The sequence below is a fragment of the Mustela putorius genome, unplaced genomic scaffold (genome assembly GCF_011764305.1).
Source record: "Mustela putorius furo isolate JIRA1106 unplaced genomic scaffold, ASM1176430v1.1 tig00003863_pilon_pilon_pilon, whole genome shotgun sequence".
Taxonomy (NCBI): domain Eukaryota; kingdom Metazoa; phylum Chordata; class Mammalia; order Carnivora; family Mustelidae; genus Mustela; species Mustela putorius.
The window spans coordinates 1,012,163-1,156,341 of record NW_025422015.1 but is presented as its reverse complement, the minus strand read 5'-3'; positions in this window follow the sequence as shown (position 1 = coordinate 1,156,341).

The window sequence follows — 144,179 nt, the reverse complement described above, 5'->3', positions numbered from 1 at the left end:
TTTTCCTTTGAAAATAGTACGGGGTGGGGGGCAGAATTTTTTTCAGGTAAAGTCAAGTTTAAGTAGGAAAAGACTAGATTTTTAATCACAGTTGTTTTCTTTGTTTTACTGTGAACTCATCTTTTATTAAGTCTATCACTTATGGTCCTAATATCGTGATTGCTACATAATACCCTATTCCAAAATATAAGCACGAAAGGATGATTGCTTTTAATCCAAACACATGTTTTACTTTTTCAAAAAAATAAACTATTTACAAAGAATGATTTCTTCTGCCTCCACACCCCTCCAAGTCTCAAACTTTGTTTTCAGATTTCGAGCTTGTTATCAACAACTCGGTTCAAAGAGATTCTTTTCATTGTTCAGAATGACAACTGAAACAATTTGGAGGTTTTTGTGATTAAAGTACATGCACCCTTCAGCAACAGTGCTTACCAAATTAGTCTATTTTACTTTAGAAAGTGATTTCAAAGCCAGGGTTTTTGACTAACATTTTCTGAAATCACAGACCATGGTTGTATGAAGTTCCAGATGTTTTCTGGTTTTGTTATAATTGGGAAGAAGAATAAACAAGAACACCTGAAAGACACTGGGCTTTGAATGAGAAGCTATGACTGTCTGCACAAAACTAGAACTTTAAGTTCTAACATGTTCAGATTTGTTCTTTAGATATTGAGATATAAGTCTCAGTCTATCATGGATTTCTTACGGTACCAAAGCAGCAAGACAAATAAGTTAATGTGGGTACTCTGCCCATTCATTCAACACTTATTATTAAACACTTTCAAGGGTATGGACACTGTTCTAAGGTTGGATTTATACGTTTTGTGGGTATAAACATATTAATCAAAATTTTCATTATGTTCATTCATTTATTCCACACTTATGGACAATTTATCTTATACCAAGCACTCTTCTAGTTTCTGGATTAAAAAGATAAATAAAACATGACACTTGCTTTCCAGGAGTTTATGGTGTAATAAGGAGAGACACCTGAGCAATTAGTTAATTAAACAAATATTTAAGGAGCATTCATTATGGGTCAGACAGTGATCTGGGACTGAAGGATATCCTATAGCAGCACCCAGTCAAGCAAGAGTCTTCCCTCACGAAGCCCTCATGTTCTAGGGAAGAGGACAGAGAATGAGCAAGTAAACAAATCAACACATAGTATGTCCTATATATGGCAGAATGAGATAATGTGATCTAGAGTAATCGAGGAGGGACTACTCTATGTAAGGATCGCGGTAAATTCTATAGGTTATATGAAGCAGAGACCTGAGGAAGGACAATGATAATGCCACATGGGAGCTAGGAGAAGTTATAGAGGAAGAATAAGGGCAATTTGGAGTGTCTGAGGAGTATAAGGATTCCAGCATTGTTGGAGAATGATGAGGTATTGGGGTTTGGGGGTAGTGATCTGAGATGAGGCTGGACAGGCAGGACAAGCCAGATCCTACAGAGCCTTGCAGGTCACAGAAGGACTTTTAGGTTGGATTTCTAAAACAACAGGAACATATTAAAGGACTTAAAGTGGGTTATTGATCTAATCTGATAGCATTTTTAAAAAGATCCCTACCTCAAGTATGGCTTGGACAGGAAGAAGGGAAATAAGGAGAGTGTTGTAACCGACAGCTCCAGAAATGATGTTGGCATGGATTGAGATGAGTGGTTGTAAAAAAGATGAAAAGAAGTGGGTAATTTAAAGTAACTTTTAGAAGTAGAACTAATGCTGTCTGCTGTTGGATGGAATGCAAATTGGTATATCCACTCAAGTGTTTATCTGTGTTATGCCAAACGGCCCAAATGATAGAACGGCAAATCCTTCTCAGAGTGTGTGGAGCACCAGAAAAGTCTTGAAACAAGATAGTAACACTTGAGCTGAGTCTTTAGGATGAGTTTGTGACCATAGGCAGTGAGGGGATGTGCAGAGAAGGGTAATTGGCATGAGTGAAGGGTGAAAAAGGACGGGAGGGCAGTGAGTGCGAGTGGACATGGAAGGGCAGAGTCAGCTGCTGCAGGTCACACTGAAGAGATTAAGTGTCATCTGGAAAGGATACAGGGACACTCACTACCTGGAAGAAGATGACATAATGGTAACAAGGGAAAAGAGTAGTAAATTTTCCTATCAGTAGGGAATCTTTTGAACTTAGTATTAAGCTCAGTTGTTGATGAGTTTTGAATACTATTAGTTTAAATATTGTATTCTTAGATTTTTATAGTATGTAAATTTTAAGTTCCCTTAGTTGCTAACGTTCTCCTAGCATACTGCCCTTTACCAATGAGTAATATTTACTCTGGCAAGAAAATCAACTTCGTTATTTGTGGCAAGTAAATATAGTACAAGGACAGCATAGGTCCTTTATATAAATTAAAATACCTTTCTTTTACAACTTACTCTCGAATTTCATTATACCAAGCCAGATGATAATTGCACATTAACATTGATGAGCTCAGAATGTATTTTGTATTTTCTTCCCTTGCTCTGTAGGTGTAGTTCGGATCATAGAAATGACCACAGTAGTTTGAAATCTTCCAATTTTATAGCTAACTAATTTCTGATATCCTTAAGACTTTTTTTTTTGATAAGAGGTGTTTTTCCCATTTCTAAAATATAAAGGTAAACTTATGTTCTAAGAAAGTTTCTCAATGGACAATTTTGAAAGGAATTGTATATGAAAATGGGATTATATCATAAATTGCTGTGAGACTATAATGAGGTAAAAGTGTTTTATGCCACAAAAGCTACAATCATATTCATTTCAGCATACCAGCATGTCAAGCACTTTCAAGGTAATGAATGCATTCCAGAAGATTGTATTTTTCCACACTTTAAATAGCATGAAGATCGTTGAAACAATTTGCTGTGGCATCAAAGGCATTGTGATGGGCGTTTCCCTCACAATTCTGAGGCAGAATTTAGCTTTGGCAAAGAGTGGGTATTTTAATGAATACTAGCTTACATTTTTCTTGGCATTAGGTTTATATAGGGCCATATTTCTCCCCCTTTGGAAAAAGATACAAAAATGCAAAAAATGACTATAATGGTTAACCAAAATGAATGTCCATGGCTGTTAGGTATTTTAAAGAACATCAGGTAGCATTTTGTGAAAGATTTAGTGACTGGTTACTACCATGTGGGTGTTGTTTAAGTGAGAGAAACAATTTTGAAAATGCTGGTAATGTTTTTGAAGAACTTTACTACATACAATATGGAAAATTTCTGAAGAGTATTATATCTACAAAAGTTATGGAAGTAGTGAGAAATTTTGACTTGCTGGTATTCTGATCTGCTACATTTGGGCACAAAGAGCTACCGTTCTTTCAAGTGGTAAATACCTGAGTTTCCCCAAATGATAACCTAGGCAGCCTTGTTGACTCCATAATCCCACCTGGGACTACATTTATATGATATTTAGGCCTTTTAAGGAAACAGGCTTAATGTCAACCCAAGTAAAGATTTTATTATAAATTTGGGACTTTAGGTTGTCTCTAATTCTAGTCTTATGAAAAAATGGAAGAATATATTCTTATTTTTTCAGAGAAGCAAACACATGCCGTATGGGTATGAGGGACAAAATTCTTTCCAAGATGATGCACTTATTGTACAAAAATCATTTTAGGGAATTCTTATGGCCTTTTTGTGAAGTATCCTACGTCATAGTCTTTATATATTCAGTCCTATTGTATCCTGACATTTGATATTACTTTTCAAATTAGTTGAAGCTGTAATTTATTTATTTACTTACTTACTTTTGAGAGAAAGAGAGAATGCATGATTGGGGCAAGGGGGTAGGGAGAGACAGAGGGAGAGGGGGAGAAGGAGAATCAAGCCAGATTCACACCCAGCATGGAATTCTATTGATCATGGAAGCTCAGTCTTACAACCCTGAGATCATGATGTGAACTGAAATCAAGAGTCAGAGCCTTAACCAAGTGAGCCACCCTGGCACCCCAGTTTAATCTGTGATTTTAATTATAGTCTTAATTGTTTATAACAATTTTACTTGAGAAATTTTGTGAACCCAATGGTATTTTAGTTTATATAGAGACCATGTGAAGGTTAGAAGTATAATTTGAAGCATAAGCATTCACATTTTGTCAGTTTGTAATGAGGTACATGGTGTAGCATTATTATGATGTAACACATTCCTCAGGTAGGATAAACAAACAAGCAAATCAAATAAAGTGCTCTTGCAGCATCTTCCATGTGTTGAGACTGTACTCAGTGCTACTGGAGAAGGAATTAGCACCAAGTTGCCTTTCCCTCTGTCAAGGAGCTTCTAAGATACTAGGTCATATTTTCTTATATTAACTGAATATAATATGGTGGGTATGGTAAGTGGCATCAGGATAATAAAATGTCAAGGGGTTTTAGAAGTGAAAGGCATCCCAGTGGTTGAAGGGGAGTGATGTGGGATACCATTTTAAATGGGACTTGAAGGATTGAAAAGATTTCGACTGTATCAGGAAGAATACATTTCAGATGGATAAGCAAAGGTGGAAATGTCCAGGGCATAGTATAAAAGAATAAGTGGGTGGGTTTTGCTGAAACAGGTTCTGTAGAGGGTAGGATGAGGCTGGAGCAGAGGGTTGGGTTTCCTGTGGAAGGCTTTGACTAGGACACAAATGGATCCTTAATTCCCTAATCAGTAGGGACACGAATGGTTTTTCAGTTGGTAGTGACATGATCAGTTTTTTAGACGGATTAAAATCTCCAGTAGTATTCAGGAAAAACAATTTTGTCAAGGAAAACACTGGAAGCATTAAGACTGCTTGGAGTTTTTTGCAATAATCTTGGTGAGTAGCAAGGATCAGATGACATCAGGAAGATGGGAAACTGGATATTGATCCAAGCAGTCCTAAGAATTTGGCTATGGGAAGTTCGGATTCACAAATGCTGTGACCTCTTTTCCTTTTATGTTCAGAATTTGCTTTTACTTTAATAAACCCACTTCTATAAAAATTTCATGTCCAAGTAGAAATAAATTCCTTGTAAAACAAACTAAACCCTCCAGTTTGTGCACAAAACTTAAAAAGGAAAATAGTGAAAAGATGTTATAACTTATCAATTTAATCTGTTCTTTGGTGGGTACTGAGCAAAAAATGATAAAAGTAGCAGTAATGTGGATAATTAATCAAATCAATGCATTTTTGTACTATTATGCCTATTGGTTTAAATGTAAATGATTAAAACAAATTTGGCTTAAAAAAAAGATTATATTTATTTGACACACAGAGAGAGAGAGGGAGATTGCAAGCAGGGAAGAAGGGTAAAGAGAGAAGCAGCTTCTTTGCTGAGCAGGAAGCCTTTCTTGGAACTTGATCCCAGGACCCAGGGATCATGACCTGAGCCAAAGGCAGACACTTAACTGACTGAGCCACCCAGGCACCCAACAAATTTGTCTGTTTTTATAATAATTCTTCAACAATTACAATTTTTCTCCTCACTGGGAAAATTTCGACTCATATGCTCTCAATAAAGATTTCAAGTATAGATAAGGATGAGTAGCATATTTCAATATGTACTGAACACTTGAAAAATTATTTAAAAAAGTAAATAAAATAAAACCTTATCTTTGTATTATAGGAGTTTTCCCAACAAAGAAAAAAAAACAAACAAACATTGACAAGGAAGTTCAGTTTTCTTTAACTTTTATAAATCAATAAGATGTAAATGTCATCCATATTAAATCCAAAGTACACATTGTATTTCCTTATAATTTTTTCTGTGAACTCTGTTTATGTCTTTTGGCTCACAAGTTATATATACATATTTGTATTTGTATTTAGTATTTGCTGTCTAAAATGTAAAGCCTTGTTTGTTAGCATAACAACATCATTTCTCAAATTATACCTTGACATTTACTCTGAAGCACTTGCCCCTTGGTCAATCTATTTCATAATAAAAACTTAGCCAAAAATTTATTTTCGCTTTTGTTTCCTTTGCCTTTGGAGACATATCTTGAAAGAAGTTGTTGTGGCTGATATCGAAGAGGTTACTGCCTATGTTCTCCTCTAGGGTTCTGATGGATTCCTGTCTCACGTTGAGGTCTTTTATCCATTTTGAGTTTATCTTTGTGTATGGTGTAAGAGAATGGTTGAGTTCCATTCTTCTACATATAGCTGTCCAGTTTTCCCAGCACCATTTATTGAAGAGACTGTCTTTTTTCCACTGTATATTTTTTCCTGTTTTGTCGAAGATTAATTGACCATAGAGTTGTGGGTCCATATCTGGGCTCTCTACTCTGTTGCACTGGTTTATGTGTCTGTTTTTATGCCAGTACCATGCTGTCTTGGTGATCACAGCTTTGTAGTAAAGCTTGAAATCAGGTAACGTGATGCCCCCAGTGTTATTTTTGTTTTTTAACATTTCCTTAGCGATTCAGGGTCTCTTCGGATTCCATACAAATTTTTGGATTATTTGCTCCAGCTCTTTGAAGAATACCAGTGGAATTTTGATTGGAATAGCATTAAAAGTATAGATTGCTTTAGGCAGTATAGACATTTTAACAATGTTTATTCTTCTAATCCAAGAGCATGGAATGGCCTTCCATCTTTTTGTGTCTTCTTCAATTTCTTTCATGAGTGTTCTGTAGTTACTTGAGTAGAGATCCTTTACCTCTTTGGTTAGGTTTATTCCCAGGTATCTTATGGTTCTTGGTGCTATAGTAAATGGAATCGATTCTCTAATTTCCCTTTCTGTATTTTCATTGTTAGTGTATAAGAAAGCCACTGATTTCTGCACATTGACTTTGAACTTTTGGGACCTCACCAAAATCAAAAGCTTCTGCACAGCAAAGGAAACAGTCAAAAAAAAAAAAAAAACAAAAAAAAACAAAGAGGCAACCCACAGAATGGGAGAAGATATTTGCAAATGACAGTACAGACAAAAGGTTGATATCCAGGATCTATAATGAACTCCTCAAACTCAACACACACAAAAGAGGCAATCATATCAAAAAATGGGCAGAAGATATGAACAGACACTTCTCCAATGAAGACATACGAATGGCTAGCTGACACATGAAAAAATGTTCATCATCACTAGCCATCAGGGAGATTCAAATTAAAACCACATTGAGATTTCACCTTACACAGTTAGGAGGGCCAAAATTAACAAGACAGGAAACAACATGTGTTGGAGGGGATGTGGAGAAAGGGGTACCCTCTTACACTGTTGGTGGGAATGCAAGTTGGTGCAGCCTCTTTGGAGAACAGTGTGGAAATTCCTAAAGAAATTAAAAATAGAACTTCCCTATGACCCTGCAATTGCACTCCTGGGTATTTTCCCCAAAGATACAGATGTAGTGAAAAGAAGGGCCATCTGTACCCCAATGTTTATAGCTGCAATGGCCATGGTCGCCAAACTTTGGAAAGAACCCAGATGGCCTTCAACGGGTGAATGGATAAGGAAGATGTGGTCCATATACACTATGGAGTATTATGCCTCCATCAGAAAGGATGAATACCCAACTTTTGTAGCAACATGGACAGGACTGGAAGAGATTATGCTGAGTGAAATAAGTCAAGCAGAGAGAGTCAATTATCATATGGCTTCACTTACTTATGGAGCATAACAAATAGCATGGAGGGCATGGGGAGTTAGAGAGGAAAAGGGAGTTGGGGTGAATTGGAAGGGGAAGTGAATCATGAGAGACTGTAGACTCTGAAAAACAATCTGAGGGGTTTGAAGTGGCAGGGGGGTGGGAGGTTGGGCTACCAGGTGGTGGGTATTATAGAGGGCACAGATTGCATGGGCACTGGGTGTGGTGAAAAAATAATGAATACTATCATGCTGAAAATAAATAAATTAATTAACAAAAAGGCCTTAGCCAAGGTAGCACAAATTGTAAAGTTTTTAAAAAGTGCATTGCAATAAAAGGTACAAATTTGTTTTTTAAAAATTTTTTAATTTTTTCAGCGTAACAGTATTCATTATTTTTGCACCACACCCGGTGCTCCATGTAATCCGTGCCCTCTCCAATACCCACCACCTGGATCCCCCAACCTCCCACCGCTGCCCCTTCAAAACTATCAGATTGTTTTTCAGAGTCCATAGTCTCTCATGGTTCACCACCCCCTTCCAATTTCCCTCAAATCCCTTCTCCTCTCCATCTCCCCTTGTCCTCCATGCTATTTGTTATGCCTAGAATTCTCAAATTTCAGGTAGATTATAAACTGTGTACATCAGAATAATATATATTTCTTTAATTTGATGAAAGCATAGTAAACACTTGAATGAATATGTAGAACACACCTATAAAGGTACATGGTTCAACAGGGAAGTCCACTTCTTTCTCTCCCTCTGAGCCCTATCCCCATGTGTGTGCACATACTCTCTCTCTCTCTCATTCTCAAATAAAAAAGAACATATTAGCTATGTGGCATATTTTCCTTTGCACCAGTTTGCTCTCACTTTAATTTTGTAAATTGCTTCAGTGCAGGGGCATATTAACAAGATGTTTGTCCACGGGACCTGTGTTGTAGCCTTCCTGCCCTTCCCCTGTGTGAATTAGGGGCAGAGTTTCCCTTCAGCACTAGGATGAGTTTCATAGTATACACAATACCTCTGAAACTAAGGCTTCTTGTACCACCTGAGTTTCAGTTGCCTTTCTACATCTACAGGATCTACTTCTGCCTTTCTTAGCTCATTTCCCTGAGCTTGCTACCTTATGTACTCAGTGACAGTTGAAAGGTCATCCATGTTTATCTGGACTCTAATTCTTCTGTTCTTGACCAGCTCTGTCTGTTTGCTCACATGTCCTAGATGTAGTTGAGGAACGCTGTAGACTGAAGTGCCATTTCCAGATGGTCTGTTTTCACTAAATCAGTCAAAATAATAAGAAATTTCCTAGTCTCCAAGATACTATTGATTATAAAATATATCTTCAGTGGGAGGTGGGGGATAGGGAGAGGGTGGTTGTGTTATGGACATCAGAAAGAGTATGTGCTATGGTGAGTGCTGTGAAATGTATAAGCCTGATGAGTCACAGACCTGTATCCCTGGGGCTAATAATACAGTATATGTTAATAAAAAAAAATATATATATATCTTCAATGTAGGAACTTTATGTTAAATATAATCAACAATGTTATTATAACTATACATTTATTTATTTATTATCTCTTATTATTTATTTGTTCTCAGAAGGCCTCTTTTCTAGTGCCGTAGTTGATGCCTTCTTTCATAATCCATGCCAGATACATGATTCCTGAGGATTAACAAATTATTTGGGAGATATAAAAGTATACTCTTAGCTTAATGTAAGTAGAATTGACTTGTGGCAGACTAGTACTTTGAGACATTTTAGAATATGTAAGGTGCTTTTGCAACAATCATTCCCTCAATTCAGAGTAGAGACGTGAATTTTTTCTTTGATGGGAGAGTCATCTGGAATCTAAATCTGCCAGACTGTTGAAATCTGAGATTAAATATGGTTATGGAAGCTTTCAAAGTAATATTAAAATGAGGCAATCTGGGGCATCTGGGTAGCTCAGTTGGTTAAGCGCCTGCCTTTGGCTCAGGTCATGATCTCAGGGTCCTGGGATCGAGCCCCGCATTGGGCTTCCTGCTCAGCAAGGAGTCTGCTTCTCCCTCTGCCTCTGTGATCCTTCTCTCTCTGTGATAGCTTATGTTCTGTATCAAATAAATAAATAAAATCTTAAAAAAATATATGAGGCAGTCTGATAGGTTAGCTTGATCCCCTCTCTAGTGTGGTCAAACACTCCAATTTACCGGGGACTAAGCTTTCAGTGCTGAAATTGACAAAGTCCCAAACAAGTGGGAGAGTTGGTTATGCAACCTATCCCTATACTGCTTTTTGTCTTTAGATGGAGGCTAAGGGGTCAGGGAAGGGTGAAAAAGCTGAGGTAATGACAATGAGGGTTTCTGCTACCAAAGTAATTTAGAGAAGAACAAGTAGAAATATAATTGGGTTCCACCCTCCCCCCCATTTTTTTTCAGGGGAATTGGAGAGTATAGATGTAAATCACACTCTATTTTGCCAAAATTTCTAATATATGAAAGTCCAGCAGTTGAGCATCACTCCATGAGGTCTTGGGAAGATATCAAGAGTGACCCATTGAAAGGGCAGTGGAAGAGAAAGAAAACAAGCATCCTGCCTTGCATATAGATTAGAAATGTTGGAATGTTTTGTTCCTATAGGCTGATGTGGTAGAACACCAAGTATCTTAGGGTTATATTAGTCAGGGTTCTCCAGAGACACAGAACCAATAGGAGATTACATGCTTGGAGAGATTTACTTTAAGGAATTAGCTCATGTGGCTGTGGGGGCTGATAAGTCTAAAATCTATAATGCAGTTCAGTAGGCTCAAAATTCAGGTAAGGATTGATATTGTAGGCTTAGCCCAAAACCAGCATCCTCAAAACCCAGGCAAAGTATCCACATTGTAGTCTGAAGGCAGAATTGCTGCTGCTTCTGGAAACCTTGATCTTTGCTTTTAGGGCCTTCTTGGGATTGGGTAAGACCCACCCACATTATCAAAGATAACCTGCTTTACTGAAAGTCTGATTTAAATGTTAACCCATCTAAAAAATACTTTCACAGCAACATCTCGACTGGCATTTGACTAAACAACTCTGCACTTTAGCCTAGTCTAGTTGAGATGTAAAATTAATCATCACAGGGAGAAATTCATTGACTCAGTGAAGAGAAAATTCACCCTTTGTGAGGGCTGAGCTATGCACTCTCAGCTAGTTCTCCCTAATGGAGAGTACACTTGGGCTTCAGGAAATTACTCATTCCAAAAAGCAATTCAGAGGCCTAATGGACACCCACACAGTCCCCAGTGTGCCCCTGATTGAGCCAGCATTAGCTATTACTCCCACTGAGAAAACAGATGACAGAAGTTTCAGGAGCTAGACTTGTAGTAGATCTGAGCAAGGAGAACCACAATAACCTGTGATCTCCTTACAATAAACACATGCTCAATTTTTGAAGAGGTTCTTCCTTATCCCTCCCTCTCCTTGAGAATGAGCAGCAGGGCCAGGAATGGAGGAGGGAGAGAAAGATTACAAGGTGGTTGAGATAATAACCCTCAGCCAGCTTTTCAAACCATTGGCTGGAAGTGAATTTACTTGAAAGAATCTAGGTATTATTGATTATTTAATATAACATTTTTGCTACCAACAAAAATGGGGTCCCGAGAGTTAATTTCAGATATAGAGAATCTTAAAAGCAACAAATCTCTATATTTCTGAGTTTATCTGATTTTCGATCATTATAACTGAAATAATCACACTTGGTACACTGAACACTTATTGCTGGACGTTAAACAGTTTATCTTGAAATTCATCCAGAAGTCTTCTTACCAACCTCTTCTGACTTTGGAAAGTATTCTGCCAACTGCTTTTCAAACCCGAATGCATATCAGAATCACCAGGGGATATTTTTTTAAAAACTTCAAATGCTCACCCACCTCCCAGCCTCTTCCACAAATCTGATTTAATTGATCAAAGGCAGAATATGGAGCATTGGTACTTAAAAAAATAAGGCCAAGTGATTCTAGTAGGTGGAAAAGCTTAAGACCACTGATACAAATATGATGATTTCTACAGCTTTTCATTGCATTGGCTAGTAAGTGGCAGACATCTTGTTATTTCAGTTAAAGGCTGAATATCTACTACAGTTATACTACAGTTAGGGGATCTGAATTTATACTACAGTTAGGGGATCTGAATTTAAATTAAAATTCAACTATGTAAGGTACAATTAATATAAGTAACTCAAGTGTGATATAAGTTGAACATATAACTTTAAAAAATATATTTGTGTCTTCTTTGGAGAAGTGTCTGTTCACATCTTCTGCCCATTTTTTGACATATTATCTGTTTTTTGAGTGTTCAGTTCAATCTTTATAGATCTTGGATATCAGCCCTTTCTCTGTAGTGTCATTTGCAAATATCTTCTACCATTCCATGGGTTGCATCTTTGTTTTGTTGACCATTACCTTTGCTGTGCAGAAGCTTTTGAGCTTGATGAAGTCCCAAAAGTTCATTTTTGCTTTTGTTTCGCTTGCCTTTGGAGACATGTCTTGAGAGAAGTTGCTGTGGCTGATGTCGAAGAGGTTATTGCCTATGTTCTCCCCTAGGATTTTGATAGATTCCTGCTTCATGATTTTCCCAACACCATTTATTGAAGAGACTGTCTTTTTTCCACTGGATTTTTTTTCCTGCTTTGTCCAAGATTATTTGACCATAGAGTTGCGATTCCATATCTGGACTCTCTACCCTTGCTTGTCCTAACATTGGCTTATTGCTGCCATGGGAAAATATTTTATCCTTTGGAGGGATAAAATATATCAGAAACTCTTTTAGAGGCCTTCACTGAACTGAATTCCACTGGTCCATGTGTCTGTTTTTGTGCCAGCACCATGCTGTCCTGGTGGTCACAGCTTTGTAGTAAAGCTTGAAATCAGGCAGTGTGATGTCCCAGCTTTGTTTTTCTTTTTCAACATTTCCTTAGCAATTCAGGGTCTTTTCTGGCTCCATAGAAATTTTAGGATTGTTTGTTCCAGCACTTTGAAAAATGTTAGTGGAATTTTGATGGAGATGGCATTGAAAATATAGAATGCTCCGGGGAGTACAGACATTTTAACAATGTTTATTCTTCTGATCCATGAGCATGGAATAGTTTCCCATCTTTTTGTGTCTTCTCTCCACCTCCATTTCTCCCAATTCACTTTTCCTTTCCTTCTCCTAATGCTCTCAATGGTATTCCTTATGCTCCACAAGTAAGTGAAACCATATGATAATTTATTTTCTCTGCTTGGCTTATTTCACTCAGCATAATCTTCTCTAAGCCCATTCATGTTGATGCAAAAGCTGGTATTCATCCTTTCTGATAGAGGCGTAATATTCCATTATATATATGGACCATATCTTCTTTATCTATTTGTCTGTTGAAGGGCATCTTGCCTCTTCCATAGTTTGGTGATTGTGGCCATTGCTGCTATGAACATTGGGGTACATATGGCCCTTAAAATATTTATTTATTTATTTGAGAGAGAGTGAGCATAAGAAGGGGGGAGAGTCAGAGGGGAAGCAGACTCCTTGCCAAACAGGGAGACCGATGCAGAGTTCTATCCTGGAACTCTGGGATCATGACCCGAGCTGAAGGCAGATGCTTAACTGACTGAGCTACCCAGGTGCCTCTGAAAAGATAACCTTTAATGTTCTTGTTTTAAAATCATATCTCAAACTTTCTTATTGACACATTTGTAGAATGCTTTATCTTCAGACTTATAAATATGTAATATTTATAATGTATAGGTATTGTCTCTGAAATATAAGCAAAAGAAGAAAAATTCCATAATGTGTTAAGAAACTTCAAAATCCAGTTGCAAACTCAGAACTGACTCCTACCTTCTTGTTTCCTTCCTTTTTTTCTCCTTCCTTTTCTTTTCAATATGATATTATAAATGACCCATTATATGAACTGCTACTCATACAAATACTTCAGGTTATAGAATTCTTCAGTTCAGAAATAAGTCATGAATTGGGGCATATCTTAACTTAAATCTATTTTGAATGTTTTCTATTACAATACTCATATTAAATGCAGAAATAAAAGTCAGTCCTAGAGTGTATTTTCTAGGTATGGTTGGGCCAAGCATCCTGATACAGGAAAAGTGAAAAATACATTATCTTCGAGACAGGAGCCAATTCTTGATCTGAGTCACTTTTGATGTGGTTGACAGTATATAAAGTGTTCATAGTTTTATTTTTAAGTATTTACCTCTGACCTCTGAGGATTTGATGGGATCAGAAGCAGAAATACAGATGTCTCAGATGAAAGTCATTTGGAAAGATATTCTGCCTAGCCCTTCAAATTCAAGATGTTTGGACTTTATATAAGCTAAAGAGAAGCATTTTAATGGAATCAATTCAACCCTAAATGTCATGGCATAGATGTCTCATCCAACTGAAAAGAGTATATCTATTTTTTTAATTTGAAGTGCAAAATACAAAGAGAAAATCCAGAAATCATGAGGCTACAGCTTGGTGAATTATCAGAAAATGAAAATGTATGCATTATTAGCACAGAAATTAAGAAATAAAACATATCTGTACCCCATTATATCCCTCCTAGTCCTAATTCCCCAAGGAGAACCACTGTTAAAACGTCTAGCCCCATAGACTAGTTTTACTTGTTTTACTGAATGCTTATTAAAGGAATTGTATATAACGTATTCTTTTGTGCTTGGCTTTAAAAATTAGTGTCAATGTTTTCATATCGATTATTTGCTTTTAAATATATACTATGTAAGGTAGTATAGTGAACAAAAGTGTTTAAATTGGACAAGCTGGAACACATATCTGGAGTTCTCTCATTTGCTAACTAACAGATATTTAACCTGTTCAAGCCTCAGTTTCTTCACCTGTACAATGGAAGTGGTAATGCTACCCTAAATGACGGCTGAGAGGATTAAATGAGATGCTATGTGTAAAGTACCCAGAAAATCATAGAAGCTTAATAATTGCTAGTCACCTCACCCCACATTCCTTCACCCTCCCACCTTTTCTCTTGAAATGTACTGGTGGGGATATTCCAGTTGCAAGCTAAAAAGATTTTGTCATGGAGGATCCAAAGAACACAAAATTTTTTGCTAGAGTTTTTAAGGAACAACAGGTTTTTTTTTTTTTTTCCTTCCTTTAAGTTCTGGCAAATTAAATACATTGCAGTTCTATGATGTAACGCTGGAAAGACTTCATGTTTTAGCAAATGCCAAAGAAAACGTCAGGTGACCTTATGAGCCATGCTAATTGTAGGAAGTTATAAAGTAAGGAGACTGAATGTAAAGCTCCACTTCCCAGAGGTGATTTCGTTTCTCTTTCCTTCTCAACGGGCTAATGAGGGATTCTCAAACATTATTTTAGTCTTAAATTTAGTGAAATAAGTGTTTCTCTCTGAGACATCAGTGTTTTCAAAATAGTGTATAATTATATGTAATGTGAACAGCTATATTTATTATTGTATTCACACTAAAAGTTAGTGCTTGAAAATGATCAAATGAGATAAACTTATCTAATTCAAAATATCAATGAATTTATATTTTGAAAAATATTTCTTTTTTAAAAAACTTTAGAGAAAATGTTTTTTTTTTTTTTTAAGATTTTATTTATTTATTTGACAGAGAGAAATTACAAGTACACTGAGAGGCAGGCAGAGAGAGAGAGAAGGAAGCAGGCTCCCTGCTGAGCAGAGAGCCCGATTCGGGACTCGATCCCAGGACCCTGAGATCATGACCTGAGTCAAAGGCAGCGGCTTAACCCACTGAGCCACCCAGGCGCCCCTAGAGAAAATGTTTTTTAAAAAAACATTGAGTTTAGTTATAGCTTAATTGTAAGTAATTTTCAAAAAAAGTCTAAAAGTTGCTTCCTTTTAGAAATGAAAATGATAAATATAATGTAATTTAATTGCTAGTAATATTATTTAATTATCCCCTTACAAGGAGGGCATCTTAGTATTTTTGCTGTTTTAATTTGAGTATACTTAGAGGTACTTTTGTTTTTCTCACAAAGTAGGAAGTATATCAGTTGGTGTTCTTCCTTACTTCTTATTGTTATTGCAAGCCTCAAAAGATAATGTATGTTAAAGCTCTTTCCTATACAACATAAGATGAAAATATTTAGAAATATTTATATTTTTCTTTATATGTGGGCATAATTTCCTAGTATTTTAGATATGTTTATATATATATATTTATATAATAGATATATAGTAGTATATTAGATATATTTAGAATATCTGCCCATGCCAATCAATATCCCCAAGTTTTATCCTTTATTCATAAAATGTTAGTATGGTGTAAGTCTTTTCAATGACTTGTCCTATCTGTCCAGTCTAACTCTCCATATCTCTAATCTTTAAACCACTGGCTTAGAAAATCGAAGTTAAACAAAAGAAAAGGGACCCTGTAGAAGCCTGATGGCTTAGAATCTGAGCAGGAGACTGTGGCTGTTTCCCTTCTCTATCCCCGAAACAACCAGTCATTTCATTGAAAAACAGGTCTCAGAAGAACATATGTTATTCCTCTCACACATAGATGGCGCTACTGACTCACCATCACAGAGACCTTCACTCAGTTTCACTCTTGGCTTTGGATGAACGTCAATCCATGTCTGGTCCCCAGATAGTTTCTATTTCTGGAGAGTTAACTGGGGCTGGGAGGTGGTGGTGGTGCTGAGGTCCTTAACAAGGAGCTGTTATTATTGTGTGTAACCAACCGTGTTAATATTTAGAAACAGCAATGTATTCGTTAACTGAACTTTTCATGTTTTGAACACAAAGAACCCTGATTTGGACCCTTTTGCTTTAGTGAATTGTTTGTGAGATGCTGAGTACTTTACTGCATCTTCTTTGCATCTGTTTTGCAATGGGAGGGAAGGAACCCACATGTATCCATCATTTAGTACATACCAGTCACTGGGACTATCTATAAATATTTATTTAATCCCCTTATCCCTATTGGGAATGGTTTATTATCTCTATTATCCTGAATTCACACATAAAGATGAAGGTCAGGGATACTGTATGGCCTGAGATCTCCTAACAAATGAGTAACCATGATATTGTGGTTCAAGCCCAATTACATGACTTAAGATCTGGCTTCAAATGTTCTTTCTATTTAAACCTATTCTGGGAATAATAATATTAATCTTATAAAATAAGCTTAATACAGACCTTGTCCTAACATTGGATTATTGCTGCCATGGGGAAAGGTAAATAATAGCCCTTTGGAAGAATAAAGTATATTAGAAGCTCTTTTAAAGGCCTTCACTGAACTAAGTCACCAGATTAGCCAATGTTTTATTTTATTCTTTATAAAATATACTTACTGACTTGCATGAGTGAAGATTTAGAAATATATAAAATATAACCCCCATTGCTTTATATCTAGTGCAAACTTACCACCTAGAAATGTGATTTTTAAAATTTATGAATAGACATTCACAACTTTATTAAGGATTCTGAGAAGTTGGACATTTCTAAGTTCATGAGAATCACACACACACACATATATATATATAGACACATATATGAAGATATATGTAATACACATATATAACTTTCATTTTGGGTTGAGAGAAGGAGTGTATTAAAGTTAGCTACTGTTAATGATTCATTAAGATATTTTATTTAAAATTTATGATGACTGCTTCTAAAGATTATCAGGACCACTGTCTTTAGAGGCAAAAGGGAAAAAAGATTAGCTGCCCATTATTTTGAAATTTGCCTAACTAGGTTCTCTCTCATATACCCTCTAACATGATTATATCAGATATACTTATTTCTCATTTCTAAGACCAGTTTAGTGGGATTTCATGAAACATAATGCTTTTTCTTCTATTTTTTTTTTGAATAAGAAAGGTGCATTTGATTGTATTCTGTAATTGATTATTTGTTCCTAAGTCTCTATCATTTTGGTTAGATTATAAGGTCACCTCTTTGCATTTAAACTACTTGTTATAACCATTTAATAAAGAAATCCCAGGACAGAATCTATAGTGATCCTTAGGGCAAGTTGTCCAACAGAATCACCAACATGGCCAGTGATTCTAAGCACAGAGACATGAAGAATTCAGGGCTAAGGAAAATTTAAAAGGGAGATATCCTTTTAAAGAGGTAAACAACAGACAGGGAATGATCACCATGAGTCAAAAGTTCAAAGTGACTCAAAGAGCTTTGATTTTCATTTAAGCAGGTATAAGGTAGAAGGCTGTGGACCAAGACTTTGCGATCTTGACAACTAGAAACGTAAAGATAGATAAAACATAAGGTATCAGATAGAGAGATAGGGTGATGCAGGAATGGAATGCCCAACTGATTGGGGTAACAGGATCTTAGGAAACTTGATAATTGGGTAGAATATTGGAAAATAAACTCAGAGCTTAGATAACATAGTAGGGCTTTTGTTTGTTTGCTTGTTTGTTTGTTTAACCTGGAAAAGAAAAATTCCACATACAATCTATTTTATATTATCCTTCTCTGCTGGAGATGCCCTTCTACTGATATACTGGCTCTTACTAATTTTACTTTTACAAGCACTTTTCATCTATATTTATTTTTCTCTTTCCTCTATGTTAGCACTTTATCCCTCTTTCTTGGAATATTCTTAACAGCATTCTGAGATTCAAATATATCCAAGATCTTTCTGTATAACCAAAAAAGCTCAAAATTTTCTTCATCACAATCTGTTTCCAGATTATACCACATTTCAATGTTTGCCTCAGTAGGATAAACAAGCAGCAGAAACAACAAAAAGCCAACTTCTCAAGAGTCCTTTATATTTCTAGTCATCAGTTCTCAACTTGTCATTCACTCCCCAGTGGTCTGGTTTCCACCTCCATTCCTCTCTAAAATTGTTATTTCATGGATACCAATGATTCCCATGTTATCAAATCCAAAGGATACTTCTCTGTCTTCATTTTCCTGTACTCAGCAGTGTTCAACATGGATGACCATACACTCTGTACTGAAACTAATTTTCCATTGGCTTCCAGCCTACCCTTGACTATCCAGGCAGGGAATAATTTGACTTTGGAATAGTGGAAGAGATTTCTGGATATTCTTTTAAGACCATTCTGGAACTTCTGGGAATTGACTCGTTTCTATGGGACCTGTGACCCTTGCCTTTGAGCAATTTTATAACTGGGAATTACAGATAGCTGAAAGCAATGGAAATAATTCTTTTCTATAGACATGAAAACCCTAACCCTAACCCTAACCCAGCGTATCAGTAGAAGGGCATCTCCGGCAGAGAAGGATAATATAAAATAGATTGTATGTGGAAATTTTCTTTCCCAGGTTAAACAAACAAACAAGTTTGTGTTTCTTGCTGCTTCTATTCTTGCTCTTCTATATTCTACTTACTACTACCCGAGCAAGCAGACTGATTATTTTATTTTATAGTATGTATGTATGTATGTATGTATGCATGTATCTTTCTATCTGAGAGAGAGAGAGACAGAATGCAAGTGGGGAGGGGCAGAGAGAGAGAGAGAGAGAGTCCGACATGGGACTCCATCTCATGACCCTGAGATCATGATCCGAATCTTCAAAACCCGGAGTCAGATGCTTGACTGACTAAGCCACCCGGGCACCCTAGACTGGTCTTTTTAAACACAGATCAGATTACTTCACTTTAATACCTTTGATACCTCCCAGTTTCATTTGGAATAAAATTCAAATTCCTTATATGAGGAATCCTACCTTGATCTCTCTGCTTTAGAAGATAAAATTAGCTTATAATGTAATTTTTAGTCTTTATTATACTCCTATGATGGGTATCATACCTGGTCCACAGTAGGTGCTCAGTAAATATTTTTTAATAAATTAATGAATTAAGTAATATACTTTTTGCATAAGGGGCTTACATAGTCCCTTGTCTATTTCCCCAAATCATTTCTCTTCTTAATCTCTACCTTGTTTACTATGTTACAGCTATAGTAATATATAGCTATTATTTTTCTTGAATAGTCACAAATGTTCCTGTTTTTAGAACTTTACTCTTACTGTTTCTTGTATCTAGAGTGTATTCTCTCTGGCTTTTCATAATTTGGCTCTTCCCCCTTTGAATCTGAAAAGAGCATCTTCAGATTTCAAATCACTTTCCTCAAAGAGACTTCTCTTTACCCTACCTAAAGTAGCCTCAGCTCTTCTTTTCCATAGTAGTCTCAGTCTTTTCCCTTCACATTTACCACAAACCACAATATCTTTGAATTTTTAAATTTGATTTTATTTGGTTATGCCCGACTCTGCCTTCTGTCCCTCCCCTTCCCTCTGTTGAAAGCAGAAATCTTACCTGCCCTTTTCCTCCTCCTAGTCCCAGAATCCAGGTTACACTGTGGATCATAAGGCACACCTAAAATTCTTTTTAAAAATGAATACATGGGGGCACCTGGGTGGCTCAGTTGTTAGGTGTCTGCCTTCAGCTCAAGTCATGATCCTGGGGTCCTGGGATTGAGCCCCACATTGGGCTCCCTGCTCTGCGAGAAGCCTGGTTCTCCCTCTCCAATTTCCCCTGCTTGTGTTCCCTCTCTCCCTGTCTCTCTGTCAAATAAATGAATAAAATCTTAAAAAAAAAAGAATACATGAAGGGTTAAGCTTATACTTTTAGTGTAATAATTTGTCAATATCTACCTTGATCTCTGTGTTACAGATGATGAAAAGTGTCTTATAATTTTTAGTCATTATTATATCCCAATGCCTGGTCCCAAAGTGCTCAATAAATATTTTTAAAATAAGTGAATGAATGAATAAAGTGGTATAATCTCAAAGCCAGAACAGATTCTTTGCTGCTACTTTACTACCATAGGCCAGTGTATAGTTCTAATCTTTGAGGCCAACTGATTGCCCATTCTGGGCAGGACTGAATCCAGAGATGAGGGATAGATTAGATGTGGGCCCTTGGTTAGAGGAGTAGGCAGAAAACAGGCAGACCATTATACTACTTTTAGCCCATAGGTAATTTTTCTTTTTTAAATCACTAGTGTTTGACTCAAACAGAATCTCAAATTTTATTCACCTATGAAGTTAGAGTTCTTTTATATTCTTCTCAATTAATAAATAAATTCATCCATTTAATAATGGTATACATTCTATTTTATACATACTTTCTCTCCAACCAGAAATTTTCCTGAATAGAGGAATAATTTTGTTGGTTATCAGATAACCACATTCGTGAATTTTATTTGAGTTTATTTTAGTAGTTATAAGAGTTGAATTACACTGTCTAAATCATGATAACTTTTTCTTAACTCCAAACACTAAAAAATATCCAGTTAAAAATTCATTACAATCTTACATTTCTGGGAAACCTTAAGAGAAACTATCTTAAATGTAGCAGAGATTTCAGATATATTTTAAATATTTTTTGGAAGTTATGTATAAAAATATGAATTATTGGTAGGAAAACCAGACAATGCTCATTTTTTATTGTATTTATGTTTCTTAAAAATCACAAAAACTGAAATACCCGAAACAAACTCTAAATGGAGTAGAACTGAGAAGATGTAGCAGAGAATGTCTTTTGTTTAGAACAAAATCTTGAATGGGGAGCTTTTTTAAGGCAAGTTGAAAATTAATTATTTTTAATAGAACATATAGGGCATAGACTTATACAAATCTATCATATATATGATGTCTTATCTTGACTCTGATTGTTATATTTTAGAACCAGTCTGGCTGGGTAGAAAAATTTGAATTTGGATAATTTTAAAATATAAGTACTGATATTTTAAAAAAGAGCTTATTTTACTTTAGAGCAAAAGAAAATTCAGCATTGTTGGTGATGGTTCATTAATGCAAGAGTAGAAGAATTAATATAAATTCAGAGAAGACATAATTTCTTAAACCTATCCATAATTTAGTAATAATCCCTTAGTAGAAATTAACCTACCTATAAATATATAAAGTAAAAGGATAAAAATTAAGAATTTAATAAACTCAATGACTACCAGGTCCAACTAAGATAGCTTTTAGGGATATCCCATTTGGGATAATGCAATGGATCTTAGACTAAGAGTGAGAATTCTGTATTCTAATTTTAGGACTCACCTTAATTTATTTTATTTTAGGACAGGTAAATTTATTCACACGAACTAGTAGTCTTTACCTACAAAATAAGGGGATAAGAAGACGTCTTAACTTTGTATGTTTATACTTAAAACTCAGTCCATTATTGGACAATAGGATATGAGTCATGAACAAGCCTTAATGTCTCCACTACTGTACTTGAAGCTTATATTCATAGAGAGAAAAAAATCAAAGAAGCGAGTTGAAGGGTCTTTTTATACATCGTTATTTCTTGAGAATTCTCTAAATGATTACTTTTGTTTTTTTTCCCCACTTTTGATTTCCTCATCCAAGTGGGTCTGATGGCTACGATCAGTTCTTTAATTCCATATTAAGGATAATAATGTCAAAGGAAAGAATTGTCTTGATTCTAGAAATTTCTTCCACTTACTGTCCTTCTTGAATTTTTTTATTTAATATATTACTTCATCCACTCTGCTACTTACCTAGATTTCTTTATGAAATTTTTAAATTAATTGTGTTTTTTCTTATATATAAACTCTTTAAAGATGATTGGACATATGTGACTATGAATATAGAAAATATAACTAAATACAGCATATAGTTATTGGACATTAGAAAAAATTATATCCTCATGGTAATATCATTCTTTTTTTGGACAAAAAAATTATTATAGCTGATTCAATAATCTTGTGAAGCATGTAAGAAATGTCTTCTATTGCCTGCATACATATGAAAATAAAATAACATAATGTAAATAAATTATCTAAGATACTTAAGTGAGTCAATGGAAAACAAGGAAATAAAATTCATAGGTGGAGTTAATATAAAAATACTAAGACAGTGTATTATATTAGAGCTAAGTTAGCTTTAAATCATTGGAAGCTTGAACTCATTATGCATTGCACAGTATATAAAGTGATTTATATAGATAGATCAAGCAAATATATGTCTTATTATTTTAAATGAATCCAAACCATTACAGTTGGTTAATAATGAATGTTGGAAAAGAGAAGGATAAATATTACAGTTCAGAGCAGACACATCTTACTGCTAAGTTTTTTTGGGAAGGAGAATGAACTTGAAACATCATGATCCTGTGTGCCTATATCAAATTTATAATTTTAACAAAGGCATGTAGTTTTTCTGAATTTCTTTCAAAGAAACCATGCTCACTACCCTGGGAATTTTTTTTTCCAATCTCATGTTCTATGAATGATGAATTTTATGGATTATAATGGGTTTCTTCAAAATTTATATTTAAAAAAATCCTAATCCCCCGTGTAACGCTTTATTTATTAGATGGTGAGGACTTCCGGAGGTAATGAGGTCATGTTGATGGAACCCTCATGAAGGGAATTAGTACTTTTTTTTTTCTAAGATTTTATTTATTTGACAGAGAGATCACAAGTACACAGAGGGGCAGACAGAGAGGCAGGCAGAGAGGGGGAAGCAGGCTCCCCGCTGAGCAGAGAGCCTGACGCGGGGCTCGATCCCAAGACCCTGAGATCATGACCTGAGCTGAAGGCAGAGGCTTTAACCCACTGAGCCACCCAGGCGCCCCGGGAATTAGTACTCTTATAAGAAGGGACAGGAGAGAGGGTTCTCTTTCCTCCTCTCTCTCACTCTTTTTGCCATGTGAGAAGCCAGTCATCTGCAAACTAGGAAAAGTATTCTTACCAAACACTTGACCTACCACCTTGATCTTGGACTTTCCAGTTTTCAGAGCTGTGACGAACAAATGTTTGTTGGGATGCCTGGGTGGCACAGTTAAGCATCCCACTCTTGGTTTCAGCTTAGGTCATGATCTCAGGGTAGTGAGACTGAGCCCTGCTTGGGGCTTTGCTCTCAGCAGGGAATCTACTTGAGATTCTATTCCTCTCTTTTGCCCTCTCCCTTCTGCTCTTCCCCTCTACTCTGTGTGCATGTGCTCTCCCTCTCTCAAATAAATAAATAAAATCTTTAAAAAATGTAAATGTTTATTGTTTAAGACCCCCAGTCTTTGGTATTCTTGTATAGCAACCTGAACTGACTAGGACAACAACTTATTAAAGTTATTTCATAATGACTTTTATCACATCACAATAAACGGATTTACTTACCTTCTACATTGTGTTGGTTAGGTTAAGTGGACCAGGATGCAGTAGAGACCTCAGACCAACAGGAGCCAATGTACCCACAGTATAAGGAAATCTCAATAACTGAGTAACCACCAAACTGCAAAAAAATGATTTTTCTGTGATAATAGTCTAGTTGAACTGTCTAAGCTTGACTTTATTTGTAATAGAATCACTTGAAAGGTAATTGTCGTTCCAGGTATTTGATAGATAGTTTAGGCATTTAGCCATTTTGGATTTTTGTATTAAAATTTTATAGTTTTTATGAGTTATGTAACTATCTTAATTTATTTTCCAATTGGATTGTTAAGGTGAATAATTTCATTTTGAATTTAACATGCCCAGAAAGCATATTTTTGGTGTGAAATGTCAAAGTATGTTTTTCTTCCCTATAAGAAAATAGCTTGCAGATTTGGTTGACATTTGATATGAAGTGATTTCTATAGTTTGAGGCGCAAGTGAACTTCAATTCTAACCTTGTAACGATTATACATGTTTATGGAAAATGAGTTGAAATGTAGAACTGCAATCATTGTCTGCATTTTTCAGGTTTTGCCAGGCCTAAATGCCTTTTTATTTAGAGAATTTTCCATGCCTTTGGGTTGCTAAAAATCAAAATAATGTAAATTGGTACATTTTTATTTGGTTGAATCTCTAGCCAAATAGGCAGTGACCATGAGCTTTATTCATAATATCATATTTTGCATGGGCTTTGCCTATGGCTCTTGGAATGCACTGGTGGCTTATCAGGAAAAAGGGAATAATCCATTCTAGAGGAATGGCCTGGCTTAGGGCTGACGCATAAGGAGGGAGGTTATATAAAGAGACACATAAGGAGTGAAGTTATAGTATATAAGAGCATAATACAATCTCAGGCTATTTGTGGTGGTGCTTGTAGTTAAAAGGCAAGTCAATACATGGATATTTGTTCATATTTAAAACACTGTCTTGTTTTCAAAAAGATCAACTTCAATCTTTTTAAAAATTATATTTTAGGGGGTGCCTGAGTGGCCCAGTCAGTTAAGCATCTGCCTTAGGCTTAGGTCATGATCCTGGAGTCCTGGGATCCAGCCCCACATCGGCTCCCTGCTCAGCAGGGAGTCTGCTTTTCCCTCTGCCTCTGCCTGCTGCTCCCCATGTTTGTGCTCTCTCTCTCTCACTCTCGTTCCATATCAAATAAATAAAATTTAAAAAAATTATATTTCAGAACAAACTTCTTCTTAAGACAGTTTTAGATTTACAGAAAAATTGATAGGATAGTACAGAGTTCTCACCTTACATGTAGTTTCTCCTATTATTAGTACCTTACAAGTGTGGTATGCTTGTCACAATTAACAAACCAATACTGATACGTTATTATTAATTAAAGTCTATAGTTTAATCAGATTTCCACAGATTTTAACTAAGGTCCTTTTTCTGTCCCATGATCTCATCCATCACATCACATTGTATTTAGTCATCATGTCTTCTTAGGTTCCTCTTGGCTATGACAGTTTCTCAGATTTTCCTTGACTTTATGACTTAGAGTTTTGAGGAGTACTGGTTGGGTACTTCGTAGAATGCCCTTTCATTGGGATTTTCTGATGTTTCCCTCTTTTTTTAATTAAAAAAGTTTGAATTGTGGTAAAGAACAATTAAACATAACAATATGACAATAACAATAACATAACAATAACAACATAAAAATATGTTGACCTTTTTTTCCCCCCAATGTGAACATATCCCTTACATCCTATAGTTACTTTTTTTTTTCTTTTTTTTTGGTGAGACCATTTAAGATATAGTCTCATAGCAAATTTTAAGTATACAATGCAGTATTATGAGCTATAATCACCATGATGTGATTATATCATCAGAACTTATTTATTTCATAACTGACAGTTTGTACCTATTTGACCGACATTCCTACTTTTCCCATCTTCTAATGCTTGGAAACCACTGTTCTACTCTGGTTCTATGAGTTTAACTTTTTTTAGATTCTCTATATAAGTGAGATCATGTATTTGTCTTTCTGTGTCTACCTTGTCATAAATACCCTCTAGTTTCATCTATGTTGTCACAAGGGGCAAGATTTCTTTCTTTTTTAGAGCTGATTAATATTCTATTCTATATACATATTTTATATATATCCATATTTACATATGGATATATATTCCACTGTGCATATATCACATTATCTTTTTAAAAAAAGATTTATTTATTTATTTGAGAGAGAGGGAGAGTGTGAGAAGGGGGAGGGGCAGAGTGAAAGGGAGAGACAGAATCTCCAGCAGACTCCAAGCTGAGCACAGAGCCCAATGTGGGGCTCGATTTCAAGACCCTGGGATCATGACCTGAGCCAAAACTAGGAGTCAGAGGATGAACTGACTGAGCCACCCAGGTGCCCCTATATCTCATTTTCTTTAACTAGTCACCCATCAACAGACACTTAGGTTATTTCCATATCTTGGCTATTATGAATAATGTTACATTGAACATGGGAGTGCAAATATCTTGTTGAGATAGTGATTTCTTTCTTTATTTTCTTTTTTGAGGGAAATATCAAAAGTGGAGTTGCTGGATTGTATGGTAGTTCTATTTTTATGTTTTGGAAGAGGCACCACCTCCATACTGTTTCCCATAGTGGCTTCATCAGTTTATGTTTTACCATCAGTACACAAGAGTTCCTTTTTCCCCATACTTTTACCAAACTTGTTGTCTCTTGTCTTTTTTATACCAATCATGCTAACAGGTGAAAAACGATATCTCACTGTGGTTTCAGTTTGCATTTCTCTCTTTGGTAGAGATATTGAGCATCTTTTCATATACCTGTTAGCCATCTCTATGTCTTCTCTCAAAAAAAAAATGTCTGTTTAGGTTTTTTTCCCATTTTATAATTGGGTTATGTGAGCACTTTGTATATTTTGGGTATTAACCACTTATCAGATAGATTTTATTTTTTCCATTTTGTAAGTTGCCTTTTGATTTCATTGATTGTTTTCTCTGCCGTACAGAAGCTTTTTAGTTTTATGTACTCCTACTTGTTTACTTCTGCTTTTGTTACCTGTGCTTTTGGTGTCAGATTTAAAAAAAAAAAATCATTGCTAAGACCAATATTAAAGAGATTTTTCCCTATATTTTCTTCTGAGAGTTTTATGATTTCACGTCTTACATTTAACTGTTTAATCTATTTTGGGCGACCTGAGTGACTCAGTCAGTTGAGCATCTGCCTTCAGCTCAGATCATGATCCCAGGCTCCTGGGATCGGGCATCGGTTTCCCTGCTCTGTAGGGAGCCTGGTTCTCCCTCTCTCTCTGCCTGCTCATGCTTGTGCTCACGCTTGCTCTGTCAAATAAATAAATAAATAAATAAATAAATAAATAATCTTTTTACAAAAGTCTTTAATCTATTTTGAGTAAATTTTTGTGTATGGCATAAGTGTCCAGTGTCATTCTTTTGCATAGTGTTTTTCCAAGACCACTTATTGAAGGAACAATCCTTTTCTTACTGTGTACTCTTGGTATTCTAGTCAAAGGATAAAAATATTAAAAATTAACCATTTATGTGTGGGGTTATTTCTGGGCTCTCTCTTGAGTTCTGTTGGTCTAAATATCTGTTTTTATGTCAGTGCAATACTGTTTTGATTACTATGGCTTTGTAATATAGTTTGAAATCAGGAACGGTGATACCTCCAGCTTTGTACTTTATCAAGATTGTTTTGGCTATTTAGAACCTCTGTGATTCCATACAGATTTTAGGATTTTTTTTTAAATTCTGTGAAAAATGCCATTAGTATTTTGATAGTTTGCACTAAATCTGAGATTGCTTTGGGTGGTATGAATATTTCACAGTGTTAATTTTTCAAATTCATGAACATAGGATATCTTCCCATTTATTTGTGTCTTCCTTGATGTCTTTCATCAATGTTTTGTTACCTTTTAGTATCAGATCTTTTACCTCCTTGGTTAAATTTATTCCTATGTATTTTATTTTTCTGGTAACATTATAAATGGGAGTTTTTCCCAATTTCACTTTTTGGATAATATGTTATTAATATATAGAAATGGAACTACTTTTATATCTTGATTTTGTATCCTGAAACTTTACTGAATTTTTTTTATTAGTTCTAAGAGCATTTTGGTGGAGTTTTTAGTGTTTTATATACATAGGAGTATGCCATCTGCAACACAGAAACACTGTTCTTCCTTTCCTGCTTGGATATCTCTTATTTCTGTTTCTTGCCTGATTGCTCTCGTCAGGACTTCTATTACTCTGTTGAATAGAAGTGGTTAGACTGAGCACCCTTGTTTTGTTCCTGATCTTGAAGGAAAATTTTCAGCTATTCCCTGTTTAATATGATATTAGCTATGGTCTTGTCATATATGGCATTCATTATGTTGAGGTACATTCATTCTATACTTAATTTGTTGAGAATTTTTTTCATGAAAGGGATATTCAATTTTGCCAAGTGCTTTTCCTGCTTTTATTGATATGATCTTATGGTTGTTAATCTCTCATTCTGGTGTATGTGGTATATCACATGGATTGATTTGCATATTTTGAACCATTCTTGCACCGAGGGATAAATCTAACTTGATCATGGTCTATGTTCTTTTAATGTGCTCTTACATTTTGTTTGCTCAAATTTTTTTTAAAGATTTTATTATATTTGTTTGACAGGCAGAGATTACAAGTAGACAGAGAGGCAGGCAGAGAGAGAGGGGAGGAAGCAGGCCCCCCGCTGAGCAGAGAGCGCAATGCGGGGCTCGATCCCAGGACCCTGAGATCATGACCTGAGCCGAAGGCAGAGGCTTTAGCCCACTGAGCCACCCAGGCGCCCCCGTTTGCTCATATTTTATTTTGAGGATTTGTGTATGTGTGTTCAGCAAATATATTGGTCTATAGTTTTTTGGTAGTGTCCTTGTCAAGCTTTGGTATGAGGGTAATCCTGGCCTTATAAATGGATTTGGTAGTGTTTCCTCCTCTTCAGTTTTATGGAAGAGTTTGAGAAGAACTAACATTAATTATTCTTCCAATATTTGATAGAATTTACCCATGAAGCCATCTTGTCCTGGGCTTTCCTTTGTTGGGAGTTTTGGTTTTTGGTTTTCCATTACTGCTTAAATCTCCTCACTTGCTTTTGGTCTATTCATTTTTCTATTTCTTTGTTATTTAGTCTTGGTAGGTTGAATGTTTCTAGAAACTCATCCATGTCTTCTAGGTTATCCAAGTTGTCAGCATTTAGTTGTTGATAGTGGTCTCTTATTAGCCTTTGTATTTCTGTGGTGTCAGTTATAAATTTCCTCATTCATATATAACTTTATTTATTTGAGTCTTTTTGTTTCTTGGTTAGTCTATTTTAAGCTTTGCCAAATTTGTTTATCTTTAAAAAAATAACTCACTTTTGTTGATCTTTGTTGTTGTTTGTCTAGCTTCTATTTTATTCATTTTTACTCAAGTCCTTATCATCTCCTTCTGCTTACTTTGGGCTTAGTTCTTCTTTTGCCAATTCTATGAAGTATAGTTAGTTTATGTAAAACTTTTTTTTTCTTAAGGTAGGTACTTACCACTACAAAAATTCTTAATAGAACTGTTTTTCCTGTGTTCCATAAGTTTTGGTATGTTGCTTTTTCATATTTGCCTATTTCAAGGTATTTTTTAAATTTTATTTTTGGTTCTTTCTTTGATACATTGGTTATTCGGTATGTGTTAGTATCTTCATATTTGTGAATTTTCCAATTTTACTTCTGTTACTGATCTCTAGTTTCATACCATTGTGGTCATAAAAATGTACTCAATACGATTTCAGTCTTCTTAAATTGTTAGGACTAGTGTTGTGACCAATGATCTATATGCTCTATCCTGGCTAATTTCCATGTGCACCTAAGAAAAATATATATTATGCTGCTATTTGATGGAATTTTCTATATATGTCTATTGGGTTCATTTAGTGTTATGAAAGTCTGCTTTTACTGTATTGATTTTCTCTCTGAATAAACAGTCCATTGTTGAAAGTAGGGTTTTAAAATCCCCTATTATGGCACTGCATTTTTTTCTCCCCTCAGTTCTGTGAATATTTGCTTTAAATATGTAGGTCCTCTAATGTTAGGTGCATATATATATTTATAACAGTTATTTTCTCTTGATGAATTAATCTTTTTGCTTTTATATAATGACCTTTGTCTTTTGTGGCCAATTTTGACTAAAAATCTATTTTGTCTGTCGTAAGTATAAACACCTCTGCTCTCTTTTGTTTACTACTTGCATGGAATATCTTGTTCTATCTTTTTACTTTCAGCCTATTTGTGTCTTTAAATATAAAGTGTGCCCCTTGTAGACACATATAGTTAGATCTTGTTTCTTTACCCAGTTATTATGCTATGTCTTCTGATTGGGGAATTTAGTCCATTTTCATTTAAAGTGATTATTCATAGTGAAGGACTTACTATTACCATTTTTCTTGTTTTCGGTCTGTTTTGTAGTTCTTTCCCACTTTTCTTTTGTTTTCTTTCTTTGTGATTTGTTGATTTTTTCACCATATATATATATATAGTGATATATATATATATATATATATATATATATATATATATATAGTGGTATGCTTTGATTTCTTACTCTCTTTTTGTATCCTTTAGGGTTTTTTCTTCTTTGTGAATGAATTTTGTATAAAGCATCTTATAATAGTCTGCTTTAAGCTGAGTTAAAAGAAATTTATGTACTATTGTTATAGAACTTAGAATATTCTGAGTTGACTATATACATACTTTTAACAATGAGTTTTATATTTTCATGTCACTGAGTGCCTTTCTATTTCAACATAAAGAACTATCTCTAAAATTTTTGTAAGCCATGTTTAGTGGTGATAACTCCCTCTGCTTTTGTTTATATGGAAATATCTTTATTTCTCCTTTGTGTCTAGAGTATGATGATCTTGTTTTGCTTTTTTGCTTGTTTGAGCACTTTGAATATATTCCACTCCCTCCTGGCTTGCAAAGTTTCTTCTGAGAAGTATACTGATAGCCTTATATGATGAGTGTCTTCTCTTGCTACTTTTATAATTCTCATTTTGTCTTTGACTTTTGAGAATTTATTTATAAATTCAGGGTAATGTTCTTTGGATTGATCTTGCTTGGGGTTCTCTGAACTTCGTGTGCCTTGGTGTTCCATATCCATCCCATGACTTACGAAGCTTACAGCCATTTTTATAAAAGTAAGCTTTCTGTTTCTTTCTCTGTCCCTTCTTCCCAGACTCCTAAACTGCTTAATGGTATCCTATAGGTCCCATATGCTTTCTTCACTCTTTTTTATTTTCCTTAATAATTTTTTGCTCTTCTAAATGACTAATTTCAAATGATTTGTCTTCAAGTTAGCTGATAATTTCTTCTATGTGATTGAAACTGCTATTGAGTACTCTACTGAATTTTTCAGTGCAGTTTTTATATTTTTCACCTCCAAGATTCCTGGTTTTTTTTTTTTTAATGGTTTCTATTTCTTTATTAAGCTTCTTATTTGTTATGTATATTTTCTTGCTTTCATTTTGTTGTCTATTTGTGTTCTTTGGCATCTCACTGATCTTTAAGATGATTATTTTGAATTCTTTGTCAGGCCATATGTAGATCTCCATTTCTTTGAGGTTGGTTACTGGTGCTTTATTGGTTCCTTTGGTGGTGTCATGTTTATGTGACTCTTTGTGATCTGTGTAGCTTTGTATTGGTATCTGCATTTGAAGGAACAAACACCTCTTCTAGTCCTTGCAGATTTGGTTTCAACAAGTAAACCTTTGTTTAGATCTCTAGGCTAATATCCAGGATTATAATTAAGTGGGGTTGGAGCTGGGTTATATGACTGCTGCTGGGACCAGAGCCAATAAGTCTACTACCTAGGCACAGACTACCTTCTCCCTTGTCTTAGATTCTACCAGTGTTTCAAATCTCCTACCTGGTTCCCAAAGCTCCCTCAAAAATGGTTTTGCCCATGGATAGCTATCAAATTATTGCTGCTGAGGGGGAATATGAGCAACAGGTCTCCTATTCCAACGTCTTGCTGATGTCACCTCCCATTCTAACCATTTTGAATGTATAGTTCAGTACTATTATCTGAATTCACATTATTTTATAACAGATATCTAGAGCTTTTTGATCATGCAAAAATGAAACTATACCTGTTGAACAACAACTCATTTCCACCCCCCATCCCAAGGTTCTTTAGTTGTTGAGTTTGGCTGGGAGACTTAAAATATAATTCTGATTTCATATGAGATAGGAAAGAATATTTATTGAAAACTACTATATTCCAGACACTTTTGTCAGCTACTTTTAAATATGTTTTCTTATTTAGTTCTTAAAAAGTAGAATGAAGCTGTACTTACTATCCTCATTTTTCAGATTTGGTAACTTTGGCTTTGTTGAGTAACCTGCAAAAGTGTACATAACAATTAACGAGGCAGATATTGATCCCAAACTGGACTTGTAGAAATGCAAATGAGTAGAGTGATTACAATCTTTGAGGAAATGAAGAGAGAATCTGATAATTTAATTCTTATTTTATTACTTCAGTGAAATATATAGAAGTTGTACTTTAAGCATTCAGCATTTTGGAGCTGGAAAGCCCTCTGCTTCAGGGTCTGCTGCTCTCTGGACCATTTCACATTCCATTCTCATGACTGACTGATGTGCATGACTATGACAAACGCTTGGCAGCCTCACTGGGCGGGGCCTGTGAGTGTGAGGACTCAGACTGTCATTAAACTAGGGCCTGGTGCCAAGGACTGAGTGCATGCTGAAGACACTGCTCCAAGCTCCACCACCCTATTGGCCAAAGCACAAGTGCAGACTGTGCTTGTGAAATTATTGTAAATTATTTTTTTAATGGAACATTTTAAATCAGACAAAGAAAATGCTTTCCCTCTGGAATGGAATCCCACCCTATTGCAATCTGAGTTCGACTTGATAAATAATGGGACAGGCTACTGAGGGAGATTACAAATTGTATCTCTCAAAGGGATTTAAAAAGAGAATAACCATCTGTCCATGATGAGTCCAAGGTAAAGTTGTGTCTGTGAATCTGAAAAACCCATGGTATTGTAAAATGAGTATTTTACTAATAAGAAAAAAAAAAACCCTCAAATTTAGTACTGATCTTTCCAGTAACTCTTCTTGTGACCTTAAGCAAGTAGCTTGAATTCTGTCACCATATGGTGACATCTCCAGAGAGCAGGTCCTCTGATTTATATGCTTTTGACACTTGAATATCAAGACACAACTCTAAATAAATTACAATGAGAGGTTGAACTAAAATATGTTCTATGAAAACCAGCGCCATGGGAGGTAAGTAAGTATTTGATTATAGAGATGTTTTGTAGTAATATGGGGGAAAGTGAGTAGAATAAAATTAAGCTTTTTTTTTTTTTTTTTTTTTAATGCTAAGACTTCTCAGAGCCTTTCATGTGCTAAAGGGTAATGTGATTTTCCAAGAATTAACTGGCATTAAGTGTTTCCCAAACATACTTGACACAAAACCCGTTTTGTTCAACATATCATAGATTTCATGTTCTGTGACTAGTTTTTTGATAATCACAGATTTCCAACTCAATACTGTAACTTCCAGCTTTGAAAATTCAGTATGTCCATATTTTCTAAATATCCCTGCTTATTTTAGTACCCATCAGAAGTATAAAAATTTATTCATCAGTAATTTATTCAATAAGGATTTATTAGCACCCATTACATGTTAGGGTAGGGCCAAGTGTTGAAAATATGTCACTAAATAAACAACAATAAAATTTCTGCTCTCATGAAGCCTATATTTCAGTGAGTGAGACAGATAATAAATAAGTAATAATATATAAATGTGCTATGGAGAAAAATAGGGAGAATTCTGGGTTAACCTTAGTAACTTACAATAAGTTAACTTAATAATAAAATTAAGTAGATGTGAAACTGCGGAATTTCTGAAGGTAAGTCAGAAAAGGCCATGCTGCTTTATTTGATTCTCTTGGAATGGCCATTTTTCAAATGCTTTTTCATAGGTGGTTGTTTCTGGGAACACATGGCCTGGAAATCCCAAGCCATGGGATAGATCCTATTCAGGTGCTCTGGTCAACATTCCCAATAGCCCCTATTCTTGGAATCATTTTGACCCAAGTGTCCAACATCTCAGTGAAGATGCCTCCATGTAACTTCAGTCGTCAGGTATGGGAGTTACTCCCAGCCACTTGAGCTTTCCCAGCTGCTTTTGTAGAAAAACAAGATATCTCCCTGTGACCTCTCAATTCCTGACCTATAGAAGCCTTGACATAACATATTTGTTGTTTTATGCCATGAAGAATGGTTTGTGATTTAGCGCAGTATACTTTGTAACAAGGGTCATACCTCTTTTCTTTCACATTCTCTCACATCTGAGAGAATGGCTGTGACTTGCTTCAACAGGCTCTTTTTTGTCACTTCTTGTTTCAGAATCTAGGTAGCAATTATGAGTTGGATAACATCTGAGAAAAGCCTGGGTATCCTATGCCTTGGTGAGGGTAACTCAAAAATTGTGCCTTGATTTTATGTCAACTATCAATGGCTCGGAAAACCTCAAGTTTGATTAATTCAGTACCATGAATCTGTCTTTAAGGGGCTCATCATAATGAACATCATAAAAGACTGATATATTAAGCAGGCTTCCTACTTAGTAACTCATAGTGATGTATAACATACTATGAACTAAGGTACTCATGATGCTGCTCTATCATCTCTGTTCAGAAATCTCTTTATTGAGGAAGTCAGATTGTTTAGACACCATGAAATTGAAAGAAGAATCATTTGATTGATTTAAATTGCTAATAAAATTTAGCTGTGATAAAATAATAATCCATTCTCATAAGAGGCATGAACCTCTCACAGTACAAGAAATTGAACTTAATTGACAGCTTCCCTTCTCTACACAGTACTAAGTAACCACTGTAAATTTTGTTTCATGATATATGTTTTCTGTTCTATGCTGATCCCCAAATTTTGAGATATGCAGGAATTCTTTATAATATCTTGATACCATTAATTGTATTATCATAACATCTTTCTTTAAACCTAAAAGCCATTTAATCTATATAAGATGATTTTAAATATATCTCATTTCCTAGTTCATATAATTGATTCAACTTTCAAATTCTCAATACTCTAAAAGCCAATTAATTTTGCCTTTTTTATTGAGAAGGATGGAATATCTCTAATTACATGGGATTTTAAGATGGCATATTTTTGAAGTGCCCCATGAAACCAACAAGTAAGATAAATTTTTTCAAAGAAATCTATGAAGTAACATATTTATTTTTATATTTATTTTCTTTGAAATAGGCATAAAAGCAGAGGCAATTCACAGAACATAAATGTGATCTATGATAACATTAGTCTTTATGACTGATTTTTTATTTGAATAAACACTTTGCAAATTCTTAATGGCTTTGATGACAGGGATAGCAACCACACTTCTCTTCCTAATGATCCCTACCAGCATCCAATCAGCTTGTAAAAACTTAAGAACTTAAATTCATTTTCTAGGAGTGGAAATTTCCATGCCACTAAAATGCAAATCAACATAGCTATGCATTATTTTATGTATAAGGAAAATTCGTTAGCCTCTCAGTTCTAGTCCTGTGTCGTCACTGTCATTAGTAAGAAAGTAGATGGTTTCTTCAAGACTTCAGAATCAATTAGCCTGCAATTATGACTGTGTATACATTTATTTGCAGGTAGTCTTCATCTTTGATTGTCATAAATGAGCTATTGTCTCTTTTTCCTAATGTTCTTCCAATAAGGAAAATATAACTGGTATGACAATGAAAGAGAAAAATCAAACATTTATGCAGCCTATAGAATCTCACACAATCATAGAACTGTAAGGACACAAACCTGGTAGAAGTACATCCTGCTCATCATTCTAAAAGTATTGCATTATTCTATATTCAGTGTACTTAATTGTACGATAGTTCTTTCTTACTACTTCATTGGGGGATTAATTCCACAGAATAAGAAACATTTTGATTAGGAAAAAATACAGTTTTTCAGCATGAATTTTATTATAAAATACCACATATTAAAATGTGGATTTTAAATACAATGAGACTGATCATAACTGTACAAAGTCAAGGAAGCTTTTAAGAAGTACATAAAACCAGACTTGAAAAATTCCTTTCCACCAAACTTTTTTTGTTGCTTTGGTATTTGGTGAGGTTGGAATGATTATGGGTCAACCTACCTGTCTACTATACTTCTTATAGGCACACGTTTTTCAGAGTTTCATAGATGTTACATTGAATGAGAGTCAGATAGTTAGCTTGTATCTGAGTCCACAGTGTTGAGACCTTTTCCAAGCAACACTGGTTACTTCATGTGTGTATTCAGGTTGGCTCAAAAAGGAATAGCAGTTCATGATAAGTGACTCTTAATCTCACAAAACAAACTGAGGGTTGCTGGGGGGAGGGGGTTTGGGAGAAGGGGGTGGGATTATGGACATTGGGGAGGGTATGGGCTTTGGTGAGTGCTGTGAAGTGTGTAAACCTGGTGATTCACAGACCTGTACCCCTGGGGATAAAAATAAATGTTTATATATATATTTAAAAAAATAAATGTTTATAAAAAATAAAAAATTAAAAAAAAGGAATAGCAGGACAAAAAAGAAATTATAGTCATAAAAACAAAGAGATTTTGGAGCTCAGGAAGCATGATGGGTCTCCGTTGTATACCGTCAGGAAGCATAATCTACTGGAAGATGATTATTGAGGTCAGAATACAGGATAATCTAGGGGAAGATTTGGATCCCAAATTCAAAATAGTTTACAGCAGAAAGTTAGGATGGAGACTATAAACATTAGGAGGTCACAAGTGGCTTGTTTTAATGCTATGATGCCTATGGTGGTGGGGTAAAGTCTGTAAACTTAGAGGATCTTATAGGGTCCTTAAGGTAAAGCTGGAAAATACCTTGGTTCCAAAGCATTTTCTTGTGAAAATTGGCTCAGGTATTTATAATATTTTATTATTTCATACTTCAAGAAAGCCCCAAAAGAATTTCTAATAGGTGGAAACAAATACAGGCCTTTTTTTTTTTTTTTTTGTTTTTTTTGTTTTTGTTTGTTTGTTATTCCTTGGCTCCATTTTTTTCCTAAGCTGGGATACTTTGCACATTTGCCCCTCTTTCAAATAGTCTTGGGGATGCAACCTGTTCTCTCTCCTTCATGGTTACTCTATTACTTCTTTCCTTTATTTATTAATTTTCAGCACATGTGCACTGAGAACCTGTTTTGGAGCAAGTACTGGAAAAGTAATGGATAAAGGCAGACATATCTTCTGTCCCTGTGGGTATAAAATTCTAGTAGAAGAGATAAGCATTAAATCTAGGGCCAATGTAACAAAATGTAACATTTGGCAGTTCTGGGAGTAGATATGTGGGTACTCATTGTATTATATTTGTAATGTATGAGTAATATTTACAAAGTACCTATTTTATATGCCAGGCATTGTATTAAATTCTTTACATGTGTTAACCAATTTAATCCTTATAGCCCCTTATGATCCAATGAGGTAGGCGGTGTTATTACATCCATTTCCAGGTGAAAAAATGAAGATATAGGGAAATTAAATAGCTTTCCCAGGTATGCATAACTTGAAACTGTCCAAGTCTAGACTTGAACTTACAGTAGGTAGAAAAACATTTTTCTGTTCTCGTTAGCTTTTTTAAAATTTATTTTATGTATTTTATTTTTTTAATAATCCCTGCACTCAACATGGGGCTTAAACTCACAATCCCAAGATCAAGAGTCACAGGCTCTTCCCACTGAGTCAGCCTGGCACTCTTCTCTCCTTTGTATCTCCCCTGCTTCTCAAGGACAAACTAATCAAAATTAGAACTAAGTTTAAACTATGGTTGGTTAGTACCTTGGATAGCTCCCAGGGCACAGTTCCCAGATGAAGTTCAAGACCTCATTGGGTCTTTTATTCTCAGAGCATCTTAGCTATTGGAGTTTGTCTTTCCTATTTCCCCATCTCAGTGGGTCTCTGGACATTAAAGAGGCTCAGCCAGCTTCATTTAATAACTCAGTCATCAACACTTTTTAAATATTATCTGGAAAATGCTATAATGGAGAGTTGGAAGGAGGATATATGGAGGCAAATATGCCAGTATATAGAGTCTGTGATGAGTGTTTTCTCATTCTCCAATACTTTTCCTTCCCCAACCCACACATCATCCATTAGAAGAGAAAGAGAGCTTTTTAGCTAGTAAGGTATTCTACAGAAATTTAATGACCCCAGGATCTCTGACAGACTTGTAATAACACATTTTGAACCGTTAATCATGAGTTTAACCAACAAGGATTAAAAAGTAGAAAATTAAAGTAATTTCACAACATGGGGTATAATTGGTTTCTTTTGTGCTTTGCTCTGTTCAGCCAAAGATATCATGCAATCACACATTTTCTCTAAAATAAATTTTGCTTTTCCTGACAGAAGTGCAGTGAATAATCTAGCTACATATATTTTATAATACATCTATTTATTTACTTATTTATTTATACATATATATTTTTATGTTTATACCTGCCTCTAATCTTCTAATTATTTATGGGGAAAAAGAAGACCCTTCTCTCATTGTTTTACTCATGATCAGGAATAATGAGGAAAAATATGCCTGGCCTATCTTCCTCCACCCCAGCCCCCCACCCCCAGGTGAAAAAATGTCACCAATTTTACTTTTTTTATGTACACATAGTAGTTATTCTGCCTCAAAATTTCCTCTTAATTGTTTAGATTTCTTTGCTCTGTCCTTTGCAGACCCAGAAACAAGGAGAATTATTAAAGAATATAAAAGTTAATAATGTATGGGCTTCAGAAGCTCTTTGCTTTAAGGCCATTGCTAAGCCAGATGTTTAGGATCCATCGGAGGCTTTGCACAGTTCTATAATCTCATTGGCAAAATTTTGTATCTGTTTCCTATCATATCCTGGAAGGAATTCCATGAAATAACTTTGAAATGGGAAAGAAGAATAAACAGATAGAAGAATAAACAAGAATCTAATAAGGCATTTTAAGGAAAAAAAATAAAGTGTAAATCCCACATATTTTGAGTAAGTCTAAAATATCTTTATTTTAGTTTGGGACTTTTACTGTAATTGGGTAATAGTTCTAATAAAATCAATCTGCTTTACTTCATTTGACCCTTGCAATAGAGAGAATTATTGACCTAATTTATAGATGCATTAACTATGCTCACAGAATATTAAATGTTTTATTCAAAGCAGGTAAAATGTTCTTTCTAAATTATCTCTACTTCACTAATATGTTCATGCATAATAAAACTAAATTATCTTTTTTAAGCATGAAGTAGAATATTATGAGTCAAATTATGATGCAAAACTAACAACTAAACCAAAATTCAGTGCTAAGTATTTGAGTGTCTATGGTTGATTGAATTACATGACCATTAAACACGCTCAGAGTCAAAAATAATGTGCCACCTACTATAACACTTTTGAATTTATGTTGGTGTGTAAAGAGTATCTTGCTGAATTATAGAAAGAAATGATATATTACATTTATATCAATGTGAGCAAAGTTAAAAACGTACTATTGATTAAAAGATGCTTTTCTATAATAAATGCTATGGATAATTTATAGTCAATTGTTATTAAATGTATGCACATCTCTAACATTCCTGAGGGCCAGATGTTATTTTAAATAAGTTGAGTGTTTTATGCCATGAGTTTGTTTTAGCATACATACCCATGTAAATAGTGCAAAAGTATTTGTATCTATGACCAAATTATAAAGAAAGCCTAAATTAATTTATAAAAACCAATGAAATACACCTCCATGTTAGTATAGTTTAAGGTTATTGCTGAAAATATTCATTACTACTAGTCAACGATGAATATGGTAGCAGTAGCCCTATCTATTTCAAAACTAGCACTATAGCGGTTTTCTCACTCAATTGGTTGGAGCAGGAGCAATGGTTTTTGTCAGGCTAATTGATGTAGGAGTTTTCTTTGCTACAAAATAGAGGTTTTAAAATTTTGTCTCCTGTCTAATTTTCCATTAAATATTAAGTAATATTAGGGCCTGTGCCAATAACTTTGTCAAACCTCAAAAGCAAACACTTCAGAATAATCATTTTAAAAAACTGATAGTTGCATTTTGAAAGATTTGAACTATTCATCAAAGTCCAAAAACGCAAAATACACTCAGAATTTCATTCCAATTTTAGTATATGTGCTGCCGAAGCGAGCACTACACTCAGAATTTCATTACCCAGATACAATATATAATTAATAGTACATCATACTACATATTTATGTGTGTAAACTTATAGTTTTACATGGATGCATAGTGTATCAATTAAGATTGCTTTCAACTACAAATTACTGAAAACTAAATCAATAGTGGTTTAGGTAAATAAAGATTATTTTTCCTCATAACAAGAAGTCAGAGATGATATAGAAATTTAGTGATGGAAAAAAAAATCTGTATCTTTTAATCATTATTATTAATATGTCCCCTCACCTTCTTTTTATTTATTTATTTATTTATTTATTTATTGCCTCATGGTGGTAAAATAGCTACTTTATAGCAAGGCATCTATATTCAAGACATGAACAAAAAGGAAGTACTGGCCAGAGATTTGCTTCTCCTTTATTGCCAGGAAATAAAACAAAATTTCTAGGCAGTCTTACCAGAAGTAGATTTCTGTTTATATCTCATAGGCTAAAACCATATTAGAATTTTACTCCTCACTGGAAATGGATCTGAAAAAGTGAGAAATTAGTTTTTGCAACCTTTATAAAAGGTGGTAAAGTAGGAATGTATTTTTTATTAAAATTACATAAAATGCAGTCATATTTAATTTTGATATTTTAAAATAAAATATTTCACATTTAAGTTCACAGAAGAAAAAAGCTAAAGTAAAATTCAAGGAAATATTGAACTTCTCATAAATATTTTTCCGCTAAAATATATTAGTGCTTTAAAGATATTTGTAAGATTAGAAAAAGTCAATGAAAACTTTTAACAATTTTAAATCATGTTTTTAAAAACACATTTATATTTTTTACTGAACTAATTAACTTGTGATATAAAAGAAGATTAGTATGTTTATGTAATTTGTAGCTTGATTTTTAAATTCATACTGACAGTTGAGCATTGGTGAGATACCAAATATTTACAATCCCCTGTGACTGTAGTTCCCATAATTGTTCATATGCATCTTCAAACTGATCAATGATTTATGTAGTCACTGTAGGACAGCTCTTCCCTCACAATTTATTTGTCTTTGACTCTGAATTAACTTGATTATTTGATTGACATTTTTTCTTTTTCTTTTTTCCAAATGAGAGAGAGAGACAGGGATAGCTGGAGAAGAGAGCCTGAGTGGGATGGAAAGGGAGAAGCAGGTTCCCAGTGAGCAGGGAACCCAATGCAGGACTCGATTCCAGGACCCTGGGATCATGACTGAAGCTGAAGGCAGATTTTTAGGCAACTGAGCCACCCAGGTGCCCCTGGTAGACATTTTTTAAAAGATATGTTCTTACATGATGAGTTCTCTGATTTACTTAGTCTTTGAAAATATCTATTTATTGCTTTTATGACAAATGGCCATAATGACCAGTTAAATCTTGAGTCATAATTTCTTTCACTCATAGCCATTCCTACTTGCCTTTTGGTATTATATGTTGCTATGGAGAATCTTAGGCTAGCCTGTTATTATATTTTTCCTTATTTGATGAACAAGTTTTTTTGCTTGGGTTTCTGGAACAAATTAACTATTTTTGAGTTATTAACAGAATACAAGATCCAAATTATAGCTTACTTAAATGGTATTTATCTTCAAATTGCTTTCATTTTAGTTAACCCCCATAAGTCTGAAGTCTACTAGTGTGGACACTTATCTTACCTTTCTAATGTGGTCCTTCTTAGTCTCTGTTATCTAGTGGGTGCTTCAGCATCACTCCAAGGTTCTGGGATTTTCACCTGGTATTTTGTCTATGGATAGTTGCTAATTCATCCTCAACTGGGGTGACTGAAGTCAGGAGCAACTTTTACCACCATCTTGATGTTGTCACTCCTATGTTGCCTATTTTTAAAAGAAACAATTGTAGTTAATGAGAAATGAAAAAAGTCTTTCAATTAGAATGGATGGTGTTAAAATGTGAATAGTAATTTTCAAATTAATAAAAATAATTTTATGCACATTTCTAGAGAAACTATCCTTATATTTGTATATAAAAATTAGTATAGGGTTAGTAACATCTTTTTAATATAAGGAAATAACATCAAAGGTCTCTTCTTCATAGAGGGTAAAGTAGCAGGTGAAAAGTATGTTCTTATAACTGCAACTATCCAGGTAGTTTTATAGTTTTTTTTTTAAATATTTTATTTATTCATTGGACAGACAGAGATCACAAGTAGGCAGAGAAGCAGGCAGAGAGAGGAGGAAGCAGGCTCTCTGCTCAGCAGAGAGCCCAACGCGGGGCTCCATCCCAGGACCCTGGGATCATGACCTGAGCTGAAGGCAGAGGCTTAACCCACTGAGCCACCCAGGTGCCCCAGGTAGTTTTATAGTTTTTAATGATAACTACTTTCATCAACTAAGTTACATGTCTTAATAGATAGATTATTAGGTTTTCAATTATTGCTAAATTCCATTCTGGGAATTCCTGTATTACTCAAAAGGTAATGCATCTTTTTGCAAGGCTAATATGTTGCCTGTACATTAAGTTGTCAAAATATAAAATGCAGGAACTCAGAAAAAAAAAGTAAATTATCTTTTAGAAATAGAGGCTATATTATTTTTCACTTACCTCATTATTTACTTGTTCTTTGGTACTGAGGGAAATCTGTGCTTCACTCTCATGGAACTTTCCTTATATGGTAAGGTAGAGTTTTAATTTTTATTTTTATTAGAAGCTATTAAGGAGGGAGAGAGAAAGCAATTCAAATAATTTACAGAATAATCCAAAGTGTTGTGTATTTTAAATTTTTCTCATGCTTTTTCTGAAATAACCTCTCATAGAACATTGGAACTGGAAGGGAACTGAAAGATCACTTAATAAGCCTCCCCACTTCCTTATTTAAGAAGCAAAGTTTAGTTACTGCATGGTTAAGAAAATGATTTCGATCTCATTTTTATTCAGATATCAGTTAGGACTGAGACACTATGGGCTGATAGGAGAAGGAACAGTTACTACAGCCGGTCCAGGCTACAATAAACATCCAGAAGTGCTTGGAAGGTTGCAAAGCCTGTATTCCTGCAAGAAAAGTAAACCAGAAAACAGGACGGATGAGAAAGACAGATGCAAGGTGGTGAAAAACCTTATGCCAGCTCATTCTCCATCACCATACCCTTTCAACTCATTCAAATAGATGGTGGCTAAGGATAGTGGTATAACTTTTGAATTTAACTTTTATTGCCTTTAGTGTTACCCTGATTAAATGTAGATCTTACCATTTTAGGTTAGAAGAAAATCTGGTGACTTTAGGTGTGGTATTTTAGTACAATATTTTTATTGTATTGGTTTGCCTTTACCTAGAAAGTCCTACTCATCTTCCAGACTAGGTCATATACTGGGTTAGGAGTAAAGACTTGTACATTACTAGAATGTAATTTTATAATATGATTTTAAAGATTAATATGAGTCTAGATACTTAGATTTTATTGAAAAATCACACTTGTAGATAGGTATTTAACATAGAGAAATGGTAGATACTCTTCATAATATTTTTAAAATTGAGCTGTGATTGAAATAACCTTTAACATTATATTAGCTTAACTAATGTACAGCATTATGATTCAATGTATGTATATATTGCAAAATGTTCACAATAAGTCTAGTTAATATACAATACAGTATTATTAACTATAGTCACCATGCTTTACATTACATCCTCAAGACTTACTTATTTTATAATTAGAAGTTTATACCTTTTGACCACCTTCACTTATTTTGCCACTGCCAACCCGTGCCTCAGTCCCTGATGACCAACAATCTGTTACTTGTATCTGTGAGTTTGTTTTTGTGTTGTTTAGATTCCACATATCAGTGAGATAATACAGGATTTGTCATTCTTTGACTTACTTTACTCAGCATAATGCCCTCAAATTCCATTCATGTTGTTGCAAATATAACATTTTTATAAAGGTTTCGTTTATTTATTTGAGAGAGAGAGAAAGCATAACCAAGGGGAGGGGCAGAAGGAGAAGCAGACTCTCCACTGAGCAGGGAACCCTATGCTGCATGGGGCTCCATCCTAGGACCCTGGGATCATGACCTGAGCCCAAGGCAGACATTTAACCAAAACGGAGCCACCCAGGCTATAAAATAATATTTGAAGGATATACTATTATATGTATATATACTATTATAAGTTAGTATAAATTCACAAAAGATTAAAATATAAAATAACTAACATTTATTTTAGTGATAATTATAATGTAAATATGTGTTATAACATTTCTGTCAAGCCTCACAGCTTTTCTTTCATGAAGCATCTCTTGAAGCTAAGAAATGGAAGAAGAAGATGAGACAGAATAAACAGAACTGGACCTCAGACAGACAAGCATGTGGTATGGAAGCCCAGTGCATTTGGATTCACTGTTTTAAATTGATAGATACTTGATAAACACAGATAGAGAAGGTTGATTTTACACATTATCAGTTCTTCTGTTATACCTTTAATAGATAATATTAGCTTATATAATTTTGCCGCACGAGATAAAAATTACTATGACTTCCACCTCCACCCAATAAAGTAGGTCATATTCTCCCTTGGTGCTTAGTTGTTGTTGTTTCTGATTTATTAGACCTGATAATTTATGGCCCTAACTAAGGAATTGATCGATTTGGCGTTACTTTAGTCGCTCCCTGCTTTCCAGTTATTTGCTATCATTTTGTAGTTATGGGATCAAAAGTTGGCCAAGCAATCTGCCTCTTAACCTAGTCACTTTTGTTCCTGGGATGAATCCAGTCCCACACATGGATGAAAACAAATCTCATTTGAATTCTCAACCAAGGGGAAATGCCTTTTTGGTGTGATCCAGAAGAGATCTAAATAGCAAAACTGTGTTATGAGTAAGGTTTGCTAATATCCAAAGAGTTTGGCAGAATTTTACCCCTCAAGACCCCAGGAGGGTGCTTGTGAGTGTAAAGTAGGATCTTATGCAAGAGTCAAAAGTTTATTAGTCATATTTACATACCTTACAAACCAAAAGTTGTATCTCTCAATTGCTTTGGAGACAGCTGCAACTAACATATCTATCCCTCTGGGTACTCTCAGACTTGGGTTATATTTTCTCAATTCTTTGGAACAGTTGGGACCCTGGCTTACCACAGTGCTATACTGCAGCGAACAGATTATTCCAAGCATAGTACTATTATGATTCACTATGGAGAGAGAGCTTTGGATTTAGAAAATTTCCAATGTCGTATGGATTGGAAAACCTTGGAACGCTGACATAAACATCTTGGATTTTACTGGGAAGACAACTGTTTAGAATGGAGAGTTAAACTTAAGATACAGATTAGTTTTATTATTATTTTTATTTAAATTCAATTAATTATCATAGACTGTATTGTTAGTTTCAGAGGTAGAATTTAGTGATTCTTCAGTAGCATATAACACGAGTGCTCTTTATATCATGTGCTCTCCTTAATGTCCATCACCCAGTTACACCATCTCCCTGCAGCCCCCTCCTTCAGCAACCCTCAGTTTGTGTCCTATGATTTAAGAGTCTATCATGGTTTGTCTGCCTCTCTGATTTTGTCTTGTTTTATTTCCCTTCCCTTCCCCTCTGCTTCTCTGTTTTGTTTCTTAAATTTCACATGTGAGTGAAAGCATATGATAATTGTTTTCTCTGATTGACTTATTTAACTAGTTCTATCCAGGTCATTTTTGACTCAAAAAGTTGATTCTTTCATAAGAACAGTGTGGATGGGATCTGCGATTATAAAAAAGAGGACCCAACCTGCATCTGGATTTAGAGACTCTCTAGTTTCCTTGTACCCCAGGACACAAATATTGCTTTGATAGTTCATACATGTGTCAGGGATGTCCAATACTTATAGTATAATCATAACAAATTGTAAAGTAACATATCACTTCATTTTTTATGTCATTGTAGTATTTTTTTTATTTTTTTTTAAAGATTGAATTTGTTAGTTTAGACCAGGGGTCATCAAACACTTTTTGTAAAGAACCAGATAGTAAATATTTTAGGCTTCTGGGGACACACAACCTCTGTCGCAACTATTCAACTTTGCTATGATAGCTTGAAAGCAACCAAAGACAGTTTGTAAGATGAATCTTTCTATGTTATTTTCCCAAATCCTCAAAACACATGGATTAGGATGAATTATCTAAACATAAGGGTTGTTTGAAGAAGACTTAATATTTCAAGGTTAATTCAGCCAATAATCACTAAAACCATTTAAACACAATCTGTTGAATTTCCTCCTAGAAAATGTAAGAATATAGTATTACCTATGTTTATATTTATTTAAATACTACAGAGTATTTATCACATTAAGGATCACCTTTTTCTCCAGTGCTTATCTTCTTTTCTTCCTTTTTTTTTTTCTTCTATTAACACAATAGAGATGTTATGGTACACAGATAACTTGAATTCCATAATAGAAATCATAGTCTGTGGGCTGTTAATTAAATATTATACAAATTTAGTGAGCAAATTCTACCAAAAGAATATGTTCTCCATAACTTAAGGTTAAATTCTGACTTTATTACTGATTTATAGTTGTTTTTAGTACTGGAAAACATATGTTACAGGAAGTTTTGTTCATTATTATACAAAACTTTTGCTCTTCCATACCCCAAAGATAGCTTCACAACTTCCTAACTTCTTCCTCTCCCTCTTTCTCTTTCTTTCTTTCCCTTCTTTCTTCCTCCTTCCCTCCCTCCCTCTTCCTTCCCTCCTTTCTTCTTTCTTCCTTCCTTTCGTTCGTTCTTTCTTTCTCTCTCTCTCTCTTTCTTTCTTCTTCCCTTTCTTCCTCTTCTTCCCCCCTTTTCTCTGTTTCTTTTTCTTTTCTTCTTTCCTTCTGCCTCCCTGCTTTCCCTGTCCTCCTTCCTTTTCCTAAGGAGTCCATAACTAGAGTCATGTGGACATAACATAATATTGAGTGACAGTTGCAAGAACTAGCATTAATGTGCCAGTAACCTTTTATGAATTTCTGATGAGATTGTAAAAGTTGCTGGGCTGGCTTTCTGAGTTTAACTTGTATATCCTGCGTAAGCAGATGAGAAGACATCACTAAGAATAGACAAAGATAGGGTGCCTGGGTGGCTTAGCCAGTTAAGTATCTGCCTTCAGTCAGGTCATGATCCCAGGGTCCTGGGGTGGAGCCCCACACTGGGCTCCCTACTCAGCAAGGAGCCGGTTTATCCCTCTCCCTCTGCTTGTGCTCTCTTGATCTCTGTCAAACAAATAAATAAAACCTTAAAAAAAAAAAAAGAATACACAAAGTTCCAGGCATTCTTTCTCCATTTCTGATCTCTGAAAAATCGTAGCATGTCTTCAGCCTCTTATAAGACTTATCTGTTGGTTATCTGACTTTTGCTGTAAAGATCACTGCTCTCCCAGATTCTTGATCTTGTTCTTTGATTTCCACAAGGATCAGGCTAAATTCTGACCTCTAAATTCAGAGTACAGTTTAGTAACCTACTCCTTATTCCTGACTGCATACTTTAATGATTTGAAATATTTTACTATAAACCAGATATTCCAAATGGTTTGGTTCTGTTTTGATGCCCATTAAGGAAGTTATTTTCATATGTAACACAAATCCATGGATATATCTAGATTTTTGAAATAATGCCCCAATTTCCTCAAATCTTATGAGTAGTAAAACAATTAGTACCATTGATTCTTTTTCTAGCATTGCAACTATAATGCACTTAAAGAGAACATGAGTAATGAAACTATGGCACAAGAGGTTATATAGGGATAAATTTGAATTCTTGCTAACTTATTTTAAAATAAGAGTAGCAAATTTTGCTTTCTTACCTTTTATTCACAACACATCTATTGTAAACTGGTTTTGGCACACCAGTTTATTGAGATTCAGTGGATGTTAGCCAAAGACCAATATTCTAAGAGAGCTCTATATTTTCATAGTAAGTGAAATGAGGCAAGATATGCTTGGACTTCTCCCTGTGTAAGGTGAAATACTTACAGCTGTGCGCAAGCCAGATCCTTTAAAGGAAAAAGTGAGAGTTGAGCTAATTATTTATGTTTCACCTGGTTATCATCAGAAGAAAGCACCTTACCCAAAGCAAATGGGGTAGGCATGTTCCATATAGTCACCTGAGGAGAGGGGTCAATTTCTAGCATTAATCAACTTTGAAACATAGACTAGATGAGACGATGCTAACTAGAAAGCCAGGACAAAAATGCAAAGCATTTTGGAAAGGGGTGTTAAAAAGGAGAAACTTAGGAAAGGTGTTCATAGTCCTTACCTGAAAGCAAAATTTAAAACCAAAATGTTAATACTTGTAACAATTTTTAGAATTTTAAGAAATCAAGAAATATGCTTGAGTTGAGTCCATGTTGCTCCCTTGACACTAATTGTACAAAGACCAGTCTTGGGAAAATTAGTTGAAGGACATACATTTTTAAGAACAAAATTGTCATTTATTTGAGCTACAGGTTATACAAATTTGGAATTAAGTTTATGGCCTAAATGATGTGCTTATATGAGTATATCAGGAAGTATTGAGGATTTTTCCACTACATATCCTTCAGTGGAAGAAACAATGCTCTGAATTACAAAAAGGTTCTTTCCCCAAAATATACTGTGGAAGTAGGATAACTGGAAGATAATTCTAAACTGTTTCATAGGTATGTTTAACTTGAAATTTCTTCCCTCTCAGTGGATGAAAAGAACATAGAATGTTACCTTTTGAGTTATAGTTTTTAATCTTCTTTGTGATTCCTTTTTTATGAGCAGATTTGGCATTTCCATTAAATGCTTGCTATGATTATTAAGATTATAATATATTGAATATATATATATTCTCTCTATATAATATATTGAATATATACTGAATATAATATATTGAATATATAATATACTGAATATATATAATATACTGAACTGGAGTTCAGTGAAGTAAACTGGATCAAAAGATGCTCAAGGCCTTGATTTTATCATTAAGTGATGAACAATAACTTTTAGAATTATTGATGAACTATCTTCACCATTAGAGTCATAGTTGTCCTAAACTTAGTGTTATATCTGGAATGAAATCAACACTTCACTATGAAAAGAGTTTTTAGAGGTTTTAAATTTTTCCTATGTGAATAAATTTCAGAAGCCAACCCATTTTTAGAATTTCTGTATTTTGAATGTAAATTATAACTATATACATGGTTTCAGAGCAACAGATAGTTGCTACTTCTGGCAACCTTATCCTATAAATTGTATCATACACTTCTGTTTATTTAGTTCTATTTTTTTTATGACAACTTGGACAATGAATTTAATGTGAATTTATTTCCCAATATGTATTTGGTCCCAGAAGGCGTACAAACAAATATGAGGGAAACTGTCCAAAGTTTTCATCTTTGCACCTTCATGGGTGACAAATTAAACTCATTATTTTTTTTATCTCTTTTGTTTTGCTTTTTTATCTGTCTCTTACTAACACAAGTATTCTAAACAAGCACCTGAACAAAACAAAACAAAACAAAACAACAAAAGAAATTATTTTAGTCTGAGTTTGTTTTTATGAATACTTACAGAATCCTGGTCATTTCTTCATGTTAAGAAATTTTTTTTGAGTAGTTTTAGCTTTACAGAATAATTTAGCTCAAAAGCAGAGTTCCCATATATCCCCTCACTCTCATCCCCCAATTTCCTCTAATATTAATACCACAATAGTGTGATATATTTGTTACAATTGGCGAACTGATTGGCACATTATTATTAACTAAATTCTATAGTTTATATCAGGATTCATTCTTTGTGTTGTATATTCTATGGGATTTGATACATATCTAATACAATGTATCCACCATTGCAGTGTCATACAAAATAATTTTACTGCCCTACAAAATCCTCTGTGCTTTGCTTATTCTTCCCTTCATTCCTCGTTCTGCTCGTATCCCTAGGGACCACTAAACTTTTTAACTGTCTCCATAGTTTTGCCTTTTTCAGAATATAATATAATTTGGTATCATACAGCACATAGCCTTTTTAGATTGGCTTTTTTTCGTGGTGCCTGGGTGGCGCAGAGGGTTAAAGCCTCTGCCTTCAGCTCAGGTCATGATCCCAGAGTCCTGGGATCAAGCCCCGCATCAGGCTCTCTCCTTGGTGGGGAGTCTGCTGCCTCCTCTCTCTCTGCCTACTTGTGATCTCTCTCTCTGTCAAATAAATAAATAAAATCTTAAAAAAATAGATTGGCTTTTGTTCTTTTCTTTTCTTTTTTTTTTTGAAGATTTATTTATTTATTTGACAGAGAGAGACACAGCGAGAGAGGGAACACAAGCAGGTGGAGTGGGAGAGGGAGAAGCAGGTTCTCCACTGAGCAGGGAACCCAATGCAGAACTTGATCCCAGGACCCAGGGATCATGACCTGAGCCAAAAGTAGACACGCACTTAGGTGCCCCATGCTTTTTTTCACTTAAATATGCATTTAGGTTTTCACCATATTTTTTCATGGTTTGACAAATTATTTTTATACTGAATAATTTTCTAGTGTCTAGATGTACCACAGTTTGTTCATTCATTCACCTACCGAAGGGCATCTTGGTTCCTTTGAACTTATGGCAATTATGAACAAAGCTGCTCTAAAAATTTGTGTGCAGATGTTTGAGTGGCAGTTTTCAATACCAAAGAGCACAACTGATAGGGTGTATGGTAAGAATATGTTTAGTTCTGAAAGAAACTGCCAATTTCCTCTAATATTAATTAATTAAATCCAAAGTCACTATACCATTTGCATTTCTACCAACAGTGATGACAGTTCCTATTTTTCCACAACCTCATCAGCATTTGATGTTGTCGTTATTTTGGAATTTGGACATTCTAATAGGCATATAGTAGTATTATGTTATTTTAATTTGCAATTCTCTAATGACATAGGATGTTGAACATCTTTTCATATGTTTCTTTGCTATCTGTATACCTTCTTTAGTGAGTTACCTGTTCAGCTCTTTCATCTATTTTTAATTTTTTTAAAATTATTGAACCTTAAGAGTTCTTTGTGTGGTTTGCATACTAGTCATTCATCAGATATGTTTTGCAAATATTTCTCTCAGTCTGAGACCTGCCTTTTCATGATCTCTTCACTGTCTTTCACATAGAGTTTTTAACTTTAATGAAGTCCAACTTATTAATTCTTATCTTGGCATTTCACTTTTTGAATGCTCACTATCTTTGATAACTTATTTTAACCATTGACCAAGCATTTCAGGTGGTACTGATGTTTTCTTTGTGTCTTTTCTGTTGTATGCTTCTGAAATTTCATTGTTTCTAAGTATTCCTATTAATTTAAAGGAAGGCAGAGAATTATTCCATTTTATTACCTATTACTAAATTGATAAATATAAGGGAAGAAAGTTGAAATTGGAAGAAGTTTAATATTTTTGAGTGTCATTTTTGTCTTAACACTCAGCCCTCAATAAAGTAGATACTAATGGGTTGATTGGATTTTATATATATATATATATATATATATATATATATATACATATATGTATATATGTGTATATATATCCTATGTGATACAATCTGATTCTTGATTCTAGTAATATCCTAGGTCATTGTTTCTTAATGTGTGTCCTTAATTCTTATCATGTAGCCATGAAAGGTGTTGTCAGCCACACTGCTGTTGACTCTGGCAAACTAAGAACACATGGCTCCTGATTGGGCTTCCAGTCCTGATGTTTCTTATCTGCATCCCAGCTGCTCAGGTTCCATCCCTGTGTGAGCCTGCCATAGCTTTCTGTGGAGCACAATGAGTCACTTACTTAAGTATGATAAGGTTGTGAGGCAGTGTTATAGATGTTGTACTTAGAAACTTTTAAAATAGAATAATGGATTGGCAAGCAAATGGGCTAAAGTTCAGAAAAATTTCTTCAAATTTTTTTTTAGATAAAGGAGTTTTGAGTGAAACAGAATGCTAGTTACTTAACCATTGGAAAGGTTGACTCCGGTCTGGAAGAAAAAAGTTCACTGAGGATGAACTTTTCTGAACTGGCCTGGGGATAACCCAGAGAACCTGGAATCTTTCTATCTTATCTCCTCAAATATTGCTTAACTATTATTTGAGAGGAGAGATTTGCTTACTATATGAATTTTTAAATACTTTAATGAGTGATTGTTAGTTTTAAAGAAATTAAATAATTCTTTAAATAGTATGAATTTAATGAGAAATGTCTGAGTTGCAGCTACTGAGTGAATTCTTAGAGACCCCCAGAACAATTATAGAAACTGGGAAGCTTGCCTCTATAATTTTATTTCTGGGTTAAATTACCCATGGTAAGCAAAGATCTGTTTTTAATAAACTGTATTTAAATATGTGGCTTGATAATAATGAAATGAATAAGAGGATCAGTCTAGGACAATGTTCTGCAAACAGTTGGCATTCTTTAAGTTGTGTTAAGTTTTCACAAACATCATTGATGCAAAAATGTAAGTTTATTAAATATTATTGAACAGTGGGAAGATAGCCTATTGATTTTTTTCAATCCAACATATGGATTTCTTATTCTGTTCCAGAGGTTTTAGTGATAGCAGGATGGTGACTACCATAATAAAGTTAACATTTTTGATGCTTTGAGAAGACTCCAAAGTCAAATAAAATTTCCTGATGTTTTCCTTAGAGTTATTTAGAAAAAGTGTATATTTTAATGATGCTTTGCAAAAACTATATTATACCCTTTCTATCACTTTGTTTTTGGGGTTCATGATCTTATATGGAGACATGAAGAAAATATCACATAGGAAACATTTCAACATGGGGTTTAACAAAAATATTTTAATCCACAGCATGAAATTCTCAGTGCTTAAAAAAAAATGCACAGTTAATTATAAACACTATTTTGGGACTTACTTCTAGTATAACTTCTCTTTTATGGGTCCAGTGAAGGAGGCTCAGAGAGACCAGGTGATTTGCTCCAGGTCAGCCCTCTGAGCAACAGCCTGATCTCAGTTTCTTTATTCACATCTCAGCATTCTTTAAACAAAGCCGCATGCGTCACGTCTTTAATATGCCACCCAGACTTGTTGATTTGGAGCAGGACCATGGCATTTCCTCTTCTTAACTCAGTATTTATACATAAACACTGAGAACTGTTGGAAGAGAATATAAATTAGTAAACATTCTTTGTAAACTCTTAGTGATTGATTACGATGTTTGGGTACAAAGTGTTACAAATAGCAAAAATGTATGATGGATGTTCTTTTGCTGTTACTTCCATTCTCTTTTAAACCTTTTCTCCTAAGGTTCAGTTGCCATTTTGTAGCAGTGAAGAAACTGCAGTCTAGAGTCAAATGGCCTGTGTTTAAATTTTGACTTTTCTGTTCTTTCTGTTGACCTTGGGAAAATGAATGAATGAATGATTTATTTTTTAAAAATTATTTATTTAATTTTTAAAGATAGAAGATGTTCTTTTAAAAAATATTTTCACCACAATGAATACGGTTATGCTGAAAATAAATAAAAAATAAATTTAAAAAATATTTTCTTTATTTATTTGTCAGAAAGAGAGAGTGCATGAGCACAAGCAGGGGGAGTGGCAGGTAGAGGGAGAAGGTGAAGCAGGCTCCCTGTAGAGCAAGGAGCCCGATGTGGGACTCGGTCCCAGGCAGGACCCAGGGATCATGACTGGAGCCAAAGGCAGAGACTTAACCAACTGAGCCACCCAGGTGTCCCAAACTTGGGAAAATTATTTAACTGCTATGTAGATTATGATAGTATCTCCTTCATAGGGTAGTTCGTTGGAATAATCCATAAATAATACCTATACACTTGACTCATGCTGCTGCTGATGTTGTTGATGCAGATAACAATGACGTATCCTCTTCTGGTTTCCCACTCATCCCACTGATCTCTTGTTTTCATTTCCTTTGGCTGATACCTAATCAGCTGGACCACTTAACCTTGTTTTTCCTTAGAGATCACATTCTCTACTTGCATTCCCTTCTCTGGTGAACTCATTTAATCCCATGGCTTTTAATACTGTATTATCCAGGGTTTTCCAGAGAAACAGAACCAATATATATGAGTAGATCACATATTATATGAAGAGCTTTGTTATATGAATTGGCTCGTGGGATTTTGGAGGCTGAGAAGTCACATGATCTGATGTCTGCAAACTAGAGGACCCGGAACGCTGATGGCATAGTTCAGTTCAAGTCCAAAGGCCAGAGAACTAAGAGAGCTGATGGTGGAATTCCCACTCCAAGACTGAAGGGCTGAGAAGTGGAGTGGGGTGCTGGTATAAATGTTGGAATGATTTTTTTCTCCTAGTTTTCTTTTAATCCCCATATCTAATCCATCAGCAAAACCTGTCAGAATTTACTCAAAATGTATTCAGAAAGTGACGTCTCACCTCTCTACTACTCCCACCATTTGTCCCGATCATTGAGGCAGTCTTCTCAAGGGCTTTCATTAATGTTTCCTTTCAATCTTTTCTTGGCATATCAGCCAGAATGACCCTTTAGAAGTTTAACACATGGTCCAGATCATGTAATGCTCCTGCTCAGATCTCTTGCACATTTCCCTGATTCAACCAAAGTAAGCCCAGACTTTTCTCCAGGTACCTTTCAGCTCTGACATTTGCTCCCTCCACCTAAACTGATTCTGCTATAACCACGCTCCTTGCCTTAGGGTCCTTCAAACACTCAAGGCAAACTCCAGCCTCACGGTTCTTGCTGTGGTTGTTTCTCTGCTTGGACCCATCTCACCTGAGGAGACTCACCATCTCACTTCTCTGAGGAGTCACTTTTTCAGTGAGGTTCTCTTTAACAAACGGAGAATGAATGAATGATGTTCACTTTTATAAGTTACATCTACTAAAAGAGTAAAAAATAATGTTTTCTTGTAATAGGCGGTCATAAAGTTTCAGAGAAATTGATGTCTCCTCAAGCTCTTAAAAATATCAATAGTAGTGATGGATTGTTCTGCATTCGGACTGCCACCCCATACTTCGTTTCTATCAGAAGTACCATGACTTGAGAAATTAAAATGAAAGAAGATACTCAACTGTCAACTGTCAAAAATCAAGAAAATTATGTTTTCCATTTTTCAGCTGCTGTAAAGTGTTTGATTCTATGTAATCACTAGTATTTATTTTATGTTTCAGTTTGGAAACAAAGCGTAGGAAGACCTCTATTATTTTAACTCCCTATATCATGACTAGTTTATCATGTGTTAAAGTTAATATTTTTGGTAAAGTACAGCATCAAATGAAGCATGAGTCACCTACTTGTATTTATGGGTCAATGTTCCAGGAGAATACATGCTCCAAAATGTAGTTGACAAATGACAGTTCTTCATATGTAAAATAAGTGGTCTCCATGTGTTGTTTTACTGTATATAGGATAAAAAATTATGTTTTTCACTTGGGAGCACAGAAGATCTTCAGGATGTTTTACTAAATACAACAGTGATGAACAATTTTGGTTTTATGTAAAAGCATATTTTGCATGCTTTCAAGATAAATATATTCATTGAGCATTTCACTCTGAATAACAATGTTGGATAGTCTTTAAATGGTATCATAAAACAGATTTAAAGGAAAACTATTGTAGAAATATGTAGCGGTTTTATTACATATTAATTGACAATTCAAATGCTACTTTTATTTATATACTTAAAATTTTGATCTTTTTGACCTTTACAACTCAGCTATGTGATTTCAGGAAAATTACAAAGGGAAGAATTATTTTGGCAAAACAGAGTATTTGAGGAGGATCATCCATATGGTTAAAGAAAATACCTTTTCTTCATAATCGAACTACTTGTTTTATTTTGGGAATAAAAAACGTTGGAGATGCATCCTAATTCTAGGAGACGAGGGTAGGGTGATCTACAAGAATAAAGAATGAGGCAGAAATTTAGTTATCCAATAGGGCATGAAGAGATTAGTCCTCAATATAGAGTAGAAGCCCAATTATTCCATCAAGGTGACAAATGGCAGGATCTTATGGTTGTGGCTGGGTCTGTTCGAGTAACACCAGGAGCTTTCTAAATTGATCTTAGAAAAATGGACTGGGGCTGACGGGGGAGTCTGGTGAGGATGAGAAGAGTCTGGAGAATCAGAACCATCTACCTCACAAAACAACTTAGAATCTGGAATTAAGAGCTCTTGAAAGATATGAAACCACGAATTCAGTAATGAACAATTTGTACTCTTATCCATAAAATTTATGTATGATTAGCAAGTTATTGTAATTTTTAATAGCCTTAATTATATGAGAATACTTTTTTATTGTCAAAAAATTAACAAATGAAGAGAAAGAAAATAGAACGTTCCCTTGTTTATCATTGTTACAGTTTCATTGCCTGTAATTTCAGTTCTTTTCTCTGCATGTGTATTTATATACCCAACCTTTTAACAGTGGAGTCCAGGTTTTAATCTTTGGATCTCTTTTATTTTCTATCTGCAGTTGCTTCCTTGATCACCTTATTCGATCACAAAAGCTTTACATACCTTCCATATGTAAACAATTTTCAAACGTATATCTTTACCTAGGTCTTTACAATAAACTCTAGGTATCTATGTGTACCTATGCAACCCACATTTATCTATATATGCACACACATGTGCATATGTAGGTATGTGTGTTTGTAAGTATGTATTTACTGCCTTTTGTATATCTCCACTGAGCTTCTGTTCTGCAGTCTTACCCATCACTCTTAATGACAATTGTTCTTCAAGTTGCTCTTTCCCTGAAGTTAAGAGTTATCCTTCACTCCTCTTGTTCTCTCATGCTCTTCATCTAGCCCATCAGCACAATTTCCTGGCTCAGCTTTCAAAAGGTATTTATCATCAGTTAATTTCTCATCTCCTTCACTGATATCCTCTTCAGTCAACCACAATTATGTCTCCCCTAGTTTATTAGAATTGCCTCCTGACTCTGCTGTCTGCTTTCAACTAGTTTCTTTTTCAAAGTGCACCTGTATCACATCTCTCCCTGTCATCTTTTTTACTGTCTATTGAATTTGTCTAATTTAGAGAATCTGTCTCTATTTCTAGATGGTAAGGATCCTGAGGGCAGGAACTCATGTCTAACTCAGTTGTGTCTGTCTAGAGCTGGCATATAGTTGGTGCTCCAGAAGTGCAATGGAAAAAAAAAAGTTCAAGTGGAATTAAAAATAGACATGTAATGAAAAAGATTGAATATGAAGTGTGGGCTTGGACTTAGAATGATAAGGGAAGAAACAAAGATAGACCTTATTTGATAAACGTCTAACACATAGGCATGAAACTAAATATTTGTATATCATTAAATCCTCCAACAACTCTTAAGGTAGGTATGGTTGAGAAAAATGAGGCTCAGAAGAGGAAAATGCCTTGCCCAGTGTCAATGGATAATAAAATTTATTATCCTAATGAACTTTATGAAAAGTTCTGTTTATCTGAATTGAAAACTTAAGTCGTTTCCACTCTGTGTTACTGTGCCCCCAGGGAAGAACTGAAAAAGGTGATAAAATATTATATCAAATAGGAGGTGGAGTTCAGGTAAGATTTGCTTGAAAGATTGACTACTTAAGTAAAAAGAACTAATTCTGCTGCACAAACAGAGAACTTTTAATTCAAACAACTTTTAAAATATATTTGACTCTCCTAACAGACTAGCTCAGAGACCAGCTAGCTTAGGGATGTCTTTCTTCAAGGCTTAAATTATGTGAGCAGAAAGTGGTTTCTCTTGCTAATTCCTGGCTCTGTTCTTCCTCCATTCCACTCTCAAGGATGCTGTCCTGTTTTCAGGCTTAGTGGAAATTAACCAGGTGAATAGGTGTTCCAGTTAAAAAGAGCAGCATGTACAAAGTCACAATAGGTAAAAGGCAAGCGCATGAGCTAACTTCAAGTAACAAGTTTATGAAGAATCTCCTCAAGAGATTTTAGGCTTTTGTAAAATGTTCTTAGGAATGTGAGAGTAAAATTAGATGACTCAGTAGCTGGTTGTTCAAGTAGTGAATTGTGGTTGGCAATGAATTACATTTTGAGTAGTAATTTTCTACCCGTTACAGCTTGTGAGTGTGTTGCTGTTTTCTTAGGCATAGAGCCTAGTTACTTTGCAGGGAAAGTCGGATGAGGAAAAAAGGACAGAATGGGATGGGATCGCTTTTTCCTAATTTCACTCCAGTTATTGTGGAAGTAAAAATTCCAAATATACTTTTATGGAGAACAATCATGTTCAGATCCAAACAGGTCATGCTTAGGAAAACATATCCACTATTGATTCTCCTTTCCCCGGTGTCCCCTAATAAACTCATTTACTTTTCAACAAGTGAGGGAAACAAGTAGGTATAAGGTCACATAAGAGCTTTTCAAGAGACTTGAGGCACCCATTCAACCCCAAACAATATTTTATTTTTGATCAAAAATAACCAAGTCGGTAGGTTTTTTCACTGACAGGACCATATTTGGGCCTAAACATGAACAGGGATAAAAATAAAACTTTGGAAATCTTAAAATTAAAAAAGTAATTTCATAATTCACAGTAGAGAATATTCTGTGTTCAAAAATAATTGCTTTCCTTCCTGGGGTTGACATGGGGACTATTAGTTTAAGAAATCCTCTGGGATAATAGGCCTTGCCAAACGATTTCATGGACAAACAGTTTCCTGCTTAAGAAAATAAAGAGAAAAGCAAGGCAAATAGTATTTGCTGGGATGATCTCATCCTCACAGACCCTCTGTTAGGAACTTCTGGGAGGAAAGAGTCCACTTTGTATATCAGATGCTACTTTGATGTGACCATCCGTCTAGCCATTGTCTGGCCTGATTCTGAGAATCACAGCTGGAGACATTTTGAAATGTCTCGGAGAAACCTGTTGAATTTTGCACCGGCAAATCCCTAAGAGTTCTGATAATAATGACAATTGGGGTTTTTCCTAAATATTATTTTTATCACTAAGAAAAACTTTCAGTTTATTTTTCTTTAAATGGAGTTGAATAAGTGAGGAGGGCAAACTACTATGTGGAATTCAGAGAGAGAAAGAAGTCAGGATTTTATGCAGTAAAATCATCAAGAATTATTGTAAGTTGAGTTAAATGCGATTTTTATAATTGGTACTCCTTGAAATTTTTTTTTCATTTTGAGTCCAATGTCAATAGTTTGAGGGAAACTGAATCATTCTTGAAGGTGGGGAAATTTAGGTACAAAGCAGCAAATTTCCTAATCACACACTAAATTCAAACTTTCATAAAAACAAAATGGCATTTTAAGAGAATGTTTGCAGTCAGACAGACCTCATATCATTGCTCCCTGAGTTTTTAACTCCCGTGATATTAGGTAGGATTCTTAAACTTTAAGCTGTATTTTTCTTATCTATAAAAGGAAACAATAATGCCCACCTCCCAGAATGGTTAAGGAAATTAAAAAAAAATTGTAAACATCAGTGTATAGTCAATGCTAACTTGGAATTGTAGTATTTTTTTCTTAAAAATCAGATAGATATAATAATAAAAGAGACTAGATGCAGATATATCTATTTGTTTATTATATTTACTGAAATGTAACATTAATTCAACACATCTGTCTCAGAGGATGAGACCATTAGCAAGCAACATGGACTTTATATTCTAGAGGAGAAACTAAAAATAAAGGTAAGGAAAATGTAGATTTTAAGTAATGATAGATGTTACAGAGATCAGATCATCCAGGGATATGGTCATTAGTCCAAATCTAATGGGACTTTCTTGAAAAGTTGAAAATATGTCATTTTCCTCTAGGACTTAAATGAGAGTTACAAGACATAACCAATTCCCCCAAATAACTTGAAAATTTTTTATAAGCTCTAACCTTCTTAGATACCTTGAATCTCAAGACACCCAATGTAAAGCTTCGTGATGGTGAAATAAATTGCATGCATTGTACTGACACTTCCAGTTAAAAATACTCATATAAGAAAATTCACTAGAATTGGACACTACAAATAGAATAAAATAAGGACAAAAATAAGAACAATCTCACTAGACAAAAGTATGCATAGGAACTATACAACACAAAGTTAGGGTGCCATGATAAAGAATCTAGTGGAAATTCAAAATATGGATGGTTGAGATAAATAACTCAAACAATGAAATAAGAGGATAGGTCAACTGAGGAACAAATCATCCATGTACAAATCAGGTTGAGATATCAAAAAATAGAGAAAAAGAAAAAGAAAACAACCTGGAAAAGAATAAGGTGATAGAATGTAGAATTGCGAGTAGATGTGAAAAAGTGAAAGTATTAAAAATCCATATAAAAGCAGTTTCAAATGGAGATAAAAAAATAAACTGAGACTGCACATGCAGGTAAGATCATACAGTATTTGTCTTTCTGTGTTTGGCTTATTTCATTTAGTATAATGTCTTTCAAGTCCATTTATGTTGTTGCAAAGGCAGGATTTCTTCCTTCATTCAGCTGAATAATACTACACTGTATGTAGTTGTCAGGGCTTTGGAGGGAAAGGGAAATGGAGAGGTGATGGTCAAAGGGTAAAAATTTCAGTTAGCTAACAGCTTTGTATTATATTCTTAAAATTTGCTAAGAGGGTAGATTTCATGTTACAGATACACATATACACCTCCACACTTACACAAAACAATAATAAATTGGTGGGAAGAAGTTTTGGAATGTGATGGATATGTTTATGATCTGGATAGTGGTAATGGTTTCACAGATACTTACCCTCAAACTCACTGGGTTGTATAAATTAACTATGTATAGGTTTTTACATGTTAGTTATATCCCAGTAAAGTGGTTTAAAAAATAAACTTTAAAGAAATAGTTAAAAAAAATAATAATTGAGAATTCCTATGAATTAAAGAAATACAGAAAACTTTGGATTACAGTTCTTTGGTAAAGTCAAATTCATCAGTTAGCCTTTGCTATGTAACAAACCACCCCAAAACAGTGGTTTGAAGCAGAAAGATCATTTATTAGTTCAGAATTCTGAGAGCTGGCAATTTGAGTTCATCTGGGTGGTTTTATTGCTGATCTCTCTTGGGCTTGGACATGGGTCTGGTCAGATGGAATTGGTTTGTCTTGGATGCCTTCACTCCCATAACTGACAGGTTATGAACTGAGACCTCTTAGTTATCTTCCATGAGGTTTCTCTCATAAGCTATCTCAGCTTAATTCACATTTTCACACAATGGTCTCAGAATTCTAAGAGCTACAAAAGAGGGCAAGACCTAATGTGCGAGTAGGGTCAAGTCTTTGCTTACATCATACTGGCTAAATAGTCTATTAAAAAAATCAGTCATATGGCCACGCCTAGAATTAGGGATGGAAACATAGACTGTTCCTCTTGAAAAGAGGAACATTGGAGTCACATTGAAAAAGTAGCAGACAAATGTGAAAGGAGAAATCATTGGGGTAATCTTTATAAACAACCTAAGAATAAAGAATACACCTGGATGGACTACAGTTAATTTCAAGACCAATGAAGACAAAGAGAAAAGTATAAAAGCTTTTAGAGGGAAAGAGCAAATGACTCACAAAGATTAAGAATTGACTGCGTATCACATTTTTCAATGGCGAGAAAAGAGAGCTGGAACATTGAAATAAACGTGTGTGCAATAAGGATATTCTGATGTCCTACAAGGGTTTGGAAGTTCAACAAAAAAAGACCTCTTGAAAAATGCTTTTGAATAATGTCTTTCAATGAGAAGAAAATAAAAATCAATGCACATGGGGAATAAGACTACAAATAATTAAATAAAAATATTTGTGGCTTTAAAAAGTAGATATTCCTGGGGGCGGAGTCAAGATGGCAGAGAAGTAGCAGGCTGAGACTACTTCAGCTAGCCGGAGATCAGCTAGATAGCTTATCTAAAGATTGCAAACACTTGAAAATCCATTGGCAGATTGAAGAGAAGAAGAACAGCAATTCTGGAAACAGAAAAACAACCACTTTCTGAAAGGTAGGACCGGCGGAGAAGTGAATCCAAAGCAACGGGAAGATAGACCCCAGGGGGAGGGGCCGGCTCCCGGCAAGCGGCGGAGCAACTGCGCACAAAATCAGGACTTTTAAAAGTCTGTTCCGCAGAAGGACATCGCTCCAGAGGCTAAACCGGGGCGAAGCCCACGAGGGGTCAGCGTGGCCTCAGGTCCCGCAGGGTCACAGAAGGATCGGGGGTGTCTGAGTGTCACAGAGCTTGCGAGTATTGGAACGGGAAAGCCGGCTACAGAGACAGAGCTCACAGTAAGCTCACAGCTCGGTGTTACCTTGAACCGATCACAGGCTCCGTGAGCTCGGAGCGCAGCCGGAGGTCAGGCAGACGGGAGTAACTGGGAGCTGTTCTCTGAGGGCGCACTGAGGAGTGGGGCCCTGGGCTCTCGGCCCCTCTGGGCCGGAGACCAGGAGGCCGCCATTTGTATTCCCGTCCTCTGGAACTCTACGGAAAGCGCTCAGGGAACAAAAGCTCCTGAAAGCAAACCCGAGCAGATTACTCACCCCGGCCCCTGATAAGGGCTGTGCAATTCTGCCTGGGGAAAAGACACTTGAGAATCACTACAACAGGACCCTCCCCCAGAAGATCAACAAGAAATCCAGCCAAGACCAAGTTCACCTACCAAAGAGTGCGGTTTCAATACCAAGGAGAGCAGCAGAATTCCAGAGGAGGAGAAAGCAAAACACGGAACTCATGGCTTTTTCCCTGTGATTTTTTTTAGTCTTGCAGTTAATTTGATTTTTTTCTTTTTCATTTTTTGTTTTTTTTTCTCGCCTTCAGGTAAATTTATTTTTAACTTTTACCTTTTTCTTTTTTAACGTTTTTAACTAGTTTATCCAATATATATATTTTTTATTTTTTATATTTTTCTTATTTGTTTTCTTTTTTTAAATTCTTTTCTTTTTTCTTTTTTTTTCTTTCTTCCTTTTTGATCCTTTTTATCCCCTTTCTCCCCCCTCACGATTTGGGATCTCTCCTAATTTGGTTAAAGCATATTTTCCTGTGGTTGTTGCCACCCTTTTAGTATTTTACTTGCTCCTTCATATACTCTTATCAGGACAAAATGACAATTTGGAAAAATTCAACACAAAAAAAAGAACAAGAGGCAATACCAAAGGCGAGGGACCTAATCAATACAGACATTGGTAATATGTCAGATCTAGAGTTCAGAATGACAATTCTCAAGGTTCTAGCTGGGCTCGAAAAAGGCATGGAAGATATTAGAGAAACCCTCTTGAGAGATCTAAAAGCCCTTTCTGGAGAAATGAAAGAACTAAAATCTAACCAAGTTGAAATAAAAAAAGCTATTAATGAGGTGCAATAAAAAATGGAGGCTCTCACTGCTAGGATAAATGAGGCAGAAGAAAGAATTAGTGATATAGAAGACCAAATGACAGAGAATAAAGAAGCTGAGCAAAAGAGGGACAAACAGCTACTGGACCACGAGGGGAGAATTCGAGAGATAAGTGACACCATAAGACGAAACAACATTAGAATAATTGGGATTCCAGAAGAAGAAAAGAGAGAGAGCCAGGAGCAGAAGGTATACTGGAGAGAATTATTGGGGAGAATTTCCCCAATATGGCAAAGGGAACGAGCATCAAAATTCAGGAGGTTCAGAGAACTCCCCTCAAAATCAATAAGAATAGGCCCACACCCCGTCACCTAATAGTAAAAATTTACAAGTCTCAGTGACAAAGAGAAAATCCTGAAAGCAGCCCGGGAAAAGAAGTCTGTAACATACAATGCTAAAAATATTAGATTGGCAGCTGACTTATCCACAGAGACCTGGCAGGCCAGAAAGAGCTGGCATGATATTTTCAGAGCACTAAATGAGAAAAACATGCAGCCAAGAATACTATATCAAGCTAGGCTATCATTGAAAATAGAAGGAGAGATTAAAAGCTTCCAGGACAAACAAAGGCTGAAAGAATTTGCAAACACCAAACCAGCTCTACAGGAAATATTGAAAGGGGTCCTCTAAGCAAAGAGAGAGCCTACAAGTGGTAGATCAGAAAGGAACAGAGATAATATACAGTAACAGTCACCTTACAGGCAATACAATGGCACTAAATTCATATCTCTCAATAGTTACCCTGAATGTGAATGGGCTAAATGCCCCTGTCAAAAGACACAGGGTATCAGAATGGATAAAAAAACAAAACCCATCTATATGTTGCCTCCAAGAAACTCATTTTAAGGCCGAAGACACCTCCAGATTTAAAGTGAGTGGGTGGAAAGAATTTACCATGCTAATGGACATCAGAAGAAAGCAGGAGTGGCAATCCTTATATCAGATCAATTAGATTTTAAGCCAAATACTATAATAAGAGATGAGGAAGGACACTATATCATACTCAAAGGGTCTGTCCAACAAGAAGATCTAACAATTTTAAATATCTATGCCCCCAACGTGGGAGCAGCCAACTATATAAAGCAATTAATAACAAAATCAAAGAAACACATCAACAATAATACAATAATAGTAGGGGACATTAACACTCCCCTCACTGAAATGGACAGATCATCCAAGTAAAAGATCAGCAAGGAAATAAAGGCCTTAAACGACACACTGGACCAGATGGACATCACAGATATAGTCAGAACATTTCATCCCAAAGCAACAGAATACATATTCTTCTCTAGTGCACATGGAACATTCTCCAGAATAGATCACATCCTCGGTCCTAAATCAGGACTCAACCGGTATCAAAAGATTGGGATCATTCCCTGCATATTTTCAGACCACAATGCTCTAAAGCTAGAACTCAACCAGGAGTTCTTTGAAAAGAACCCAAATACATGGAGACTAAACAGCATCCTTCTAAAGAATGAATGGGTCAACCGGGAAATTCACGAAGAATTGAAAAAAATCATGGAAACAAATGATAATGAAAATACAACGGTTCAAAACCTGTGGGACACAACAAAGGCAGTCCTGAGAGGAAAATATATAGCGGTACAAGCCTTTCTCAAGAAACAAGAAAGGTCTCAGGTACACAACCTAACCCTACACCTAAAGGAGCTGGAGAAAGAACAAGAAAGAAACCCTAAGCACAGCAGGAGAAGAGAAATCATAAAGATCAGAGCAGAAATCAATGAAATAGAAACCAAAAAGACAATAGAGCAAATCAACAAAACTACAGCTGGTTCTCTGAAAGAATTAATAAAATTGATAAACCCCTGGCCAGACTTATCAAAAAGAAAAGAGAAAGGACCCAAATAAATAAAATCATGAATGAAAGAGGAGAGATCACAACTAACACCAAAAAAGCATTTGACAAAGTACAGCATCCCTTCCTGATCAAAACTCTTCAAAGTGTAAGGATAGAGGGCACATACCTCAATATCATCAAAGCCATCTATGAAAAACCCACCGCAAATATCATTCTCAATGGAGAAAAACTGAAAGCTTTTCCGCTAAGGTCAGGAACACGGCAGGGATGTCCATTATCACCACTGCTATTCAACATAGTACTAGAGGTCCTAGCCTCAGCAATCAGACAACAAAAGGAAATTAAAGGCATCCAAATCGGCAAAGAAGTCAAATTATCACTCTTCAGATGATATGATACTATATGTGGAAAACCCAAAAGACTCCACTCCAAAACTGCTAGAACTTGTACAGGAATTCAGTAAAGTGTCAGGATATAAAATCAATGCACAGAAATCAGTTGCATTTCTCTACACCAACAGCAAGACAGAAGAAAGAGAAATTAAGGACTCCATCCCATTTACAATTGCACCACAAACCATAAGATACCTAGGAATAAACCTAACCATAGAGGCACAGAATCTATACTCAAAAAACTATAAAGTACTCATGAAAGAAATTGAGGAAGACACAAAGAAATGGAAAAATGTTCCATGCTCCTGGATTGGAAGAACAAATATTGTGAAAATGTCTATGCTACCTAAAGCAATCTACACATTTAATGCAATTCCTATCAAAGTACCATCCATCTTTTTCAAAGAAATGGAACAAATAATTCTAAAATTTATATTGAACCAGAAAAGACCTCGAATAGCCCAAGGGATATTGAAGAAGAAAGCCAACGTTGGTGGCATCACAATTCCGGACTTCAAGCTCTATTACAAAGCTGTCATCATCAAGACAGCATGGTACTGGCACAAAAACAGACACATAGATCAATGGAACAGAATAGAGAGCCCAGAAATAGACCCTCAACTCTACAGTCAACTAATCTTCGACAAAGCAGGAAAGAATGTCCAATGGAAAAAAGACAGCCTCTTCAATAAATGGTGCTGGGAAAATTGGACAGCCACATGCAGAAAAATGAAATTGGACCATTTCCTTACACCACACACAAAAATAGACTCAAAATGGATGAAGGACCTCAATGTGCAAAAGGAATCCATCAAAATCCTTGAGGAGAACACAGGCAGCAACCTCTTCGACCTCAGCCGCAGCAACATCTTCCTTGGAACAACGCCAAAGGCAAGGGAAGCAAGGGCAAAAATGAATTATTGGGATTTCATCAAGATCAAAAGCTTTTGCACAGCAAAGGAAACAGTTAAGAAAATCAAAAGACAACTGACAGAATGGGAGAAGATATTTGCAAATGACATATCAGATAAAGGACTAGTGTCCAGAATCTATAAAGAACTTAGCAAACTCAACACCCAAAGAACAAACAATCCAATCAAGAAATGGGCAGAGGACATGAACAGACATTTCTGCAAAGAAGACATCCAGATGGCCAACAGACACATGAAAATATGTTCCATATCACTCGGCATCAGGGAAATACAAATCAAAACCACAATGAGATATCACCTCACACCAGTCAGAATGGCTAAAATAAACAAGTCAGGAAGTGACAGATGCTGGCGAGGATGCGGAGAAAGGGGAACTCTCCTACACTGTTGGTGGGAATGCAAGCTGGTGCAGCCACTCTGGAAAACAGCATGGAGGTTCCTCAAAATGTTGAAAAGGAACTGCCCTATGACCCAGCAATTGCAATATTGGGTATTTACCATAAAGATACAAACGTAGTGATCCAAAGGGGCACATGCACCCGAATGTTTATAGCAGCAATGTCCACAATAGCCAAACTATGGAAAGAACCTAGATGTCCATCAACAGATGAATGGATCAAGAAGAGTGGTATATATACACAATGGAATACTATGCAGCCATCAAAAGAAATGAAATCTTGCCATTTGCGACAACATGGATGGAACTAGAGCGTATCATGCTTAGTGAAATAAGTCAAGCAGAGAAAGACAACTATCATATGATCTCCCTGATATGAGGAAGTGGTGATGCAACATGGGGGCTTAAGTGGGTAGGGGAAGAATCAATGAAACAAGATGGGATTGGGAGGGAGACAAACCATAAGTGACTCTTAATCTCACAAAACAAACTGAGGGTTGCTGGGGTGAGGGGGTTTGGGAGACGGGGGTGGGATTATGGACATTGGGGAGGGTATGTGCTTTGGTGAGTGCTGTGAAGTGTGTAAACCTGGTGATTCACAGACCTGTACCCCTGGGGATAAAAATATATGTTTATAAAAAATAAAAATTAAAAATAAAAAAAAATAAAAAGTAGATATTCCTATTATCTTCAAAAGGACCTGTGTTATCAACAATACCAAGATCTGATTAGATGGAATGAGTTAAATAATTTTCCATTTTTAATGTGACATTGCTTTCTTTAACTAAATCAAAAGGTAAAATATTATATGAACTTCAATACGTTTGTGTGTGTGTGTACTTCTAAAAATGAAAAAGGATTCCAGTCTCACCAAGAGCCACTTCTTTAGTATTTCCCTAGGTTCATTCAGCTAACTTGGATGGGTATCATTAAAGCATCTCTATAGTTTATCTTGTAGATTTAGCTACTATATGAGATTTACAACCGAGGCAGCTCAGGACCAGAAAATGTTTCAGATAATAAGAGTTTGCTATCTTTGCCCAGTGAAAGCCATCAACCCAAGAGTTATAATCCTGACATTAACTGTCCCCTGTGATAGCTCTTGATCCAGCTCCCACTAAGAAAACAAGGTATAATAGCTGCTGTTTTATTAAACTGGTTCATAAATATTCAGTCTTATCGAGTGTCATAGGTACTCCCCATTCTTATTAATATGTGCTTATGTTAATTTTTATATGTATAAACAGTTCATTGCCAGGAAAATTTTTTTTTAAATTTTTTAAAGATTTTATTTATTAATTTGTCAGAAAGAGATCAGACGTAGACAGAGAATCAGGCAGAGAGAGAGAGCGAAGCAGGCTCCCCGCTGAGCAGAGAGCCCCATGTGGAACTCTATCCCAGGACCTTGAGATCATGACCTGAGCCAAAGGCAGCAGTTTAACCCACTGAGCCACCCAGGCGCCCGCCAGGAAAAAATTTTTTATGTAAGTAAATATAATCATTTATGTTTGATATCAGTGTATTTTTTTGCTTCATCATTAACTTTTCTCACAGCTGTTTGCTGACTGATACTGCCCCTTGGGAAGAGTTGCTGTAGCTACTACTCTCAAAGAGTTCCAAAAGGATCCTAAATTCTAGAGACTATGCAAACAATTTTAAATATACAGAGTACTTCATTCTAAATGAAAGTTAAATAAACTGAATTTATTTTAACAATAAATATGGAGCTACAAAAAATTTAAAAATACTATGTATGAAGGGAATGGTCTTTAGTTTTATGTGTTAATTTCACATCAAATTATTGAGTGTATTCATTTAATATTCAATATTGATTGAATATTCAATACTAATTTAATAAGTATTAAAGCATAGAATGTATTTCACTTTTATTTTTTGATCTAAAAAGAGAAAATTAAATTTCTTGTTTTTAATTTAGGTAACTGTTAACACCATCATTGAATGTCACTGCAGAGGGATATTGGTTAAACTTGACCATTGTAAATATAATTGTCTTAAGCAGTGAAAAAATTATTTTGTAGAACTTCATGCCACTTTTTACAATATCCTCTATAAAAACTTAAACCATTTGTTGTAAAAATTTAGCATAAACAAAAGATAATCTTTCTAATTGATAGGAATAGATTATAGACACCATGATGAATAGTATTGTGTGCAAGCTTGTAGCATAATTATCGTAGGTCTGGAGAAGTTAACCTTGATTAGGAGCCAAACTGTAGTGTTAAAGAGAAAGTGGTGACTAAGTAGTGGGTAGATAGCATTAGCTCTGTCACCCGCTGTGATACGTAATAAATGTTTGAAACCCCAAAACAGAAAGATTTCCTGTTTTAGTTTCCTCTGTTTGTCTCTGATAAAACAAAACAAAACATAACAAAATTGCACCCAAGAAAGATTTAGTAGTGAGCTTGTAATAGCAGTGCTAATAAAATCAGGTTCTCTGCTGGAATTTATAATGCCTAGGGAATTCGTCCATATTTTTACCATCAGTCAGGTTACCTCCAGAGATAACAGAGTTCTGTATGTGACCTCTCTTACACAGGTAAGTATTTGTTGTGTTGAATTGAAATCAATTAGCAATCATTTATTAGGAGCCTACTTTGTATCTGGATGTATGTCTGATACCATGAGACTCCCATCTATTTACATAAATTGATGTCATATACTTTTATTCAAAATATTTTTATATTACATTTTAGATTTACAGAAAAATTATAAATGTAATAGAGTTTTAATATACTCTGCATCCAGTTTTCTCTATTATTAACATTGAAATCAGTGTAATACATTTGTCACAATTAATGAACAAATATCAATATATTATTATTAATAAAATCCTTAGTTTATTCAGATTTCCTTAGTCTTACCTTATGTTCTTTCTCTATTCCTAGATCCCATTCAGGATACACACATTTCATCATCTGGTCTCCTTAGGCCCCTCTCACTTGTGACAGTTTCTCACACTTCCTTGCTTTGATGATGCTGGCAATTTTAAGGAGTAATGGTTATATAATTTGCGGAATTTCTTTCTATTGGAATTTGTCTGGTGTTTTTCCCATGATTAGCCTGGGGTTATGAAATATTGGGAAGAAGAGGTAAAGTGTCATTTTCATCATATCACCTCAAGGGTATGTGTTGCAACAAGAGTTATCACTATTGATGTTGGCCTTGATTACCTGAGGTCATGTTAGTCAGATTCCTCTACTTTAAAAAGGTTATTTTTCTCCTTAATCATACTATATTTATATATCATACTTCTTTGAAGGATGTCACTATATGCAGCCCCTGGGGATTTAAGATGCAGGAAACAAAGCTCCACCTCTTTGAGATGAATTATATACATAGATTCTTTGTATATATGTCATATACCTTTTAGCAGTGTCTTCCAGTTTCTCTCTCATCTGTAAAGAAAAAAAATGAATGAAGAAAATATGGGTTCCATATTTTTACTTGAAAAATTTTGAAAGTAGGAATTGCAGTAGTCCTTTAAAAAAGAAAACTAATGTTTAATTGTAGAGGGAAAAAATGATAAGCTAGAAATAGCATCCAAAAAATGAGGTTATGCAGGAAACCTGGGTGGCTCAGTTGGTTAAGTGTCTGATTCCTGATTTCAGCTTAGATCATGACCTCAGGGTTGAGAGATTGAGCCCTGTGTCGAGCTCTGTGCTGGGTATGGAGACTGCTTAGGATTCTTTCCCTCTCCCTCTCCCTCTCCCCCACCTCTCTTCTTCTCTGGGAAAAAAAAAAATATGCCTAAATAAAATATGACCTTTAAAACCAGCTGAATGCTAACTACTAGATATGTGACCCAAGCTGAATGAAATAGGAAATGTGAGACCATAATAAAAATAAGTAAACAATAAAGTAAAGGAAAAAACAACATTTGATGTTTAAAAATGAGAAGAAATCATTTATGGAAATTTTGCTTTAAAATGGGTGTTGCCAAGTAACCCCTGATGGTGGTTCTTAAGCTCGTAGTAAAATACTTATAAAGAATCAAAACTGTAGATAGATATTTTTGATAGTTAGACATTTTAATAGCAAAAAAAAAAAAAACAATAGTTATTTCCAGAACCTACATGTTAATCCTCCTACACAGAGATGTATATGATAGAGCTGGCTTCAGAAAACTTTACTGGAGCATTGCTTCATACAACAGACTATGCCTGAGAAACTTCAGAAAACTCTTTAAACCTTTCAGATATTGTTTAGACTCAGAAACATAAAGTGCGAGCAGCTTTCCTTCTACCCTGATCTTTCCCAGTTTCAAGGCAGCTTGAACTTGGTCCCTCACATCACTTCATCTTCCTCATGTAACACTTCACAGATAGTAATATCCAGAAAACAACTGAGTACCAAACTTTCAAAGAAGTAATAACACCTATTCTCCTGAAGCTGTTTCAAAAAATTGAAGCAGAAGGAAAACTTCCAGACTTTTTCTATGAAGCCAGCACTACCCTGATCCCCAAACCAGGCAAAGACCCTACCAAAAAGGAGAATTTCAGACCAATATCACTGATGAATATGGATGCTAAGATTCTCAACAAGATCCTAGCAAACAGGATTCAAGAGCACATTAAAAAGATTATCCACCGTGACCAGGTGGGATTCATCCCCGAGCTACAAGGATGGTTCAACATTTGCAAATCAATCAATGTGATAGAACAAATTAATAAGAGAAGAGAGAAGTACCACATGGTCCTCTCAACTGATGCAGAAAAAGCATTTAACAAAATCCAGCATCCGTTCCTGATTAAAACGCTTCAAAGTATAGGGATAGAGGGAACATTCCTGAACTTCATAAAATCTATCTATGAAAGACCCACAGCAAATATCATCCTCAGTGGGAAAATGCTTGCAGCCTTCCCGTTGAGATCAAGAACACAAGGATGCCCATCTCACCACTCTTGTTCACCATGGTATTAGAAGTCCTAGCAACAGCAATCAGACAACAAAGAGAAATACAAGGTATCCAAATTGGCAATGAAGAAGTCAAACACTCTCTCTCTTTGCAGATGACATGATTCTTTATATGGAAAGCCAAAAGACTCCACCCCCAAACTACTAGAACTCATATAACAATTCAGCAACGTGGCAGGATACAAAGTCAATGTACAGAAATCAGTGGCTTTCTTTTACACTAACAATGAAAATACAGAAAGGGAAATTAAAGAATCGATTCCATTTACTATAGCACCAAGAACCATAAGATACCTGGGAATTCGAAGAGGAGGTGAACCATGAGAGACTATGGACTCTGAAAAACAATCTGAGGGGTTTGAAGTGGTGGGGGATGGGAGGTTGGGGGAACCAGGTGGTGGGTATTAGAGAGGGCAGGGATTGCATGGAGCGCTGGGTGTGGTGCATAAACAATGGATACTGTTATGCTGAAAATAAATAAATGAAAAAAAAAAGAATCCTTAAAATTATAAGAACCAGAACAGCCCAATAAAAATGGACAAAAGATTTGAATAGACACTTCACAAAAGAATATATGAGAATGGCCAATAAACAGATGAAAAGCTGCTTAATGTAACTAATTACCAGGAAATTCCAATTAAATCATAACGATACACCATAATATATTTACTAGAAATACTGAAGTATAAAAGCGTTACATAACACAAACTATTGTGTTGAATGAATGGAACAAATAGAACACTTGCATGCTGCTGGTAGCAGTGTAATATGGTATAGCCCTTTTTCAAAACCCTTTGCAAGTTTCTCGTAAAGTCAAACATTCAGTTGCCATATAACCCAGTACTTGCACTTTAATGTATTTACCCCAAATAAATGAAACCATACATCAATACAAAGTCTTGCATGTGAATGTTTAATGGTTTTATTTATAATCACTTCAAAATGGAAAGAATGCTTCTTTTCAGGTAAACTGTTAAACAAATTGTGGTATATTCATATAACAGGATGTTACTCAGCTAAAAAGAGGAGCAAACTTCTAATGTAGACAACTAAATGGATTTCAGAGACATGCTGAATGAAAGGAGCCAGGAAGAAAGGTGTTCCTACTACTGTGAAATTTCTGTGAAATTCTTGAAGCGGTCAAACTAACTTGTAGTGACCCAAAGCGGAAGAGTGTTTGACTGGGACCAAAGGAGGGGCAAGGTTGACTGCAGACCTTTTGGAGTAATATCCTGATTGTGATGATGGCAGTGTTTTGATCATTGTCAAAACTCATCTACTTAAGATGAAGGCTATTATTTTATGTAAATGTTACCTCAGTAAAAAAGGTTGGAAATGTTTTTAAAATGTCACTTGTGTACAGCCTGGGTATAAAGTTAAATATTTCATAAGGAGTTTCTCTAATATGCCAGGACTTAACAAAAATACAGCACATACTTTATTTTCCTTAAAATAAAAAGTTATCTGAAGAAAAACTCTTATTACTGAAAACGAAAGGAAAATTGAAATTTTGCGGTCTCCTGAATGTATCCTGCAGTCTCTAGGTCTGGGCAAAGAGGCATTTGATGAGGGAGCTCAGAAGTGACTGGAGGCTGTGGGAGTTAGCAACCCACACATAAGCAATCATTAAGCTCGCTTGTCATGATCATAATGAGTAAGTGGGTCCTGGGAGTAGTATTCTGATTTGGAGCACCCTGACACTAAAAAAAAAAAAAAAAAAGAGATCTCGGAGTGTCAAGAGCTGGACTCTTAGCTTGAGATACTCTATGGCCAGATGCATTGCACTTGATATCTGTTAGATACAGGTTAGTTACTTCCCTGTTAAATACCTGCTCTACAAGGTGGTTGAGAGACTAAAATAAAATGAAAAATAGATAAAATGTAGCTTATACATGATTTTGATCACTGATATCAATCACCTATGCAAAAATGAGAATGGCATATTAGGCAAAACCAATAATTCAATAAGAATTTAAAATTAAGCCACACTACATCTATGAAAGAAAACCAAAAACGGGATGAATGTATGGGTGGAAATTTTGTGTAGAGTACAAGTGGCTTAAATTTTCATCTTAAGTAGAAAGGACACTAATTTATTAGATCATGACTTTGACATGGTCTAAAAATCTTTATGCTCTTTAAAATATAACTGGTTGTTAGTTTTTTTTAAGTTATTTATTTATTTATCAGGCAGAGATCACAAGGAGGCAGAGAGGCAGGCAGAGAGAGAGGTGGAAGCTGGCTCCCTGCTGAGCAAAGAGACAGAGGTGGGGCTCGATCCCAGAACCCTGGGATCATGACCTGAGCCAAAGGTAGAGGTTTTAACCCCCTGAGCCACTCAGGCACCCCTGGTTGTTAGGTTTTAAATCTGAAATCTAGTAGAACTAGAAATGGGACATATATATAATCCAAAACGCTGTAGAAAAAATAAAAGCAAAAGCTAACATAATCCATACAGAAAAAGGCCGGTAAATGGAAAATACAGAGGCACAAAGAACAGAAAGAGTAAAATAAGATGAAAATTTTAAAAACTAATATATTAGATGAAGCAGCCAAAGTTCAATTCCCCAATCAATCCCCATGTAAATATGTGCAATATACCCAGAGAAGTGCTTTGAAATGAGAAATAACTAATTTTCTTATTCTTTACTATTCCATCTTAGAAAATGCAGATTAATAAAATAGATATATCCTGAAGATAAAAGTAAATGGGAAAGAGAAGGAGAGAAGAGAGAAGAAGAAGGTATGTAGTGTATCTGTAAACTCTGTAAGGATGTCTGTGGAGGGTTGAGTCTAACTTTCTTGAGGCATATCCCCCAGTAGCCTTTCCTTCCACAAGAGGAAAGATTCAGGCAGAGTGAGTCATGCCTCGTCAATCACCTCCTTGTCCTCCTGTTCATACCTGGAAGTGTGGATTTCAGTGTGTACCTTTTTATGATGGGGCATTTTTGTCTACCTGGGGAGAAGAGGGTATTGCTTGGGGCACCTGGGTGGCTCAGTTGGTTAAGCAACCGCCTTTAGCACAGGTCATGATCCTGGAGTCCCAGGATTGGGTCGCATGATGGGCTCCCAGCTCCATGGGGAGTCTGCTTCTCCCTCTGATCTTCTTCCCTCTGGTGCTCTCTCTCTCTCTCAAGTAAATAAATGAAATACTTTTTAAAAAAAAATTCAAAAGAAAAAAAAAGCAGAGGGTATAAAATTAAAAAAAAAAAAAAAAAGCAGAGGGTACAGCTTGCAAAAACCAAAAAAGGGCCATCACTGATCCTGCAGCAGATAAGGCAGTTTCTAACTGTAGAAATATACCACAGACCTCCTACTGTTCATTGAGGAAAGTAATAAAGGAACTATGGGGTTTCATCCTGCCCTCTAACAGAATACAAACTTTGTGGATGCGATAGTATTATCTACAGATGTAAAACAAACAAGTGATTAGGGAAAAGCATAAAATAATAAAATATATAACAATACATGTTTAGAAAGGGAGTAATCAGTATAGACACCCTCCTTAAGGATGTCTTCATAGAAACAGAACACTCTGAAAGTGGTTATGAAGGATAAATGGACTCTGGGGAATGGGTCAGTGAGGAGAGGCCAGGAAGCCGTGAGGGCGAATGTGATATGGACAAGTCTGGAAGGAAGACTGTGTTGCAAACCCAGGTGAACCTTAGCTTGCATGGCTTCACCGCAGCGCCACAAGGCTCATGTGGTATGGGGGAGATGGTGTGTGTGAACATATGTAAAATGTGAATCTTGAAATTAGTAGTTTATGAACAAGTTGTATCCACTGGCTATCACTATCTCTGTGACTATGGCTCTTACCTAAGAATAGAAAGGTTAAATTTGATACACAAATGGAGCTTTGAGTGATTCTCATGGTTGTTTCACCAAAACTAGCCAGTTTGCATTACGCAGAAAGAAGGGAGTTTTTTGGACATAAGAGACTCCAAATGAAATATCCATGCTGTAAGCTGATGTTCTAGGAATGATGGAAACATTTTTATGAATTTAATAAATCATAAGTAGAGAGCTACATACAGGTTTGGCGTGGATCACTCAGAGGTAGGTTTTTTTTTAATTTATTTTTTTATTTTTTATTTTATTTATTTACTTTTTAGTTGCAACAAGTATTCCTTAGATCTCGATTTTTCTTGCATGAGTTCTGAACTCTCCCAGAGGCTCTTCACAATTGGAGGCCCCATAAAAAGAAATGGGTGGATGCTCTGTCAGACCACAGGAATTCTGCCTTGAAATAAAATGCCATTCTTTCAGCACATGTCTGAGGAACAAGTGAACCTGGCCACATTCTTAATGTTCCAATCATCTTAAATTAATTTTCTACTGTGCCAGGCTAAGGAAAACCTGATACATAGTTCATATAACTTTGCATATTTTAAGGAAATTTTCGCCCATGTGCTTTTAATTCATTTACATTCGTATCAACAAATATTAGTTTTGTGAGCTTTTTGAACTACCACCAACTTTAGCTGACTTCTCAATAACATATGTTTCAGTACTTTTTCCTTGAAAGGCAGGAAGACTTGTTTTGCCAAAGACAAATGCACTCAAATATACAAAGATTTAAATTTGATCTATAACTGAAAGTTCATAGTTTGCAAATCTAGAATTATCTCCTCCTTTCCTAGTATCCACTTAACTGAAATAACTAGATTCTCAAGATATTCCTACCAAAGGGCTTTGGCCATGACCATGGAATAAAACCTCTAGAAATAAAATGTGGAACTCTTCAAAATTACTGACAAAATCTTGACTGAAAATGGAGTTTCCCTCCAGTGTTTACTATGTCTCAGCATGATGATGCCTAGGCAAATTATAGAAACTAACCTCATCTTGTCTGAACTGTTAAAGAATTTTCATTAAGGATAAACATCAGCCAATTCTAGATTTCCTCAGAATGGGATCTTCCTGGGAAATGTCTGGTCTGTATACTAATTTAGGACCATCATGCTCTATTTTTTGAAGTAGCATATTTATTCCATTTATTGCTGTTGAATAGAGTGATTTATTTTTTGAATCTAAAAAATTCATTCGACAGAATTCAAGAGAAATTTTCCAAATCTTCTGATGTCTCCTGGGATTGGATCAACAAATCTAAGTTTATCTTCATTAAGCTTGTGGTTTCATTCACTTTAATCTTAACCCTGTATTGGTTTGGTCTGTTTCTGTAGAGTGAACAAATTCAGGAGTAATTGAGCATGAGAACATATGGAAAGAAAGAGAAACAACTGGATGCTATTTCAGTTTTGAAAAAATAAAAGAGATTTTGAATAAGTTTCTTTGCCAAAGTTTTATGGCCAAATGTTATTTAAAGTTATGTATTAAGGGACTGGGGGAAATCTTTAGTGATGACTGGAGGAAACATCTTAGTGATTAAAAAAAAATGTAGAGGTGAAATGTAGCTTTCCTGATGGCAAACTACATGAAGTAATATCTCTGTGGAAAGAATGTATTGAGCTCCTTTTTTCTAATTGGGAACAGCAAGATCTCATGTTTGAAAAGACATGCCTCTCTTCTGTGTGAACAAGCTCAGAGCAGAAGTTTATGTAGCATTGGTAAGGGTAAGACTCAGAATTTAGGAAGAAATCATTGTATATTAGTCATCCAGCACATAATGACGTAGGAATCTAGTCTATTTTCTGAAGGTGCAGGCTGTATACTAAGGGAGCAGTGGATAACCAAAAAACATCAGAAACCAGAGAGAAAACGTTAACCCTTTGCTCCCTCCCTTTCTGCCTTACCCTCTACATCTGCAAATTAGTAATAGCAAATACATGTTAAATGCTTACTATGTGCTAGTATGTTAACATTTTATGGGTGTTGTTGCAAATTTTTGAGGAAACATACTATCATTCCTGTTTTGCAAGGAAACCAAGACACAGAGGGGTTAATTAACTTGTTCATGGTAACACAGCAAGTAAGTGATAAAGGCAGGATCTAAACTGGGATGGTCAGACTCTAGAACATGACTTTTAGACATTTGTCAGTACTGCCCCAGAATGGTCCATGCCCATAACAGGGGTTAATAGGAGACATTTTCCCTCCAAATCACAGAGACATTAACCAAGCTAGGTGTGTTCTGAGAAGAAACATCTAAGAGATAAAACATTTCAAATAGGAATAAGTAGGTTCATCCAAGAAGAATTCCAGAGAACAGAACAGAATAAAGTACAGAAACTAGAGAGGCCAGACTCTTTATAAACTCAGTAGCTCCACTGGAATGTTATCTCTATTTCTCTCTTTCCTTTTCCTCTTTCTTTCTTTCCCTTTCTTTGTCTCTCTCTCTCTCTCTCTTTCCCTTCCTTCCTTCCTTCCTTCCTTCCTTCCTTCTTTCTTTCTCTTACATTATGTTAGTCACCATATAGTACATCATTAGCTTTTGATGTAGTGTTCCATGATTCATTGTTGGTGTATAACACCCAGTGCTCCATGCAATCCATGCCGTCCATATTACCCAGCACCAGGTTCACCCATATCCCCACCCCCCCCTTCTAAAACCCTCAGTTTGTTTCTCTGATTCCATAGTCTTACAAGACTGACATATAGTGGGTTAAGTCAGGCTGGGCCCAGACCAAATCCCACCTGTTTGTTCTATGGAATAACTGCTAATATATAGGAAATGAGACATTTATGTGAATATTTATTAGGGATGTTCACCACTATTTTACCAACTATAACAAGCAGTTTAAAGAATATAAAAAAAAGATAATCTAACCGTATTTTTTTAGTTAGCTCAGTAGTTAAACGAGTAATAAAGTACTACTGTTTTGCATTCTATATTGTGAAGAAGATTCATTTGGGGATATAAATTTCCCTCTGAAGTTAAATCAATCCACTGTTGTTTTTCATGTTAGTATTCACCTATAGCAACTGGGGCCATTGATGCAAAGTCACTTTGAGGCAAAAGTTTCAGGGGAAAATGTGTCTTTTATAACGGCTAGCATGGTGTTTTTGATTGTCATTCAGGAGTTTTTTCTCTGCCTTTCCCCTTCTCCTTATAAATCTTTAGTAAACCCCAAAAGCAAAATGTATTTGAGCGCTCACTTATTTTATTATGCACAAAAGTGCAATAGTTCCACACACATGAAACTCCTACTCTATATGTTTTGTCCCATCTTTTTCCTTCTTCTGAGAGTCTACGTTGTATTTTTCCAAGTAAATAAAATTATCATGGGAAAATTTATATATTGAAAATCTCAATTACATTTAGTGCTTTGGTAATTTAGAGTTAAGTACCATTTCAATAACTATTATTCACGTTCTTGTTGATATAAGATAATCCTATTCTATGTTGAACAACTGTGTTAAACTCTTAGGTATGAACACAGTACTTATGACACTGTGGTACTATTGCTTCACATTACTAACATACACAGACTAGTTCACATTGCACGTGGTTTTATTATGTATCAGTGGCCTATGGCAGTGTGCATTGCTTTGCTCCCAATCCTCCCAGTCAACTTCCAGTTGCCTTAATTACCTTTTTGGCACTTAGCTATATTTACACCCAAGCACATACATCTTCAGAGTCCTTGACAACTCTGCCCTTCACTCCCCTCCTAATCTGACTGTTTTAATCAAAGAGAAAATCTTAATACTACACACACACACACACACACACACACACGCACTGGTCATTTTGGTACATTGTTCAAAATGGTATAAATTGTTTTTGTTTTTAGATTTTTATCTTATTTCAGAGACAGAGACAGACAGAGACAATGAGAGAGAGCACAAGCAGCAGGGAGAGAGAGAAGCAGGCTTCCTGCTGGGCATAGGACTTGATGTGAGATTCGATTCCAGGACCCTGTGATCATGACCTGAGCCAAGTCAGATGCTTAACCAACTGAGCCACCTAGGCGCCTGCCTTTTTTTTTTTTTTTTTTGCTTGTATATAGCAATTATATTGTCAGTAGTAGCCAAATTAAACTTCCATGCTGAAAAGAAGGCTGAACAATTTACTCTGTGTGTGAGATTGAACGGATACTGAGGCTCAAAGCACCAGCTTATTTCTTCCTGTTTGCACTTTAGGAAGCTGTAAGCAGAGGAGAGAAAGGCACTCCCACCTCCATCTTAAACCAAGCCCCACCTCTTAGAGAAAAATAAAGTCAAGGAACAGGATCAGGGCCAGGTAATCTTTCTGTTCTTGTCTTGAGCTCGAGTCAGTTTCGGTTTAAAACACTGGGTGCTTCTGTTTCACTCTAGCTAAAAGCAGACATGTAATTTGGTTCTAACCAAAAACATATATGACCCCTAAAGAAGGAAACTAATATTTAACTGGGACACACCACATGGCAGGTACTGTACTTAGGCAATTTCACCACCCAAGAAGGTAGCTCATGCTCAAGTCAGAGGGGATGGTTTCTTTTTTCAGAGTCTTCATAGCTAGCAATGATCAAAAGTTAATTCCTCTAGTTTGGGTGTAGTCTTAGAGATCTTAAGTTTCGCCAAGTAGAGGGATCCGAGATGTACTATGACAAGACAAAGGGGAGAATGTATTAAGAGAACTTGGGCAAGGATCTAGGTGCCGTCAACTATATTAGATAGATACCATGAATCTACTGAGAGTCTCAAAAGCATAAAAAAATTGTTTATCATGGACTTAAAAGAGAGTTTTGTGGTCAGATCATTGTCAAGCATAATTTTATGGGTAAGGAAAGGTAGTCTAGAGAAGTTAAACAACTTTCTAAACACTTACATCATGGAAGACACAGGAATTGTGTCTAACTCCAGTCTACTGCCTCTCATTTCAGTGTTTTCTCTCTTTATCCTCTTACAATGTGCTAGTTACCACAATCGAAATATTCTTTTCTTCATCCATAGCTTGCCTCAGCCATCCACTTGATCAGCTCATTTGGGTTATGTGTCACAAGGCTACTTATCCTTCTCTCCTGATTGAATTTTCAGGTTGAAGCTGAAGGATAAAAGCACTGAATTGTTGGCTTTCTAAAACACTGATTCAGGATTCAGTTTAAAAAAAAAAAAAGAAAAGAAAATTGTAAAAGAAACTTAATAGTCTGGTTGAAAGTTATTAGGAAAAGTAGGTGAACTCTTTTTAACTGAACTTTGGACCTGCATCCTGAAGATGAAGAAGAACATAATGGAGCTGCCTATTTGAGTTTAGAATGTCTTTCTCAAACAGGATTCGCAAGATTGATAGGCCTGCATGATGGAAGGACTGTTTGAGGTCAGCAAGAATATATAATTTGCAAATCAGTTTTTTATTTTTCTAGAAAAAATTCAGCATTTGTTTATAGATAAAAAAGGTATTTAGAGGGGAACCTGGGTGGCTCAGTCAGTTATGTGCCTGCCCTCAGCTCAGGTCATGATCCTGGAATCCTGGGATCCAACCCCTTGTTGGGCTCCCTGCTCAGTTGAGAGCCTGCTTCTCCCTCTCCCTCCACCGTCCGCTCTGCCTACTTGGGTGCTCTCTCTCTACCTTTCTGTCAAATAAATAAATAAAATTTTAAAAATAAAGGTATTTAGAGAGCATCTCCTATGTTACACAAGATGATAAATTTATGACTCTACCCTCAAGGTATAGAAATATGTCCAATAATAAACAACACATCATTCAGACAGTGCTGTACTCAGCAGACTAGGGGCTATGTCTTCTACTTACTTCATCTTTTTCTTTCCCACTGCCTTCATGGTTTTGTTCAGGATATTTCTCTCTTCCAGTATGTAAAATTTCAGCTGTTCTGAGGATAATTATAATTATATAATTACAATCTACTCATCTTGTCATTAAATTCTATAAACTTCCTGATTATTCTCCTAATTTTCAAAGTCTTTGGTACCTATTCCTAACTCATTTACATTCCAAGTGCTAACATTGCCTCTCCAGCCACCTTCTCTGCTCCTTCATTTGTTTTCATCCACAGAACCACATCCTTAAACTTAACTTTGACTTTATAATTCAGAGAACCATCTGAGTCCCCCTGAGCTGTGGACTCAATGATAAGCCACACATGTGTCCTGTCACCACTTTGGGAGGCAAGAATTCTAACACTGAACCACCAGTGACTTGCTCTTCCACTATTTTGGAACTTTTGTTTATTCTACTTCTGTCTACTTCATTTCTCCCAACTGAGATTGGACTATTCTAGACTATTCTTTCCTGTTCATATTCTAAACTTTGTGCGTTCATGGAGGAATCCTAATAACAGCTTTTTCCTTGCCTGGAGAAAACTCCACAAGTGGATATATTAACCTTTTTATACAATCATGGTAATCAAATAAAGGAGATCTTAATGCTACTTGACTATGCCATTATGTTCTCTTACTTTCTTTTTAAGTGAAGTCTCATCAGTAATGATAACTATTTCAAAAATCTGTAATTTCAAAGTTTTGACCCTCACATTCTCTCTTTATCTCCCTCTTTTTGGCAAAATACTTTCCATTTATCTGGAAGACACTCCCTTCTTAACAGAGACTCTGTCTTTTAGGATGCCAGAAATAGAACACCTTTGAAAGAAATTAATGAGTTCTGAATCAAAATCACATATCTGTTTGTGTCTTAATTGATCGTGTTTCTCTTTTGACAAAAGCCAGTTTTACCACCTCTGTTTTGAGTTCCATTCTTTTCTATCTTAGAAGGTTAGTGTTTCAATTCTCCTTTCATTTTTCTTAGTTTTCAATATTTCTTTCATTTTATTCCATCAGTATTTAAAAGTTCTTTAATCTTTATGATCTTGAAAAGATCTTGTTCCCAATTTGATATTCTCATTCATCTACCTCTTACCTTTTTCTTTCCATTTACTTATGAGCCTCCAAACCATAGTTACTCCTATCCATTCTTGGTTGCAACGGTCCCCCATTGCCAAAACCAGTGGATATTGTCCCTGTCCTTGCGTCACTCGTTCTCTTGTTAGCGTTGCACATGGTTGACCATTGAGTCATACGTTTTTGAAGAACAAGGATTCAGATTTGAATCATCAGTACCCATCTGACACAAAGGAATGTCCAAGACCAGATGGTTTCCAGGGAGAGTTTTGCCAAGCATTTAAAGAATTAAAGCCAATCTTTCTTAAACTCTTCTAAAATGTAGAAGAGGAGAGAACAGTTCCAGACTAATTTTACAAAGCCGGTATTACCTCAATACCAAAAACCAGAAGAAGACAGTGCAAGAAAAGAAGGCTATAGGCCAATATCTTTGGTGGATATAGATTCAAAAATCCTCAGTAAAATATTAGCAAACTGAATTCAATGGTTCATTAAAAGGATCATACAGTTTATCAATTTTTTAATTTTATGAATCATGCTTTTGATGTTGTATATAAGAAATCTTTGTCTAAATAAGTGTCTCAAAAGCCTTCTCCTATGTGTTCTTTGAGAAGTTATATAATTGTAAGTTTTATCTTTAGATCTTTGATCATCCTTAAAGGATCCTTAAAGGATCATCCTGTGGATCATCCTTAAAGGACTCATAGTCACATGAATGTCCTAAGTTTTTGTTTATGGTGCAAGGTATGGGCTGGAGTTTTGTTGTTATTGTTCACATATGGATGAAACAACTTTATAAAAAGAGAACCAGCTTGTAAAATTATACTAATTGACTAAAAAGTACAATAAATAAGACTGTGGTATTGGCATAAAGATAGAAAAGTAGATCAAATGAACAGGATATAGAACCCAGAAATCTATCAAAAATTTACTAATTTCAGAATTATAAATGATATTAAGGAGTATTTCAGGGTAGCAAAAAACCAGAATGCTTTGATTTTAAATTATCAAAGGGTGGGGCCACAAAAAAGAAATGTCCTTTAATATGGATGATTTCTATTTATCTATCTATTATCTGTTTTTTTTGATGATTTGGCAAGTTTATACATTATGCTGTGTTCACCACATGTGTGGCTACCATCTTTCCAGTTACATCTCTATTACAGTATCATTGACTGTATTCCTTATGCTGCGACTTTTATTCCTGTGACTTACTCATTCCATAACTGGAGGCCTGTATCTCTCACTCTCCTTCACCTGTTTTGCCCAACCTTCCATTCTCCTTCCCTTTGGCAACTATCAGTTTGGTCTGCTTTTTGTTTATTATTTCGTTTTAGATTTCATTTATGGGTGGAATCATATGGTATATGTCTTTCTCAGTCTGACTTATTTCACTTAGCATGATGCCCTCTAGGTCCATTCATGTTGCTGCAAATGGCACTATCTCATCCTTTTTTTTTTTTTAACGTACAATTTAAATATTTTTATTAACATATAATGTATTATTTGCTTTGGGAATACAGGTCTGTGAATCATCAGTCTTATACAATTCATAGCACTCACCATAGCACATAGCTTTTCCAATGTCCATAACCCAGCCACCTATCCCTCTCCCCACACCCCCCAGCAACCCTCAATTTGTATCCTGAGATTAATAAGAGTCTCTTATGCTTTGTCTCCTTCCTTAGTCCCATCTTGTTTAATTTTTTCCCTCCCTACTCCTCAACCCCCTTCCCTGCCTCTCCAAATACCTCATATCAGAAAGATCATAGGATAATTGTCTTTTTCTGACTGACTTATTTCACTTAGCATAATACCCTGTAGTTCCATGTCATTGCAAATGGCAAGAGTTCATATTTTATGGCTGCATAGTAATCCATTGTATATATGGACCACATCTTCTTTATCCATTCATCTGTTGGTGGACACCTAGTTCTTTCCATAGTTTGACTATTGTGGACATCACTGCTATAAATATTCAGGTGCACATGCCCCTTCCGATCACTACATTTGTATTTTATGGCTGGAAAACATTCCTTTATATAGAGATTGTACATGTGCACACACATTTTCCTTATTCATTCATTTATCGATGGACACTGAAGTTGCTTCCATGTCTTGGTTATTGCTGCAAAAAAAAAAAAGATTTAAAAATATCTTTCTAAATTAATATCTTTTTACTTAGTATAAATACCCAATAGAATTATTGGATCATATGGTATTTCTATCTTCAAGTTTTTTTTTTTAATTTTTAATTTTTTATAAACATATATTTTTATCCCCAGGGGTACAGGTCTGTGAATCACCAGGTTTACACACTTCACAGCACTCACCAAAGCACATACCCTCCCCAATGTCCATAATCCCACCCCCTTCTCCCAAACCCCCTCACCCCAGCAACCCTCAGTTTGTTTTGTGAGATTAAGAGTCACTTATGGTTTGTCTCCCTCCCAATCACATCTTGTTTTATTTATTCTTCTCGTACCCACTTAAGCCCCCATGTTGCATCACCACTTCCTCATATCAGGGAGATCATATGATAGTTGTCTTTCTCTGCTTGACTTATTTCACTAAGCATAAAACGCTCTAGTTCCATCCATGTTGTCGCAAATGGCAAGATTTCATTTCTTTTGATGGCTGCATAGTATTCCATTGTGTATATATACCACTCTTCTTGATCCATTCATCTGGTGATGGACATCTAGGTTCTTTCCATAGTTTGGCTATTGTGGACATTGCTGCTATAAACATTCGGGTGCATGTGCCCCTTTGGATGACTACGTTTGTAACTTTATGGTAAATACCCAAAATTGCAATTGCTGGGTCATAGGGCAGTTCCTTTTCAACATTTTGAGGAACCTCCATGCTGTTTTCCAGAGTGGCTGCACCAGCTTGCATTCCCACCAACAGTGTAGGAGAGTTCCCCTTTCTCCGCATCCTCGCCAGCATCTGTCACTTCCTGACTTGTTTATTTTAGCCAATCTAACTGGTGTGAGGTGATATCTCATTGTGGTTTTGATTTGTATTTCCCTGATGCCGAGTGATATGGAACACATTTTCATGTGTCTGTTGGCCATCTGGATGTCTTCTTTGCAGAAATGTCTGTTCATGTCCTCTGCCCATTTCTTGATTGGATTGTTTGTTCTTTGGGTGTTGAGTTTGCTAAGTTCTTTATAGATTCTGGACACTAGTCCTTTATCTGATATGTCATTTGCAAATATCTTCTCCCATTCTTTCAGTTGTCTTTTGATTTGGTTAACTGTTTCCTTTGCTGTGCAAAAGCTTTTGATCTTGATGAAATCCCAATAGTTCATTTTTGCCCTTGCTTCCCTTGCCTTTGGCGTTGTTCAAAGGAAGATGTTGCTGCAGCTGAGGTCGAAGAGGTTGCTGCCTGTGTTCTCCTCAAGGATTTTGATGGATTCCTTTTGCACATTGAGGTCCTTCATCCATTTTGAGTCTATTTTTGTGTGTGGTGTAAGGAAATGGTCCAATTTCATTTTTCTGCATGTGGCTGTCCAATTTTCCCAGCACCATTTATTGAAGAGGCTGTCTTTTTTCCATTAGACATTCTTTCCTGCTTTGTCGAAGATTAGTTGACTGTAGAGTTGAGGGTCTATTTCTGGGCTCTCTATTCTGTTCCATTGATCTATGTGTCTGTTTTTGTGCCAGTACCATGCTGTCTTGATGATGACAGCTTTGTAATAGAGCTTGAAGTCCGGAATTGTGATGCCACCAACGTTGGCTTTCTTCTTCAATATCCCTTGGGCTATTCGAGGTCTTTTCTGGTTCAATATAAATTTTAGAATTATTTGTTCCATTTCTTTGAAAAAGATGGATGGTACTTTGATAGGAATTGCATTAAATGTGTAGATTGCTTTAGGTAGCATAGACATTTTCACAATATTTGTTCTTCCAATCCAGGAGCATGGAACATTTTTCCATTTCTTTGTGTCTTCCTCAATTTCTCTCATGAGTACTTTATAGTTTTCGGAGTATAGATTCTGTGCCTCTTTGGTTAGGTTTATTCCTAGGTATCTTATGGTTTTGGGTGCAATTGTAAATGGGATTGGCTCCTTAATTTCTCTTTCTTCTGTCTTGCTGTTGGTGTAGAGAAATGCAACTGATTTCTGTGCATTGATTTTATATCCTGACACTTTACTGAATTCCTGTACAAGTTCTAGCAGTTTTGGAGTGGAGTCTTTTGGGTTTTCCACATATAGTATCATATCATCTGCGAAGAGTGATAATTTGACTTCTTCTTTGCCGATTTGGATGCCTTTAATTTCCTTTTGTTGTCTGATTGCTGAGGCTAGGACCTCTAGTACTATGTTTTATAGCAGTGGTGATAATGGACATCCCTGCCGTGTTCCTGACCTTAGCGGAAAAGCTTTCAGTTTTTTTCCATTGAGAATGATATTTGCGGTGGGTTTTTCATAGATGGCTTTGATGATATTGAGGTATGTGCCCTCTATCTCTACACTTTGAAGAGTTTTGATCAGGAAGGGATGCTGTACTTTGTCAAATGCTTTTTCAGCATCTATTGAGAGTATCATATGGTTCTTATTCTTTCTTTTATTGATTTGTTTTATCACATTGACTGATTTGCGGATGTTGAACCAACCTTGCAGCCCTGGAATAAATCCCACTTGGTCGTGGTGAATAATCCTTTTAATGTACTGTTGAATCCTATTGGCTAGTATTTTGTTGAGTATTTTCACAGCTGTGTTCATCAAGCATATTGGTCTATAGCTCTCTTTTTTGATGGGATCCTTGTCTGGTTTTGGGATCAAGGTGATGCTGGCCTCATAAAATGAGTTTGGAAGTTTTCCTTCCATTTCTATTTTTTGGAACAGTTTCAGGAGAATAGGAATTAGTTCTTCTTTAAATGTTTGGTAGAATTCCCCCGGGAAGTCGTCTGGCCCTGGCTTTTGTATGTTTGGAGATTTTTAATGACTGTTTCAATCTCCTTACTGGTTATGGGTCTGTTCAGGCTTTCTATTTCTTCCTGGTTTAGTTGTGGTAGTTTACATGTTTATAGGAATGCATCCATTTCTTCCATATTGTCAAGTTTATTGCCGTAGAGTTGCTCGTAGTATGTTCTTATAATAGTTTGTATTTCTTTGGTGTTAGTTGTGATCTCTCCTCTTTCATTCATGATTTTATTTATTTGGGTCCTTTCTCTTTTCTTTTTGATAAGTCGGGCCAGGGGTTTATCAATTTTATTAATTCTTTCAAAGAACCAGCTCCTAGTTTCATTGATTTGCTCTATTGTCTTTTTGGTTTCTATTTCATTGATTTCTGCTCTGATCTTTATGATTTCTCTTCTCCTGCTGGGCTTAGGGTTCCTTTCTTGTTCTTTCTTCAGCTCCTTTAAGTGTAGGGTTAGGTTGTGTACCTGAGACCTTTCTTGTTTCGTGAGAAAGGCTTGTACCGCTATATATTTTCCTCTCAGGACTGCCTTTGTTGTGTCCCACAGATTTTGAACCATTGTATTTTCATTGTCATTTGTTTCCATGATTTTTTTCAATTCTTCTTTAATTCCCCGGTTGACCCATTCATTCTTTAGAAGGATGCTGTTTAGTCTCCATGTATTTGGGTTCATTCCAAACTTCCTTTTGTGGTTGAGTTCTAGCTTTAGAGCATTGTGGTCTGTAAATATGCAGGGAATGATCCCAATCTTTTGATACCGGTTGAGTCCTGATTTAGGACCGAGGATGTGATCTATTCTGGAGAATGTTCCATGTGCACTAGAGAAGAATGTGTATTCTGTTGCTTTGGAATGAAATGTTCTGACTATATCTGTGATGTCCATCTGGTCCAGTGTGTCCTTTAAGGCCTTTATTTCCTTGCTGATCTTTTGCTTGGATGATCTGTCCATTTCAGTGAGGGGAGTGTTAAAGTCCCCTACTATTATTGTATTATTGTTGATGTGTTTCTTTGATTTTGTTATTAATTGGTTTATATAGTTGGCTGCTCCCACGTTGGGGGCATAGATTTTTAAAATTGTTAGATCTTCTTGTTGGACAGACCCTTTGAGTATGATATAGTGTCCTTCCTCATCTCTTATTATAGTATTTGGCTTAAAATCTAATTGATCTGATATAAGGATTGCCACTCCTGCTTTCTTCTGATGTCCATTAGCATGGTAAATTCTTTTCCACCCCCTCACTTTAAATCTGGAGGTGTCTTCGAGCTTAAAATGAGTTTCTTGGAGGCAACATATAGATGGGTTTTGTTTTTTTATCCATTCTGATACTCTGTGTCTTTTGACAGGGGCATTTAGCCCATTCACATTCAGGGTAACTATTGAGAGATATGAATTTAGTGCCATTGTATTGCCTGTAAGGTCACTGTTACTGTATATTGTCTCTGTTCCTTTCTGATCTACCGCTTGTAGACTCTCTCTTTGCTTAGAGGACCCCTTTCAAGATTTCCTGTAGAGCTGGTTTGGTGTTTGCAAATTCTTTCAGTTTTTGTTTGTCCTGGAAGCTTTTAATCTCTCCTTCTATTTTCAATGATAGCCTAGCTGGATATAGTATTCTTGGCTGCATGTTTTTCTCGTTTGGTGCTCTGAAAATATCATGCCAGCTCTTTCTGGCCTGCCAGGTCTCTGTGGATAAGTCAGCTGCCAATGTAATATTTTTACCATTGTATGTTACAGACTTCTTTTCCCAGGCTGCTTTCAGGATTTTCTCTTTGTCACTGAGACTTGTAAATTTTACTATTAGGTGACGGGGTGTGGGCCTATTCTTATTGATTTTGAGGGGTGTTCTCTGAATTTTGATGCTCGTTACTTTTGTCATATTGGGGAAATTCTCCCCAATTTTTATCTCCGGTATACTTTCTGCTCCCCTCTCTCTTTCTTCTTCTTCTGGAATCCCAATTATTCTAATGTTGTTTTGTCTTATGGTGTCACTTATATCTCGAATTCTCCCCTCGTGGTCCAGTAGCTGTTTGTCCCTCTTTTGCTCATCTTCTTTATTCTCTATCATTTGGTCTTCTATATCACTAATTCTTTCTTTTGCCTCATTTATCCTAGCAGTGAGAGCCTCCATTTTTGATTGCACCTCATTAATAGCTTTTTTGATTTCAACTTGGTTAGATTTTAGTTCTTTCATTTCTCCAGAAAGGGCTTTTATATCTCTCGAGAGGATTTCTCTAATATCTTCCATGCCTTTTTCAAGCCCGGCTAGAACCTTGAGAATTGTCATTCTGAACTCTAGATCTGACATATTACCATTGTCTGTATTGATTAGGTCCCTAGCCTTTGGTACTGCCTCTTGTTCTTTTTTTTGTGTTGAATTTTTCTATCTTGTCATTTTGTCCAGATAAGAGTATAGGAAGGAGCAAGTAAAATACTAAAAGGGTGGAAACAACCTCAGGAAAATATTCTTTAACCAAATTAGGAGAGATCCAAAATCGTGAGGGGGGAGAAAGGGGATAAAAAGAGGTTCAAAAAGGAAGAAAGAAAAAAAAAAGAAAAGAATTTATAAAAAGAAAACAAATAAGAAAAATATAAAAAAGAAAAACTATATATATTAGATAAAGTAGTTAAAAAACGTTAAAAAAGAAAAAAAGTAAAAGTTAAAAAAAAAAAGAACGTAACCAGAACGCGAGAAAAAAAACAAAAAATGAAAAAGAAAAAAATCAAATTAACTGCAGAACAAAAAAAAATATCACAGGGAAAAAGCCATGAGTTCCGTGCTTTGCTTTCTCCTCCTCTGGAATTCTGCCGCTCTCCTTGGTATTGAAACCGCACTCTTTGGTAGGTGAACTTGGTCTCGGCTGGATTTCTTGTTGATCTTCTGGGGGAGGGGCCTGTTGTAGTGATTCTCAAGTGTCTTTGTCCCAGGCGGAATTGCACCACCCTTATCAGGGGCCAGGGTGAGTTATCCGCTCGGGTTTGCTTTCAGGAGCTTTTGTTCCCTGAGCGCTTTCCGTAGAGTTCCAGAGGACGGGAATACAAATGGCGGCCTCCTGGTCTCTGGCCCGGAGGAGCCGAGAGCCCCAGGCCCCACTCCTCAGTGCGCCCTCAGAGAAAAGCGCCCTCCTAGTTACTCCCGTCTGCCTGACCTCCGGCCGCGCTCCGAGCTCACCTAGCCTGCAACCGGTTCAACGTAACACCGAGCTGAGAGCTTACTGTTGGCTCTGTCTCTGTAGCCGGCTTTCCCGTTCCAATACTCGCAAGCTCTGCGACACTCAGACACCCCCGATCCTTCTGTGACCCTGCGGGACCTGAGGCCACGCTGACCCCTCGTGGGCTTCGCCCCGGTTTAGCCTCTAGAGCGATGTCCCTCAGCGGAACAGACTTTTAAAAGTCCTGATTTTGTGCGCAGTTGCTCCGCCGCTTGCCGGGAGCCGGCCCCTCCCCCTGGGGTCTATCTTCCCATTGCTTTGGATTCACTTCTCCGCCGGTCCTACCTTTCAGAAAGTGGTTGTTTTTCTGTTTCCAGAATTGCTGTTCTTCTTCTCTTCGATCTGCCGATGGATTTTCAGGTGTTTGCAATCTTTAGATAAGCTATCTAGCTGATCTCCGGCTAGCTGAAGTAGTCTCAGTCTGCTACTTCTCCGCCATCTTCCTGGGTGGCCTCCATCTTCAAGTTTTTTGAGGAACTTCCGTATTCTTTCCTACAGTGGCTTTACCAACTTAAATTCCTTCCTACGGTGCATAATAGCTCCTTTTTTCCATATTCTTACCAACACTCATTGTTTCTTGTTTGTTTTTAGCCATTCTGACAGGTATAATGTGATATCTCATAGTGATATTCATTTGGATTTCCCTGATGACAGGTGATGTTGAGCATATTTTCATGTGTCTGTTGGCCATTTATATGTCTTCTTTGGAAAAAAGTATATTCAAGTATTCTTCCCATTTTTTAATCAGGTTGTTTTTTTGTGATGAGTTGTATAAATTCTTTATAATATTTTGGATATTATTCCCTTATCAGATATATTGTTTGAAAATATCTTCTCCTCCTCAGTAGGTTGTCTTTTTGTTTTGTTGATGATTTCCTTTGATGTGCAGAAGCTTTTTATTTTGGTAGTCTCAATAGTTTATTTTTGCTTTTGTTTCCCTTGTCTTAGGAAACCTACCCAGAAAAATGTTGCTATGGGCAATGTAAGAGAAATTACTGCTTGTACGCTCTTATAGGATTTCTGTGGCCTCAGGTTTCACATTAGTTCTTTAATCCATTTTGAGTTTATTTTTATGTATGGTGGTAGAAAGTATTTCAGTTTCATTCTGTTACATGTAGCTATCCTGTTTTCCCAGCAACATTTATTGAAAAGGCTCCTTTCTCCATTGTATAGTCTTGCTTCCTTTGCTATAGATTAATCGACATATAATCATGTTTTTTTTTTTCTCCCCTTGGAGTCTCTATTTTGTACCATTGATCTATGTGTCTTTTTTTTTGTGTAAGCATCATGTTGTTTTGATTATTATAGCTTTTTAGTATATTTTGAAATCTGGTATTGTGGTCCCTCCAGCTTTGTTCTTCTTTCTCAGGATGACTTCATTTATTCAGGGTCTTCTGTGGTTTCATACAAATTTTAGGAATATTTGTCCTAGTTTTGTGAAAAATGCTGTTGGTATTTTGACAGGGATTGCAGTGAATCTGTGGGTTACTTTGGGTATATGGGCATTATAAGAATATTAATTCTTTTAATCCATGATGGGAATTTTTTTCCATTTATTTGAGTCATCTTCAATTTTTTACCAGTGCTTTATAGTTTACAAAGTACAGGTCTTTTATCTTTTTGGCTAAGTTTATTTTAGATATTTTATGCTTCTTGGTGTACTTGTAAATGGTGTTGTTTTTTACATTTCTTTCTGTGACTTTGTTATTAGTGTATAGAAATGCTACCAATTTCTGGGTATTAATTTTGTATCTCATCACTTTATTGAATTTGTTTATTACTTCTAGTAATGTTTTGGTGTGGAAGACTTCTTAAAGTTAACATCGAATAAACTAGGAAAATTATTTTTATATTAGGCCAGAAAACAGTAGGAAATGTGACACAAGTTACTTAATAGCTATACACACATTTATCATGGTACACACATATTATCACTCTATTTATAAAAACTCTATCATTAAAAATGAAAGTTATTATATATTGTTTACAAAGTGCTCATCTCTGTGTTAAAGGTCTATAATGTATTATATCAGCTAACTCTCAGAAAATCTATGTAAAATAGGCATTATTTTCCTGATATTGTAGTTGAAGAAACTGAACCTTAACAAGACTTAGTTATTTGCCTTAAATTACATAGGTTATAGATGATAGAGCAGGATTCCAACCAAATCATCTGACTCCAGGGTTATTTCTTAGGCTTCTCTCCATCCAACCTGTTCTAAAGGGTAGAACTTGCAAATAAGATCTAAACTCTATATAGTATAACCTAAAAATTTGGGGGAATGAATGAGTAAATGTTTGACATTCTCATCCTTAAAGGGCTGACAGTTGCATGAATGTCCTAAGAAAGTAAACCAAAAAGAGCTAATAATTTTTATCACTGAAGCACAGGGTGTTAAGTGTAATTATTTGGTTTAGAATCATAAAAAAAAAAATGTCACTCAATACTGGCAGGGGTACTCTTAAAGGAATATTAGGGGTGGCTTCAGAGAGGTGGTAATTTTTATGTATTGATTCAAAGAAGAGTATGAGATACAAATATCAGAGGCTAAGCCTATGCAAAGGAAGAAAACAGGATGCACACAGGAGAGTTTAAAAAAATCTTTATAGCTAGACAATGAGAAGGGAGAAATGAGAAGTGAGCAAGTCAAGTATCTCAAAATGATATGCCTCTTAGTGTATGGTGAGAAGTTTGAATTTTGACTTTGAGAGTGACAAAAGGTCACTTAAGGATATTAGGTTTAAAGGTGATACAGGTGTCCCTTGCTTTTTGAATGTCTGCATGATGCCACTTTACTTTTATTAAGGAGTTACGTTAGTACTTGTTTTTGTTAACCAGAAGGAATCTGGAGAGGATTTTTGCTTTTAGGGAAAAAGATGAAAAACAAAAATAGCATTCAGTGTTTGTTTTGCAGCAAGCTTATATGGGAGCCCAGGGGGCCCAGAGCAGTGAGAATGGCCCTGCCAAGCTTGTTCCCAGGAACTACACTCAGCAGCTCAGCATCAAGCCGCCACAGCTTCGAACTGTGTCTGTGAGTATCTGTGCTTTATCTTGATTTATTTTGTGCATCTGTGACCATAAAAAGATGTGTCCTAAGGTATCAAAAGCCTAAAAAGTGTTATTTTATGAGGTCTGGGGACACTTAGAGATTTTTCTGTATAAATGAATGATGATTGCTTTTTCATTTACACCATTTCAGCTTATAAAAGTTTTCATAGAAAGACTCCACTTTTGAATAATGGGGGAAACTATTGTCGTATTGTGTCTTATAGTCATTCTACAGGTAGTATAGAAAACAAATTGGAAAAAACAAAATGGAGGTTAAGAAGATGATTAAAGATACTGGAATAATCAGACAGGAACTCAGGGCCTGAGGCAATAGCAATGGGTAATAGCAAGGAGGGTACATTTGAGTAATAAGTAAGATACATAATTGGGAGGACATATGATTCAGATGGGTTAGGATAAAGAAATTTTAAACAGAGACTTGCAGGTTTCTGATGTAGGTGAATAATTTTTTAAGGCAGGGAATAGAGTTGAGATATGTATATGAGAAGGAGATAAAGGATGAGGTATTCTACTTATGAAATATTAGATTACAGGTGTCAGGAAACTTTCCAAAATGGATATTTGTAATAGGCAGCTAATTATTACAGGGGGAAGTTATATAAGATTATCAGGTTAGAAATCAATAACGTGGAAAGTTGTCAAGCAATGGGACTAATAAAGATCATCCAAAGAATGTTACAAAGAAGGAAAAAAATGGAACAAGAGTATCTGATTATGGGACTGAGAAAGGAATGGCCAAAAACAGAAGGAAAATGAAGAAAGATTGACTTCAGACAAAAATGTAAGGAGTTCTGAAAAGAAAGGAGTGGTCAACGCATCAGAGATGATTAGTCAAATAAAGAATGAGTTGTATTTATTGCATTGGTTAAGTAGACCATCACTGGTGACATTATAGGAAAAAATTGTGAAGTGGTGAACATGGAAGCCAAATTCTAGCCAGTAGAGACATTAAAGTCTAGATAAAAATCCAGAATAAGAGGTGTACCTGGGTGACTCAACTGTTTAAGTGGCCAATTATTGATTTTGGCTCAGGTCATGATCTCAGGGCCATGAAATTGAATCCATGTCACCTCTCCCACCATGAGCAGGGAGTCTGCTGAGATTTGCTCCCTCTCTCTCTCTGCACCTCCCCCCAAATAAATACATAGAATCTTAAAAAAAATCTATGATAAAATAATTTGACCTCATAAGCACACAAAAATGTTCACAAGAAACAGTAAACAAGGTGAAATAAAGTACATATGGCAAAACCATTAATATATTAAAAAATTAGCCAATGGATAAGAAATTAAATGCATTAATGACAAAATATACAAAGGCTATGAACAGACAGTTCTTTGTGGAGACAATGCAAATTACCAGTAAATGTATGAAAAGTTTCTCAAGCTAACTAGAGGTGAGGGAAATATAAATTAAATACTGACAAAGAGTCTTTTTCAAGAAAACCAATAGATTAAAAACAACTAAAAAGAAGAGTGTTGCCTAGAGTTTAGAGAGCATCAGAGTCCTCTGACATACTCCTGGCAGAAGGATCATTTCAATGGAATTTTGAGAACATCAAACCCACAATATCTCTTGACATTTAAAATGTATATACTTTTTCTTGACCCAGCAGTCCCATTTTGGGATTCTATCCAATAGAAATCAAACAATATATGGCATTATGATCAAGAATGTATATTTAGCATTGTTCATTTGAAGCAGTACAGGATACAATCTGCTAATTAATCGGTGGTTGAATGAATTATTGTGTTCATATAATAGATTAGCTCAGATCAATTGAATTTTTTTTTTTTTAGAGATTTTATTTGTTATTGGTCAGAGAGAGATCACAAGCAAGCAGAGAGGCAGGCAGAGAGAGAGAGGGGAGAAGCAGACTCCCTGCTGAGCAGAGAGCCAAATGCAGGGCTTGATCTCAGGACCCTGAGATCATGACCTGAGCCAAAGGCAGAGGCTTAACCAACTGAGCCACCCAGGCTCCCCAATAGAACTTTTTTCAGTGATGGAAATGTTCTATATGTGAACCATCCAATATGACATATACTAGATATTTTGGGATATTTTGAGCAATTGAAATGTGGCTAGTATGACTAAGGGGCTCCATTTTAAGTTTTGTTTAATTTTAATTAATAAAAATTTAAATATAAATAGCTGTTTGCAGCTTGTAGCATTTGGGATGGCACAACTATAGTATATTACTTGGTTTCAAAAATTAAGTTACATCTACATAATTTTACTTAGAGATTTATCTAGTTTAAAAATATAGTTCCTAAAAATGTGGTAATTTGATCTCATTTTGTTGTTTTTGTAAAAGTCAAGTGAAAATTCCCAACTCATATTTGTGTATATTTATGAGATCTAGAAAAAATGTAAAAAGATGAATTCAAACTTCTAACAACTTTGGCCTGTGAGTTTTGAGCGAAGGTGTTAAATGTTACCTAGAGGCCACTGTATTTAATTACTAGTCTGAAACTTGCCAAACTCCTTCCACTGTGTGTCAATTCATGAGTTTCCAGATACTGACGTCTCCATCATTCTGGAACCCAAAGTGAGAAAATGTATGAGAAGTTGTGATGTGGGTGAGACATAAAGCTTGTTATCTTTCAGCCATTTGGACTGTACATTTGTTTGTTATGGCAGTTGCTAAAACGGATACATGTTATAGAGGCTATATATGCTCAAAATTGGTAAAAAGACATAGCAGTTTGAAATTGTTATAATATATAAAAAGTGGCCAATAGAAGATTAGAATAACAGGACTTAAACAGGAAGATGGGTAAGAATATCATAAGCAAAAGTCCTCATTTTTTACAGTGAAAAAGACATGTATTCCAGCCTTGTAAATCAACAAATCAAGACAAAACTGAATTATTGGAATTTGGATACAGTGACGTAAGCTCAGAGGTGACTGAAAGAGGTTACCTATTAGAAGTGGGGCAGGGTAGGGCAATCCAGTCCCGATCCCTGTCTTACTATTAATGGGGCAAAGAACACACGACCCACTTCAACCTATGAGGGACTGGCCCGGGGTTAAAGCCATACCTCTGAACTTGCTCCCCAGGTCATCTTGCTTTAGTGACACCTGTTACTTGAGTAACTTGGGGACAATTCCAGGCTGCCTGGGTCGTCTGTAGATACCAATATGTTCTTCCTGAATAACAAGTGAGGTTCTAATCGGTAGGACCAGGGATCAGTCTTTTTCTCCAGTTTTGCTAGTAGCCCTTACCAAACATATAGTTCTCCTGTCTTTAGCCTCAGGATCTCTGCTATTCTGCCTTCATATGGCTTCTCTTCCTCCACTGACTTGAATCCCTCCCCCAACTCCCAATCTCTACAACTTCATAGAGATTCATGGAGGGTAGTCTTCCCAACTGACTCCTAGGTGTTGACTGACACCTTGAATTTCCACCGTAGCACTCTTCTTCCTGATGAATGCTGTCTCAACCTGAGGCTGAGTAAATCCAGAATGAAGATGAAGCTGGCAACATCCTTGGACACTGTACCAAGGTCCCTGGCTGGCTCCTATGGTTTTGTCAACTTTTTGTATTCCTTATGCATGAGTCTCTGTTGGTTCCAAGTTGCTGTGACTGGCATGTATATATTATTACTAAGAACTGAGTTATATATGTTATTATAATGTATAAATCTTTTTGCATGTTTTTGTGTAAATTTTTAATGGAATTCTTTTTTTTTTAAAGATTTTTATTTATTTATTTATTTGTCAGAGAGAGAGAGGGAGAGGAGTGAGCACAGGCAGACAGAATGGCAAGCAGAGGCAGAGGGAGAAGCAGGCTCCCTGCAGAGCAAGGATCCCGATGTGAGACTTGATCCCAGGATGCTGGGATCATGACCTGAGCCGAAGGCAGCTGCTTAACCAACTGAGCCACTCAGGCGTCCCTTTGTGTCAATTTTTAATAAGGCAAGTACTATAAGAGAATGTTTTCTTAAAATAGAATGAAGCAAAAAGGAAGAACAAAGTTAACACACTGCATACAAGTCCCAAGTCTGCTTTGATTAAATCTCTTCTGTCTCTGTCTTACCTCTTAAAGTCAAGTACGGTAATGAGTTTAAAGTGTATGCCTCTAAATGGTTTGTCTAGATATCATTATAGTATCACTAAGAGTGCGTATATGAGTTTATGATGTGTTGATTTCTGTCTCCTCAGGAGCATTAATCATTCAATTTTTAATATTTGGCTTCCTGAATAGATGAATAGGAATATCTTATTCTCATGTTGTTTTTTCTATCTTTGAAAGTGAGAATGAATTTTATTTACTTAATAACCAGTTTCCCACTCTTACCACTCTTGTTCAACATAGTATTAGAAGTCCTAGCAACAGCAATCAGGCAGCAAAGAGAAATAAAATGTATTCAAATTGACAATGAAGAAGTCAAACTCCCTGTCTTCGCAGATGACATGATACTTTATATGGAAAACCCAAAAGACTCCACCCCCCAAACTACTAGAACTCATACAGTAATGTGGCAGTATACAAAATCAATGTACAGAAATCAGTTTCTTTCTTACACACTAACAATGAAAAAATAGAATCGATTCCATTTACTATAGCACCAAGAATTAGAAGATACCTGGGAATAAACCCAACCAAAGAGGTAAAAGATCTGTACTTGAGGAACTACAGAACTCTCAAGAAAGAAACTGAAGAAGACAAAAAGATGGAAGATCATTCTATGCTCATGGATCAGAAAAATAAACATTATTAAAATGTCTATATTACCTAGAGCAATCTATACTTTCAATGACATTCAGATCAAAATTTTACTGGCATTTTTCAAAGAGCTGGAACAAACAATCCTAAAATTTGTATGGAATTCGAAGAGACCCCAAATTGCTAAGGAAATGTTGAAAAAGAGAAAGAAAACTGGGGACATCACATTGCCTGATTTCAAGCTTTACTACAAAGCTGTGATCAGCAAGGCATCATGGTACTGGCACAAAAACAGACACATAGACCAGTGGAACAGAGTAGAGAGCCCAGATGTGGACCCTCAACTCTATGGTCAAATAATCTTTGACAAAGCCGGAAAATATATACAGTGGAAGAAAGACAGTCTCTTCCATAAATGGTGCTGGGAAAATTGGACAGCTATATGTAGAAGAATGAAACTTAACCATTCTCTTACATTCTCATGTCAAAAAATGGGCAAAAGACATGAACAGACACTTTTCTAAAGAAGACATACAAATAGCTAACAGACACATGAAACAAGGTTCATCAGCATTAGCCATCAGGGAGATTCAAATCAAAACCACATTGAGATTCCACCTTACATCAGTTAGAATGGCCAAAATCAACAAGGCAGTAAGCAACAAGTGTTGGAGAAGATGTGGCAAAAGGGGAACCCTCTTACACTGTGGGTGGGAATGCAAGTTGGTGCAGCCACTTTAGAAAACACTGTTTTCTAAACATTAGAAAATATTAAATTAATATTTAATTTATAATTTATTAGACAAATAAATAAATAAAATCTTTTAATTGAATTAATATTCTATGAAAAATAGAGCTTCCCTATGGCCCTGCAATTGCACTACTGGGTATTTACCCCAAAGATACAGATGTAGTGAATGGAAGGGCCATTTGTACCCCAATGTTCATAGCAGCAATGGCCACAGTCGCCAAACTGTGGAAAGAACCAAGGTGCCCTTTCACCAGATGAATGGATAAGGAAGATGTGGTCCATATACACTATGGAGTATTATGCCTCCATCAGAAAGGATGAATATCCTACTTTTGTATCAACATGAATGGGACTGAAAGAGATTATGCTGAGTGAAGTAAGTCCGGCAGAGAGAGTCAATTACCACATGGTTTCACTTATTTGTGGAGCATAAGGAATAACACGGAGGACATGGGGAGGAGAAGGGAGTTGGGGGAAATTGGAGGGGGAGATGAACCATGAGAGACTGTGGACTCTAAGAACTAAACTGAGGATTTGGAGGGGAGGGGTGGTTGGAGGTCGGGTGAGTCTGGTGGTGGGTATTAAGGAGGGCACATACTGCATTGGAGCACTGGGTGTGGTGCATAAACAACGAATTCTGGAATGCTGAAAAGAAATTTTAAAAAAATAAAAAAAAATGAACACGATAAGTTAAAAAATAACCAGTTTATATCTTTGTCATTTTTCTAGTGGTATGTTTGTGTTTTTATTCAATTTTAAAAGCTCTATATTTTAAAATTTCGATTAACTTTTGCTTGTCATATAGAGGCAGATAGTTTTTCCAGGGTAAACTTCAACTTCTACTTTTATATATTTTGAAAATTCAAAATGCATCCCTGTCAATCACCCTCTCTTTAAGAATTTTCCTTTCAAGTTTGAAAAGGCTTTTCTTAGTTTCAAGAGTAGATATGGTACAATATTATAGGCAAGTTTATCACACTGTTTTATAAAATAAAATAGGCATGTGTTAAAGTGGAATTAAAATCCTCAAGTTCTCTGAAGTGGGATGGTGAAAAGAAAAGAAAATTAAAATTCTCTCATGCATTAAATTTTAATAATATATATAGCTCAACTTCTCTTTCATGCTCAAACGTACATTTTGTAAGGCAAAAAAAGAAATAAATAAATAAAAATAAAAAAGTCTCAGAAGAGTAGGAATAAACATTTGCCTCTTCAATGAGAGATCCAGACAATAGACTCTATAGAAGACTGAAGAAAGATTATAGTTCCATGTTTCGAATTACTTTTTGGCCGGATGTAGACCTTTCCATTTCACATTAAAGGAATCAATGATCTTATTACTCTCTCCTTCCTTGAGCTATTGGCTTGTAAAATCCTTGTCCTGTAGGATTGCCCCAGCAGAAGGGCAGGGCAGGAGCCCAGAGGCAGAGGCGAGCCCCGTGGCCACAGGTGGGAGCCAGTCATCAGGGAAGAAAATTCTCCTTACCTCTAATAAGGGACTCAGGCCCGAGGGAATCTGATGAAATGCATTTGTTTACAAATTTCGAACAGCTCTCCAGCAGCTTTTTTTCCACCCTGATAAATACGATTTCAAGAAATAGTCTCCTAAAGTCTCAAGTTTGAAAACACTTCCTTTGGGAATGCGAACAAGAGAAAGGTATTGCCTCTACACTACACTGTGTTACTTCTTTTCTACCTGCCTTCTCTCACCTCTTCCCCTCTTCTGTGCAGTGTAGTGTTAGGGAGTCTCTCATGCTAAAATCTTTACTGTATCCACAATTCAGAGGAAAATGATTATGAAATAAAATCACTCCCTGTTAGTTTCACAACAATCATCCACCTTTGCGGGCTTATCCCAAGTCACCTTTCAGTTTCTGGGGTTAAATATTAACCAGGTGTTGTTAGGTGTGGCTTTTTAGCTGCCTGTTTTTGCAGATTTGGAGACTTGCGGCAATTTCTTGTGCTCACTTGACCTTGATAAGAGATGGAGGAGATTACCTTCAAGGGCCAAGTGTGAATTCTTCTTCTTCTTTTTTCTTTTTTTTTTCTTTTACACTTAGTTCTTTCTACCCACATTACCAGTTTTAGGAGATTAGTTACCTTGTTTTGTAAAATTAACTACTGCTAGTATTAGATTAGGAAAGGTTGTTTTTGTTTTTGTTTTGTTTTGTTTTTTAGCGAATTTATTTTGCAAGACACAATTCAATATGTCTCTTATAACTGTTTTTCAGATTAAATTCTCTCTCTGTTTCGAAGGACCATATTTTTATCTGGCATATTCTTGGCCTAATGATAGAAGAAATAAGTTTATTGCTTACATAACCATGTGAATCAGACATGGGAAATACATATTAAATTATCTAATTCATCCTTCTGCCAGTTCTGTATTATTCCCTAAAGTCCATTGGTCTATTTTTTAGACTTGTTACATGATTCATTAATGTAATTTAACCAGCATTTCTTATTTTCTTTAGTTATGTGTGAATTGACACACATACAGTAAGTTCAGCCTTCATTAATATTTGCTGATTATAAAAAGAAAACATTAATATTGCCTTTCACTTTTCTAGTTATTCTCCATGTATATACATAATTTTTAAAAATCTGTACTGTCAGCCACATAGTGTTATATCTATTACGAGATGAGAAGATTCGGTTCAGATAACTTACATCTTCACAATGATATAGCTAGTAACTTATCCAGTGTGGAATAAGGTCTATGATTTTAAAATTCAAATTGACAACTGCCTGATGAAAAAAAAATGTAAATTGAGAAAACAATTAAAAAATAAAAGATACTAAACCGAACTTTGATTTACAATCCATCAAGCGTACTGAAAGTTTGGAAGAATTAAAACTCATTTTTTCTTTGTTTATTTATCATTTTTACTCTTTTTGAGTTTTGGTAAACACATAGAATTATGTAACCACGACTACCATCAAAACATAGAACAGTTCCATCATTCCTCATATTTTCCTCATGCTATGTCTTACCCCATTCCTAACTGCTAGAAACCACTGACCCTGTCCCATGAGGCTATACTTCTGTATAATATAATGTCACATAAATGGAGCCATGCATATGTAGCTTTTTGAGTCTGGCTTCTTTAACTGGGCATAATGCATTTGAAATTCATGCTTCTGTGGAATGTCCTTTTTATTGTTTTGTTTGTTCCTTTTTATTGCTAAGTAGAATTCCACTGTGTGTGTGTGTGTGTGTGTGTGTGTGTGGTCATGCATTTCCCAGTTGAGGGACCTTTAAGTTGGTCTCTGTTTTTGGTGATTACAAGTCAGATTGGTATAATGTTCATGTACGTGTTCTTGTATGAATCTAGGTTTTTATTTCAAGCATGTAAGTACCTAAGGGTGGGATTGCGGGGTTGGATGGTCAGTATATGTTTAGCTTCATAAGAAACTGCCAAACTAATTTCCAAACTGACTTTATTATTTTGCATTCCTAGCAGTAATATGTGAAATTTCAAGCTGTTCTGAATCCTTCAGTTCGTCTTTCTTTCTTCCTTCCTTCCTTCCTTTCCCTTCCTTTCCTTTCTTCCTTCCTTCCTTTCTTTCTTTCTTTCTTTCTCTTTCTTTCTTCTTTCTTTCTTTCTTTCTTCTTTCTTTTCCTTCCTTCCTTCCTTCCTTCCTTCCTTCCCTCCCTCCTTTCTTTTTGCTTGCTTGCTTGCTTTCTTGCTTTTGATCTATCTTTCTGGCATTTTAATAGATATATAGTGGTATTAAACTATGGTTTTAACTTGTATTTCTTCAATGGATAATGTTAAGCATCTCTCATGTGCTTATTTGCATCAGTATAATTTCTTTGGTCAAGTGTCTTCCGAGTCTTTTGTACATGTCATTGATTGACTTATCATAGTTTATTTTCTTACTACTGAATTTGAGAGTTCTTTATGAGGTCTAGATACAAAACCAAAAACTTAGTCAGAAGTCTGATTTGCAAATGTTTTCTCCAAGCTTGTGACTTTTTCCCCCCATTCTCTTAAGTATGCATTGCAGAACAAGAGTTTTCACTTTTATGAAGTTAAATTTAGCACTTTTCAAAATTTTACTGATCATGATTTTGGTGTCCTGTACAAGAACTCCACCTAGGAGGCCACAAAAGCTTTTCTCTTTCCTTCTTATAGTTTTAAAGCTGTATGCTTACATGTAGGCCCAAGATCCATTTTGAGTATATTTTTCTATGAGGCGTAAAGTATGAACCATTTGTTGAAGGTTTTATTTTTTGTTTTTGTTTTTGTTTTTTTACATATGGATGTCCAACATTTTCAGCATAATTTCTTGAAAAGACTATCTTTTCTTCACTTAATTGCCTTTGCACTTTTCTTTCTTTCTTTTTTTAAGATTTTATTTATTTATTTGTCAGAGAGTGAGCACAGGCAGACAGAGTGGCAGGCAGAGGCAGAGGGAAAAGCAGGCTCCCTGCTGAGCAAGGAACCCGATGTGGGACTCGATCCTGGGATGCTGAGATCATGACCTGAACTGCCTAACCAACTGAACCCACACAGGCGTCCCTGCCTTTGCACATTTCTTAAGAAGGAATTGGTGATGTATTGTGAGGTTTTGGCACAGGCATGTGACAAAATTATAGCCAAGGTAAGAGGAGAGGTTACTGTGTGCTTTCAACGAAAGCTATTTTCATTGATAGAAAGAATCAAATAAATTGGAACATTGTTACTATACTGAATGCTGTTTTCTTCACCTGGAATATCTGGAAACACACCAGTCAGAATTTATGAATACATGGCAAGCTAGACAACTTCTGTCAGTTCTGAAAATTTATATAATTTGCTGAAGATCAAGATTCTTGTTTAGATTTGTCTGACTACTTGAAGCCCTTAAACATGCTAAATTGGAAATGAGTAGATTGTTTTCTTTTATTTCTATGACTCACATTGTGTTGGAACAAAATCTTTGTTTATTTTTTTCTTACTTGTTATGTTTCTTGAAGTGGCAAAGCAAAAATGTTTCAGGATTCTGGATACAAGTTGCCATTTTTCTAAATAAATTGTAGCAAATTTATGCTGTGATATAAGGTTTGGGTTTCCTCATAACATTACCAAATATTATTATTAATACATACTAAATGGTATATAGTTATTACATATAGCATAATTACAATATTTTAAAATGCACTCTCTGATTTGAGCTTGAATTTTTATATGCATTCATATTTTTTCCTTTTTAGAAAAAAAATCACCTTTTCATTTGTAGTAAACATTTTAAATAGTTTTTAATTATTTATTTGTCTGATATTTACATTTATTAAAAACATGACTTTTGTTTATAGCAGCAATGTCCACAATAGTCAAACTATGGAAAGAATCTAGATGTCCATCAACAGATGAATGGATCAAGAAGATGTGGTATATATATATATATAATGGAATACTATGCAGCCATCAAAAGAAATGAAATCTTGCCATTTGCGATGACGTGGATGGAACTAGAGGGTATTATGCTTAGTGAAATAAGTCAATCGGAGAAAGACAACTACCATATGATCTCCCTGATATGAGGAAGTGTAGTTGCAACATGGGGGGTTTGGGGGGAAGGAACAGAATAAATGAAACAAGATGGGATTGGGAGGGAGACAAACCATAAGAGATTCTTAATCTCACAAAACAAACTGAGGGTTGCTGGGGGGAAGGGGGTCGGGAGAGGGGGGTGGGGTTATATACATTGGGGAGAGTATGTGCTATGGTGAGTACTGTGAAGTGTGTAAACCTGGTGATTCACAGACCTGTACCCCTGGGGCTAAAAATATTTTATGTTTATAAAAACATTTAAAAAATTAAAAATTAAAAAAAATGACTATTTGATCTCTCATATATCTATAAACACTTTTCTTAGTTTTTCACTTTTCATTTCTCTTTCTGCCATCTCATGCTCTTCAGAGGATTGCAGAATTAATGTTCATTCTTTAGCTTCTCTGTGGCTTATCTAGGACTTCATTTTTGATAGCTAATTTAATAGTCCACTTATTATTGGAAGGCATGAAGAATCTCAGTTAGTTTTATAACTGATCAATGGTTTACAAGTTATTAGTAAAGATTCAATAAATTTATGCATAGTTTTTGTTTATCATTTATATGATAGACTAGCTAGATATTTTTATGGCAACATATAAACTAGAATTGACCAACTTTGTGTTTCTTCTTCTTGATGCATTGATAAAATGTATTTCTTTATTGCCTTTTACCAAACTATAAACTCCATGAAGTCAGGGCTTGCATCTTTACTGTTTTCTGATATCAAACATAGATTTTGAATCAGAGTGGTACTCAAGGTAAATATGTTTGAAGTTATGGGTATGTATATGTATGTGTGTGTGAATACACACCTATATGTGTATATATCCCTCTAGGCATCTAGAAGTATGTAGATATCCATAAGTACACATACATACATGCAAACACATATGTGTGTATGTACACACATATACTCATATTCTTTAGACTGGCTGATAAAAGGAGATAAAGTAAAAAATGTGCAAAGTGTTCTTAAAGGATCTCTATGCAACATCATTCTGAGAATTACAGTTTGAGTCCATAATAAAAAAAGGAAAATGAATGAAAATACACTTCATGGGTTTTGCTATCTATCCTTTTCTTCCATCCCTCCCAAATGGAAAAGTCTATTTTCCTTTCTCCCCCATGTCCCTGCATGGCACATTGCACCTTCGGTAACATCATCTATACAGTTAGGAAGTGAGGATAATGACCTAAGCACTTGTTTTCTGTACATCAGAGATAGATTCAGACATTCCCAGTATATAGAGCCTCCAAGTATCAGCGTTCGTTTAGCTGACCACACTGATCTTTGGCTCTTTGAGGACATTTAGAATCCATTTTAGTGTAGGTTGTTACAGCAGAGTTCCCTTAATTTCTGAGATTCCCTGTTGAATCGTTTTGAAAGACAGCTGCCACCTTGTCATCCTCTCAGCCCATTACAGTTTCTTAGATCTTTGCATTTGTGTGAGATAATTCTTAAAATGCCCATGCTTTTGCAATGGTGTTCATTCATTTTGATTTCAGTTGTATTATTCCCGCTTTGAAAGAGGTTTTGGGAATTCATATCATTGAAGTTACCCACTGAGCATCAGCACAGAACTGCATAAAGAGCTTGCTTGATGTTAATTAATTTTAGAGAGATGTGGGAAAAATGGACAGGCAACATGAGAGAGGCAGCAGATGGAAAGATCAAGATTTGTGGGGCTAACACTTGCCATTAATTGAATCTGTGGGCTTAGGGAAGTCATTTGGTTTCCCTACGTGACAAAATTTTTTCAAACTCCAATAGTAATAATGTCTTTAAGTAAAATTTTCATCTGGTCACCAGCATGTAATCAGTTTAGTTATCACAAAACTAAAGATTTGCATAACATTAATATTAAGGAGAGAGCAGTTTAAAATGTGGGCATCCATTTAATTGGTGCTTCTAGCTCTCAAGTTTCAAATGAAAGTAGTGAGTTAGGAAACTTTAAAATCATGGAGATGTGTATCCTGTTAGGGGATACATCTATCATCTCCCATCACTGTCTTCCACTGTCTTCCACCCCTTGACAAATAATATGGTTTCTGTATAACCCACTTCATTCCATGTGGATATTTACTCTGTGGAAGGGAAGGTAGAGAAAGTTGTCCTTAGAGTTTCAACAGTCAGGAAATCATAAACTGGTACATCATCTTACCAAGTAGATCGAGATGACAGTGGGGACCAGGCTCATTAGAAGACAATGAAACAGGATTTCTCTCTCCCTCCTAAACTTCCTTTCCTGTTTTACTTAATTGAACCCACCCACAGTATGAATGGAATATGAATTTGCCATGCCCCTCTAACTTCCTTTTAGTAACACTTTTTTTTTTTTTTTTTTGTGGATGGGAAAAAATATGGACTGAGAGGAAGAATGAGAATTTTAAATCCACTCATGTGTTTAATATACCTGAAAAGATAGGTAGTCTACCCACGTGGAGAGAATCTAAAAAGCTTTATCCAGATTTCTGTCTGGAAGGACAATGTGGGTGCATATGGAAGGATGCTGGAGAAGAAAATCTGGGAAACCTGAGAAAACTCTAAAACCTAGAAACATTGATTCATCAAACAATGGTCTTTTTATTTTTTCTTAAGATTTTATTAATTTATTTGACAGAGATCGCAAGAAGGCAGAGAAGTAGGCAGGCAATGGGGGTGGGAGGGAGCAGGCTCCCCGCTGAGCAGAGAGTCCAATACAGGGCTCAATCCCAGGACCCGAGATCATGACCTGAGCCTTAGACAGAGGCTTAACCCACTGAGCCACCCAGGCACCCCAAACAATGATCTTTAAATAAATCACTGAGATCACTGAGATGCCATAGAGTCCCAGGGGAGTTGTCAGCATATTTTTATCCCTTCAAGGAAATTGAAGTTATCATAAATTGATGTCAAAGTCACTTATAAAGATGTATATACATTGATACAGTATAGGAACATTGTAAATATTATCAGTCTAAATACTGTCACTGGTCAACAAAGCAGTGCCAGTGCTCTGTAAAGCCATGTGTATAGCATAGAGGTCCTTGTTAAAGGAAGAGTAGCCAGCACACCTTGAGACACATGCACCAGGGCTATCAATTCATGACTTGTTGATCACAGCCATGTCCGAAGCCAGAAGCCAGACAGCAGTGGTCCAGAAAGCCTATCTTGGATTCTAGTGGTATAATGATTTCCTCCATCTATACAATTTTGAAATTTACAAAACTTGCCTTCTTGTCTTTCTTCTTTCCTCCTGCCCTGCCTAACTCCAGTGCTAGGCTCTGATGGGCCAAAGCCCCACTCTTGCTAATGCCCTATTATCTGTGCTCTGCCAAAGTTTTCCATGCCTCATTCCTCCTACCATAAAATTCTTATTATCAAATATTTGAGGCCATTTGGTATTTATAGTATCAAGCCAATATAGTGTATAGTCTTTAGGTACTAGGCAATAACCTAAAAGCTTAAACTTCTTATCCCATTTGATCCTCACAGCAACCCTGCAAGTGGGCCTGGCTTTCTCTCTGTAAATGGGGGAAAGGGAGTGTTAGAGAGACTGAGTACTTTGCCCAAGACAACAAAGGTAGAGGTACACTGGTTGAATTCAAACTCAGGTCTGTATGAGTTCAAAGCTAATACTGTTAACCATTTCCTTTAAATATTATATTGATTGTTATTAGACAGTTGTAAATTATTAGACATCTGAATGAGTGAACATGAGAAGATATCTTAAAACAATTACAGACAGTATGTTGAGAAATATCCGTGTCTGCTTATAATCATGGGGGAGACGTAGAACATAAACAGTAGGCACAAATTCTCTGAAATCAGACTTCGGGTCTCAGTCTTCTCTACACTATTCTCTGGCTTAGAAAAATTAACCCTTAGAAAAATTAACTTCTTTGCTCTCTCATTTCTCTGAAACATGGGAATCTACCTATGTATCTATCCAATCTCACAAAGGTATTCTGAAGATTATTTAATGTCAATTTATTTAATGTAATTAAATTTTTAAATTACCTAATATAAATGAAGCACTGATAGTTTTTGGTCTAAACATATGTTATGTGTTTTCTCAAAAGCAAATCAAAATAAAAGGTACATTAGTGTAGAATTCAGAATCAAGAACATAAGTTTTTTAAAGAATGTAAGTAAGAATGAAAGCGGTAAGTTTTTGTGTCTCTTGATATCTGGCTTCTCTGAATTTAGAGCCAGCCACAAAGTAGTCCTGAGAAAACATTATTAACTAAAATAGTGAATGATTTTACACTGAATATGCAAAAAAAGGAAAAAAAATATAGAACACAATGCTAAAAAAATGTAAAAAAAAAAAAATCCAAAGTAGTGCCAGTGTAAGTTATATAGTTTTAAAATGCAATTTAGCAAAATATTTGCAAAAGTTACAAAAATTTTGTATTTTTCACACAATATTAAATTAATGAGATTTTTTGTAAAGGAAAGAAATTTTAAAAAAGGAAAAACTGAAGAAACAATGTGTTCATTTATGTGTTATAATTATAATAGAAACAAATTTAAAAAAAATGAAGTCAGGATTTCTGAAAAAACAGAATCATAGTATAACTTTCTAGATTATTGCTTGACCACTAGGCATAGTATAAAACTGCAACTACTTAACAATGAGTATGGAAGGACATATTTTTACAAATGTTGAGTCTACTGAGACCTAAGTATAGCTCAACTTGAAATATTTGATTTAATTTGGGTCTGCTAAAGTGTACATATTGAGATGCTGCATTTTTATGCATTTATATCCTAATTTCCCTGTGGTCAAATCTTACTATTAAGCAGAATGTTAGATTCCATATTAAACGTTATTTTCCCCAAATTAACAATGTTTTTCAACTAATGTCAAGGTCAAGAATAAAGGGAAAGAGGAGACGAAGAATCTCCTGCAGATTTCAAACTTTTTGACCCATTTTATATCAATTTTAGAGATCCATTTAGTTTATGAAATATTATACTTTTTTCCATTCTTAGTTATATCATTTCTAGGAAATATTAACTGTCCAGAAGAACAAAATCTTCCCTTAAAGTTTAGATGGAGTATTGATCATCCTACTTTTTAAATCATGTTCCTTGGTATGAGGTCAGAAATTCTCTTGGATTCCATTTCCAATGGTTCATTTACATTTCTTTGATTCTGCATTCAGCATGCAGAATGTGTTTACAACCAGAATTCACTTTTCAAATTGTGTGAGGGCATAATGGGGCAAATGCAGAAAGATCGTTCAACTGTAGATACACTCTTGTTGTAGAGGACTCTTACTTATCATGACTTTGGTAGACCATACGATGTCTCAAAATTTAAAAACACTGGCAAACATCTGATGGCTGCCAAGTTCCTAAACCACCTTGTCATCATAATTTTAGTTTCTTCTCATCATCTCAAAGAATTTTAATGGAAAGAAATAAGAAATGGAAGCAGTGAGGTTTTCTCTTCTCCACTGTTCTGACTGTGTCATTGGAGTATGTGCAAATATTTTCTGTCAATTGAAGTGTTAGTGATTGAAGTGGGCATTACACACTGTTTCCTATTGTTCTAAGATTACATACAGGGTCATTAAAACATGATCTAGGGATCAAATGGAAGTCAGAGTGACTCCTGACATACTTCTCACAAGAATAGTTCTTATAATGAGATCAATAAAAATCATTACAATAAAAGCTTATAAAGATGTTAAAAAATGTGATATTTTAATTGGTGCTAAAAGAGGGATGATCTAACAAATTAATAACTTTGGCTGGTTACAAGTTTAGAGAGTAATTTCAGATTTTGAACTAAAAATGTATAAAATAAATTATATTAAATAATACCGATAATTATTATGAATGTAAACTAATAACCATTTTTCCTATAAATGTGAACATTTCCCTCATTATCAATTTCTAAAATTGTTTAATTTTTTCAAGTATTTTTATCAAGTTCAGGGGTCAGCAAACTATGGATTATGAGCCATATCTGACCTACCAGTTACTTTTGTAAGAAAAGTTTTACTAGAATGCAAATAAAATTCTAAAATGTGAATTCTTGTATACATCATCAGTAGTTGTTTTCATGCTACAACATCAGAGTTGAGTAGTTGTAAGACCATATACTTGTAAAGTTTCAAATATTTATTTTTTATTTTTTTTGTATGCTTTGACATTCTTTTCATTTTTCAAATATTTATTTATTAAATTAAAAAAATTATTATGTTATGTTAGTCACCATACAGTACATCATTAGTTTTTGATGTAGTGCTCCAAGATTCATTGTTTATGTATAACCCTCTGTGCTCCATGCAATATGTGCCCTCCTTAATACCCACCTCCATACTCATCCATCCCCCCACCTCCCTCCCCTCTAAAACCCACAGTTTGTTTCCTGGAGTCCACATTCTCCAATGGTTCATCTCCCCCTCCAATTTCCTTCCCTTTACTTTCCCCTTCCTTCTTCTAATATCTTCCATGCTATTCCTTATGTTCCACAAGTAAGTGAAACTGTATGATAATTGACTTTCTCTGCTTGATTTATTTCACTCAGCATAATCTCCTCCAGTCCCATCCATGTTGATGAAAAGTTGGGTATTCATTCTTTCTGATGGCTGAGGTAATATTCCATTGTATATATGGACCAATCTTCAAGTATTTGTTAGCTGTCCCTTTACATAAAAAGTTTCTATTCCCTGATCTGGTTGTTAAAAATGCAACAAGTTTCACACCCACATTTCTGTCTTGTCTGAAATAGCAGATTGTAATACTTGACTATACTAACTAAGAAAAAGATAAATTTATTCTTTTTGTTTTCACCTAAAATGAGGAAAAAAAAATATGGTGGAAAATAATACCAGGGAAATTAGATAAACGCATTCTCTGTGTGAAATAAAAATATGTGGCCAAAATGTCTTTCCTTGGGAAAGATAATATTTATTCTTTTCTGAATGAATGTTCTTCTGCTTTCTTTTTTTCTTTACTCTTCTTTTTATTTTACTTATTTTATTTAAAGTAACTAGAATAGCTCTTCTTGGGCTAGAACATTATAAGGGAGACTTTAGCTTATGAATCAAAGAGAAGGAATCCTTCTCATGCGTGAAGATTTCCTAAGAATCTGTAAACTTGTAAGCAGAAGAAAAGGCCTCCCCAGACCCCTGACAACCACGAGTGTAATTTCTGTTTCTATGGACTTCCCTCTCCGGGACATTTCGTATAAGTGGAATTACACAATGTAACTTTTTGTGTCTATCTTATTTCACATAGCAAAATGTTTATGAAATTTATCCTTAGTATAACATGTGTCAATACTTTATTCTTCTTAATTATTAAATCATATTCCATTACATGATACATATAACATGTCTATGATATCTGTATACACTACATTGTGTTACTCCATTCATCATTTGGTGGGCATCAGCATTTGGCTGAGATACATAATGCTGCTACAAATATTCATGTTAAAGTTTTTGTGTGGGCATGTATTACCAGTTTTTTTGGGTACATACCTAGTAGTGAAACTTCTGGGTCATATGTTAACTCTGTGCTTAATTTATTGAGGAACTGATGGAATATTTTCAAATTGGCTACACTATTTTGCATTCCTACCAGCAATATAACCCATGACAAAGCCACTCAGCTGTTTCTCCCTGAATGAAGTCATGTTTAAGGCATGTATGTGAGTGTATGCATCTCTGTGTGTATGTGTGTGTGTGTGTGTGTGTGTCTGAGAGAGCAAGAGAGAGAAAGAGCAAGAGATAGAGATAAACAGAAACAGTCTAAGAAAAGGAAACTTGGTTTTGGTTGGAGGGAGATCTTCTAAAGATAACGTATGAGGAATATTATATCGTAATGAGTTTTTACTATTCCTTTATCATCCAAAATTACTCTATCATTCTAGTGTTCAAATTCTTCTAAATTTTATTTTATTTTTTTTCTGTAAGCTGTCCTTTATTTTTTTTTAATTAAATTTATTTATTTTCAGTATTCATTATTTTTTTCACCACACCCAGTGCTCCATGCAATCCGGGCCCTCTATAATACCCACCACCTGGTACCCCAACCTTCCACTCCCCCGCCACTTCAAACCCCTCAGATTGTTTTTCAGAGTCCATAGTCTCTCATGATTCACCTCCCCTTCCAATTTCCCCCAACTCCCTTCTCCTAACTCCCCATGTCCTCCATGCTATTTGTTATGCTCCACAAATAAGTGAAACCATATAATTTAAAATCTTAGTTGCCAATAATTTTAACTTTTGTTTTTTGAAAAAAATTTATTTTTTAATTAAAAGGTAGTATATGCACACAATCTTTTAAAAACAGGTTAAACAATCCATAAAAGTTAAATATATCTTGGAGAAAGATGTTTTCACCATCTTCCCTCCTTAAAAGTCACTTCAAGAGAAGATGGGCAATGAGAATAGGAATATGATTATATTTTACTGAAATAAAGATGTATCTGTAACTTCCAAACATTTATATGAAGAAAAAAAGGGGATGGAAGAGTGATAACTGACTTAAAATTTATTGGGAGGATAGAAAAGTAACATCTCCAGACATTAAAACTAAGAAATAAAAAAATGTATGTAAATGGAAAGAAATATATTTTATATCACTGTTAAAATGTCACTGATTTTTTTTAAAGATTTTATTTATTTTACAGACAGAGATCATAAGTAGGCAGAGAGGCAGGCAGAGAGAGAGGAAGAAACAGGCCCCGCTGAGAAGAGAGCCCGATGTGGGGCTCGATTCCAGGACCCCAGGATCATGACCTGAGCTGAAGGCAGAGGCTTCAACCCACTGAGCCACCCAGGCACTCCTATCATTGATATTTTATGTCATTGTTTATATATTTTATATAAATAAACTTAATTATTTACCAATAGAGTATGGTATAGAGTATGACAAATCTCAAAACCTGGATTGAACACTGACACCCTCATTTCCTAGGGCACATTGAGTTTCCCACAATTCTTGATTTTTTATCACAGCAACCTTGCAAAACATAGGCTTACAAAAATGTGTCAATGAAGGAATGTAGATAGGACATCATCAGAAAAAATATGGCTCCATTTCATATAGACACTGTGATCTAACTTGAGCTAATATTTTGCTCAGTGGCTGGAAGATGTTGATTATTGGTGGTTTCCTCAAGAGTGTAAATATCTTGCAGCACCCTTGTGTTTCAGGTACTGCATCCAGATGCTTTGGCACAGTCTGCTGGATGTGGTGTTTGATATAATAATTTGTGGCCATAGGTGTTTATGTAAACAAACAAATAATGAGATAAACCTAGCAAATAAAAAAGGCAATTATTAATTCTAGGAAAAATGAAACAAAACCATAACAAAAGATACTGAGTATCATCTAACATCTATTTATTCTTCATTTTAAAACATGAAAAATGTAGAACCCACACTAGCCCTCAATTCCCCCCTGCACTCCCCCAGCTATTATTAAAGATATCATTGCTTCATATATTTTCAGTGGTTGCCTTTATAACTTTAAATAATTTAATGCTCTTATTTACTCACCCTTCTGTTCCTCCTTTTATTTGGGATACTCTCTTCTATTCTATGGTTGTCTAGTGAGCTATACATTTGCGTTTCTATTTCCTACCCAAACCTGGTTTACCTCTTAATTAGTTCTATTGTTTCGTGGACTCCATTTTTACTAACTTCGATTGATTTTTACTTTTTATTGCGCAGTTCAAATTTACTGAACAATTTGGAGGAGGATCATGTTTATTGATATACACACACAAACACACAATCTGGATAAGGACACAAAATATGTAATATATAATAGTTCACATTTGTTGCACTGATTCTTCTGTGTGTTTTAGTAAATTATACATCACCTTGGTATATGCTAAAGTTTTACATGTTATGATGCTGTTTTGATCTCCATTCAATCTTGCTTAAATAAGGGTGTCTGGTTTGCTTAGTGGGAAGAGCATGTGATCCCGGGATCTTGAGTTCAAGCCCCACATCCGGTATAGAGATTACCTTAAAAAAAAATTCCTTAAATGATTAAAATTGTTATACTTATGAGAGGTTGTCTTATTGTGAGTTGCTTCTTAAATAGATCTATCAAAAAAAAAAAACCTCCTATCTCTGAGAATGATATCAATAGGCATATCTTATAATAACTATTGGCTTATGGCAAAATAGAATAATTATATTCATGCATCCCATTGGAAAGGGTTAAAACAGCTATTGTGGGAAGATGTTATGAGGTGAGAAGTTTAGAGCTAAGTTTAGGAAGTGTGACTGTCACTGTCAGAACTGAGTGTTACGATAGTCTTGCTTACCCTTTTCCAGGTAAGCAAAATCTAGCTAACTCTGAGGAAAAAAGAATGGACTTTTGCAGGATCTAAGAGCCTAGCCTTGTTGTAAAGACTTGCCTAATTGTGCTCTTCTAAGAAAATGCTTCTTCTGTGCTGTAATGATAAACTTTCCCAAAGGACTCTCCTTTCTGTTTGTTATTTATGGAGTCTCTGACCAGTAACAATCAAAATGTGCATTTCCCTAAACTGATCTCTAGGACTAGTTCCTCAAGTAAAGCCAAAGGACATTTATTGCTTCTTGAGAATTCATTTCTGTCTAATTTAACAGTGAATACTAACTAGGGAAAATAAACTGTAGGTAGGAGGCAAATGGATCACTTCTGTTAGACTGAAAAAATTGTAAGAGCCTTTATTGCCAGAGATAAATGTTAAGTGCCTATGCTTTCTTTTCTAAACATTTCCTTTTATCGCTTTTCTGGTCTTTACACCCACTTTAATGAAGAAGTCCCCAAACTCTGATCTGAATGTGCTTTGCTCCAATATTCAAAAGTTGGCAGGAAGATATTAAGAAATGGCATTTCAGTGTGTTCTTTCCTGGTTACCACTGCCAAGTGGAATAGGTGGTCTCGTGAACTGAGCTGGAAATGCCATATGCTCAGTCCTGTGCAAAAAAAACTGAGAACATGAGTATTCAAAAAAAACATAAGAGACTGTCTAGCTGAGGTAGAAAATGATCTATTTAGAGTGGAGGCTAGAGTCATAGTACATTGAGGGAGAAGCCAGGATATTCAGAGCCTACAAGAAGTTTAGCTGGTCCCACCTCCATTTGTTAATGGAACTAGATTTATTCAATGACCAAAGTTGTGCATTGACCGTGTTAAATGTCAGCCATATCTATGTGAGAAAATCATACTTTTTTATACTGGAATTATAACCTACATATAGTTAACATCAGATGATAATAGAATATTTGTATTGACATTATAATATGTATATGAAAATCTAGACATCTCTCTTGAATTATATTGACTCTTCCCATTTTAAAAATGGGCAGTTTGAGAAGAATGATTCTCTAAACTAACATCAGCACTCCAAGAAATTGAACTGTTTTCTTCAGTAAACTGTTCACAAATAAAGAAGCAACCCTAAATTAGTAAGTACAAATGAGTTACATGTATGGCTAGAGAAGTGATGGCAGTAGATAACAGAATGACAAGGAAGAGGAGATAGACATTTCAAACCCATTCTTTTCTTTCTACTTTCTGTTTCTGCTCTTTAAAATTTACCATCAACAAACTCTATTAATACAATTAAAGAACCCCCTGAATGTTTCCCATATCCCTCAAGAGAGTTAGCACAGCAGGAAAAAGGAGCATAAAGTTTCAATTGGAAATGTTTTAGAGCTTTTATTTAGGAAAATGAGCCACTGACTCATAATTAACCATCTATTAAGTATTATACAAGAGTCTTGTATAATAAAGAGTCTTGTTGTAGATGAGAGTTAGCTTACAGTCAATTTTTTCATGTGCAATTTGAAAACAAGTAATATTGAGGCTCACCAGGAGTATGATGTTTAAAAGGTATTATTCATATATGGTGTAGTTGAGTTCAACTTTACAAACATTAAAGTCTTTCCATGATCTGGAATGTATTATTTTTAATAATAAAAATGACTAATAGAATATTACTCCACTTAAAAGCCAAATGTGCGTGAATAATATGCAGAGCCAAAAAAATGTTTTTATTATTAACGAAGTCCAAATTAACAAGCATTTATTGATTCTCTTAGCAATTATCTTGAGGACCTACTAATCATAAAAGTGTATGTAAAAGAATATAAACACATAGGTTGAACTAAGATCTTTATGTTTTAGTTATGTAAGGATATAGCTTATTAAGCAAAACAGAAAACATGATTACCCTGAAATCATAATTGTAGCTCAAGGAATAAGGGCAAACACTATTGGTTTTTTGGCATCTGTATAGCCAGGCATGGCTTAAAATTCAGCCATAATATGACCTTCTGTGGACCTTTGCTGTTTGAGCAATTTCTTCCAGCATGACAGCTTTTCTCAAATTGGTCACTGCTATTTGAATACATGCATACCAGCTTTATGTGCCATTGTATAGACATTTATAGCAATATTGTAAAGAAATTACTTGTAGCGGTGCCTGGGTGGCTCAGTTGGTTGCGTGTCTGCCTTCTGCTCAGGTCATGATCCCAGAGTCCTAAGTTGAGCCCAGCTTTGGCTCTCTGGTCGGAGGGAGTCTGGTTCTCCCTCTGCCTCTCACCCAACCCTCGTGTTCTCTCTCACTCTCTCTCAAATAAATAAAATCTTAAGAAAAAAAGAAATGACTTGTAAATACACACATTTACCATAAATACACAAAATTACAAAAGCTTTAGAGAATGGGTTGTGGAATCATTTTTCTTTTAGCTATGTGAACTTGGGAAGATTAAATAATATTATTTATTCTAAGTTTACTCATGTGTAAAATTGAACTTATTGTAATTTAACCTATAGCTAATATAAAGTAGTTGGCTTCAAGACATGTCCCCAAAGGCAAAGGAAACAAAAGCAAAAATGAACTTTTGGGACTTCATCAAGATCAAAAGCTTCTGCACAGCAAAGGAAATAAGCAACAAAATGAAGAGGCAACCCATGGAATGGGAGAAGATATTTGCAAATGACACTACAGACAAGGGACTGATACCCAAGATTATAAAGAACTCCTCAAACTCAACACCCAAAAAACAGATAATCACATCAAAAAATAGAAGACATGAACAGACAGTTCTCCAAAGAAGACATACAAATGGCTAACAGACACATGAAAAAATATTCATCAGCATTAGCCATCAGTGAGATTCAAATCAAAACCACATTGAGATTCTACCTTACACCAGTTAGAATGGCCAAAGTCAACAAGACAGTAAGCAACAAGTGTTGGAAAGGATGTGGAGAAAGGGGAACCCTCTTACACTGTGGGTGGGAATGCAAGTTGGTGCAGCCACTTTGGAAAACAGTGTGGTGATTCCTTAAGAAATTAAAAACAGAGCTTCCCTAAGACCTTGCAATTGCACTCCTGGGTATTTACCCCAAAGATAGAGATGTAGTGAACAGAAGGGCCATCTGTACCTCAATGTTCATAGCCATGGCCACAGTTGCCAAACTGGAAAGAACCAAGATGCCCTTCAATGGACGAATGGATAAAGAAGATATGGTCCATAAATACAATGGAGTATTATGCCTCCATCAGAAAGATGAATACTCAGCTTTTGTATCAACATGAATGGGACTGGAGGAGATTATGCTGAGTGAAAAAAGTCAAGCAGAGAGAGTCAATTACCACATGGTTTCGCTTATTTGTGGAACACAAGGAATAACACAGAGGACATCGGGGGCTGGAGAGGAGAAGGAGTTGGGGGGAATCGGAGGGGGAGACAAACCATGAGAGACTGTGGACTCTGAGAAACAAACTGAGGGTTTTGGAGGGGAGGAGGTGTTAGGTGAGCCTGGTGGCCGGTATTATGGAGGGCATGTATTGCATGGAGTGTGTGCTCCATGGTGTGGTGCATAAATAATGAATTCTGGAACACTGAAAAAAAATTTTAAAAAGTAGTTGGCATGATTAAGCTTATTATATTTTAGAATTATCTCTTCTGATCTATTAAACTAATTATTTCTAGTCATTCTCTCCATTTCTTATTTGATTCTTCTATATAATTTATATTTGTATATATTTTAAGGTATGTAATAAAATTTTTAGCAGAAGCATTGGCTTCACAAGGAGAGTAATGAGAAACCTATTAAGTAGTATTATGTTTTTTTTTAAATCTAGAAATTTTATTTAATATCAGATTCATATTATGGCTTATTCAAAAGTGCACTTAAAATAAGTTATTCCTTTTAGGTGTTATTTCAAAACATATTTATAAATGCAATATTAAAAATAAAACACTTTCAAATTCATTGTCAGAATGTGGCTGCTAAAAATATTCCATTTTTAAACTTTTCTCCCTTGAGTTAACTTGCAATTTATGTTCTATCATCAGGTACAGAATGTACATGAACAAACCAAATATTTTATACATACTAGTTAACCTCTTTTGTGTGAATACATTTAATCAATAATTTAATGTATAAATATAATTGTATAAACTCAAGACTTTTTTCAGCTCTTTTTTAGCAGTATTTGCCTCCTGGTTACTAGATGGCTTTATGTCATACTATATTGTATTGTATATGGTTGTAATTTTAACTAAATATTGGCCAAAGTATAGTTCTGCTTATTTTAGTCTGTTAACAACTGCTCTCATTAGCTTCCTCAAGGAATCATCTTCTTCATCCCCCCATTGTATTATTCATGGAAGCACTATGTTTCTAAAAGCATAACCTTGAAGACTTATAGTTATGTTTTGAACCCTCCTACTTGTTTTCTCATTAAGTGAATTTGCATGTCCTCAATTGTTCTTCTTCAATGCCATTTGAATCAGTTGTTCTTGTACCTTCCAGTGGTCATTACTTGTAATTAGAAAAACTCCAAAGTTTCTCTTGGTACCAGACTCTCAGTTTTGATTCAGTTTATACACTGCTGCTAGAGTAATTTTCCTACCAGTGGACTGAAACAAGGCAAAACAAAACAAAACAAAACAACAACAACAAAACCAACAAAGATTTCAATTTAAAAGTCTTCCAATTGGCAATCAAATTAAAAATCAGCTTCTTAGATCGACGGTCAGTATTTTCATTCTCTAGTTCAAATCTTTCCAGTTTTAGGTCATATGATTTCCATATATGCCACACACCAGAAATACATACAATGGCATAGATTGTTGGTTACCTACTAAATAGATCTTGCTCCTTGCTGAAAGAACCCCAATTTTCTTCAGGAATCACCATGCACAGTTCCAAGGAATGAATCATGGTGGATTCCTTTTGCTTCTGCCAGAAGTTAGTCTCTGGTGGTTATGTGACTTAGCTCTGGCCAATTAAATATAGAGGAATTCTGCTGTGGAGCATTTTGGAAAGATATTTCTCCCTGTAAAAGAGAGACATATAAACAAAAATTCCCCCTCTCCCATTTTGCTTTTTTTTGTGGAATGAGAAACTGATAGTTGAAGTTATACCAGCCATCTTGTGACCATGAGACAACAAACAAAGCAAAGTCGATAAGCTGAAGAAAGTAAAATAAGGATGGGAAAAATTGGATACTGAAAGATACTAGCTTTGCTAAATCAACCCTGAAATATTTTCCCTGCAGACTTTTTAATATCTGGGCAGATAAAACTGTTTCCTTAATCTGCACAACACTTTCTATTTTTATTCAATAATTCAATGCCTGCAATGCACCATGGCTTTACATATATGGGTTCGTTTACTTAGCAGTTTGACTTTTCCCCCTGACACTCACCAAATCTAGCCATCCTTCAATTTCAGCTTACATGTTTTCTCCTGTATGAAATCTAATCTAATTTCTTCATTTATATGCTGACTTTATCTTCTTCAGAGCAAAATAACGTTCTATTTCTTTCTTTCAATTTACTCTGTGTTACTGAATCTCAATAACTAAATGTAGAACTTATTTCCTGCTGCATAGTACCCTCAGAGAATAATTTCCAGGTAATAGATACTCACTAAATACATTTTATTCTGAGTCATAAAATAATATTCCATGAAGTCCCATTAGTATGTAAACAATATGATCTTTGATCAACTTCAGTTCTCAATCTGACTACTAGGTAGACATGTGGCAAGAGAAGGATTTAATATTTCATTTGGTACAAAGCTTTTAATTTTCCAAAGATAAATCCTTTAATTCTTAGTACTAAGTAATAAATTCTTTTAAAATAGCATTGTTACCTTTCCTTAAAATAAAAGAATAAAATTCATAAGATAGGTGAATAATTTTAATTTTCAATTCTTAATAATTTCTTGAGATAGGTGAACCCTACTATAAGATGTTTACAGATGTATTATACATTCACCCTTCCATGGGTATATGTGAGAGTTAGTGCATGTGTATTTTTTATGTGCCTATCTCAAAGTGATTTGCCTGGGATATAGTTGCACTAATTGAAGTCATTTTCTTGCAAAAGAAGATCCATAGCAGCACAATCACAACTGAAACTTAATATGTCCTCCTTATACTTATGAGCATAGATATGAAAAGATACATGTGTTACTTAGAAAGACATTTGTTTATCTAAATGGATTACTTTTCTTTCAAAAAACAAAACAACAACACCCAACTCTGAGCAGTCCTAGAATGAATCAAAACAAATATTTGAAATAACGGGTATTATTGGCAAGTATTTTTAATAAACTATTGCATCATTATATTAATAAAAAATAAGCATACTGAGGAATTTGAGTCTTAGAAAATACTTGGGCTAAGTGCACAGCTAGAAGGGTAGTCAGCTAAGATATTCATCTGACCATAATCTTAAAATATTTTAAAAATACTTTGTTCAGTAAAAACTATATCCTAAAGAGTGTAGAGGAGATTCATGCTCAGAAATACTGGTTTAAGTGATTGAATTTCCTGAAAGTGTGTGTTAGAACAACCCAATAGCTAACTAGTTCCACATGACTGCTGGGGCTGCATGCCATGTCTGAGTGCATCTGCTGTACCTGCCTGGGTATTAATGGCTCAAGTTATATGATTAACCACCAATGGGCATGGGCTGTCCAATGAAACCATTCCATCTGCAAGGATTCATTATGTAGTTTATAATTCCATTCTCAAAAGAAAAAAAAAAGAAAAGAAAGGTAGGAAGGAAGGAAGGAAGGAAGGAAAAAAAATAAGCACCTTATTCAAGTCAATAGAATCTCCATATCTCCATTCCAGCAAGTTCCACTAACTGTCCAACCACTGGGAAGGAGTGAACATCTAGATTAACCTGGAAAGTGCTGACACAGGAATCCAGTGGTAACCATATGAACAGCACTGCTCCAACACACCATCACAGGTAGATGAAGAATGTGCTTCCTGCACAGATGGCAAATATGAATTTGGTGACTTGACAGCAGAGATTAAAGCATTCACCTTTGTCCAAGTTTTCACTGCTTTAGAATTTTTAGGAAAAGAAGAGGGAAGAAAATAGTTTGAAATATTTGATAGTGGTAATGGAATGTGACATCAACAAAAACAGACAAATATGAAGGCAGGCAGGAATGAATTGAGCTGCTGAAGATGTTCTATGATGAAGATGCCTAGGCAAAGAATGGAATGCTTACATTTTCACACCAAGTTACAGAGTCTCCTTCATACCAGATTAAACATCTGTTGGGTCTCATTAACTCTATCAGTAATAAGAATTGGCCAATCAAAAAATCTTTATTTGATGAGGAGAAAATAGTAATCTTCTAGTCATTATCTCCATTTCTTTTCTGACTCTTAAGCATAATTATCCAAGGGCTCCTGACTTCAGGAAGGTAAATTCCAAAGGTAATTTTGTGACCTCATCTTGAGAAGTATCACTTCTAAATACTAGTAAGATTACAGCAAGGAGGAGAGAGGTGGGAGTCAAGATGGTGGAGAAGTAGCAGGCTGAGACTACTTCAGCTAGCAGGAGATCAGCTAGATAGCTTATCTAAAGATTGCAAACACCTGCAAATCCATTGGCATATCGAAGAGAAGAAGAACAGCTATTCTGGAAACAGAAAAACAACCACTTTCTAAAAGGTAGGACTGGTGGAGAAGTGAATCCAAAGCGACGGGAAGATAGACCCTGGGGGAGGGGCCGGTTCCTGGCAAGCGGCGGAGCAACAGAGCACAAAATCAGGACTTTTCAAAGTCTGTTCCGCTGAAGCACATCACTCCAGAGGCTAAACCGGGGTGAAGCCCACGAGGGGTCAGTGTGGCCTCAGGTCCCGCAGGGTCACAGAAGGATCGGGGGTGTCTGAGTGTCACAGAGCTTACAGGTATTAAAATGGGGAAGCTGGCTACAGAGACAGAGCCAACAGTAAGCTCACAGCTTGGGGTTACCTTGAACCGGTCGCAGGCTCTGTGAGCTCTGAGGTCAGGCAGACGGGAGTTACAGGGCGCTGTTCTCTGAGGGCGCGCTGAGGAGTGGGGACCGGGGCTCTTGGCTCCTCCGGGCAAGAGACCAGGAGGCGGCCATTTGTATTCCCGTCCTCCAGAACTCTATGGAAAGCGCTCAGAGAAAAAAAGCTCCTGAAAGCAAACCCGAGCAGATTACTCACCCCGGCCCCCTGGTAAGGGCGGTGCAATTCCGCCTGGGGCAAAGACACTTGAGAATCACTACACCAGGCCCCTCCCCCAGATCAACAAGAAATCCAGCCAAGACCAAGTTCACCTACCAAGGAGTGTGGTTTCAATACCAAGGAGAGCAGCAGAATTCCAGAGGAGGAGAAAGCAAAGCACAGAACTCATGGCTTCCTCCCTGTGATTTTTTTAGTCTTGCAGTTAATTTAATTTTTTTCTTTTTCATTTTTTTTCTCTTGTTCTGCAATTTTTTTTAACTTTTACCCTTTTCTTTTTTTAACGTTTTTTAACTAGTTTATCTAATATATATATTTTTCTTTTTTATATTTTTCTTTATTCGTTTTCTTTTTAAAATTCTTTACTTTTCTTTTTCTTTCTTTTTTTCATTCTTTCTTTTTGAACTTCTTTTTATCCCCTTTCTCCACCCTCTCGATTTGGCATCTCTTCTGATTTGGTTAAAGCATATTTTCCTAGCATTTTACTTGCTCCTTCATATACTCTTATCTAGACAAAATGACAAGGTGGAAAAATTCACCACAAAAAAAAGAATAAGAGGCAGTACCGAAGGCTAGGGACCTAATCAATACAGATGTTGGTAATATGTCAGATCTAGAGTTCAGAATGACAATTCTCAAGGTTCAAGCCGGGCTTGAAAAAGGCATGGAAGATATTAGAGAAACCCTCTCGAGAGATCTAAAAGCCCTTTCTGGAGAAATAAAAGAACTAAAATCTAACCAAGTTGAAATAAAAAAAGCTATTAATGAGGTGCAATAAAAAATGGAGGCTCTCACTGCTAGGATAAATGAGGCAGAAGAAAGAATTAGTGATATAGAAGACCAAATGACAGAGAATAAAGAAGCTGAGCAAAAGAGGGACAAACAGCTACTGGACCACGAGGGGAGAATTCGAGAGATAAGTGACACCATAAGACGAAACAACATTAGAATAATTGGGATTCCAGAAGAAGAAGAAAGAGAAAAGGGAGCAGAAGGTATACTGTAGAGAATGATTGGGGAGAATTTACCCAATATGGCAAAGGGAATGAGCATCAAAATTCAGGAGGTTCAGAGAATGCCCCTCAAAATCAATAAGAATAGGCCCACACCCCGTCACCTAATAGTAAAATTTACAAGTCTCAGTGACAAAGAGAAAATCCTGAAAGCATCCCAGGAAAAGAAGTCTGTAACATACAATGATAAAAATATTAGATTGGCAGCTGACTTATCCACAGAGACCTGGCAGGCCAGAAAGAGCTGGCATGATATTTTCAGAGCACTAAATGAGAAAAACATGCAGCCAAGAATACTGTATCCAGCTAGGCTATCCTTGAAAATAGAAGGACAAACAAAAATTGAAAGATTTGCAAACACCAAACCAGCTCTACAGGAAATATTGAAAGGGGTCCTCTAAGCAAAGAGAGAGCCTACAAGTGGTAGATCAGTAAGGAACAGAGACCATATACAGTAGCAGTCACCTTACAGACAATACAATGGCACTAAATTCATATCTTTCAATAGTTACCCTGAATGTGAATGGGCTAAATGCCCCTGTCAAAAGACACAGGGTATCAGAATAGATAAAAAAACAAAACTCATCTATATGTTGCCTCCAAGAAACTCATTTTAAGCTCGAAGACACCTCCAGATTTAAAGTGAGGGGGTGGAAAAGAATTTACCATGCTAATGGACATCAGAAGAAAGCAGGAGTGGCAATCCTTATATCAGATCAATTAGATTTTAAGCCAAAGACTATAATAAGAGATGAGGAAGGACACTATATCATACTCAAAGGGTCTGTCCAACAAGAAGATCTAACAATTTTAAATATCTATGCCCCCAACGTGGGAGCAGCCAACTATATAAAACAATTAATAACAAAAGCAAAGAAACACATCAACCATAATACAATAATCGTAGGGGACTTTAACACTCCATCACTGAAGTGGACTGATCATCCAAGCAAATGATCAGCAAGGAAATAAAGGCCTTAAGTGACACACTGGACCAGATGGACATCACAGATATATTCAGAAAATTTTATTCCGAAGCAACAGAATACACATTCTTCTCTAGTGCACATGGAACATTCTCCAGATTAGTTCACATCCTCGGTCCTAAATCAGGACTCAGACAGTATCAAAAGATTGGGATCATTCCCTGCATATTTTCAGACCACAATGCTCTGAAGCTAGAACTCAACCACAAGAGGAAGTTTGGAAGGAACCCAAATACATGGAGACTAAACAGCATCCTTCTAAAGAATGAATGGGTCAACCGGGAAATTAAAGAAGAATTGAAAAAAATCATGGAAACAAATGATAATGAAAATACAATATTTCAAAATATGTGGGACACAACAAAGGCAGTCCTGAGAGGAAAATATATAGCGGTACAAGCCTCTCTAAAGAAACAAGAAAGGTCTCAGGTACACCACCTAACTCTACACATAAAGGAGCTGGAGAAAGAACAAGAAAGAAACCCTAAGCTCAGCAGCAGAAGAAAAATCATAAATATCAGAACAGAAATCAATGAAATAGAAACCCAAAAAACAATAGAGCAAATCAACGAAACACTAGCTGGTTCTTTGAAAGAATTAATAAAATTGATAAACCCCTTGCCAGACTTATTAAAAAGAAAAGAGAAAGGACCCAAATAAATAAAATCATGAATGAAAGAGGAGAGATCACAACTAACACCAAAGCAATACAAAATATTATAAGAACATACTATGAGCAACTCTACGCCAACAAATTTGACGATATGGAAGAAATGGATGCATTCCTAGAAACATATAAACTACCACAACTGAACCAAGAAGAAATAAAAAGCCTAAACAGACCCATAACCAGTAAGGAGATTGAAACAGTCATTAAAAATTACCAAACAAACAAAAGCCTAGGGCCAGAGTGCTTCCTGGGGGAATTCTACCAAACATTTAAAGAAGAACTAATTCCTATTCTCCTGAAACTGTTCCAAAAAATAGAAATGGAAGGAAAACTTCCAAACTCATTTAATGAGGCCAGCATCACCTTGATCCCAAAACCAGACAAGGATCCCACCAAAAAAGAGAGCTATAGACCAATATCCTTGATGAACACAGCTGCGAAAATTCTCACCAAAATACTAGCCAATAGGATTCAACAGTACATTAAAAGGATTATTCACCACGACCAAGTGGGATTTATTCCAGGGCTGCAAGGTTGGTTCAATATCCGCAAATCAGTCAATTTGATACAACACATCAATAAAAGAAAGAACAAGAACCATATGATACTCTCAATAGATGCTGAAAAAGCATTTGACAAAGTACAGCATCCCTTCCAGATCAAAACTCTTCAAAGTGTAGGGATAGAGGGCACATACCTCAATATCATCAAAGCCATCTATGAAAATCCCACCGCAAATATCATTCTCAATGGAAAAAAACTGAAAGCTTTTCCGCTAAGGTTAGGATCATGGCAGGGATGTCCATTATCACCACTGCTATTCAACATAGTACTAGAAGTCCTAGCCTCAGCAATCAGACAACAAAAGGAAATTAAAGGCATCCAAATTGGCAAAGAAGAAGTCAAATTATCACTCTTCGCAGATGATGTGATACTATATGTGGAAAACCCAAAAGACTCCACTCCAAAACTGCTAGAACTTGTACAGGAATTCAGTAAAGTGTCAGGATATAAATTCAATGCACAGAAGTCAGTTGCATTTCTCTACACCAACAACAAGACAGAAGGAAGAGAAATTAAGGAGCCAATCCCATTTACAATTGCACCCCAAACGATACAATACCTAGGAATAAACCTAACCAAAGAGGCACAGAATCTATACTCAGAAAACTATAAAGTACTCATGAAAGAAATTGAGGAAGGCACAAAGAAATGGAAAAATGTTCCAAGCTCCTGGATTGGAAGAATAAATATTGTGAAAATGTCTATGCTACCTAAAGCAATCAACACATTTAATGCAATTTCTATCAAAGTACCATCCATCTTTTTCAAAGAAAAGGAACAAATAATTCTAAAATTTATATGGAACCAGAAAAGACCTCGAATAGCCAAAGGGATATTGAAGAAGAAAGTCAATGTTGGTGGCATCACAATTATGGACCTCAAGCTCTATTACAAAGCTGTAATCATCAAGACAGCATGGTACTGGCACAAAAACAGACACATAGATCAATGGAACAGAATAGAGAGCCCAGAAATAGACCCTCAACTCTGTGGTCAACTAATCTTCAACAAAGCAGGAAGGAAAGTCCAATGGAAAAAAGACAGCCTCTTCAATAAATGGTGCTGGGAAAATTGGACAGCCACATGCAGAAAAATGAAATTGGGCCATTTTTTTACACCACACCAAAAATAGACTCAAAATGGATGAAGGACCTCAATGTGCAAAAGGAATCCATCAAACTCCTTGAAGAGAACAGTTGCAGCAACCTCTTCGACATCAGACGCAGCAACATCTTCCTAGAAACTTCGCGAAAGGCAAGGGAAGCAAGGGCAAAATGAACTATTGGGATTTCATCAAGATCAAAAGCTTTTGCACAGCAAAGGAAACAGTTAACAAAATCAAAAGACAACTGACAGAATGGGGGAAGATATTTGCAAACGACATATCAGATAAAGGACTAGTGTCCAAAATCTATAAAGAATTTAGCAAACTCAACACCAGAGAACAAATAATCCAATCAAGAAATGGGCAGAGGACATGAACAGACATTTCTGCAAAGAAGACATCCAGATGGCCAACAGACACATGAAAAAGTGCTCCATATCACTTGGCATCAGGGAAATACAAATCAAAACCACAATGAGATATCACCTCACACCAGTCAGAATGGCTAAAATCCACAAGTCAGGAAATGACAGATGCTGGCGAGGATCCGGAGAAAGGGGAACCCTCCTACACTGTTGGTGGGAATGCAAGCTGGTGCAGCCACTCTGGAAAACAGCATGGAGGTTCCTCAAAATGTTGAAAATAGAACTGCCCTATGACCCAGCAATTGCAATACTGGGTATTTACCGTAAAGGTACAAACGTGGTGATCCAAAGGGGCACGTGCACCCGAATGTTTATAGCAGCAATGTCCACAATAGCCAAACTATGGAAAGAACCTAGATGTCCATCAACAGATGAATGGATAAAGAAGAAGTGGTATATATACACAATGGAATACTATGCAGCCATCAAACGAAATGAAATCTTGCCATTTGCGACAACATGGATGGAACTAGAGTGTATCATGCTTAGCGAAATAAGTCAAGCTGAGAAAGACAACTATCATATGATCTCCTTGATATGAGGAAGTGGTGATGCAACATGGGGGCTTAAGTGGGTAGGAGAAGAATCAATGAAACAAGATGGAATTGGGAGGGAGACCAACCATAAGGGAGTCTTAATCTCACAAAACAAACTGAGGGTTGCTGGGGGGAAGGGGGTTTGCGAGAAGGGGCGTGGGGTTATGGACATTGGGGAGGTATGTGCTATGGTGAGTGCTGTGAAGTGTGTAAACCTGGTGATTCACAGCCCTTACCCCTGGGGATTAAAATATATGTTTATAAAAAATAAAAAAACAATAAATAAATAAATAAATAAATAAATAAATAATCTGGGGGGAAAAAAAGAACCCTCAGAGATTCGGGGACAAAATAAATTGACTTTTAAAAAAAAAAAAAACAAAGATTACAGCAAGGATATAATCTTAGTGGGAAACAGATGAAGTAAGCAACAGAAACAGCTTTAAAATGATTTAAAGTATAAGGATAGAGGGAACATTCATCAGCTTCATAAAATCTATCTATGAGAAACCCCCAGTGCATATCATTCTCAATGGGGAAAAGCTGACAGCCTTCCCTTTGAGATCAGGAACACAACAATGATGTCTGCTCTCGCCACTGTTGTTCAACATAGTACTCTAAGTCCTAGCAACAGCAATCAGACAATAAAAAGAAATAAAATCTATTCAAATTTGCAAAGAGGAAGTCAAACTCTCTCTCTTCACAAATGATGACATGATTCTTTATATGGAAAAATCAAAAGACTCCACCCCCAAACTACTAGAACTCTTAAAGCAATTCAGGGATGTGACAGGAGACAAAATCAATGTATAGAAATTGGTTGCTTTCTTATACACTAACAATGAAAATATAGAAAGGGAAATTAGATAATTGATTCCACTTACTATAGCACCAAGAACCATAAGATACCTGGGAATAAACCTAATCAAAGAGGTAAACGATCTGTATGCAAAGATTTACAGAATACTCATGAAAAAAATTGAAGAAGATATAAAAAGATGGAAGAGCATGCCATGCTCATGGATTGGAAGAATAAACATTGTTAAAATGTCTATAAAGCCTAGAGCCATCTATACTTTCAAAGGCATCATGATCAAATTTCAACCAGCATTTTTCAAAGAGCTGTAACAAGCAATCCTAAAATTTGTATTGAACCAGAAAAGAACCAGAATTGCTAAGGAAATGTTGGAAAAGTAAAACAAAACTAGGGACATCATGTTTCCTGATTTCAAGTTTCACTACAAAGCTTTAATCACCAAGACAGCATGGTACTGGCACAAAACAGACATATAGGCCAATGGACAGAGTAGAGGGCCCAGATATAGACCCTTACCTCTATGGTTAAATAATCTTCAACAAAACAGGAAAAAAATATACAGTGGAAAAAAGATCATCTCTTCCATAAATGGGGCTGGGAAAATTGGACAGCTATGTGTAGAAGAATGAAATTTGACCATTCTCTTACACTATATACAAAGATAAACTCAAAATGGATAAAAGATCTCAATGTAAGACAGGAAACTATGAAAATTCTAGAAGAGAACATAGGCAGTAACCTCTTTGACATCAGCCACAGAAACTTCTTTCATGATATATGTTCAAAGGCAAAGGAAACAACAGTAAAAATGAACTTTTGGGACTTCATCAAGATCAAAAACTTCTGCACAGCAAAAGAAATAGTCAATAAAACAGAGAGGCAACCCACGGGATGGGAGAGGGTATTCGCAAATGACACTACAGACAAAGGGCTGATACCCAAGATCTATAAAGAACTCCTCAAACTCAACACACACAAAACTGGTAATCATGTCAAAAAATGGGCAGAAGACATGAACAGACACTTCTCCAAAGAAGACATAAAAATAGCTAACAGACACATGAAAAAATGCTCATCATCACTAGCTATCAGGGAGATTCAAATCAAAACCACATTGAGATTCCACCTTACACCAGTTAGAATGGCCAAAATCAACAAGACAGTAAGCAACAAGTGTTGGAGAGGATGTGGAGAAAGGAGAACCCTCTTACACTGTGGGTGGGAATACAAGTTGGTGCAGCCGCTTTGGAAAACAGTGTGTTGATTCCTTAAGAAATTAAAAACAGAGCTTCCCTAAGACCCTGCAATTGCACTCCTGTGTATTTACCCCAAAGATACAGAAGTAGTGAACAGAAGGGCCATCTGTACTCCAATGTTCATAGCCATGGCCACAGTTGCCAAACTGGAAAGAACCAAGATACCCTTCAATGGACAAATGGATAAAGAAGATATGGTCCATAAATACAATGGAGTATTATGCCTCCATCAGAAAGATGAATACCCAACTTTTGTATCAACATAAATGGGACTGGAAGAGATTGTGCTGAGTGAAGTAAGTCAAGCAGAGAGAGTCAATTATCATATGGTTTCACTTACTTGTGGAGCATAAAGAATAACACGGAGGACATTGGGTAAAGGAGAGGAGAAGTGAGTTGGGGGGAATCAGAGGGGCAGACAAACCATGAGAGACTGTGGACTCTGAGAAACAAACTGAGGGTTTTGGTGGTGGGGGGGGGGGTTGGGTGAGCTTGGTGGTGGGTATTATGGAGGGCATGTATTGCATGGAGCACTGGGTGTAGTGCATAAACAATGAATTTTGGAACACTGAAAAAAAATAAATTAAATTAAATTAATAAAAGGAAACACCTTTAAAATAAAATGAGTTTATATATTTGAAGCAGTACCAGAAACTTTTTGCAATTTCAATTTTAATTTCAATTGGTAATGCTGTAACCTCTCATGTTTAGACAGTAATTTGTTGGTGATGAATTGATGAGTTTATATGGAGAGTTTATACTTTTTCCTTTTATCCATTTTTAATATAAGAGTTTAAGGCATAGTGGGAATTCAGTGCTGAAGACTTGAGCGAATATTTCAGATGAAAAGTATTATCTTTGAAGGTAAAATGAATTAACCAACATCATTTGAGTGTTTTAATGTTTTCAACATTCACTGGTTAGTTCTTGGAAAAAAGACCACTGAATTTATATTTCTCAAGTGGATGTTTATGTATCTGTTGATTTAAAATGTGTATAAATAAGATTCCATGAATATACACAAATATTATCATTAATTTATAAAATATACAAAGATAGACATAATGTTTCTCCCATTTCCTGCAGTTTCAGTACCACAGCTTTATGATGAATTGACCGTCAAGTTGACCTGTATATAATCACCTGTTACATAGGTTTTAAAAGATATTCTTTTGTGAAAAAAATCACTGCAGAATTATTGTTTTTTTTTTTTTTTAGTTCAGAAATGTTGTGGGAGAATATTTAGATTTTATATTTAAACATATGATCTATATTACATTTACTCAAAGTAAATAGAAAAGTGAAATATGGAAGAATAAGATTTAGAGGATGTGAAAATTCAAAACAACATAAAATGATTAATACTTAGAGAGTTGATTGCATTTATTAACGTGTACTTTCCAAAAATAATGACATTTTGTAGTACTTTCAAGTTAGTATTACTAAAATTTTTTGTTTACATAATTCAGTGAATAGCCTCTAATATCAAAATGTGTGAATCTGTCATGATGATTTCTTTTGTTTTATTTTTAGATTCTCTTAATATCCAACTTTGAATCACTCTCTTCTTTCTTCATCTACTCTGTTGAATGTGTTGATTGAAATATCTCTCTAATATATATTTTGAGGAGGTGGTTGGGTATATGAGTATGAAATTTGTAATAAAAGTCTCAATTGGAACTATAGCTATTTCAGAGTCATCCAAAAAAGATTATTTTGAAGCCATCAGACTCTATGAAATCAGTAAGGAACTGAGTCATAATAGAAGGCCAAGTCCTGGGCCCTGCAGCATTATGAAATCAGAGATCTGGGATAAGAGGAAGAGCATGCAGAAGAGACTGAGAAGTGAACAGTTAAAAAGGACATGGTGTTATGGAAGTTCAGATGTAAAGAACAATCAACTTTGTCAAAAGCTACTGACAGATCAGCAATGTGCTATAGACTAAGAATTAATCATTTTGTGTCATAGAATTCATTTGTAATCTTCACAAAAAACAGATTTGGTGAATAGTTGGAACAAAATCAAGAATGGAGTAGGACTGGGGTAGAATTGGGGATGAATGGAAAAGGAAATATAAACAACACTTTTGAAGAGTTTTGCTGCAAAATAGATGAAGGAAATGGGACAATAATTATTCGGGAACTGGTGGGTCATGAAAAGGTATTGTAAAATGATAGAGCTATCAGTACAATTTCATATTGGTGAAGGTAAAAAGAGAGAGGAAGAGAAAGGAAAGGGAAAAGAGGAGAAGCAATGGGGTGAAAAGAGAAAGAGGGAGAGTGGATTATGTATAATACAGAAAAGTAAATAAAAATAAAAACAAAAACAAAAAATCCCCATACTGATATGCTTAGGAAAGTAAGTAGGGGTAGGATCTAGAATGAGGAATGGGATTTGGGAAGGTGAATGGGTAGTTTATATCTACAGTGCCAGTTGGGGAAGGTAAGGTGATATGTGGGTGTAGGTGGTGTTAGACATCTATGGAGGTTCTCTTCTGATGCTTAAATTTTTTCAAAGAAGTGTGAAAGAGGGTCATTGGCTCAGAATGAATTGTGAGGTAAGACTCTTGGAGATTTGAGGACAGAAAAAAATAAGTGTGATAGAGTCATTGGGGGAGAGAGAGGAAGATAAAATAGACTAGTGAAGTAAAAAGTGATCACTTCATTTTTATTTATTCATTTATTTTTAATATTTTATTTATTTATATGAGAGAGAGTGATCAGTTGATTAAGGACATATTGTTAATGTGTAGTGGTAAATGTGCACTTGATATTCAGTCATGAAATTAAAATGAGAACAGTCAGCACAGTTGAGAGATTTTCTCTTACGCATGGATGGAGGGCCAGAAGAGGTATAGAATTGGATTCAACAAGGGTTGTGCTTTTGCCAAGAAAGTACAATAAAGTGTAACAAGGGGAGGAAGTCAAGGGTCTAAGAAAGGTGATGATTATGTTAAACTATATAATTCCAGCTAAATAAAAAGGAGAGAGAAAATATCAAGATAAGGGATGGTGAAAAGTAACAAAATCAATGGGTTGGAGATCCAAGTATGTTCTCAGCATTTTAGTCAGTATATTATCATAAGAAATGAGATAGAATGATAGAAATTGGTGGTCAGTGAATGGGAGTTGTAAAATTGACATGACAACGAAATTGCAGCTATTGGCATCAACAAAAATGACACATGGGGTATGATCATGTTAGGTGATAATGTAGAAGTGTAGAGTACTGGATCACTGTAGGAGAGGAATGGATGGAAATGAGAGACTAAGGTGGAGAGGGAGCAACAACATAAATCTTGAACTCACAAGAATATACACAGGAGAAGTGTTGGAGATGGATAATAAGCTGCAAACTAAGTCACGGAAAAATATAAGGGAGATACTGGGAAAAATGTGAGGGAATCATGTGCAGCCAAAATGACAGTTTGTGAGGATATAAATGGATAATATGAGAGAAGGCTTATTTTTTATGGAGAAGGAAGGAAGAATGGCCTAAGAGCAGCAATGAACATCAAAGATGTCTACTTCACTTCTAGGCCCCACTGGACATGCACAGTGGTAGTAACAACAGACACCACTGGTGAAAGTTGTTGGGGAGCTAGGACCTCAAGAAAGAGTTAGGTTTTTTAGAGACAGATTGAGAAGAGAATATTTTGGAAAGTTGTGGAAGATAAAGGGGATTTTTTTAATGCTGGACCATGTGTTCTAGAGGACACAGGAGAAAGCATTTAAGAGAGCCAAGGGATGGGAAAATTGGGTAAAGAAGCTAGCATACAGAGACTGAGAGTTGTTCCCTGCCCCAGGGGCTTCTAGAGGTGACTGAATTAGAAAAAAAAAAGCCTAAAATTTATTAATATTTAGAATATTAATAATAGAATAATAATAGAATATTAGAATTCTAATAATAGAATAATAGAATAAAAATATAATATTGATCCTCCTGGCTGGATTGTAATTTGAGTGCAGTTGGGCAAGGAGGGATAAGTTATGTCCTTGTCCTGGTGATGGAGTTGAGGAGTTTGGGGAAAATGGGTTTGGAGTCCCAGTGGGGGTAGACCTTCTCCTGACATAGGTTAACAGTCATGAATAAGCAGATGCTATAAGTGGGATGTTTATGGAGGATTTCCTGGTTTTCCTTTTGGCCTCCACTGGGCAGGCAACATGTTTACTGACAGTGTCCTAACTCCCACTCAAACCCGGAGGTGCAGCTATGAAACTCTGGGAAAATCAGTTGTTATTCTGAGTATGTGAGCCTGGAAAAATAAGTACAGAAAGCCAAAGGGGCTTAATCTGAGACCCAACATGCATGTTTCTTCTTGGCCCATAACTGTTGAATAATTAAACTATGGAATGGCTTTTAAAAAATTCATTAATTTTCTTGGTAGCCACAATTAAAGAAAACAAACAAACAAACAAACACCCAAAACTACTACTATATTCAGGATGCATGCAGAGAGCTCCTTTTGGGAGGACACAATGAGCCCTGTCCCCTGGTGCTGGGGCTATGTGGAGATGCTCAGCGGAGTTCATGGATAAAGTAAGCAACATGTTCATGAACTTTCTTCTGAAATGAAGGCAGGAGAGGTGACATGTACATATTTTCCTGGGTACTGAAAGAGTATTTTCCTACTAAAAAGATTGGTAGTGTAGAAATGTGATTTCCTGGCTTCTTTCTCTAACAGCACCCTGCCTAGCCAAAGAAAAAAATCATGGAAAACTACATTTGCTACTGCACTGCATTCCCAGCTCTATTCCATTTTTTAAAAACTACTTTTCCAAATAACATATAGTTAGTTTCAACTGTATGCATATTCTCAACATCATCCTGTAACTCTCTGAAATGCTGAACTATAAGGAGAGATGTTCTTAATTGTTTTGTTTCTTATAGTATATTCAGTAAAGACTTTATTGTGAACAGATTTCACTACATCCAATTATAATCCATGAAAAATATTTCAGCTGTTAGATATAAAATATTGAGCTCCTTCCCTTTTTTAAGTAATCTCTCCACCTAATGATCCACCCATGATCAATAGTCTGTGCTCTACTGACTAGGCCAGCCAGGTGCCCTCTCACATCCTTTTTATATTTCAACTTTCAGTGTTTCTCAAAACATATAGTAATTTCCCATAACATTTCTAAATACTGATGTCTTGAGTATTGGCTTCATATATTATCAAATGCTGGATCTTCATTATCTTTGGAATAACTACAGCACAATGATAAAATAAACATTTTTGTATCTAGATTTAGTATGTTCTAAATAACAATGATGTATATACAACATCCCTTTTAGACTTTTGGAAATAGAAATGTTGTGATAAAAGGACATTTTGTGTTTTTTCACATTTATTTCTCACATTCCTCTAAGTTGGGTTATATATACATATATATATTAAAGCTTTTATTTATTTATTTGCCAGAGAAAGAGAGATCACAAGCAGGCAGAGAGGCAGGCAGAGAGAGAGAGAGAGGAAGGAAGCAGACTCCCTGATGAGCAGAGAGCCCGATGTGGGGCTGGATCCCAGGACCCTGAAATCATGACCTGAGCCGAAGGCAGAGGCTTAACCCACTGAGCCACCCAGGCGCCCCTGGGCTATATTTTTTAATCTCAGTTTACAGAGGGAGAAACTAAAGAATTGGGCAACTAAATAATTCATCTAAGTTAACTCAATTATTCATCCAATATAGAAGAAGTTGTAAAAGAGATTTGAGCTCAATAGACAAACACAAAAGTCTCAGCTATTCATGAATGCAGAATACTTGCCTGTGTTCAAACTGAAGATTTACAAGTAGTTTGTTATTTATATTTTCATTTAATTCTGTTCATATAATATTAATTAAATGTATTGTGTAATGTTAATTAAAAGGTGTGTACATTTTATGTGTCAGTCCCTGTGGTAGATGGATTATCATATATAAGACTCCTATAAGACTCATTGCACTATAATGTGGGAATAATCCCCAATTTATAAGGAACCAAACAATTTATTTGTCTAAAGTCACATTCCTGTTAAGTGGAATAGCTGGAACTCAAACATAGTCAGACTCCAGACCCCGCAATATTAGTTGAGAGTTCAAATACTTTAGTGACTATCCAGGTTGTAACAGATATATTTTTTCCAGGTCTAATGTCTGAAATTTTATAGTCTCTATTGACACAATAGCTTTAGATCAATGGAATTGGTCAACTGTTAGTTTCTTGAATTCAAAAAGAATATTTTTGGTGGTTTTGTGCAAAATTCTAAAGTTAAAATAAAATGCCTAATTTTCACAAAGGCACCAAAACATTCCCTGTTTTCTCCATTAGTTTTTATCCCAGTGAACATTGTACTATTCCTAACAATTTGATGAAGGCGATGAAGTGAATTAGTCCTCCAGATTGTGAAGGCTTGTGGAGTTATGCCCTTTTGGAAGCATTATTTGTTCCAGGAATGTCAAAACTGGCAACTTCTTGATGGCAGTTTGTTTCTCCATCTGCCCCATACATTTAGAGCAGTTATGAAGTGAAGAATGGATTTCATACCATGCAAGTAGGTCTTTCTTTTCTTGTGTTGCCAACCTGATTTCTCGAGGGAGAAGTCACCTGTGTGCTGGGCTTCTTTGACCGGCCAGGTGAAATTGTTACATTTTTTGACAAATCTTAAGGAATCTTAAAAGTGACAGACAAATGAAATCTAAATATGGTGTTTCTGTTATTAGTTGTAGATTAGGCTATGCTCTGGTGACAAATACACTTAGTGACTTGATAGACAAAGTGTGTTGCAGGTGCCACAGTGAGGCGGCTTCCTTACAGACTGAACCTTGGGGATCCAGAATGACAGAGCACCAAACTGTGAGTGCAGAGGGTTAGGCAGAAGCTTTTCATGTCTTAGTCCAGAAGTGATATAGGCCACTTTTCCTCACAGTCCCCTGTGAGGTCACAAGGTCCTGTCTAATATATGAAAACAGGAAATACGGAATAAAAGATGGTAACATCCCTCTTTTCTCAAAAAATGTATCTTTCAGTATTCTAGCCTTTTTGATGATGCAGATTATACAATCTGATATATCACCCAGATGAGTCATGTAGCTTTGGGTTGTTTACTAATTTACTTTGAAAGATAAATCAAATCTACCACTTTTTGGGAATTAATTTACCCCAACTTTTGACTTTAATGTTTGGAAAGATTGTTTATATAATATTGTGATCTCAAAAATTAATGTTGCATAATTTCCTCAATCAAAAGATAACTAGAAGAAGATGTAAACATTCCTATTTTTCTCTAAAACATTGTCTTCTCTAACATCTGAAGCATTTCAGGAGTTTTAAGGACCTCTGAAAAGCTTATGTGTCTCTGGCCGAGTGACTTAGCCTCCCGAAGACATATGTCCTTAAATGGATACAAGGAAAGTGGCAACATCCCTCACAGAGTTGTATTAATTGAGAAAATCCATGTAAATACCCACATGTGAGACAGTAAATCATCTAAGTTCTAGAGGAGAACACAGGCAGCAACCTCTTTGACCACAGCCTCAGCAACTTTTTGTCAGGCACATCTCCAGAGGCAAGGGAAATAAAAGCAAAAATCAACTACTGGGATTTTATTAAAATAAAAAGCTTCTGCACAATAAAGGAAACAATCAACAAAACTAAAAGGCACCCTTTAGAATGGGAGAAGATACCTGCAAATGATGTCTCTGATAAAGGATTAGTATCCAAAATCTATAAAGAACTTATCAAATGCAACACCCCCCAAAACAAATAATCCAATTAAGAAATGGGCAGAAGACATGAATAGACATTTTTCCAAAGAAGACATACAGATGGCTAACAAACACATGGAAATATGTTCAACATCACTCCTCATTGGGTAAATACAAATCAAAACTACAGTGAGATACCACCTCACACCCATCAGAATGGCTAAAGTTAACAACACAGGAAACAACAAATGTTGGCAAGGATGCAGAGAAAGGGGAACCCTCTTACACTGTTGGTGGGAATGCAACTGGTATAGCCACTCTGGAGAACAATATGGAGGTTACTCAAAAAGTTAGAAATCTATCTTATAATTCAGTAATGGCACTAATAAGTATTTTCCCTAAGGATTCAAAAATACTGATTTAAAGAAAAACATGCACCCCAGTGCTATCAACAACAGAAAAATTATGGGAAGAGCCCAAATGTCTATTGCACTAATGAATGGATAAAGAAGCATTTATATTTAATGGAATATTAGCCATCAAAAAGAATGAAATCTTGCCATTTGCAATGGTGTGGATGGAGCTAGATAGTATTATGGTAAGCAAAATAAGTCAGAGAAAGACAAATACCATATGATTTCACTCATATGCAGAACTTAAGAAACAAAACAGATGGGTATGGGGGAAAAAGTGAAAGGCAAACCATTAAAACAGACTCTTAACTATAGAGAATAAACCAAGGATTGTGGGAGAGGTAGTGGTGGGGGATGTGCTAAATGGGTGATGACCATTAAGAAGAACAGTTATTGTGATGATCACTAGGTGCCATATGTAAGTGATGAACCATTGAATTCTATTTCTGAAACCATTATTACCCTACATGTTAATTAACTGGAATTTAAATAAAAACTTGAAATTACAAATAAGATAAATAAATAAATAAAAATAAAATGGGATTGGGGCACCTGGGTGGTTCATTTGGTTGAGCATCTTACTTCAGCTCAGGTCATGATCCCAGGGTCCTGGGATGGAGCCCCACATTAGACTCCCTGCAGAGCAGGGAGCCTGCCTCTCCCTCTCCCTCTGCCTGCCAGTCACCTTCCTTGTGCACTCATGCTCCCTCATGAATGCTCTCTCACTCTCTGTCAAATAAGTAAATAAAATCTTTGAAATAAATAAATAAAATAAAATGGGATAATGCTAAAAAAAGAAAAGTGTAGTAGTTCTTGGAGTTACTGAACTTCAGTGAAGTTAACTAGTGCTATACAGAGCTGAAAAAGTGATAATTATATCTATGTCAGGTTTGAGCCAAACCTAGGTATATATATCCACTTGTTATTTATAGATTTCCCAAATGCTAAAATGCTATTAATGTCTTTCCATAAATAATTGTTCACAGCCTTTGAAAGTCATTAAATGAAAACATTCTAACATATCTTATCCTGATAGTTTGTTTTTAATGCCTTTGATAATTTTTTCTACACCTGTTCTGTGATTTTTAACATTAAAACTCTTTCTGGGGTGCTTGGGTGGCTCATTGAGTTAAAGCTTCTGCCTTCAGCTCAGGTCATGATCCCAGGGTCCTGCGATTGAGCCCCGTGTCGGGCTCTCTGCTTGGAGGTGAGCATGTTTTACCTCTCTCCCTGCTTGCCTCTCTGCCTACTTATGATCTCTGTCTGTCGAATAAAATAAAATCTTTAAAAAAAAAATCTCTTTATGTGGACTTAATTTCCACAAACAACATATAAATCCCAGAACATATAATTTAAGCGTAATTGTTGTAGACATGTAAAAATTATAGAATAAGAAATGTTATATAATTTTCAACTTTCAGTACTCTTTAAACTTCATGTTTAGGGTTGTATTATTACGGGTTGCATTGTGTCTTTTTCAAAGCTTACATACTGGAGTCTTAATCCCCAATACCTCAGAATGTGATCTTATTTGGAAGTAGACACGCTGCAGATGTAATTAGTTAAGAAGAGATCATACTGGAATAGGGTGGGCTCCTAGTCCAGTATGAATTGGTGTCCTTACAAAAAGGAAATTTTGACACAGAGACAACATACAGAGTGAAGATGATGTGAAGACACAGGGGAATACTATCTACAGGCCAAGGGATGTCTGAGGTCACCACTCTCAGAAAGAATCAATCCTGCCAACAGCTCAGTCTTAGACTTCTAGGCTCCAGAATTGTGAAACAATAAATTTCTGTCATTTAAGCCATTCAGTTTGTGGTATTTTGTCATTATAGCCTTAGAAAACATATGCAGGTTGTCATGCATTTCAATCTTTATGTATCTTAAACTCCACTAGAAATGACTAATATTAAAAAAATTATGAATATTGATTTACATTTCCAGCACTTTATGAGGAAATCTTGCAAGACAGGCATAATCTGAGATCCCTTACCTCAGCTAGATAACTTGCCCAGATATTAAATTGTAAAACTCTTAAGCAACCATGTGACTAGATTAGTAAAAATGTATTTTTTTTTTTTAAATAGAGGGAGTTTCTTATCTCCAACTGTCTAGGGCATTATGTTTTGCAAACTAATCTGTGTAACTCTGCTCCTGAAATTTATATTCAGCGAAGGGGTGCACATCTTTGCACTCTGTCACATGGGTGGTCAGCAAAGATTAATTGCTTATCCTCAAACTAGCTGGAGATATAAATGCCTTTTGTTGGCAGTGGGAGGTTTTGTCATGTCAATGGATCTTTCCTTGGATCAAGTTTTTATAAACTAAATTTATCTCTAGGCTTTGGATATCAGAAGGCAGAGGACAGAAGAACTTGTGGTACCATGAATAGGTATCTCTTTTGGGCTATATAGTAATATCTTAGCTGTTTGGAATTTAGTGTCCATGTGTGCTTCATATAGCAACACTCTCTTGGGTCTTTATTACAGTGATTCCTGATTTTTTCAAATGATTTTTTTGTTTGTATATAGATAGTTGAAGCTCACAATAGATCATTTGTAAAGTCCTTTAGCTGTACTTCTAACAAAAGCACCAAAGATTTGTTTTCAGAGCTACAACTGTTTATACTGTGGCTCTAAACCTGAGCTTTAAATACAAATAAAATTTCTCTTTTCAGTTTGCTCCTTCCTCTTCTCTTCCACGTTTCTCCCATTTATATTGTGGTAATGAGCACTTGATGTCATAAAATATCCCCTTAGGAGCAATTGAATGTGTGTCTAACTGGGAAGACGATGTGTAGACTCTAAATCAAGTTTATTTTACCCAGGAGGTGCTACTGTAATGTTTGTGAGGCCAGAGTATGCAAGACAGAGATCAAACTTGGGAGCTAACCTCTCATCATTACCTTTGTGATTGCCAATTTGAATCTTTCTTTCTTTCTTTTTTTTTTAATGGGAGACTTTTATTTTCCCATTTTTGTGTCCTCAGGTAGAATCCTACAAACATAAAATTTCTTTTTTATAAAATTGACAGTTGTAAAAAGAAAATCCTAAGGATACTCATTGTCCCTGATGAGTAGAATATGATTCTGTTCTTCACCTGCCAACCCTAGCTTAATGTCTCCAGTGCTATGTTGTCAAATTGCTATATATTCATTTTTACCTTATGAATATCAACTGTGTCTTATTTATCTGGATATTGTTTTTATCTCCTAGAATGGAAATCATTCTTTCATATCACTTGAATGTACTCTATCTTTGATGACAAAACCTCCAGGGTATGTGTTGAATAACATCATGTATCTTCTCTAAGTTCAAAGACTTGTGAGAAACATTTATATGTGAAGATTCTTAACATGAAGATGTTAACAAGAGATGTTAATAAGAAGATCCTTAACAAGAAGAAGAACATGTGAAGATCTTAACATGATTTACCCATGGTTGTTTTTAAGCTTTAAGATATAATTCATTTCTGTATTCCATTATGTAAAGTTATTTAATGTCATGATCATAAAAATAACATATTATAGACACTTTCTATCATAGGTTCCTTATTTTTTATAAAAATAGACTGAATCTCAGGGAACTGTTCATGGCAGTCTATTTTCAGTAGTAGTGAGTGACCTTGAACTCTGATCTACCTTTCCATACACATTTCACACACATCACTGTATCACTCTGCTTCAAAACTCTACTAGTGAGGTGTGATGGCTCTGCTGCTTCAATTCACTGTTTTCAATTCACCTAACAACTTGGAAGAAATATTGTTGTTGACTGTAGAAGTTGGGTTTTGAAAATTTTTCAACTGTAATGAAAAATTGGCTCTTCTAACTTGAGCCAATTTTCCCATTAGTATCTCTTCTGAGTCATTTATAAGATGGTTCTGTTGCCCCTGGCATTGTTCTTGGAAGAAACGTTCTCTAATTAATATTCAGTTCTCTAGTTCTGTCACACAAGGTCCAGCACATATGTATATCAGCACATAATAGGCTCTCAATAAATATTATTTCCTTCTCTGCTTTCTCTTCAGTAACTTAAAACATTCTTATTTATATTTTTTGCCTCTCTTTTTCCCTTTGGTTTAAAATTCTGATCCCTAACATTGTGAAGACAAAGAATACAATTCCTATCCTCCTCCCAATTTTCATTTTGAAAGTCTATCTCCCTAGACATATATATATATATATATATATATGTATATATATATATACACACACACATGTATGTTATAGATATATTTCTATAACATACACACATATATGCTTATATGAAAATCATACATATATGATTATATATATATTATATAATATATATAATTATATATATATATATAATGCAATGGCTATTTCTCTGGCCTTTGCTTCTCTGTATTCTTGCTATTTCTCTCATGTGGAAAATATGTTAGGGTTTAGTCTAAGCCTCTTATCTTTTTTCTCATTTTTTATTCTTTGAAAATACTTCTTTTGGTAAATCTACAAACCTGATTCTGGGTTTCAGTTTTATATTCTTCCAACTCATTGCTAATTCTTATTATCTTGAAATCATATTAAATTCTCTATGCTTCAACACTTCCTTCATAACTGTCTTTACTTTCGAGTAACTGTCCTACTTCTATTTTTGATATATCTGTTCTTTATCTGATTCAACATTTCCTTTGCAGAATCAGCCCCCACCGACTAGAGTTGACTATGATTTGTTGAGGTCTTTTATTCATTTTTTTTTTCTTTCTCACTGCTACCATTATTTCAATAGCCAAACTTTAAATAGCCACTTGGACTGCTCTTGCCTTAAGTCTTCCTCCCTATTTGAATTCTCCTGACTTACTGCTGATATTTCTAACCCCAAACTTCAAGCGTGTACCTTCTTTAGTCAGATATACTTAATGGTTTTTCATTGTCATACTGTGAAATACAAAATCTTTAGATTTTCAGTGAAGGTTCTTGCAGTGTATCCTTAAAAAACCATTTGTACCTCATCTTCTACTATTTCACTTTGCAGATTCCTCAAGCTGAGCAAAATCCCATAATCTGAACTTTGAAAATCTGATTCTATGTGTATTAGGAGAGTTAAAATATATATGTATCATATGTCTACTTATAAGACTCTCTTTTATAGATTCATTGAGATTTGATGTTGAGAAAATTCAAATTGCTGTGGAGCTAGTGTAAGTGATAAATGACAATAAATTTGATTTTATTATATTTTTTCCTGATAAAGCTGAACTTATTTACTAATGTACTAAGTGTCTGAAAACTTGTTCTATGCTTTTCTGTGATCTTTGTGATCAAACTGAAATCTCCCTTGGGTAATTTTGGTAATGTTAAAAATTTATAATTATTTTTAGGTTCCAACTTTAATTCAACAAGATGTTTGCTTTAATTGCTAAAAATTTTGTTTCGAAGATACCTGAAAACACTTGTTAACTAATATGGACTATAAAGTCATAATCATGGTGATAAGGAAGCAGCCTTATACAGAACACACAAATTCCTAATGTAACTTACAGGACTCAATTGCATTTTTCCCTTGTTAAAAAAAAACAAACACTAGGATAAAGAAGACAGTTGAGAAAACTGAGTTTAAGTAAACGGTTTGAAATCATATAAGTATTTTTTGGTAAGTAGTGTTCAAGTCAAGATGTGATTCTCAG